The sequence below is a fragment of the Lipophrys pholis genome (assembly GCF_963383615.2).
Source record: "Lipophrys pholis genome assembly, chromosome: 13".
In the NCBI taxonomy this organism is placed as follows: Eukaryota; Metazoa; Chordata; class Actinopteri; order Blenniiformes; family Blenniidae; genus Lipophrys; species Lipophrys pholis.
In genome coordinates, this window is record NC_137632.1 from 10,947,285 (window position 1) to 11,090,565 (window position 143,281).

General features: G+C 40.4%; 6 protein-coding genes across 18 annotated transcripts; 4 read left to right on the plus strand and 2 right to left on the minus strand.

The window, feature by feature from the left end:
- Positions 1–5,376: 5,376 nt before the first annotated feature.
- Positions 5,377–27,568, plus strand: LOC308119233 (rho GTPase-activating protein 6). Its single transcript, XM_080479109.1, has 13 exons — positions 5,377–5,628; positions 18,170–18,329; positions 19,531–19,602; positions 20,463–20,725; positions 20,956–21,151; positions 21,296–21,351; positions 21,596–21,746; positions 21,834–21,982; positions 23,211–23,390; positions 24,162–24,259; positions 25,226–25,488; positions 26,225–26,299; positions 26,384–27,568. Exons 1-13 carry the CDS (start codon positions 5,482–5,484, stop codon positions 26,947–26,949), a joined length of 2,376 nt encoding a protein of 791 aa, XP_080335235.1. The 5' UTR covers positions 5,377–5,481; the 3' UTR covers positions 26,950–27,568.
- A 7,064-nt stretch (positions 27,569–34,632) lies between these two features.
- mid1 (midline 1) lies at positions 34,633–64,920 on the plus strand. 13 transcript variants are annotated; one of them, XM_080478812.1, is made up of 11 exons: positions 34,685–34,795; positions 49,593–50,314; positions 51,559–51,618; positions 56,663–56,758; positions 57,814–57,921; positions 60,734–60,882; positions 60,970–61,097; positions 62,092–62,235; positions 62,753–62,914; positions 63,002–63,209; positions 63,853–64,918. In XM_080478812.1, exons 2-11 carry the CDS (start codon positions 49,649–49,651, stop codon positions 64,196–64,198), a joined length of 2,067 nt encoding a protein of 688 aa, XP_080334938.1. In that variant the 5' UTR covers positions 34,685–34,795; positions 49,593–49,648; the 3' UTR covers positions 64,199–64,918. The 13 variants fall into 13 exon arrangements, with proteins under 13 accessions (XP_080334934.1, XP_080334938.1, XP_080334944.1 ...); XM_080478818.1 differs by having other exon boundaries at positions 34,751–34,795; positions 56,666–56,758; XM_080478815.1 differs by lacking the exon at positions 34,685–34,795 and adding an exon at positions 39,823–39,894.
- Positions 64,921–66,848: 1,928 nt separating this feature from the next.
- Positions 66,849–80,817, plus strand: cog3 (component of oligomeric golgi complex 3). The gene is made up of 23 exons (XM_080478536.1): positions 66,849–67,054; positions 67,299–67,445; positions 67,531–67,592; positions 69,020–69,185; positions 69,740–69,814; positions 70,039–70,131; positions 70,876–71,001; positions 71,094–71,174; positions 71,273–71,316; positions 71,413–71,539; positions 72,215–72,306; positions 72,999–73,138; positions 73,777–73,937; positions 74,948–75,056; positions 75,170–75,288; positions 75,422–75,511; positions 76,131–76,251; positions 76,535–76,623; positions 76,764–76,898; positions 77,584–77,659; positions 77,795–77,922; positions 78,546–78,644; positions 78,804–80,817. Exons 1-23 carry the CDS (start codon positions 66,869–66,871, stop codon positions 78,831–78,833), a joined length of 2,496 nt encoding a protein of 831 aa, XP_080334662.1. The 5' UTR covers positions 66,849–66,868; the 3' UTR covers positions 78,834–80,817.
- Positions 80,818–98,404: 17,587 nt separating this feature from the next.
- On the plus strand, positions 98,405–102,627 carry LOC308119211 (endothelin receptor type B-like). Its single transcript, XM_080479077.1, has 8 exons — positions 98,405–98,518; positions 98,632–99,113; positions 99,280–99,392; positions 99,572–99,776; positions 100,117–100,257; positions 100,372–100,505; positions 100,606–100,714; positions 101,419–102,627. The coding sequence occupies exons 2-8, from the start codon at positions 98,697–98,699 to the stop codon at positions 101,587–101,589; spliced, it is 1,290 nt and encodes a 429-aa protein (XP_080335203.1). The 5' UTR covers positions 98,405–98,518; positions 98,632–98,696; the 3' UTR covers positions 101,590–102,627.
- Positions 102,628–108,605: 5,978 nt separating this feature from the next.
- Positions 108,606–111,348, minus strand: LOC308118546 (leukocyte cell-derived chemotaxin 1-like; the record flags this gene model as incomplete). Its single annotated transcript, XM_080478003.1, has 6 exons — positions 111,226–111,348; positions 110,506–110,643; positions 110,275–110,388; positions 109,994–110,147; positions 109,351–109,538; positions 108,606–108,833 (listed from the first exon to the last, which is right to left on the minus strand). The coding sequence occupies exons 1-6, from the start codon at positions 111,277–111,279 to the stop codon at positions 108,606–108,608; spliced, it is 876 nt and encodes a 291-aa protein (XP_080334129.1). The 5' UTR covers positions 111,280–111,348.
- A 1,410-nt stretch (positions 111,349–112,758) lies between these two features.
- Positions 112,759–116,691, minus strand: LOC308118487 (protocadherin 8). Its single transcript, XM_080477927.1, has 3 exons — positions 114,082–116,691; positions 113,780–113,978; positions 112,759–113,454 (listed from the first exon to the last, which is right to left on the minus strand). The coding sequence occupies exons 1-3, from the start codon at positions 116,545–116,547 to the stop codon at positions 113,141–113,143; spliced, it is 2,979 nt and encodes a 992-aa protein (XP_080334053.1). The 5' UTR covers positions 116,548–116,691; the 3' UTR covers positions 112,759–113,140.
- Positions 116,692–143,281: the final 26,590 nt, after the last annotated feature.

The following is a 143,281-nucleotide window of genomic DNA, read 5'->3' on the forward strand; positions in this document are numbered from 1 at the left end:
TTCAATGAGATCCCAGGATATCACATTCCTCAAATCAGATAGCCACTCTTGTGTCAACACACTACAGAAGCTCCTCCCTGCTGCCCTGGGAGGATAGGATTCACAACATCCAGCAATTATCTGTAATGTGGGAGAAAAATCAATGTGCCCATGGAAAGCTGCTAAGGTCACCAAACCGACATTGTCACTTGAATCAAAAGCACTGTGTTGCTGCAGGCAGGGCTCCAAGGCTCTTGGCCAGAATCTGCAGTAATTATTAGAGCGACAATATGGAAGATAATTAGCTTTTGCAAGTGATCGTGGTTAAAAGGAAATTAGTTACAGATCTCACCCATTCAAGAACACAGATAAAACTATCTTTTTACAGAAAATTTAATATCTGACTGAAGTTAGATTTGTTAGTTTTGATGTAAAAAAAAAATTAAAAAATCATTTATCCATGCAATAATGTATTATTACATTGTGATTGATTGAGACATAAACATGACCACATTCCTGGTAAATAGTTTATACTCAAGTGAAAGCATAATTGACTTGTTACATAGTCCTTTCAGGTCAGTGCAGTCCAGTGGGAAACATAACTCAACAATGTAGTTATAAGGATAAATTCCCAAAAGGGGCATAAGAGAAGTGGCACTATATTAGAGGGCAGAGCCATACGTTCTACTCAGTTCAGCGCAATATGGATGTATCGTTGAATAAAAAGCACATTAAAATCAGTCAAGTGTTTGTATTCCTTTACAGGTATTGCCTGTTAATAGTTTTCAAAATTGCAATATTTCAGCAAAAACGATAAGTAAATTAACACCCACAAGTACGAGATAAATTCATTGGAGCAATTAAGGCAAAGCTGTCAATTTTCATGATCCTTTGGCTGTCTCGTTGTCAGGGACAACCAAAGGGCATGTGGCCCACAGAATGGACAGGACCTCGGTTTGTTATAGACCATCAACACTCCCTGGCTCCCTTTTGGTGAGAGGAAGTAAAACAGCTTCAGACTCACCTCTGCTGCTCATGCTTCTGGTCCAAACGGCATCCAACACAACTTTCATCTTGTCCTGTGCTGTCGGTCTCCATGTCTCCTTTCTCAGGTAGACGCTCCCAACTGCACCTAACGGAGGGTAAGCATAGACTGTACCCTCTCTGTGGGTGAGATCCCGGCAGTACTGAGAGTGGAGAGGGGGGGGGCTTCTTGAAACATTGATAGTCTGGTGTAAATTCTATTAACAGCAAAGGGGATATTGAGAAGAATGAAAAATCAATATTCTGTGATCAGTAATGTTTGAAGGATCAGACTGAGTGGAAAAGTGAGATGGCGTGGCCTCGCACTGATGCAAGGGATGCTTCTGTAAGTGGTTAATCAAGTGCTTGTCTGACATCTGGATTGCATTTTCCTCTCACCATTACCTCCACTTCCCCCCCCGCACTATAGAAAAGATGTGCTATCAAATGCAAGAGATGGTAATCTGAGTAATAAGAAAACCCACCAATCTGATCTAGTTGCACTCTACTGAAGGGGCTTGAAAATTGTGTTTTGTCTTTACTTCTCAGCTTTCAGAAGACAAATGCATTGTGATCTACTCTGTGCCGAGGGCATCAACACTGCGGGTGCATGAGCCACATGTTTAAACCTCAAAGTGTACAGTCTCCTGGAAATTATGGGGCGTCTGCGATGACTCACTGAGTTAAAAAATCTTTGCATCTCTGCTGCATTAAAGTGAATCCAACCGTGCTGTCGCGACCTTGAATAAATACACAAAACAGTGTCCTTTCTACATATCAGCCCTATTGAGTAAAATTTAAGAATAAGTTGACCTCGTTTTCCTTCAATTCATCAGGTTGTTTTTTTAGTGTCTGCTCATTGATGGCCGAGAAACAGAAGATCAGGGAGAAAGATTCTATATTTCCAAAGTGAACATGTCATTCTGACCCCCTTTATTTTTTTTTGTTGGCTCTCAAAGACAGACTCGTGCTTTATTTGTAAACTCAAAGGTTCATAACACTGTGACGCCATGAGCTGCCTGCGTTGCACTTGCGCTTCACAGTGCACCAGCACAGACAAGTGTCAGAAACAAGACACTGCAAGGGGCTCAGCTGTGCTGGAAATGGAACGTCCCTTCACTGTCAGTTTTTCTATAAACACCAGTTATATAATACTGTGCCGGCATGCTCTTTGTGCAGAATTTACCTCTGGCATGTTGTAATGTAGCTACAGATGCGTTTCACTCCCGCAGCTGGTGGAAAAAGACAATTGTGAAAATGAGATAACGTTTACTGCCCTCCTAAACTAATGCCCTCAGTATTTTTTTTCAAAAAACAGAAAAAAGTGAAACAAATATAGAATATCTGCTATTTAGAGATAACACTGGCGGTTTAATCAAGAAGTGGCTTAGTCAAAACATTTAATCAAAACATGATGTAAGCCTCTAATTTAATATTTTGTTAATATTTGATTTTATTTGTATATGATATCTTGCATATGCAAATAAAAATCTCTTTACCTCAAGGGACAAACTATATTTTTGTATTCTGAGGCATCACTGTTAACAGCTAATATTTTGCATACAGCAATGCCAACTTCCAATCATCCATCCATCCATCCATCCATCCATCCATCTATCCATCTTCCATACTACGTCGCGGATCACTGGAGCCGATTTCATCTTACCCTGGGTGAGGGCAGGATACACCTGGACAGGTTGCCAGTCCATCATAGGACAAACACAGAGACAGACGACCACAAACATTCACATTCACACCTCGGGGCAATGTAGTGTCACCAATTAACCTCACATGCATGTTTTTGGATTGTGAGAGGAAACCGGAGTACCCGAAGGAAATCTATGCTCATATATTTGCGTATTTTGTGTATTTAATAACAGTTTGATCACTGCTTGATTTACCTGAAGCAATGAAGTATTATAGTCATCATTTAACCATTGCAAACCCATATGAAATGCACATTAGGGTTTCAGGCAGCGTTAGCTGGGTCCAAGCTTGTTTTTATTTAGGCAATAAAAATAAGTTTCCTATTGATGATTTGTGGCGCATACTGTGCCATGACTGAATTGATTTTGAGGAGTCAAAGCGCTTATACCATATTGTGAACCAATGTCTGTGACAAACTGAATATTATCAGTCATCTGTTCCTATGTCCTGAAATACAACTTCTCATATTTATTGTACCTACCTACTACTACTACTACTACTACTACTACTATTGCTGCTGCTACATACAACCCCACTTTAGTTAAAAGGGACGAAATTGCTTCAATTATTATATAATCTTTATATTACCATCAAGGGTCTGAGGAGTCTCGAGGAGCATTCACTATCTAAACGCTTAGAAGTGAGCCTTGTTTTCTTTCATTTAATGTGCCTCCCAAAGCCTAATGGCTCTTGAGGACTGACCTAATAAATCACTTTGAGTTATTGCCTCCCACGCACATCTCCAGAAACCTGCCTGGTTCCACTGAGACAGCAGTATTAACAGTATGCCTACCAGCAAGTTTGATATTGTACTGCTCATTATATTTCAACTGTATTGTAAGTCAGGACTGTGCTGGTCGACTGATCAAGAGGAAGGTCATTTTTTTTAATTTAACAATATGAATTGGATTTGACATAAACTTGCTGTTTTACATTTCAGGCTTTCTGTAATATTCAGTCTTGAAATATTAGAAAAGCACACGGGCAGGATGTGTTTTAACCAGATGTCTCCTCTGACTTCGTCCACAAGGTTAGCTGATGGTGAATTGCATCCATCCCTCTGAGACATGACATAACGGAAAGTCCGATGAAAATCTGCTCTAAGTCTTACTCCGAACCTCGGCAGCACCAAATAAGTGGATCAAAAGCAAAGGCCGGCCTCTTATCGCCACTTCCCCTGTCTGTTTGGTGGACCTTGGTATCTGATGAATCCTTATCGTAGCCGTACAGTGCTGGTTCACATGTCATGTTATCGCACAGGTCCCTTCCCCAGGGCTCCCACAGGAAGAGTCTGCCCTGAGGGCACTGCATGCCATGTATCTCAACTGCCTTACAGTTGGGGGGGGGGGGGGGGGGGGGGGCACAATGTGATCAAGAGAGGGCAGTAAATTGTGGGAAAGGTCTGTACGACATTCTACTGACTATGACTCAGCCAAAGAAATAGTTGTCACTCTGGTCCCACAGCAAGTATATCGCCAGTTCAAATTCGGGCTTGTGAGCTTCTCTGTGTGGAGTTTGCATGTTCTCCATTGTATTTGTGTGTGTGTGTGTGTGTGTGTGTGTGTGTGTGTGTGTGTGTGTGTGTGTGTGTGTGTGTGTGTGTGTGTGTGTGTGTGTGTGTGTGTGTGTGTGTGTACATATATACAGGTGAGGTCCCTCACATGACTTGATGCAAGGGACGTTTATTCATAAGGTGCTTCAGGAATAGTTGGTAATTATCTTCATTTAAATTAAATGTTGGGAGAGCCTTAGAATTACGTTAGAGAACATTTTAATAAACACAAATTTAAAAGCACCACAATCAATAATTACACACTTAACAGCATTGCATTAAAATAAAGCAAAAGAAGCTAGATGAAATGCAATCGTTTTTATTATCAAAAATGTTTTCCTTTTTTTTTAATTTAGTGCCACCAGCTCAGGTGTATCAAACACATTTTAGTTCAGGGCCCACAAACAGTCCAATTTCTTCTTGAGTGGGTTAGACTGGTAAAATAGTGCCATATTACCGTTCAATCTAAGCTTTTTTGTTGTGGTGCAGAGTATACGTGATGTCTATACTTTTTGCAAAAACAAAACTATTATTATGGAAAATTACTATGATCTTAACATAAGGCCAATTTCAATGACACTTTCTGGGGCAAAATACAGTGAAATGTCGAAAAAAACCGTCTCCTCTCGCTGTTGCATTGTGTTTTTACAAACTCCTCCAGACAGAATGACTTTGAGGCTACTTTGACAGCAACGATGCCATTATCTTTCATGGCAGCATCACCGATATGTGATCTCGGGTCTCGGTGTTGTGCTGCTTTACCTTAAAGAATATCATGACAGATAAAATGCTATTTTAAAAAACTAAAGGAAATCAGTAGAGATAAAATCTTTTATAAGTTTTTTTTTTTCTTTCTTTTTTTTTTTTTAACAAAGCCGCATCATGAGTAACTTAAAACTGCTTACTGGGTCATAATCTTAGAAATTAAAGGCTTTTTAGTGTATTTGCTCGTTCTGGTGTTTTTTTTTTTTTCTTTTTCTCTTTTTCTTCTTTTTTTTCTGCAATCGTCATTAAAGTGGAGGGAGCAGGAAGTTGTGAGTCACACCGAGACTTGTGGAGGTGGAGGAGGTGACCTGGGAATAACGAGGCGCGTATTTCATAATCAGCATGGTGACGCGCCCGCACGGGACGCGCATCTGCCTCCTCTCACTCCTTCACTTTGGACCCGTGGCAGTGACATGCGACTGTCTTCTCTCTGAAGCCGACTGTCAGAAGGGAATATGTCCGCACATGGATTGTTAAGCAGCGTTTTCTCCTGCTCGCTGAGCCCCAAAAGTATTTCCAAGCGGAGGCTGAGGCAGACGCGGAGCCTGGACTCGACGCTGATGCGGCACTACGGCACCGAAGCTGAAGAGCCAACCTTTAAGGTCAGTGACCTTCCTGTTCGCAGCATGGAGACATCTGCAGGCTTCCTCTCGTCTTGTCACTCTGAGATCAGGGCAAGAATACCGTGATCGCTACGCTGCAAATGTCCAAAAGTCATGAAAGTCAAACTCACATTGTTTCAGACCTTTTATGCTTTTTTAAAAATGCTTGTTTGTGATCGTTTAAGTTCAGGTTAAAGCTCATCGCAAATGACCTTTGTTTCGCTTTTTCTACAATTTACCAATAATGCCAAAAAGTTTGCCTCCTGTACATTTTTTTGGGGGGGGGGGGGGGGGGGGGGTCTAAATGTGCTTCTCGACAGCGTTACAACATGACAAACCATGACTAAGGACAGAGATTTGCATCTTCCTTGTGGCCCTTTGATGCATTATACTGTTGCATCACACCAATAAACTCATCCTTGATGTAAGAGGAAGCTTCAGCTTTGACTAATTTGATGACGGAAGCATGAGTGGAAAACTTCGTCACTTTGTTGAGACTAAACTTTATGAACTCTCTTGAGTCTTACACACCCCATAGCCATTGTTGAGTGTACTTCATATTTAAATGGAAAGGATAGCAGGCATTGATTTAAAGGTTTCTTGTGCTCTAACAAGGTTTTAAAGTGACAATGAGATGAGATGATTGAGTAAAATGTGTTCAACTACCTGCATGGACATAACTGTGTACCTGAAGATCTCCGTGAAAGTAACTCAATATCTTTACACACTTGATGAGTCATGTGCATTAGGATTACCGTAAAAACATTTGTCATTACATTATATTATACTCGAAAATTAAATGGAAGTGTAAACATGCGATTACATACACGTGCAAGTATGACAGAATGGAAATAAATGTGAATGTAAAGAGTACAGCACACATCACATGGAAGATTTTAAATAATAAAGAAATGGATAAATAAATAACAGCAGGCGTCGGTATATGAATATGAAGCAACGGTAACACACCATGCAAAGCAACACCAGCAGTGCAGCGAGAGCAGATGTTTGACATTTCTGTTATGTGGAAGCCATCCTGAAACAAACCACTGAGTATCAGTCACTGGGGTTTGGACCAGCTTGAACTGTTGTGTTTAAACTGGTCTTCATGGTAACACTGTGTTTAGTGTAATGGAAATGTATTACAGACATGACATTATAATAGGTTTATAATGAATGCCAGGTATCTGGTCTCTCTTACAGTCATCAACACGGACATGGCTCCAGCAGCCTGCGCTGTTAGGAATGTATTCTGTGAATCAAAAAGAAGCTGATTTATACTTCAGCTGATTCTGAATGAGGGAGGATATTTAATGTAATCTATGACTTTGGAGGCATGACTTCATTATTTACTGGGACAGTTGAGTTTTCCAGCCATCGTTAAACTTTAAGCTGAACTGTCCAGTTTACATAACTTCCTCAGACATTACTTTTGCTGAAACTTTATGGGGTATTGATGGACAGTGCAGCTTTGATATTGTGTTCAAGCTATATTAAACAGATCTAAACTTTGTTTTGAAGCCACACACACACACACACACACACACACACACACACACACACACACACACACACACACACACACACACACACACACACACAGTCAGTTTACAGTAACAGTTTGCTTTACTGTCGGCTCTGCCAACCACTTTCTGAGTCACGTAAGTCACTTTTTCTCGATGTGCAAATCAAAGTAGTGTTTCAGTCAGGGACAATAGTTTCTAAGAGACTGTTGCAACAACATGAGTGCATTTGACATTTTCCCCTTTTCCACAAAACACTGCAGCACCTCCACCCAATAATGGCCCCAGCTCTGCAAGACTCTCTTTTTACGAGATGCACTACACATCTCGTAGCTGTAACTGTCTGAGCCTCCAGTAACAGCCATACTGTACTTAATTTATTGACTAACATACGATTTACACCGTTTCGTGTAAGACGAACAGTGTTCTGTGACTGGCTAAGGAGAACTTTGTATTCACTGCAAATGTGTGTCTGTAGGGATTCTTTTTGAATGATTCTGATGTCCATATTTAGGACAAGCAATTGGTGGTAAACTGCCCCTCTTGAAAGAGAAGTGTAGAAATATGGTAGTTTTGATAAGAGTTATGAATGAAAGTGTATTCTTTTGCAGGTTGAATGTGATTGTGCTTTGTTTGCAGTGCGCTCAGCAGACTGAGTGTAGATGGAAAGCAGAGACATCTGGTTTACATGAAGAAAGCTTCAACTCTTATTTCTCACAGTACAGCAGCATGACCTGATCCTTGGCTACAGTCCCTCAGGCACATATTTCTTCTCACAAGAGACTGTCCGTTTGCCTGACATGAGGCTAAGACTGCTGGCTCGCAACTCCACCACAATAGATCAATGAAAAACACCCAGCGGGTCAGTCGTAAACTTGAGTGAGAAACTATTGTTTAACATTAGTTTGCTTGAAAAATTCCCTTTCATTTACCTTTGAGCGGTTAAATTACCAACAAATACCATCTGCTTAGTGTAGATCACGTGGGCTCTGACACAAAAATATACTGACACACCGAGCCAAATGGTATTATTGTAAAAATGTGGTGAGACTTTTGGTATCGTAAATGATTATTGGTTAGAAGGTTGCTTTTTTGCCACACTTGTATATGTTTGACCTTGCCGGTGGTGGAATTATATAACTGGATGTTACAGTTTAACACATCAGTCCATTTGGTTTGGTTAAAACATACCAACTTTTGTGATTATTCATTTAAAACCTAATGTTTTCATTGGTAGCGTGGGTTTTAGGAAAGACCTTGTTCCAGATAAGGCAACAGAAAAGATATGTGAACAACCTTGGTTTAGTTTTTTTATCATCACATTTGTCTGTTGTGTATTACAATCAAACACTGACGCATATACTGTATAGGAAGGACATGTTCACGAGTGGATACTATTGGGGTGAAAATAAAAAGGGCACAATAAGACGGAACAGAACATTGAGCAATAAAAGCTTTTTTTAAACTGCATCATTTCAATTTGCAAGGGGCGGATACAAAAGCTTGCAAATGTGTTTACCATGGTGCTTGAGGCGACATCGACAATGTGTACATTGCTGCTATACCACCATTATTTAACTAATGACCTGCATCTGCCCATCATATTGGAGGGTAACACAGTTCTCCTGTCAGCAGTTCTTTGTATACTTTAATATAATAAAAAGAGGCATGTCTTCCCCCCTCCAGTCAATTACTGTTTAATATAAATGTGATGGATTCTTTCTTTGATCCACATAAAACCCTCGCATTGGTCACGTTTAAGAATATTTCGAGCTGATTTTGCTTTTCATTTTGCACTGTAATAGCAGTCGCCTCTGGTTATGACTTTGTGAGGATTTTGGAAAAGATCTCCTCATGCTTACATCCTTGCTGTTAAAACCAGGCTGATTAAAATCATTTATTTCTTCTGCATCCACCATGAACATGATCTATATGAAATCTTGCCTGAAAGATGAAGACTTTGAACAGACCTCCTGTAGCGTGGGATGTACTCTTTATTCATTATATATAATGCACCAACCTCAAGAGGAATGCTTGTGTATGATGCTCTAAAGATATATTAGCTCGTATATCTTCATTCAGTCAGGTTTCACTTAGGTATCTTGTGAATTGCAGGAACTTATAAAGCCTTTAGAGGGAGCCATTCATCATTGTGCTGTGGTAATGAAGCTGTGAAATGAGGACATTAATCACGGCAACAACGCTTCAGGTTTGATAGGAGGTGGTGTTCAAAGATGTTTGCATTCGTCCTTTAAAGAGGAACATACTTTGTTGATGTACACAGTTTTCCTGCTGTTCACAGCTGCACAGCATACACTATATTATCGTATTCACAGAAGCCTATTAGGTTGCTTTGTTCGCTACAGAAGCATTGCGACCGTTTTACATCAGTTAAATGTCTTTTTTTTTTAATCGCAATTTTTTTTCTGGTTATGTCGGGCCGCAGGAGGCTGAATTTCTATTATAAATGAAGGTTTCACATTTTTCACCTTTGCTGGGCCGCGGATCAGCATCTGACGTTGCCTTGTCCCCGCTTCCAACATTATTATTCTAACGTCGTTATTTGAAAATACCTATTTACATTGCAACCTCATTTCATATGCCAGTGAGCAAAACTGCAGGGTTAATTCACAAATGGGAGGTCTCCGAGACATTGAATTTCATAACGAGAAGTCACGATGTGCCACAAAACAATGGTCCCTGGGTGGTTTGCTGGAATAATTTGACACGGAGAAAAAGAAGTCTGTGCTGCTGGAGTGTTTAGGCAGAGTGTCATCTGCATTCCTCTGAGCACCGGAGAGGAGGAGGATGGCCTGGAGGAGAAAGAGCTGGCAGGAAAACTGAGAACAGTTCTCTGGGATCTCACTAAAGGAAATGAACACTGGTAAACGTGAGAGGAAATAGGCTATTTAAATTAAATTGTAGCTTATTTTAAGACAATGTTCAGTTGGAGGACTCATTAAATCGAGGAGTGCTTCTCCTTCTGTTATCTTGTGCTCAATAATAATGAAGCAGAAATGCTGAAAAAGTAACATCTGCGCTAAAAGTAGGACTCCAATTAAAGTTTGTAAAAGCTGATAATAACTCGACTTTTATTCAGCTCTGAGTCACAACTTTGTTTGAGGCGTCTGACCAAGCTTTAATTCTTGAGTTCTCAAGCGGTGTACTTTCGGTTCCACAGAAAAGGCTTGAAAACTACGTGGACCACTTTAACAAGCGCCACTGACACCCAGGCTCATGAATTAATCAGTGACCGCTGAAATATTTTACCAGAACAAGCGATCTCCATAAAATGGACATGGAGAACTTGATTACTGTTTTAACTGCCTTTGAGAAGCAGTAAGTCAGCGGGGCCTCCCCGTGTTGAAGCTGCACAAAATTGGAAAAAAGGATATTATTGGCCTAATCATAGTTGGCAAAATTGAGATGTAATTTTTTTTCCTGACAGCTAGTGCAGCTGTTGTTCTCTACAACAAGAGATATTACATTTTGCAGCATTTTCCCGAAAATTAGGCTTTGAACTGAGTTCTTTTTATTGATTGAAAAAGGTTCAATAAGGTGTTAGGATTCAAATTTTGAAGTAATTTGTTTTGCTGAATTATTCACCTGCGAGTACCTCCCTGCCACTAGAGGAACCAGGGTATCTGTGTTAAAGTATTTGTGACATTTCTTGCTATATAATATTGATATTATGAGCCAGGATACTATGACTACCATATTAGATACACTCTGCAAGAACAGCAGCTTGTTTTCTGGTGACAACATTAAGAAAAAGATTCTGGCTGGCACATTTCATGCTTTAAGCAAAACTCAAGTGTGGAGAAGGTTAGAAAAAGAGTTAAAGGAAATGACACGTTATCTTTTATGCATTAACCAAACCCACTCAAAATGTGTAACCAAATACTTGTTGGGCATTGCTCAAGAGGAAACCTCTGCCTAGATGATGTGCCCAGAACAAAAAACCCAAACCAGGGTTGAGAGAGAAAGAATTGACATCCTTTTTTCTCAGAACGGTGTGAGAGAACAATTTTCTGTAGTCCTCCGAAGGCAAGAGTAATAATTTACATGGGCTTGAAAAGAGCCAAATAGTGATGGTTTAACAACTGAGTCAGAGCATCTCTAAAACTGCAGCTCCTGCCAGATATTCTCAGGCAGTCATGTTCAGCATCTTTCAGAAGTGGTCCAAGAAAAGAAACAAAGGTTAACTGTTGATGGGTGCACAGGTGGCCGAGTCTTATTCATGCATGTGATCCCATAATGTATGTTTTGCCTATGTTGCTTCTAAAGCCTTTGGTTGTGCAGTAGTGTTTCAACTATTACTAGACACATTATATTGTCTCATTATGAAACCTTATTCCTAGAAAATCCCTGTGATACACTGGCAACCTGTCCAGACTATACTTGCCCTATGCCTAATGAACCAACCTTCTACATCTTCAACTTTCACAATTTACTTAGCAAGAAAATAATGGAAAAACTGCATATAAATCCAAATAAATCGATTTCACAATATTCCCAGAGTTTTACAATGATTAAGTAAACACAAAGACACCCCGGATTTAGGTCTTTGTTTATTTAAGACTATGTGGTAATGATCAACCCTTGTCAAGAACACTTTAGCTAAAACTGATTTCTAAACACAATTTATTTAACTGAAAACACACTTATCCTATTGTTATTTCCATGGTCAATACAGCATCAACTTCCTCTCAAGAGCAGGTGGAAACAGTACACAGACCTGGAGTCCAATCAATGAAGCAGATTGTAATTATAGGTTACGATGCTTTTAATGAACCATTCAAACACTGAAAATGTGCTACTCAAAAGAAACACGTACTGATGTGAGTCATGCCTCAGAAAAAGAACAAAATCTTCAAAACATTAACCATTAACACCTGTTGATTTGTATAAAGTTGGAAAGAGTCACAACAGTGCTTGGCTACTACTTGTTTTTGTGAGGCTTCAATATGCACTCAACTTAAGAAATATGGTTTCTGGGTTGTCGTGCTTTGGGAAAAAAACCCAACTTGTAGCTATATACAATGGTGTAAAATATCTCACTTCTAAGTTGATGTACTGTGCATTTAACATCACAACCTAGAATTGCTTGGCTGTATCTGTAACCGTGCCCGGACTGTTCAGCATTAAAAACTATGAATGGAATTTAATTTCCGTATTTATCCAGTTATCTTACTTACATGATAAAGTTAGAGTGGCTCTTTGCCAGACTAAGCTGAGGGAACAAAAGATTATAGGCCTAACTGTTAATCTGTGATCATATTAAGTACACCCTTGTGCTTGTCTTCAGTTGTGACTCATGATATGATCCTATCTAACGGCTTGATTAAAGCAGGTTCACCATTTGTACATACACAAGCGTTCGCCTTCAAATTGCCTGATTAGACCACTTCTTCTGACTGCGTAGGCATTAAACCAATAGCTCCTGTCATGCTGCATCTGTCAATGCAGAATATCTTGTTCGTAACCCTCACAGATTTGTCACTTGTACATTCTGACAGCTTTAGTTTAATCATTTTTAACTTATTGTGTATTAGTAGAAAAGCAACAGAAATGTCTTATTATATTCATGGATCATGAATCTAGATCTGAAGCAAGTACTGTAGTTGCATGTTTACACATGTGCTTTCTCTACTGTGTCAGTAATGCCTTAGGTTTGAGGTTCTTGCTGAAATTGGACTCTGGGCAACAGGGACACTGAACAACTTATATGCCGCAGCCATAAAAATGAAATATCAGAAGGTGTTTTATTGCCAGTGTCATCTTGTTTTTTTAGTTTTTCAAAAGACTGTCATTGATAATTATCAAGAAACATGAAGAAATATTTATCACTCGTGAGAGGTGGAAGACTGCCAAGACATGTCAACAAAATATGATGGATGGCTTTAATTGTACCAAGCCCAAATCTGCTGAAAAGACAATCCCATCATTTAAATATCTTGCCACCTGCCACTTATTGAGCCATGATTTTGCTGCTTTTGGAAAGGGAAGATATTATAATAAAAAAAATAATAATAATAATAATTATTATTATTATTATAATTAATTGTATTTATAACGCACTTTACATTCAAACAATCTCAAAGTACTACAGGGAAAATGTAAAAGGGAAGTGAAAAAACATAAAATTGCAGGGAATATTCGGTTCAAATGGGACACATAAAAGACAATTAAGAGAAAGCTTTTTATTTTTTAAAGTTAGGTTTTCACTTTTCTAGTCAGCTATGTTGTCCACACGGTTAACTATATTCCAGAATGTATTTTCCAAACAGACGAGGGCTTACAACAGATGATAAACTGTTGTAACTGAAAATGCTATGCTAACTACCTTCGTTTGTTTACTTGCGGCACTTCCGGTGTAATTTCCGCCTCTTCATTAGCGGTGCTCGTGGGAATTGTAGTGCACGAGAGGTGCGCGTTGGCTTTTTTTTTTAACTGTTCCAAAATGGTCTAAACTTTAATGGAACACACTAATCGCGCACATACAGCGCGTGCTCGCGGTTGTGTCGCTGTGCTCCTCCCTGCCCAGAGGATGCTTTCGGCGAGTTTAATACGTCAGTGTTTGTTTGTTTGTGTCTGGAGGTGTGCGCTCCTGTCTCCGCTGTGTTGAAGTTGAAGAGCTCTGACCCTTCCTGTCCACCCCTCCCAGTCCAATGTTATTCATACACGCTGCGGATCACTCTGCTTGTAAATCAGTTTCAGGACTTGTACCACTTTCCAGTGCAGGTAGCGACACGTCTGAAGTCCAGTTTTTTTTAATTTATTTTTTATTTTTTTGTTGTTGTAATCGTGGGGGTTGTGCTGTGGTGAGGACACCGCCTGAAATCAATGAAACTGTCCGCAGCGGCGCGCTCCTTTCAGGGCACTGGGACCCGGGTGGGGGTGATGGGGGAGCCCCTTCTCCATCGAGGCATCCGCTATCTTGTGAGTGACGCCTGTTTTTGATTTCGTCTCTGCAGTCACAGCCACAACTTGATTTCTCTATATTCATCCGACTCACAGAAGTGGATGACATGTTTACACGGGAACAACAGAAACTTTGTAACCAGGGACATTTTCCATCTGATGTGATTCATAAGAGACAGACTTTGAAAAGCATAAACAAAATAAATGACTGCGGATCAAACGGATTTTTTTGTGTTGTTTTCAGGAACGTATTTTTATTTGACTGATGTGGTCTTGTCACTTTGTGAGATCATTTATTGGTTAAAAAAAAAAATGTCTTATTGTTTGAAAAACACAACAGCAAAACAATGAGAATAAGATCTAATAGCAATGTTCCAGGGAGAATTTTATTTTTAAAGTTCATATTGTAACTCAAATGAACTTTACGGGGTACTGCTGATCAAAGTGCTTCACATGTGGTTCACAAAGTAGTGATAAGAAAACAAAACAACTGAGGACAAGAACATCTTAGACAACCTGTGATAACTATGACTGAAATAAAAGGTACAGTGACAGTGATCAAAGGTAGGCATCAAGACAAACTACACAACATAGTTTTCATTTGAAAAAAACATGAAATGTGTCCTTAAAAAGCTGGTAAACAATACTGACAATATGCTTAACAATAAGTGTGGGTCTTCATTGAAAGAGGAAGGTTTTACATTTCATTTTATCCATCCGAATGTCTTCATATTCTCAAACTGTCAAAGAAGACTGCAGTGTAGGTATGAGCAGATCCCTTCATTTTCATCCACATGAAAAGGACTGAAAAGAAGCTATTGGGGGGGAAACAAAACTGCCGGAGAACATTTTTATTTTTGAGAAGCTGACAGCACAAATAAAAAAACAAAACAAAACAGTAAATGAACATTTTTGGACTCTTGTGGAAAACTGTTCCATTGAATGGCTTCCTGTGCTCCAAAATAATATTCATCATCCCACTGGACATTTTTCAAGCATGGTTAATAAGAGTAATCTCACTTTAGATCTCGCTTTATTGTATGAACTACCTTTGTACATTTCCTCCCATTGTATTCTGGGAAGTGCCATTGTGTTACAGCAAGGCTTTGAATTAAAATTAGCCACTGTAAATGCACCTGTAGTCCACCACAGTGCATTCACTGGGGGGGGGTTAAGATGAATTATTACTTCATATATATATGAAGTCATAATTCATGTCATAAATAATTTCTTCAGCACTGCTTTGGTGCGAGTTTCACGTAAGAAGCAGAGGAATGACATTCAAAGGAACATATTAGGCAATCGTTAATTTAATGATTGTTGCCATTGGAACTGGATTTGTTGTCAGCCTAGAATATGACAAACGCCTGTAGTTTGCCGTGAAAATGTGGAATGTTCGTGTTAATGATATACTTAAAGCGTCTCGCCTGCAATCATGCACTCAGTCTGATATGAAACAGTCACTTCACCCACTGACGGCTCCTGAAACAGCTGCTTGTGTCTGATTGTCTCTCCCCCCTCACCATTGGAAAAATAATGAACGGTTGCTCCAAAAGCCTGCTGCATGTCAAAACTCCAATTTTCACAACCCATTTAAAATATGAATAAATACGGGAGAAGCGCTGCATTCAGTTGGCATGTGTAGACATGCAGCCCTCAGACCTGTTATTATCAAGTAGCTGAAGGGATATTTCATCAAGATTCTGCCAACAATACACGGCTGTGTGCTTTTAGTTGATGATGTCATTTCGGGGACAGAGACGAACTGAGGGAGCCCAGCTCGCCCTCACGTCAGATACAAAGAAAATTTCCACTCCCTTGCACTCAGACAGGAGGAATGTCTAAACAAACGAGTCGCTGCAGATGTCACAAGCTCTTTTCATTTCATGCGATGGTGAAACAAATCATTGCACAGAGAAACTGCTTGCCATTTGCTGAAGGCATACGTTTGTATGACCAGGGAGAGAGGGTGTGCCCTCGCATCCAGGCCACCATCAAGCCACAATGGTGGAGCTTTCTATCACTGAGAGAGGAGCGATGTGCAGGAAAAAAAAAAGAAAAAACATGGAATACATACCTAACATGCAACAAAGCAATAACAGTTGCAGATAATTAAGCGGTAACCAATTTATTACTCGATAATTTCAGGAAAGATGCCATCCTGTGAATCCCCAGTGTCCTCGAATGTTTAATATTTTCAATTACGTCTACTTAGTTTACTTAATTACTTTCTGATTATTCGCTTGTAATGGTAATATGTAGGGGGGAATGATACCACTGTAATTGTATTTCATAATTAAGTCTCTAAGGTCTTCTCTCTGGTTGATAGTTTTGTCTTCTTCACAAAATTGCACATCTTCTTTGATATTTTACAAGCAAAATTATTCAAGAGCTGAAACAATTAGACGATTTTTCTTTAAAAAAAAAGAAGAAAAAAATAGTTTTCTGGGGCCCACTGATTAGAGAGTTTATGTTTAAAAGCAGAAACAGTAGTTTCAAATCTAATATTTGGGGTTACTATCACTTTAAGACGGGGGTTTACTATTTTCTGTATGCTTGTACAAATTAAACTAAACATGACATTTGAACATTTCACATTTAGAAGTAATTCCATGGGTGTTTTATAGATCTAGTAAATAAAGCAGATTTTTTTTGTGTGTCAAAGAAGAGTTATTAACTTTGTGTGGTTTTATTTGATTATTTAAAACTGATGCGATGCAGGAGTTACAACTGCCATCATCATTTTTAAGCATTGGCTGTAAGTTACAAGCTGTTTTTAGTTTATTCATCCCTGTGTTGGTTTAGGTCAAAGAAAAAGTATGTCTGTATGACTCAAGGGGCTTTGCACACATTCAAAGTGAGGATTATTTCAAAAGTATTACTTTTGGGTTATTGTTTTATTCATCTGTTCTCAATATGATAGACTTGGTTTGGATTGCCCAGAGCGACGTCAAGTCCAATTAACATTATTTAGACAACCAAACATCAACATTGCCACAAAGTGAAGAAAGTGTCCTAAACAGAAAGAGTTAACCGATATGTGGGGTGACTTATTTGCCTTTAAACAAGCACTATTTCATATCCTACCTGTCAATACTTTTTGGAAGTACTTAGCAATGTAGGTTATTGTTCCGCGCTCTGACGGTTTGCCACAGTGCCTATGTGGATTTGGGTTCTCTCAAATGTGCCTGTCTCATGATATAATCCCAGTCTGATTCGATAATAGATCATGACTTTATTTGGGCCACACCGTCTGTTGCAGGAGCTCAACTTTTCTTATTATTTCTGAACATGCTTGTTCGTGACTGATGATCAGACGTGTACTTATTGAAAATGGATATTTGATCAAACTTTAGCACGTTATCTTCCATGTTGTCGTAGCGAGGTGGACTAGATAATAGTGCGGAACTGTAGCACAGTCCTGAATCTCATTTAATGCGAGTGAGCCACTTTAGTGTAAGCCTTATCCTGATAATGAGTGACTAAGCCTCTTTGGAACATGGCTCATATGATTGGCTTGACTGTACTGGATCAAAGCCCCGTAATCTCCAGCGTGGAGATGCTCTGAGGTTGAGGCTTTCAGATCAGATTATTTGCTCCATCATTACTTCTGTACTAAACCTTTAGAATGACTGTAGGAATGTTTAATAAGGTAGAAGTATTTTGGTAATAGTTTTAGATTTATTTTGATGATGGATCAAAAGTCAGCGGCGAGTACACTTAAGCTGTGCGCAGCATCAGCAGAGTACAAGCCAAAGTTAGATGCAGCACTTGTTCAGCCAGGGAGGCTCACTTAAGTCAACACTTTACTATTCTTCTGCAATTATGAAGGAATGTGTGACATTGCAGGGAATATTCTGACGGCAGTACAGTCTAGGTTGATACCCTTTCAGAAGCTGGTTCTACTGTATAAACAGTAATTTTCTCTCAGGGAAGCCATTCTTGTCATTTTTAGGAGGCAAGCGAAGCAAAAATATCTGTCAGCTCCTGCATACTGGAGACCGTGGCATGTGAGACAGCCCGTCAGTGTAAAATATGACACCAATTAATCATAGATGTAGCTGATGTTTTGTATGTGTGTGTGTTCTCCTCAGGGTGACTTCACCTGGAGCAGCTTGTCAGGGCGCAGCGTTGGCCTGAAGCCCATCCCCCTGCAAAGCCTCTCAGAGTTGGAAAGGGTTCGTCTCCAGGATGTGGCCCTCAGGCGATTGCTCAGGGGTCAGGACCTGGGCTGCCACATCACCATCCCTAAATGTATTAACGCACACAAATACACACACGTTGCATTGTACTCTGCTTGTAATCTACTTTCCTGACCCCCAACCTTCACCCTAACCGTACCCAAGTCTAACACGGGACTGTTACACTAAGAACCATTCCCTGTGTGTCAAATGGTTAAGTACAACACTCAGATCCAGATCCAAACAGAAGATGACTGACATGATTGTAAGAATTATGTAGGCATCATTGAAAGCGAGCTTATGTTGCCGCGGAAACAGCCTTCGCGTGAAAGCCATGTTGTGGGAGAAGTTCGTGAAAGCATGCACACCAAACAGTGTGAAAATTGTGCAGTCACCGAAGAAACACGCTTTTTGCCAACATGAGACACGATAGAAACACGGTGACTGATAGGATTTCAGATTGCACTTTGGGTAAATGTGAAGTTATTTAGAATGTATTTTATCATCATGTGTGATCATGCCATTGTTTTACTGCTCCGAGCCCAGCGATATCAAACTGTGTGCTGTATGGCCCTTGAACTAAACTGCAGTGTAGAAGAACTGGACTCTACACACACACAAATCCTTCCTTTTACCACAGAGTTGCAGTTTTTGTTCCAGGCGTAAGCTTGTCACAGCATTTCTGAGGAAGGATATGTAAAACAGCTGGAGGAAAAAGCTTGCTTCTCTTCGTTTTTTATGGTAAAAGGCTGTGGATTTTTTAAACTTCCCCTCCTTTCTTCAGTAAATGAAGTGTGTGTGTGTGTGTGTGCGTGCGTGCGTGCGTGCGTGCGTGCGTGCGTGTGTGTGTGTGTGTGTGTCAGCCTTTGCCTGAAATGACTTGAGTCATTGCTCCCAACTGACAAGGAAACATAAAAAGGGGGGTAAAAAAAAGAAAAGCTGTGTTAATTTTCTAAAGAGCTTTTGTTTTCCGGTTTAGTAAACATCCTTGGAGCCTGCTCGCATGCTGTGCTTTAAGAATGTCATTAATGGGGTATGCAAACAAAGGAAGAAAACGTTTGAAACCTATACGGTTGCTATTTCATGAAAAGCCACACTCCTGTGTGAGGGTTTGAATTAAGATTCACTTTCCACGTCTTTGTTTCGACACTCTCCGTTGCCCTTTTGAATTGTGCAACCAATTGAGAAATGAGCCTGACAATAAGAAAAAAGAGGCAAGCATGAACCGGAGCATATCAAGTAGGATTCGTCATTTGACTGTTGCTCTTTTTCAGATGGCCACAAGCTGAAGAAGTCACTGAGAAGGAAGCTGGACTCGTTATCAAAAGAGAGGAGTAAAGACAAAGGTGATATGGCCCGTATCAATTTAAACATTCTTAGTGCATTGCTGCAGCAGGATGAAGGAGCTGAAGTGTTTCCCAACACCAGACAAAATCAGTTTATTCATACTAGAGGTCTGTATGTGTTTGCTCAGACCTTCCTTGACAGTCCGGAGCCGAGTCGCCCTCTGACACCTGAAAAGATCGTCTTCTATCCTTTTTACTGAAGCTGTAAAGACCCAGTGAAGCAGAGACTCGATTGTTTATACCCATTGGAGCACTGGGTGATCAGAATCTTACAGCTCAGTGGGAGCTTCAACCACAACACTGCCCCGCCCGCTGCAACAGCCTGGCAGGAAAGTGATGTTTTCTGTCAGACAGGCAGCCGAGGGAAATAACTAAAACAATCTTAAGTGGCGGCTCATTCATTACAGTCTATCCTCCAGCATGCCCAGCCCCCTCTTTCCTCTTTTTCCCCCTTTTGTTTAGAAAGGCACTTGGGAAAGTATGCGCTCTCTCTCGCTGAATATCGAGTGAGCAGAACGCTGCTGTTGCTGTTCTTCACTTGTCATATTTATTTTGAGCAGGGTTTATTTAAAAGTTCAGGTTTGGTTATATGAATTCCTCACATCAGGGCCTTAGATGCTTTCCTCTGAAAATAATCCAAAGAGGAAACGAGGCGCTACAGTGTACACTAACATGACTGACACATCCAGGGAGTGAATCAGAGGCACTTTCTTGACTCGGAGCTAATGGTGTGAACTTTAAGGCTAACTGTCTCGTTTTTTCTCTCTCTCTCTCTCTCTCTCTCTCTCTCTCTCTCTCTCTCTCTCTCTCTCTCTCTCTCTCTCTCTCTCTCTCTCTCTCTCTCTCTCTCTCTCGCACAGAGACTGTGCCACAGGCGTTTGGCATACCACTGTCGCATGTCATATCCAATGACCGCACACACAAGCTGCGACACGATCACCTGCGGGAGGAGCACAGTGACCCCACTGAATTGATGCTATCCTTCCTCCACCTGACCTCTAGCCTCAAAAGGGTTAACAAAGAGCTCTCCAGCAGTAACTCGTCCCTGAGCTCCACTTCCGAGACCCCTAATGAATCTCTCCTGCCCAGCACACCAGACACAGCGCCACGGACCCGCAGGAGGGTAGGCCCTCTCCGTCAATAAAGCCCACACACTGGCGCGTAGCAACAGGGATTCTGTCTGATTACACTCGCGCACTCGTTTTCTCTGGAGATATGTAACCTTTTTTAGATGTTTTCTCTCTCGCTTGATGACGTCAGAAATGAATAAATGCAGCATATTTCTTCAGTCAAAGCACACGATATGTCGGTTTTTTCCAGTCACTCAGTGATTGTCACCCATCTGCCTGACAGGGCGGTGTGTCTGTGGATTGCATCACTGACCTTGATGATAACCAGTCCCGGCTCCTGGAGGCCCTCCAGCTGTCTCTGCCAGAAGACGCAAGTGGCAACAGGAAGAAGCACCGTGACAAAAAGCTCAGCCTTAACCCTATTTACAAACAAGTTCCCAGAGTAGTGGATCTCTGCTGCCAGCACCTAGAAAAATACGGTACAAAACATATATATATATATACAACATAATAAGAGTGTAGAGTATTCATGTGAACGCTTATGATTCATGCAGATTGTATGACTTCAAGGTTAAACGTTAGTCACAATCATGGCATTAAAGGAGCATCTCCGTCTTTCTCAGGGCTCCAGACAGTTGGAATTTTCCGTGTTGGGAGCTCCAAGAAGAGAGTACGACAAGTAAGGCTTAAGATTGTTTCACACTCAAGTTTATCTCAAGTATAAGCAACTGTCAAGCAGCTGAAGAAAGCTTGCCTCCCGCATCCCCTCCTGATTAATGTTGGCTTCTCCAGCTGTACAGAGGAGAACAGGAAGGACTTGCAGCAGGTGGAGAGGGGGGCAGAGCAGATCTTCCCTCGCCGACATTTTGTTCTTCTATTTTTTCTTTCTTTCACAATACTAATGACTGTAATGTTTTAAACAGCTTCGAGAGGAATTTGACCAGGGATGGGAGGTCCAGATGGATGAGGAGCACAGTGTCCATGATGTTGCTGCACTCCTTAAAGAATTTCTCAGAGACATGCCTGACCCGCTGCTGACAAGGGAACTCTACACGGCTTTCATCAACACATTATGTAAGGGGCACAATTCATACAACTATCCATGTTGTTCAATTTTGACTTTTGTTCTATTTTAAAATGAAACATTTCTCCTTTCTGCAGTGTTGGATTATTCAGAACAAGAGAGTGCCATCCAGCTGCTGATGTTTTTGCTTCCTCCTTGTAACAGCGACACACTGCAGCACCTCCTGTGCTTGCTGTCCACTGTGTCTGCACACGCTGAAGACAGCCTGAACAGTGACGGCCAGCAGGTAAAGAAAGTAGACGAGCCCCGCTTTTACCACAATTTAACGAAGTACACAAGCAACGTCTTCGTGATAGGTACTGACCCGGGTTAAAATAAGACCTTGTATCTTGGTACTAACTGCAAGCTTTGTGTATTGCTTTGGGATTTAAACTCATCCTTTTGGCACATAAAGTAGCAGAACATCATAAATAATCCTTGTTGGGAATTTAATGTGATTGTGATAAATCTAGACAACTATCAGAAAGCCTTAGGACAGATGTGTGTTACATCTGCAGTCTTCAATTTGAATGCAGTGCTGTGTGAATGTGCAGCATCATTATGTGTCATGATCCATCATGCTTATCTTTATTAAATTATTCATAACCTCGTATTAGCTTGTGCTCAATAGGCACAAACACACCATCATTCTTGCTATTTATGAACTGTAAAGCACAAAACTGGTTACAATATGTGTATTCATTGTGTAAACACAGTTTATCTCACAATCTCTGTATTTACATCTGCCCACTTTACACTTACATGATCGTACTATTTACTACTCCATAATTGTTTTTACTTGGTGGACTGTATTCCTCTTCGTCTCATTGTTAGTATGATTTGAGATAAGTAAGGTAATATCCTCTAAATCTAATGAGGGATCTTAATACATGCATTTTTATTTGCTGTTTGCCTCAGTGCTTTTACACATAGCAAATACCCAGAATCCTCTGCACAAGTAATACAGTTATCTCACTGTCAAAGTCTCCTGGTAATGTGATTAGTGTCTTTTTTTTTCCCCCTAATTAATCTTCCTTTTTGACCACTGACTTGATCACAATGGCAGTTTTTGTTCCCACGGATATAAGACAAGTTTCACTTTTGGCCCTGGTCCGAGCGCATGCTGTAACAAAGAACAAGAGGTCTGAGGTTCTTTGAACAAAAGAAGGCAGAGGCAGCCTTATTGATGGTGGCAGGCCGGTGATAGGTGCACATTCCCAACATTTCCCTGGTGCCAAGGAGGGTCTGTGCTTATCCTGTACAAGTTTAATAGGTCCGTACAGATTGAGCAGTTTCATGTGTATTATTTAAATCAAGGTTACGTTTTTCTTCCGTAAAGACAGAATAGTCAAATACGGTTGAATGTAGTAATTTGGGATATTTTCAGTAAAGCTGCTGAAAACCTTTGCATTTGATATCTGTCTTTGTTCAGAAGACCCGTTGGCTTATTGAATTGTATCCTTTGTTTGATTCAGATGACAGGAAACAAGATGACGTCATTAAATTTAGCCACCATCTTCGGACCCAACCTCTTACACAAGCAAAAAAACTCGGACAAAGAGTTTGTGGTTGAGAGTTTTGCACGTGCGGAGGAGAGTACAGCCATCATCAGTGTGGTCAAAAAGATGATCGATACCTATGACACACTATTTATGGTGAGTGAACCTTTCTGCAAGCCGAGAGGCATTTGAACGGTAAAAGAGATTATTATTCAAGCAGACTTTCAATGCGATTTTTTGATGTATTTTTGGACAAGAAGTGCAAACATTGACTATTTTTTGAAAAAAGGACTAAGCTTTCATGGTTACCTAAAGTCACATTGCACTCATTTGTTTGGGTTTTCACTGAAACCTTGTGAAATTAAGTTGAATGAATACTCCCTTCGGTGCTAATGAAAATCCTCACTGGAGAAGCCAACAAGTGTCACTTTAGCTTCTGTTTTGTTTATAGATAATGGGAGCAAGGGCAAACTCCTCATCTACATAATGACTTTCTTCTTTACACAGGAAAGTTAAAAGCAGATGCACTTAATTGAAGTAACCTAATATTATCTGTCTGGAAAATCAGAAGGCTAAAAGCCCCTCTTACTTTTGCTGTGCATTGATAATACCAATGTCTCAACTACTCATGAGGATCTTCTCATTACTTCATGCACGCATATATTACCATTACACAACTGTTGGTGTAAAAGCAATTTAGTGTGTGTGCTGAAGATATTAAACAAGAAACTGCTTTCATAATAACGCCGCTGTTTGTATACACGGCAGAGGCATTAACTAATTAATTCGGAGAGACGCGATTTTAATGTCAGTGTTGATGCATTATGAAGGCACCGTGAAATGAAGGTAACTTTATTAATGATTTAATTTCCCCACACCTGTCATTCTTCATTATGAGGATAATGTAAGCAAAGCTTTGTTTCCCAGGTTCCCGCCGACCTGCAGAACGAGGTGTTGATGAGTTTACTGGAAACTGATCCCGACGTTGTGGATTATTTGCTGCGGAGGAAAGCCTCTCAGTGCTCGTGAGTTTCAATCGTCTGTCTTGTTTTGTGTGCGTGGGTGAGTGTTCACTATTGTTGTGGGGACTTAAACATAGGAAACGGGCCACTGACAATTACAAAAAAATATTTTTCACTGGTAGGGGGGGACATTCTGAGAGGAAACTTAACATGGATCAGTCAAAACAAGTGAACGTTTGATAATTATGAATACTTATTAATTATAAAGAATGGACTGTCGGTCTAAATTTACCTGTATTCTTTTTTTTCTATTTCTATACATTTATTAATACACTGGGAACAATTACAAAATAATAAGGTTTAAGTGTGGTTTAATTGATATTCCTCCTGATCCATATGAACCCAAAATAGTACAGAATTTTTTAAATGAGCTCTTTAGACCACAAAGACGGGAGCCAAAGGCTTCATGTGGCCACTTAGCAATGTCTGGTTTCCATATTCAGATGCTTGGGATGATTGGGAAACCAGTCACAATGAGGAAAATCAATACATTCCCTGATTCATTCCCCGATCCAAGGACAGAGGTGGAAAATTGTGGTCAATGTGATGTCATAAATCCTTTTGCAATTGTCTTCTGGGCCTCATTAAAACAATTGTCTCCTCTGATGATAGTCCTTCAATCTTTTGATTTTTGTGATACAAAGTGAGTCATCGGTTCTGAACCTCTCTGGTTCTCAGGGCAAACGTGTGCAGCTGTTTTCATAATGCTTTAAATGCAATGCAGAGAGGAATGGTGGTAATTGGTCCACTTGCCATATCCTTATCATGTGTGCTAAAACAATCAAGGTCCCACTATTTGTAAAAATAAGTAATAATAATTAAAAAAAAAAAAATAGGAATTGCATGCTGCATTTTGTTGATCACCCAAAACAATAGAACATTTTAGGGCAGAGGGGGGGCCATATGAAATCAAACCTTGACCATGCCCGTTGAAGCTGAATGTGTAACAAGTCTTGTTTGTTTCTATAGAAATGCTGGGCTGATACGACGAGAGGAGGCCTTCTCTCTTCCTGAGAGATGCTCATCCAATGAATCCCTCAAAGCATCCAGTGGAGAAGTGTCTCCCTACGACAATAACTCCCCCGTCCTGTCAAACCGGCTGCTCTGTCAATACACAGAGGACAACAGTCCATTCTCAGACAGATACCCCAGATTTTCTGAGAATTACAAAGGCACGGGTCACTCAAAAGACGAGTCTGGCAGCACGTCCCCCACGCTGTCTACTGACAAAGGTAGACTCACCTCAAATTGTTGTTTACTTCCTCATTTAGATTTAACTCTACCATTTACATGTGTGTAACTGCAGTTGGTTTTAAGAATTAAATAGACCAAAAAGGGCAAATAGTTGAGATAGTTTTGTTCGAAAGTTTATACTTGATTTATAAACACGTGTGTTATAAACATCTTCCTGTGTATGTTTTTATTGTGTGTGTCTAAAAACATTTGCAAAAGTTTTGCAAATTTCTCTTCAGTGCAAAACCAGCTGTGACTTCTCACTTTCCTCGTATTGGGCTCATCTGAGCAGCTGATTGAACGTGGCCTCTGGTCGCATAAATACGTACATTCCCAAAAGTGTTGAAATAAGTTTTGAATAGGTGTCATTTGTGACCTCATACAATCTGTTTAAGTGCTCCATTATTCTTAAAGCTGTTTGATGATTTCATTTAGAAAATGTGATTTTAATAATAATAGAGAGTTCAGGAATAATCCCATTTACCTTATACTGTACATACAGGGTTTTCTTTTCTTTTCTTTTGCTTAAATCGCTTATACAGTCACTGATATCAATATTTTCAGGACAATGGAAACACATTTGAATATTTTTTTAATAGCAACTTTACTGAAGCCAAAGGGAAACAGAAAGATGTTTAAAAGGGGCGTGGCTTTGTTTCTGTCATATGTTTAATTGATATAATGCTGTAGTGAACCAACTGTAAGTAATCATGTTAATTCCTTTGTTTGTGTTAGAGGCCTCCTCTGACAGTTTCTGGGACACCTGGCATGAACTGTTCAAGAAGGATTTCACCGGCCATCAGATCACTGGTAAGAGAATCCATTTACACTTTGCTCCAGATGGTCCCGGGTTATGAAATGAATGCAAGATGTTAATGAATAGTTTCCGCCCAGGCTCCCTTGGAGACACGTCAGAGTGCGACTCTTATGGATCATCGGAGGGGCTGAGCAGTCACCAAGGTAACAACAAGCTGCCCGTCAGAACAACACAATCGTCATTGGGCGTTGTGGAGAGCAGGCCACACCTCCCGGTGACTCGCAGCAGCAGTGGTCCTCACGACCAGAGAGAACAGAGACAGCCAGAATCATCATTGCATCAGGTGATGAGCAGCCAATCAGCAGCCATGAGCTCAGACAACTTAGCACAAAGGACAGGATGCCCTGCATGTCCATCACTTAAGGTCAGGACTGAGAGTTTGTCTCCCCTTTGCTGCTCTGGACCACTAAAAGAGACTCATATTTCTCACTCCACACCCTCCCTCTTCACCAATACGCCTCGCCCCCAAAGCCCACAGCCGTCCCAGCAGAGCCCAGCCCTCCAGACTGCAGACAGGACACACGCCTCTGGGCCTGGAGAACAAAAGGGACCCGACACCACAAACTGGCAGAAGGAGAGGTGGCACGTGTGGCAGATGATGTCTAAAGAAAATCCAGAAGCCCTCACAGAAACCCTGGTGTGATGATGATGATGATGATGAATACACTTTACCCTCTACTGTCACTTCAGCAGCTCATCATTACTGTAGTAAACCACTTTTGTTTTTTTCACACACATAAAACCGAATACCAGCTGTAGACGCATTTATTGATATTATTTTACACGGTTTGAAGCATCTTCGTCCTCATAAGCTGTAGTTTATATGATGTAAAAAATTAATGAAAGTTTTTTTGGTCGTTTTTTTTACATAAACTTGCATTTAGACTTGAATGTCATAATTACACTTGAATCAATTTCAATACTGAATGTAAAAATATAAACTCATTATCAAGTGATATGGCTTTAGCTTAGTAATATTATTACTGGTGGGAATGTCTGTCACAGTTCATATTTTGATGAGGATTGTCGAGAAAATTCAAGTTGAGGATTTGTTTTATACATATGTTTCATTGGATTTTTCACATTTCACTATGGTTCATGCTTATCCACAAACTGAATTTTTAATATTAAGAAATAGTGTTGATGTGGATTATCTTGCGTATTTGTAAATTAGAACTTTGTAATTTAATGAAAAAAATATTAAATTAAATATACTTTTTGTTAGTGTCACCTAATAAAGACATTTTCATTGTTCCCGTTTTAATCAAAGTCATTTGTCTCATGCATTCAAAGTGGAAACCACTCAGTAATATTTTCTTTCATTATTCATTTTATTGTGAGTGTATCTTTTTACACAGCAGACTCATGCTGCCAGTACGAAAATGAGAACACGGAGTGAAATCAATTCCAATGAATGATGAGACGCTGCTGTCCCAGTTAAAGATATTGGAAAAGTGAAATGACCAAGTTAATTTGTGCAAACATGGAAAGACTGAGGGCCGTAGTAGGATTGTACTTCTGATATTTCATGAATGAAGTACAGTTTATATGTGTTACTTGTGCTGCATAAAGAGAATATGATTTTGCTGATGTCCCGTCCCCCCGCTCTTGATAAATGGCTTTCCTTTAATATAAATGTTTATATTATATGAACTAAATTATTGCCCTGAACCACACGATAATTTAAATAATGTAATAGCCATATAGAAAAGCATTGAGAGATGAGATAAAAGACAGTGGGGTGCATATTGAGCCCCTTTTAATGAAATACGCTCGCAGGTGCCAGATAATGTAATTTGACCTTTTATAGTGGGGGGTAATTTCTAGAAGCAGCATGAAGTTACCGCACTGAAACAGTTACCTAAACTTTCCACCAGGGGGCAGCATGACACCAGAAAAGACTTTTCCCTGGTTAATGATTTCTCTGCCTCTTCAAACCAGTGAGCATTGAGCACGGAGTGATTCATTATATATTGATAAGCTATTTGTTTGATGTCATTTTTAATAGACTTAGCGATGGTGTTCTTTTCTGTAAAAGAAAACTTCTGTTGTTTTATGCCCCCAGTTGTCCTCTACATTCATATTAAAATGAATGTCAACATGGTTCTTTAAGTTGATATCTGACTTCGGAGTAGTATTTATATTGTAGATGGTTTCTAATCACAAAATGTATATTTGGTGAGTGGTTAAAAGGTGTTAAAGATGCGGTAGGGAGGTTTACATATGTCCATATCATGCGTTTTTCACTTGAGTTCAGATTGTATTACTACCTCTATGGCCTGGTGATGGTTTCCTCTGCCCAGGTCTTTATAAATCTTGCCTCTTGTGATGGAATCACCTGAAACACGTGTTAAAGCCAGGTGCAAACGGACCTCGAATCAACTGCTGCTACTTTTTGTTGTTGTTGATCTGAAGGCAGAAAAAAATGTTGCCGTGACTCACTGTCCCACCTTGTGATACAAAGTGGTATTACAAGCCTTGTCTGCCAGTCGCTAACTGGTTAACTTGGCAGACTTCTCGACAACAGTCTCATAATAGTTTCCTTCTGTTGCTATGGAGTGCTTTTGAATAAATGCCTTCACAATAATGGAAAGCACAGTGTTTATTGGAATAGTGTGGCTAAGTGTTAGAAAAAGGTTATAAATCATCTAGAAAGACAGTGAACATTGTCAAGACAAGATGTTGGGCTAAACTCCCCAACTGTGTGAGTCAGGATGCATTGGCTGTGCCACAGTCTCATTCTGACTAGACCAAAGAAAAAGAACAGGATGTCTGGATGTGTTTTACAGAAAATCCAGCCTCATCACTGTTTCCCTGCTTTTTTTTTTTTTTTTTTAATCACCGCTGCAGATTAAGCCTTTCGTTGTTCTAAACAGTCACAGGTACTGGATGACAGAGGATACTGTTTTCTTGGTGACCCGCATCCAGAAAGCAAACCATTCAGATCAACCAAATGAAATTGTACTTGTTTTTTATGTCGTGCTGATGGATGTAATTTGGTCTTTTTTGGCACGGCGTTGCTGCTGTTCCCAGCAGGAAGGGAGTCCATCCTGTTGGACTGAGTCTCCTCTGCAGCATCAGGAGCAGCTGCAGGGAGGACGAAGGAAGGTCGCGTCCAAAACCAGACTCAGTGTTCAGAAACAAGAGAGGCCCTGGCCCTGTGGTTTCAAGGTCGAGATTGAGACACAAATCTCAGCAGAGGACATAAAAAAAAAAAGAAATCTCCACCGAGCTAATTAAGATATAAATCATGCAAAAGTGCTTCAAATTAAATACTTCAGTCTTCTTTCTGCCGTTGTAGGCTGCAGTACAGGACTTCCTGTTATGCTGGTGTAAGCAGGCTACCTCCAGTACCTTTCTGTTTGACGCGACTGAGTGCCTACTGATAGAGTTTATAGCACGTATAAGCAGGTCTAAACCCACTGCTAATGTTCACAAAATGTAGCTCAAAATCTGGGAGTGGTACCTTTAAGTCAAATATAATCCTTGCCCCCAATCAGCCGAGTGAATGTGCTGCATTTGCATTTTGCAAAGTTGAGACCCAAAGTTATTTAGTGCTGATTAATGACTCCACTTGGGCCTCATTGTCTATCTGACAATGCATTTCCACAGCCTTCATTAAGAGGGAACTCTCTCCGGTGACTCGACAACTGTAAACACCAACATCCATCATTTTCCTCAAGGAAAAACATGTAATATAACAGTAAGAAGTCTATTGATGGCTGCAAGCGTGACACAGCACGTAGATGTCAATAGCAGTGGCTTATGAGAGTCATGGTCCGAGCTGGGAAATTGAGTTTTTTTTCGAGAAAGAAAAAAAAAAAAAAAAACCTTAAAGATAAAAGGATTAGCTGTGATTGCATTAAGCCTCTCAGCTTAGTCCACTTCAGCACTTCATGAGCAAAATGTGATGTTTCAGATACCAAGTGTGTCAGTGATAAAAAAAACAAGTTCAAGCAATTTTCTGCAGTTTTGGATTCTGAGCAAGTCTCCCATCTCGTCTTTGGAGAGGGACGTTTGAAGAAACACTTTTTAGTCTGGGTTTTTGAATTTTTAATTTAATGTCAAGCCTTTCCAAATCAATTAATTTGTATCAGTGTGAGATTATCAGCCCAGAATACCGAGACACACTATCTCCCGTTGTGTTTTCCTGCAAACTCTGTAAAGGCAACACAAGACTTGTGTTCAGACAGCCTGCAAAATCTTATTTCATTCTCGCCATCTGGTCTGCCTCATGCTCCAATTGGGATAAATATGATTAATTCTTCTCGTTGTGAAACAGGGACCACATTGCAGTCAAGAAAAATTACACAGAATATGTTGAATCTGTTGCTGATGCTCAAAATGCTGCAGTGTTCTCCGAAGCTTTGGAAATAGATGACATGTGTGGACCTACATGTGGTTGTGCGATTGCAGATACCCCATAGCTTTCACCAGCTATGTTCAATTCTTTTCTCCTTGAGTACACATGATACTTCGAGCGGCTCAGTTGGGATGCACGCTGTGTTCAGGGGTGGGGGAATTGGACTGGGTCAGCCTCAGTATGTCAGTTATTTGGCTGTGCTGGGCCGCGGGTGATTAGTTGTTTAAATTACACGAACAGGATTCTTCAGGACAGTAACCAAGAGGCAGCTTTCAGCAGTCTGTTCTGTTCAGTCCTCAAACTTGCGCAATAAACAGAAAAATATGTGGCAGTAAAAAATGACTCCCATGCAACAGGAGAAATTAGAGCCACCAGATGTTTTCTGCTTAAGCTTGTTGTTGAGATCGTACGGGACAACAAACAGCACCCACTGATCGCCAAGTCCTCGTTTCCTATTTTTTGCTGACAGAGTACTTAGGCCTCTAAACATTTCATTTAGCGGTTACTTCACGTTTTGCTAATGAGATGTGAATTCTCACGACATATGTTCTGTGAAAATATGCATCCGAGAGCCATTTTGTGAAATGTATTTCCTACTACAGACATAGAAGAACTACACACTGGTGGCAAACACAATAAATATTCTAAACCTCTATGTGTTTTGTGGTCAAATATAAATGTCCTGGCTTGTTAAAAATCCACACAATTCCCCCAACAGACAACGCACTGCGGGAAATGCTACTGCTTTTATGTTAAAAGAGTACATGCTTCACACATGTTACCACAATCTTTCTGTAATGATATCTCTTCCAAGAGAACCTATGGTGGCCACAAAATGCCTACATAATGTTTAGACCGATCAGTCGCAATTCTTATACAGTGTATAACAGCTGAGAAACCCTCCAAGTGCCGTCACTAATCAGATCATCGGAGGATTACCTGATTAGTGACGGACAATTGACAAAGGAAACATGTTTAGTCCTCATGTGAGGATTATCTATCGATCAGTCTCGCAAGCCACAGCGACACTGCACAAAGCAGCAGCATTATAATAAGCATTTAAATTTATGCTGACAAGATGCAGCACAACTGCCTATCTCATAAATATAGCAAACGAAAACATTAAGACGATTTTCCAGGAATTTACATTAAGATATGTTTTTTTTCATTCTACAAAGTTTTGTATTATATAAATGATATCGGATATATATTACAAATTTGATTAATTCATCTGATATATTTAACATTTACCATGAGATGAAGCATTGTGAGAATCAATGCCTTTAAATAATTAACTCAAAATACTGGTTATATTACTATAACCAATTACATTGAAAGAAAAACAATCAGTTAATTAAAACAATTACCTTAAAATGCCTTCGTAGACGGCAATTTATTTGGCACAAATTAGTTTTAGACATGATAGATAATTTGACTTGTTTTAAAAGTTACTTATTTTTCATCCATGATTTTACAGTATAAACTTAAATCGACATTTATTTCAAGATTTCTTATCAAGGGAAATTTACTTGTCGCATGGACAGATTACTTCACTACTTTTAGGCAATTTTCCTTTCAAATATAATGTTTATACTTTTATCATTGGGCTACCTTTTTTGCAGTGCATGCGTTACGATCGAAGTCACATCGGTGACATCGCTTAAACTACAGCAAATCATTATTTCATGATTTTTGTTTGATGCTTTCAGACTCGACAACAGCCAACATGCTGACTTGATTTGATTAAACTGACTGAGGGAGGCAGATCCAAACCAAACTTTAATTTATGTCGGATCAATCTAAGGTAGGTGAAGCCTCAGAATGAGTCGACCAATAGTTTGATTCCGCACATCTGTTATCAACGCGAGAAAACTCTACACACCCACATGCATTTCACTTCTGTTTCTTGGAAATTCAGTGACATCATCAAACATAAAGGAAGCGTGAAGGTGTAATTATTTCACCTCAACAGGTGTGTAAAAAGTCCCGTCTAATCACCATGTTTTCGCCGTTTCCTCGCAGACGAAGATAGAAAAATGTCTTGCAACAAGAACACGGAAGACCTCCTTGTGTGGATGAAATTTCAAAGAAAAGCAGCAGAAACGACCTGAATCTGTCAGTTCCTCACTGATTGAGAGAAGCTGATTATTTTTTTCCTGGAGCTCATTCAGTCCTTGAGGTCAGATCAGATCAATTCAATGAACAGACAGGAAACTGAGTTCTTATAAAGCACAGCGTCGGGAAAGGTTAGGAAAAAAATAGACTTATCAATAATACATTTACAAGAAATCAGTGTTTCATGTTCACAAAGCTGCTCAGAGGGATGCTTAAGCTTAACGAAAGATTAGATTTGTTAAGTAGAGATCACTGTTGTAGTCATCATGTCTCAAAACGGGGAAGACCCAGCAGTCTCCTCGAGAGCAAGAATCAATTTACTTTTCCTTCTTCTTAGACACGTAGCAGAGGTTTTGATTTATACATTAACAGACTCCACAGGTGAAGTGCTTTGTCAGCGTGATTTACTGAGCATCAGGACCTGTTTGTGTACGATCAGATTTCTTTATTTTTTCCCCTTGGAAGACAGACAGAAAAGACACCGCCATCTTTAGAAGTACCTGTACTACATTTGGTGGAAAATAAGGTGAGGGGTGCCTGCGGAGTTTGCCTCAATTACTGAAGGGAAAGACGTTCCTTAACCTCATTATGCCGGCTTCTAACCTCACCTGCACCACTTCAGTGGCTCTGCTACGCTCACTCAGACACACAAAACTAACTGGAGACAGTCAAGTCACGGTCAGACACACCATTGAGAGACTACTCAGAGTTTGCCCTGAGGGTTCACCTTTCGCTAGTATCCACATCCCTGTTATATTATAGTTTTAATACACCCAAAATCAAGGTTAGAGGACATCTGGTTGTGTAGACAGATGCTTATGTTGTCTAACTTCCAGTGTGATTTATAGCATGTTTCCCTGAGAGCTGTGCGAGTGATGCAGAAACTAATTGTCCACCTCCACTGCGAGTCTCCGGTTTTTGTCATGATATGACTTTTGTATATTTAAACTCCTGCATGATTTCTAGCTTTACTTTTTTTTTTGCATCCAAAATAACCTCCATGGAGACTAAGTCTAAAGTTTCTGCTTTCTCCCCAAGTAGATTCGTCAGCTCTCAAAACTTTCCAGTTCTGATTTAATGTGTGGCCGAGCCTATTACTTGTCCAGATCCTGGCTACTCAAATCTTTATATTGTGCCACAGCAGAACTGACTGAAGAATAGAAAACGTTCCCTCGCAAGCTTACATACTCACCTTTATTTCTACTAAAGTTTGATTGTGTGTGTGTGTTTAATCTTTCAATGCAGTGATGTCTTTCTTGATGAGTTCAAATGCAAGCATTTCCAAAGATAAGATCAGGCCTGACCAAAGTAATTTCCCCTCACTCATGGGGATGTACGCCCAATTCTTCAAATATGATCTCATTACAGAATTGTGTTTTCAGTCTGACTCATCTATCTCACAGGATGAATTCTCATTAGGGTCGAGGAAAGCAATTCCCGCTTGCTTAATAACAAAGTTTTTATTTCTTCTATGCTGCTTCTTGCCTGTTGGCTGCTGTGAATCCTCGGCTTAAGACTTATTTTTTCTCTACACGGTGACATAATAAAGCTGCCCTGTGGTGGTGAAGAAAAGCCCTTTATCAGTGTTATCTGATGAAGCAGATATATAAGGCCGGAATGAACTCTTTCTATTCTTCAGTTTTGTTGCTATTGTTGCTGGATTGATAAATAAAGGAAGCTCCGCGCTTTTTGCCTGACTATCCCGATGGGGATAAGCTCATTGCATCAATGTCAGCTCATCAAAGAGTTAAGTGTTCTTCTCTGGAGCTTTCCATGCTCCTGTGTAAACCTGTAAAGCAGATGAGTCTGAGAGTGTGTGTCAGTGAGGTATGTGTGGGTACACACCCCAGTGAAGGGGGAGTGCACATGCAGACTGAACACCTTCAGCCTTCTGTCTCCTGTCTGTTTTACCTCAGGGGAGGTGCCAGCTGCCTAAGAGTGATAGTCTGCTTTAGCTTTAGTATTTATTCACCAGGGAGAGACACATACCACCGCAGCCATGGGGAAGCAGGTAAGATCTGATAAAGAAACATTTAGTGGGTTAATGGGGTTTAGATAGTGCCGACTTGGAAATGTTGCTCCTATTGCACACAGGCATTGCTAATTATCTCAGACTGAGCAAAGGAGCAACTGACAAGCATTTTGCTGAGTCAGAAAAAGGAACCAAAGGCCAAAATCCCTGTGCATTAGGTTTCACAGTTGAAAAACCTGAACCGATTTTAATGATTTCATATTACTTCTCATGGCATGTTATGTGTAATAAGCTTATTTACTCTGCTTGGGGAACAAACAGGCTGGTTTCTGCACCGTCAGGATAATACTAAATGAACACATGCATGAATGCACAGGAGTGCACAGACAGGTTTGCTTGAAAAGAGGCAGCAGCACTTTATCTAAAACGGGTGAAAAGATTGGAAAATGTTGGTGACTCTGTGCAAGAGAAGTTCATTTAAAGAGAAGTCAGATAAGCAGTCTTATTAACAAGCTCGCTGTTGTTTGAGCGTGCATCACATCTGCTGACAACCCAGTGTAGTTTGGACACAACAGCTTTTCTTTCTCACTGCGGGCAAGTTACTGAACCGGCAAAAAACCCAATATTTCCTGTGTGCTGGAAGGAATTTGCTGTCATACTGTTCGTGTCCAAGCTTTTCAGTTGCGCGCATTTTCATGAGATGGCTCATAGTTTTCGATCTGCAACTTTGCTCTTCTCCCAACTTCTATTTTGGTGGGAACAAAAGTGATGCCATGTTGTTCTAAGCGAGAACAGAATGTGTAATTGTGCCAAATAACTGCGGAGGGAACTCTGGCGAATTCATTTTGGTTTTCAATACTTTCTTTCACACAAGCATCTGGATCTGCTATTGTTCTGAGGCTCTCACTTTGCTCCAGCTTTAAGAGAATCAGCTAAAGTACTCTTTTTTTTTTTTTTTTTTTTTTTTTTTTAAATGAATCCTTTGTGCTTGAAGTGTTGAATAATATTCATTTAACCATCCTATTTAATGAAATAACCTGTCCAGGAAGAACATTTGAATGTATTAAAACTCCCTTACGTGCTCTGGTAATTTTGATCCACTTATTAAACCTGGCTCCTTCTCTCATTACGCAGCTCTGTTTCTACGAGTCTTCGCTTCAGATGAGAAACTAAACTGTGTCTGAGAGGTCAGCTGTGCCAGCTCCACCAGCAGCTGTGAGATTTCCGGGCCTGGTTGTTGTGACAGGCCAAGAGCTGATGCTTGTTCCCTCTCTTTCTCAGAGCCAGCGAATGTATATGATCAAGGGGTCCAGTGGGGAAATGGGGGCTTATGTACGTGTACATTTTTGTAGACTCCCCACATGATGTGACCGTCGAGTAATATTTCATCTATCAGTGGATGTTTCATTCGTTTTCGCAAACTCCCCAAAATGTGCTTCGCAAGCCAAGATTGTGGAATGTGTCCTGCACCGTCTTGAAGGAATGCTTTGTTGACACCCAGAGTGGAGTGTAAGTGGAGAAATTGTACAGGGTCACACCGAGCCAACGTACACAGCCAAAGCTGAAAATTGATCAGCCTGACAAGCTTTTAACCTTTAGACCATCTCTAAAGCTGCAATAACGGGGCTTCGCCTTAAACATCTGCCGCTATCTTTGATGGTGCAACAGTGACAACTTAACCTGAGCAGAGAGTTTCTGAAAACATCCCTGAGCCCAGATGCTGCTGACCCAGATCCCGGCAGCTGGGCTTCCGCCTTTGGCTCCGACGGTCTCCTTGGACGCATGAACACAGCACACCACAACAGATGTTCAGACCACCTCCAGCAAACCTCGGTGTAGGAGGGTTGAACGTGGTGCTGCAGTACCACCGTTTGTCTAACTGAAAAGAACAATAGGTCTTTAACCTTTTCTCCAGTGAGAAGTTAAACATTTATATCCACCTGCATTGGAGCAGCGCTGTGTTTAATTGCAGCTGTTGCTACGTGCAATGGAGACTGTATTTTGGGGGTTGGGTGTCGGGTGGGAGGGTTACCAGACAGGCGAATGGCTGCATGCTTCAGAAGCACCTTCTTTGATAAGATAAATTCAGTGTTGTCAGTGGGAGATTCGTGATAAAGATGTGACACCAGCTTTTTTACTTTTCAGTAGATCTCTCAGAAGCTGGAAGCAATTACAGACTTCTCCAAGCAGCAAAGAATGTAGCAGGCGTTCACCGCACCCTTTCAAGAGGATACTTTTTTCTTTACAGGAGAAAAAAAAAGAAGAAATAAAAAGCCAAGACTTTCAGGCTAAAGGCCTTGTGGTGTGGACTAAACATAACATATGACCCTTCTTTTCCAAAACTGCTGCACTGTTTTATTTCAGTGAGAAAACACTGGCAAGTACAATTTTTCAATGTGTTGGTTTAACCACAAAGTATAGCTCGTCTTCTTGTTAAATCACATATGAATGTGTCCTCAGCCTTCAACTTTGCTTTAATGTTTTATCATAAGTCTCATAATATGAACTCACGTTAAAGCAGCGTATCATGATGGAAACCACTTTATATGTGCCAAATCAGGTCAGGACAGTTAAATGACCAGAGTGTCTTCATGCACACTGTTGGCCAGGAATTTCTTCAACTATATGTACATTTTAATCAACTTTCAGAGTCATTATTATCAAAAACACAAAAATGTATTTGTCGGATGCGCCACACCAGAAAGCTAAACAAGGGCGACAATCGATTCTGCTGTTGGCAAAACCATGAACAACGTCCAATAAAGCAGCAGCAAAGTGAGTAAAGGAATCAATTCCAGGTCACTGCTCACAATGGCCTTCTATGTTCTGCCAGCTAATCATAAATCACATTAAATGTATGTAGGTACTAGTTGGTGCTTACAGCACATATTTCATACATTTTACAGTTTCTACTCTATACATGTGATTAGAATGAGAAAAGGACACATTTATCTTTGTACCCTTGCACAGAGCTCATACAACTTCAGTTGGTACTTGAAGATAAATTACAGTAAGCGTTAATTGGCTTGCGACTAACGTGTTCATTCATTTAGCTGATGTTTGGATTGATTGTGTGTTGCTTAGTTTATGGGCAGCATGCCTTGGGGATGAAAGCAATTAAAATCTTGAACCTTTGCCATGACGGGGGCAGCCTGTGCTTTCATCTTATTGTTTGCTGGCGGAATGAGGAGTGTTTTCTACTGTCCCAGTTAGGAAAATAATTATTGTTACTCAGATCAGTGTGTGCGCTCAAAAAGACAATCTTGATGCTGAAGTGTGCGCTAACTCAATTAGGCATGTACATTCAAACGATAATTATTGTCATTTCTGAGGGCTTAATTGCAAACATAACAGAGCAAAGATATTTTGCTTCTGTTTGTGCGAGCTCTATGATCTGATGAGTGCCATTTGGAGAGCAGCACAGCATTTATTGTGAGGATGTATACTGCTGTGTATTAAATGCAACCATGCAGCATAGCCCTGGAGACTGATCCCATCTGCTCAAGGCCTGGCTGGTTAGTTAGAAACTCATCAAAATGTGGTCCCCAAGGTTTGTGCAACCCACCCCCCCCCCCTTTTGTCTCTCCATTTGTTACCTCTTTGTCTTATTGCTGAGAGGGTGGGGTGCCAAGGGCAAGAGCACAACCCCAGAAGGGGGGTTGATGGGCCCGACCATTAATGGAGACAGTATCCATGAAATGACCCAGTGGAAGTGACGCTTCCTGGGCATGTTTCACGCTCGTATGAGCATACGGCTGGGGTTGTGGTAGGGTGGGGGGCTTTGGCAATGAGGAAGAGAGCATGGAGAGGGACTAGCCATGATGCTACTCTATGTTTTGTTTATTCTCTCGTCCATGTGTTTCTGAAATGAGGAGCTGACCTGTCAATGGGAATATTGCATATCGCCGCTGTGCTTCAGAGGATCACTCCGTACTGTGTGTAAGTCAGATTTGATGCTTATTTTGTGGCTGCTGAGCCTACCAGAAATATACTGATGTGCTTGAGTGAGCAGTTTGTTTGGTGTGAGGCAGTTTTTGACCATGTGCACTTAGTCGTCCTGCTGATCAAACAAACATGTGAGTCTAAAAGTGTTGACTTATACTTTCTTTTCTGCATAGCGACTATTTGCACACCTCGGATTACATGCATATTTTAGGACTTCTTTGTTCTGTTTGAATCAAGTTTGCTCTGTGGCTGAAAACCAAGGTGAAGCCTGTAACATGATGATGATGCAGTTTACAAATGTCTTCTCTCTTGTTCCCTCGGAGAAATCCTATTTCTTTCTCAAGCATCAAAGTTTATATAACATTCAATTTCACAGCCTGTTCCAGTCTAACTTCTTATCTTAGCTCATTCAGGAGGCTTTTCCTGGCCCTTCTCAGGTCTTTTTTTTTTTTTTTTTTTTTTTCCCAATTAATACAGCTTGATGTTCCAACCGTCAGTGAGAGAACTGCCTCAGGCAGCAAATGGCCTTATTTAGTAAGGATGAATATTCATTTGTTTTGAATAATTATTCCAACAGTGCTGTTATTTATTGATAAGGGAATATATGTACAGAATAATGAAGCATATTTTCTTGACATAATTTTGGTAGGATTACACAAAAAAATGTCAGCATCTTGATTGCTTCTTGTACATTTGTATTAACAGAAAATATAACAAATATTGTGTCCCTGATGTCTGGAGGCCTCAGCTTTGACACAGCAGAGAGATTATCACGTAGTTGTTGTCAAAAATGTGTATTTTGCAGAAGACTGCATTTGTTTTGACACAGATGCAAGCTACTAAGTAACAGGGATATACATAAATAAATTATTTTGATTGATTTCCCGGACTAAGAGCCACAGAAACTATACAAATCAGTTTTGGTTTCCAGTGGGCGAGGTGGGGACAGTTGTTAAAACCACAACCCAGACGGGTTTTCTCTTTTATGGAATGATTAAAACAGAAACAGACATTTTTCCACTTAATGTTTATTACTGTTCAGAAAGGGGAGTGACTTTTGACTGACCCTGGAGTTGTGAGGGAATTTCACCTTTAAAAGCACTGGCTTCAAATGTCAGTGTGACACTAAAATCCATGGCAGTGTCTTGAGTTTAACGGTACTTTATTGCATCGAAATGAAACCCAGCATGAGAGTGAGTAGCGAAGTAATTATTTCAATGACAGTTTGTGAATGTATATTGCACTGTATAGCCTCGGGCAGGGGCAATAATGCTTTCTTGTTGATGACTTGCTGTCGTAAATGAGTGGAAAAGTGGTGTACATCTATGGAGCAATGTGAGAATAATGTGGCTTTGCTGTCTGTGAATAAATTTGTGTTGTACTGTTTACAAATCCATTAGCGTGTTGGTAATTTGTACAGAATGAGCCAAGCATTGGAGTCGCACTGGAAGTGAGTCTTAATTTGCCCATTGTTTCTCATTGCTTGCCAAGCTGAGAATTTAGTTGTGGACACTTAGGAGGAGACTGACCTCCCTCAGGTATTGTTGCCTCACAAAAAGTGTCTTTACACATTCCTTTTCCTTACAAAATGCGGCAGACTTTAGATTGGCATGGGATGTTGGACACGACTGGATGGTGACAGACAGCAGTAGGCTTGACTGAGAAACAAACAAGCTGTGAGGAGAGAGCTGAAGGTTTGCCAGTGAAAAGATTAGAGTGGCATTTGGCTCAAGTGCTGGGATGCATCGTTGCTCATGCCACACTGTCATGGCAACTGAAGCTTTTTGCATCCCTCACAGTCCCCCCCGCTGAGAGTCCAGACTGTACCAAAGGGTCCTCTAAAGAACTTGTGATTACCAATGCTGACCCTCACATTCACCTGGTTACTCGTGTGCATCGTAAATTACCTGCTCCTTGTATTCAGCTGCATGAAATAGACCTTTACTGCCACATTTGATGACTCACTCATCTCAATGGCTCTATATTCTTGTAAATGGCATGTAAATGACTGAGCAGTGTAATAGTCTATTATAAATGTGCATGTAACCTCAGCTGAGCAATCTTTACAATTCCAACCATCCCAGAGCTCCCATTTGTCATGCAGGGCACCTCTGTTCCCCGGTGACCAATCAGCAGTGCTTCCTCGGAGGCTGAAAGCGCCCCCACCACCACCTCATCATCACATGTGATTGACAGCCACCCACAGGAAGGAGGGGGGTTATTTACCTCCTTATGTTCTCATGGGACTAAGTTAATGATCCCAGCCAACAAAATAATACAAAGAGGGAAAAGCCTGAGAAGTCGGTGCCTGGTTGAACCATTTGGAGCTGTTTCGGCTTCCTTTAGAAAGGATTAGAGAAGAAGAGGCTGTGTGAGGAGAATTTCAGAGATAGCAGTGAGACAGATGAAGCAGCAGAACTCAGACAGAAAGTAGGAGCTAAAGGGAGGCTTCAGAGGAAAGCCAGTGTTTTCAGAAAAATCTCTTCCTGGGCTTTCTTTCTGTATTCATCTGTCACCCTGACTGTGGACTGTCTGGTTGACTTTCTACCAGGCTGAGAGGTAAGGCATGATCTGTATTTCCAATAGATAGCACTTTAAAAACTCCCTTTAAATCTTCCCTTTGACTCTTCAGTTAAACTTTGAATGAGCTAAATTAATACCACTTTCTTGTCAGGACACTGTAGATGCAGTGATTTACTGTTGTGGATTGACAGGAAGCTGAGGATCACAACGTAAACAAACAAGAGAAATGTTGTTCTGGTTTGATATCTTGCAGTAACTTAGTTTGTTCCTTTTAATATTTAATTGCATGTGTTTAAATAGCATACATTGTGTTGGCGTCACATTTGCATTGCATTTTGGAATTCACTGTGCACCTTGACATACCTGAGAATAGCAGTTGTTTTACTTTCTTGTCATACTCTTTGGAGCCCTGCAGGCTAAACTGAATTACAAAGACTCCTGGCAGGAGCTTTGGGTTTTAATCCATATCACTCTGTGCCTTATGTGCTGTGTTATGTCCCATAACATAAACAACTGCAGAGAAACTTTCTAAACAAAAAGTCCAGTTTGGTTTTGACAGCAAGGTCGTCCCAGGTAAAGGTATGTAGTTGAATTCATTACAACTCAGAGTTTCACAGTGAACTCCACCCCAGAGTTAAGAATCTGATCAAACTGTATATCAGCATCACCATGTGCATGCCACTTGTGTCAGCCAGCACATGTTTGTGTTGAGAGCATTTTCCTCACAACCAAAGACCGGTGAACAGATGCCAACAATGTGAGACAACTTTCAACACTATCTAAGTCAGCTGTCGCAGCCAGGCTGCATTCCTGTACGTTTCCATTTCAGTGAACGTGCCCACAAGAAAAAAGGGTGTGATTCTTTATGGGATACAGTTGCATTCGGAGTTTAAAAATTAACCTATGTTTTCATCTCAATGACGCTTCCTTGTTGAACATCTTTGGTAATAAACATGTTTATTGTCAAAAGTGCATAGCATGAAACATGGCTGATCCTGTTTGAATGTACTGTGCCTTTAACTGCGACAGAATTAGATCTTTTCCACAGACAAATTGTCACTCTTCTCTCATGTGGAGAGTATAACGATAATTGATTACTGTGTTTCCACCATGCACTACTTCATTTGTATTGAATATTGCCTTAAGCGTGAAACAGATTGAGCATGGCAATAAAGTCTAACATGGATTCAGCAGTGCAGATTTTGCCTTCAAGTTACTTTCAAATGTCATCGCTCCACTTACTGTAAAAGTCTGCACCCAATGTCGAATCAATTCACAGAAAGTTGTCTTGTAGAGTGTGTACTTTTGTGTATTTAAGGGTGACAATAAGGCTTTGTTGAGAGTTATGGCAGCAGGCCATGCTCTGATAGCCCAGAGTGATAGACCAAACCAGCTGAAGTCCTGCCCCTTTCATACCATTGGCTAATGCAACAATTTGCAGCCCACTGCATCTAGATGGGATAGGTAGAGTTCTCAGTGAGGGAAGAAAAAAGGGTAGAAAGTTTAGATTCTCCTGCTATTTTTCAGTGGGCTTAGAGGGAAGGGTTAGAGGGTCACGGATCCACAGAGTGCAGGAGGACTGAGCCACTTTGCTTAAAGTTCAGAGCACTGCAGTGGAACAGCTTTGCAGCACCTAAATATCAACAGTGACTGATTTTAGAGGTGGCACTTTTCTTCTCCTGCTTGTTTATGGCTGTAACCATGTGGCAGGTAAGTCAGAGGTCGTACTTAACTTCACCCTGTACTCTTTTTGTGGCTGTGCCTCTGTGTTTGTGTGGGGTTTTTTGGAACAAAACAATGAGTCACTGTGTGTTTCCAAGCCTGCAGGCTGGGATCTGTTTTAATGCTAAGGTTGTTTGGCCTGGTAGTGCTCACAGATTCCTTCATGTTTCATACTCTGGATCATATTTGAGGAATAAGATGACTAAGTGAGAAGGCCACGGGGGATTTTGTGATTAAAAAGCATGGGGGTGGGGGGTGGGGGGGGGGGGGGGGGGGGGGGTGTTACAAAATAGATTTCAAGCATTAAAGCAGCTATTTAGTGTGTATTTTGTCACATTTAATACACATGTAAGCACTTGCTCTGCCTGAAAGATTATATTCTAATGTGATAGATTAAGAGTGTATTTGACTCTATCTTTGCTAAATATAGAATTAAAATTGGTCAATCGTGTCGGTTTATCAGTACCAAGGTTTCTTGGTCATCAAAGGACTTTTTCTTTATATGTTTCCTTTGACCCTTACGGCCCTGTGAAAGATTAAAAAAGTGCCCTTTCATTCATAATCTGGCAGCCTCCTGACCCACAACATACCTTTTGCTCCAGAGATAAGATAAAAGATAGCTACTGACATTTCCCTCCTCTGTAACATCCATATGTGCTCTGGCAGAACATCTGGACACAGTTTGGGACAGGCATGCATACATAAAAGCAAACTGGAGCTAATGAAGAGTAAAACTAGGGCACTGCAGTTGAGTCTGCGGTCTTTCCTATTAATTAGTTACTTATCTTGTTCGTGTTTGCAGAAATGTTAGACATCTTCCCACCAGAGCTCCGCCTGTGATCTCTCGTATGACAAACAGATATCAAGCCGTTGCCTTGGCAACAGGTGTGGAGGTCTTTACATTGTATAAGAGCTTTTGACACTGATTTTAATTAAAGGGTAATTACTATTTGAAAATGATCATTAACCACTTACAGTCAGCCATATTTAATTCCCTACATTGTTGGCTCATATTAAACTTTTTTTTTATTTTAGTTGAAAACTTCTGTAGTTGGCTTTATGTTGGCAATGCAGGGTGTATATTCCATGTCACTGTTGCACACAGGAAGAACTTTAGTGGCAGGGGATTCACAAATGGATCACTATGCAGGCTTAAGGAGAAGGTTAGACAAATGGATAGACATAAATTCATAAAAGGAGATTAGGTCCACTAAACCTAAATGCAGTAGGACACCAAACATAGAATGAAAAGCAAAATTATGATTTCCTCTGATGGTATATTTGTAACAAAATTATCTATTTTTTTTTAAAGGAGGGAAAGGCCGACACCTCATGTTCCCTCGAGGTTTCCTCACCTGGTTACAGCTGCATTTCAATAGTTGACCACATGATGTCGCTCTTTGAGTGTTTTCCGCAACATCAACGCACTGTCGTTATTTGACCCCTGCAAACTTTTCATTCTTGCAGGTCTATAAAAATAGCAGTATGGAGCATCATTTTGGTTTTGAACAATATATAATATGCTTTAGTTTAAAGCTCAATGAAAAAGATTTTCAAAACATTTTTTTCTTCTTCCAGTTTTGGTCTTTGACTAAATGGGCCCAGCCACATATTTGGAAAGTGACATTATGTGAAGTTCCTGTGGTTGTGGGACGGATACAGTGTTTTCCCGTTGATGCCACCTGCCAAGCCGCAGGCAGGAAATGAGATTTTGGTGCAACTTGTGCTGCTGACCAGGATGACCTGTATAGCACAGACAGAGAAATGGAAAAAGAACCTGCTGAACTGACCTCTACAACTTTCTTTCCTTCACTAACCATATTAAAAAAAAGTAATTGCAAATATTATGCACTCTCTAGGCTTTCGATCAGATTGAGGCCTAAAACATATTTTAACATACCTCTGCACTCTACAAGCAGGCTCAAGCCAACGTGATAAAAGTGATGATACTGTTCTTCTTTTCAAATGTAATCATGTTTGAAGGATGTGTCTTAAATTTGGGAGCTGAAATGTTTAGATTTCTAATTAACTTGTCCTCTATAATCATTTAAGTGAGACTATCAGTGGCTGTTGGTCAAGGCCAGGCTCCATTAAGCTAATCTGGGTAATGTGTGCAGCTGCAGATCAGGTAGATTTGTCCGTCTAATCAGCTGGCTGCTGCTGCTGCAGCTGTAAATCACATTAGGAGTGAGTGGGCCGCTGCTGAGCTGGCTGCTTTAGGGAGCAGCAACAGGCCACACATTGGTCACAGTTACGCTGTGAAGACAGGATTACAGATAAATATGTTAGGTGTCTGCCCCAGGAAAGAAGACAAAGAGCAATCACACTCTTTCAGTTGCTGAATGCATGGTTCAGAGCTATCATTAAGGGTGATAAAAGACCATATCCAAAAGGATTAGAAAGTGCTTGAGCAGGAAATTGTCTCTCATATCGGAGACATTGTAATTGTTTCATCTGTAAATGACCCATTACATCCTGATCAAATAAAACTCCAAATGTTTAGTCAGTTCATCATTCGTCCAAGAAGCATACAGTTGAGGGCATCTGTCTCACAAATGTCTATCCACTCTTACTCAGCACTTAAGTGTCCCGATTCACACTTCAGCTGTGATATGATACAAATTGCCAACTGCAATTAAATGCAAGTCTGAGCTGTGCTTTTAAAGGAAAGCACTTACACAGATTCAGCTTCAAGCCACTGAACAAATGTGTCTGTTTGAGTACTAGAGATAAAAGGATGGTTTTGTGATAAGAGAGTAGGTTTGATATGGGATTATGATTATAATATGTGCTGAGATAGGCTGCTGTGTTATTTCCTTATCTTAAAGTTTGCATGACCATTGTGAGATTATCAGATGTTTGCCTTGGGGGGGATTTGATATGTGCTGGGGTGGAGCAAAAAGGGAATGGGTGAGAGGGAGGGTGTAATCTGATTGGCCACTGCATGTGTGTCCCTCAATTGTCATTGGTTTTAAGTGATGTCAAACATGATGTGGAGTTGCCACCCTTACTTGAATTATAAAAAGGAAACTTCAGCATGACAGCACCTTCAATGAGGAGTGTAATACATATTATACATTATTGATTTCACTTCATATTTCTCTGTGGTATGGTGGGCACTCCTCTCACCTCATAGTGATACTATCCCTGGTCTTACTCTAATTTGGGCTTTGGAACCTTTATGTGGATAGTTTGAATGTCTTGTCCCTGCACATATATAAATGTGCTCCATCCACAAGATTAACTGGTGGATTTATATCTATAAATGTTTTTTACTGTAAAAATGAGAAAAAGAAAAAAAAATGTACACAATGTCTAATATCTCAGTAGTCACACAGAAGAAACAGATGTCCAAAAATACAATGTAAACAAGAGTACGTGTCCATATTTGTTCAATTAAGAAAGAGAGAAGGAAGCACGCTTTATTGGTACCGTTTGGGGAAAATACTTCTCCACTTTCAACCCACCTCATAGTTATTACACTTAACCGCACAGAGTGGGCTGCCACGCAAGGGTAATGCTCAGGGTCCCACAGTGTTAACCTGTCAGCATTAGGATGTGAACCTGCAAACCTCCCTTTATGTCACGCTACTCTCAGTTAGCAACAATATACCAGCATGCTGTTTATTATTATTATTACTATTATTATTATTGTTTGGGATGTGATTTGGCTGAATGCAATGAGATTTTATTGATGAGATCTTACAAGGCCCTTGGTTAAAAGATTTTGTATTAAATGGATAGCAGTTTGGCTGCATCCATCATTTTTGTCTCACATACATTCAGCAAATAAAAAAGGAGTTGATAGCTTCTGTTTAGATGTGCGCACCTGACAAAAGAGAAAGAACCTTAAAGTTACTTTAAACTTAATCATAGATGCTTTTCTGACAAAGCGCTCAGTCAAAGCGACGATTTCTCTTCCTGATCAAGTGGATTCCTCAGAGATTGATGACAGTGGCATGGGATCCCAGGGAAATGCCAGCAGTCACATTCCCACGTGCATCTCCCAAGCAACGTAGCCTGTACCCACAGCTTTGTATTAACTAGCAAGTCTTTAATATTTACAGTGTGTAACTATCTTGGAGAGGATAGTCACGCTGGGGAATCCTTTGAATGACAGAAGAATTCAAACGGAGCGCAGCAGGGGTGTGTCTGGAAACAGAGGCACATGGTAAGCAGATGGCATCTCGGTGATTCCCACATGAGGGCCAGCTGGGACAAATGTGGATGGAGCAGATGATGCTGCACAGTGTCTGTCTTTATTTGTAGTCTTGTAATATTGCTTGTGTCTTTCAATTTTTTGCTGAGGCACTCTGCTGTTTTTTTGCAGCCTTAAAGTAAGACAGTATTATGTTGGAGGAACTCTTCCACACAACACACCATAAACCTCTGAGAGAATTGTTGATGCAACCAACAAATTCTCTGTCACTTTGTTTGCTCGATGCTGGGGGAATTGTAGACCTCTGTCCCACGTTACAGATGAGCTGCCTCTCAGGCTCCTTCTCATCTTTATTTGTGTCTTCAGCCTTTCTTTCTGAATCCCTTCAGGGATTTTCTGAGGAAAGTTCCAATCTACAGCATTGTGCTGCTTGAAGCAAAGGGACAGTCACACAAGGAAACCTGAAACTGATCCTAACCCCTTTGAATCTCTGAATGGGCAGGGCTGAGAGGACACTGACCTGCCTGTGAGGATGCAGGCTCAGGCTCTATGTGATCCTGCGCCTCTGCTTATTTGCTGATTTTGACCCTCTCTCTCGTACACTGGCTCTCTCCCTCTCCCTCTTGCTGCCGTCTGCTCTCTCTCTTCTAGTGTTGGCCAGAGCTTCCAGCTGTAGGTGGAGCTGGCTTTCCTGGAATTGTCGGGCAACTTTTCCTGTTGTGCTTGCTACCGCTTGCTCAATCTCATGCTTAATGACAGCTCTGCAGCAGGATTACTGAGGCTGTGAAGAAACCGTGCCACCCGGACGTAGACCTCTACAGCATGCTGGAGTTTGTGACGGGTGCAGTTGTTGTTGTAAACATGTTTTCATGACTCGGGTCAGAAGTTTTCCTTCAGCAAAAATGTCTCGGCAGTGCAAAGTGGGGCGAAATCCATCGGTGGGTAAAGTAAACTGTGTATGAATGGAGAGTTTCAGGAGTGCGTAGTGTACTTGGGGCTGTGACACACTTTGCAGGAGTTCTTTTCCAGTGTCATTTTACAAGCGCTTTGTAACTCCAGGATATGTTGTAACACTCGATGACTTCAGAGGATGAATATCTTTGCTTCGCTCTTATTTTTTTTTTTTTAAATTCGGGAGAGCTTGGTTAAATCTGCACCCTAACCTGTTTGACAAGACCTACAAAGGGCAGCACATCATTGCTAATAGCTTTGCTTAAACCAGCCTGCTATCCTATTGTGTTTCAAAAGGGAAATCGTAGAACAGAAAGGAATGCAGGAAAGTGTTTATTATCGTGTGCAACTGTTATATAACTCTGATTTATGTATAATTTAGTCAAGAAGTTGACACAGTTAACATATTCACTGGGAACATGATTGGGACTTTAATGTGCTTTTATTATATTAAATATGTAATGCCAATCATTAAAAATTTACTTTGCAGAGGAGTAAAGAGTTTAAATGGCGAAGAGATTGATTCTTAGTTTCCAGACACCTGCATTTGTCACTTGCTCTATGAAGAACAGAATAGCAAACAAACAAAGGCCCACAGATGCATCATAGTCACATAAGACAGGCACAACAATTGCTTCTTGTCCCGTACAGGGCAGCGGGATAACTGGTTGTCTGTGCTGATTTGAATAGAACAGAAAGAACAAACCCAGGTCTGTCGCTCAGATGTAATTGCTGTATCCTCCCAACTTCAAAAGGCTACTTGTGTCCGACTGTCCAGATAATGAGCTTTAGCCTTTTTCACACATAATGAGTGGAGGTAGAGAGTTCACATGGAGCGATGCTGTGAGCACAGTATGTCCACTCGCAGCTGGGGTGTCTGACTGGCCGGGAACAAAGGCTTAGTGTCTGTGATGGTGTGGAACCCCAGCCATCAGCAAGCAGGCCAATAGACTTCTGCTTGGCTGAGCTGTCAGTCCTTGCTGGCCTGGTGGCCCACGGTCTCCCGTGTAGAGGAGAAAACATGCAGACAGGCTAGATTTTGCCTGTGCCAAATTAATATGGGCCGCTGCTGCATTCTTTAAGTTCGGTGAGAGCGACCAAAAAACGCAAGTCTGATGCATGTTTATGTATTATATGCTAACATGTTGTTGCTCCAGGAGTCTCCCGCTTGCTTGTTGTAGTTTTCTAATTTACTTCATCTCCATAATCAGATATCTGCATCATATTTATTGCAAAATACATGTATTCATGTTGAACTTTGAATGGAAATCAAAGAAAGCTCAAGACAGAGATGAATAACTTTAGATGTTTTTTTGTTTTGTTTGTTTTTTAATGAAGCATTCAATAAACAAGACAGAAAATTCATAATGTCGATTGTATTCTAGTTTTCTATCTGGGCACTGGACCTGCAAGTGATTATCAAACATTCTCAGTTAAATGGTGTTTGGAACAGAACAAAGGAAATAAAAAACACACTTTCGCTCCCATCCAAGAAAGTGTACGATCACCCACATATGTTTGTGCTTCTTTTCACAGATAGCTAATCGGCTTCCCTGGATTTCGCCTACTTTTCTTCTTTGTTTTGCCTGAAGATGGAAACACTGGAGTCGGAGCTGACCTGTCCAATCTGTCTGGAGCTTTTTGAGGACCCGCTGCTCTTGCCCTGTGCTCACAGCCTTTGTTTCAACTGTGCCCACCGAATCCTGGTTTCCCATTGCACCCCCAGCGAGCCCATTCAGTCGATCAGCGCCTTTCAGTGCCCAACCTGTCGCTATGTCATCACCCTCAACCAGAGGGGCCTAGAGGGACTGAAGCGCAACGTAACCCTGCAGAACATCATTGACCGCTATCAGAAGGCATCTCTGAGTGGACCTAACTCTCCTAACGAGACTCGGCGTGAGCGAGCCGTCCCCGACAGCAAAGCCATGACGTCTCCCGGCAGCCGGATTCAGTGCCAGTTCTGCGAGCAGGACCCTCCGCAGGACGCGGTGAAGACCTGTGTCACCTGTGAGGTGTCCTACTGCGAGGAGTGTCTCAAGGCCACCCATCCCAATAAGAAGCCTTTCACGGGCCACCGTCTAATCGAGCCCTTACTGGACTCCCATCTGAGAGGCCTCATGTGTCTGGAGCATGAGGGTGAGAAGGTTAACATGTACTGTGTGACAGATGAACAGTTGATCTGTGCGTTGTGTAAGCTAGTCGGCCGACACCGAGACCACCAAGTCGCCGCTCTCAGTGACCGATACGACAAACTCAAGGTAAGATAGAATTTGTAGCTTTGCGGGAATGTTTTGGAGATTTATGTTGGCATGATACAATGTGAACACTGAAATCAAAGAAGAGTCCTATGAATGTGAAAAGTCCTTTTCAGTTCATCTCGGTGTGAGAGTTTCAAGAGCTGATAATGAATTTTGCTTTTGTTGTGGTTGGTTGTAGCAGTTTGAACGCATGTGCTGATGCTTTACATATATATATATATATATATATATATATATATACTTTTACTTATTTAGTTTTTTTCAAACGATGAGGTGATGTGAAAAATTCTATCTGGCTTTACTTTATTATGCATTTTATCTGAACCAACTGCTCTGTAAGGAACTACTACTTGTTATTTTATGACAAGAGGGATGTCATTTGCAATTTGGAAGTTAGTGTTAGCTTTAAGCAAATCTGCAGTGGCACTTTAGAAACTGTATAAACTTCCCAAGATCACCAGAGTGAAATGAACTCTACAAAATGACTTCCTTACTCAATTAATTTTTACAGTTATGTCTTAGTGTTTGAGTGGGAAGCTGTTTCTCACTTGGCCAATCTTAAATGTGAAGGCACCGGGGCCAGACGTTGCCTTCACAGTCTCAGGTTAAGTGGAACTGCTTGCTTTCAGCAGATGGGTCGACATCAATAAGACATGAGAAGATGCTCTTAGCCGGAGCCTAAAAAGGTGGTTCAACTTTCCTTTCATTGTAAACTCCAGCTTCTTTTAGAGGAGATTTTAACTTGCAGTGTCATATTTAATAGTCTGCCATGAAGCATTTGTGCTCTCGAGCTTTAATGTAAAACCTTTAACACAAAAGTAGTAGGATCACTGAACACCGGGGAGTGAAGTTTTGTCTCTTAGATCATCAAGTATCTCCTGTTTGAATTTGAAGTCTGAAAGTCAACAAGATGAAGCCTTTCGATTCAAAGTTTGTCCAAGTTTATCCCACCATTTGTCCAGAGACTGCATGAAAAAAAGAAAGCGTCCTCCTTTTATTCTTTCCACAAACACTCAGAGTCCTCATGCATGAGTCACAAAAGGTTGTTTTTTTTAATATCAGAAGTAACACTCAACATCCCTTTGTGCCCATTCCTTTCTTTCACAATACTCGGTCACAGTGGAACTAGGATGCAAACAATCTTTTTTTTTTTTTTAACAATCTATTTTTTTTCTTCTTAAATCATAGTTTAGGGGACCAGTTTTAACCTCTCTCCTTTGTTTGATCATGCTGTCGTTGTGCAGAAATCTCCTGACCGCTTTCTCTGTGTGGGGCGTGATCATTCTCACCAGGAGGCAGACCAGGTGATCAGCATCATTTCTTTGATTACACATTCAGGGCAGATTTGCAACATGGATCTGCCTGAAAACGAATGGCACTTTTCAAAGGAAACAAACAGTGAACAACAAACTAGCTGAGACTCGTCATTGACAAGGAGCAATATGAACGTGCCATGTTGCCTCGGTGGCTTGTGTTGAGCCTGTTGTGTTTTCATTGGTTTGTGTATGTCTGCTCACGCACCATTGGCTGCCGTTCAATAACATGCAGCAGATGGCTATACATTAGGGTTATGATATTATAGGGAATGATACAGAAATAATTACTCATGTTCAGGTCTCTGGGTGGTGTAAATTCATACCGGCTTTCTAATAGATAGAATTGTTTGTATATTCTGTTGACCTCATATTACATGCACTCACTTGCATTGTTTTAGGCTTCAAGTGAAAGAGGAAGCGGCACTTCCAATCTTAGAGAGATTTTTATCTCGTGCATTGCAGGACAGGACTCAGGTGGGATGCAGCTGAGCTTGGTGATGTTTTTGTTTTTTTTCCAGACACATTTACAGCCACAGTGCCACACACTTTTCAGACATTCCCACACAAATGGATACTGTTATATTAACGTTTGTGTCTGTCTGTCTGTCTGTGTGTGTGTGTATGTGGGAGAGACTCTGTGTTACCTCTTCAGTGTGATTTAGGCATAATGTGACATGAGCCCAGCTTATAATCATCTCTATAAATATCCATGCATCATGTATTTTTGATGCATTCCCATTTAAGGTCATAGGAGAGCCTGGAGATTTAAGGGGGGAAAAAAACCCATTTTGCCAGTCAGTCAGGGCTTTAATGTAAACACACTAAACGGTCATACACACATGTGTCTCCAAGTTTGACCTAATTTCAAACTAAGTTGAACTGTGAGGAAAGACATACATCCAACCACATGAAGAACGTGTAATCTGGAGAGTCGGGAAATTAAATTATGACCCAGGTAATTTTTATAGTGAAATGACACTGCTGATTAGAGTTGATGTATTAAACATTAATGATAGTTTGCAGTGGTGGGACTAGTTGCATTAATTATTTTGTAATAAGCCTATTAAAAATGGAGCTAATAACTTGTAGATTAATTCCAACACTAAATGGCACCCCTACTACAAATACCATTCAACTTCACATACATCATCCTTTAATGGGACTTTCCATACTAATTTTCCTGGTCACAGAATTAATAATGCAACTGAGCTAAAGTACTTCATGTTTGAAGGACAGTGATGTCCCTCTGGCCTGCAGCATTGTCCTGTAATATCAGTACGTCAGAATGTTGTAAACATTGAAAAGATATGATTGTATATTGCCTTTATCAGATGTGTGTTATTGGATACCACAAAGATATGTCGAGCAGTACACAACATGAAACATACTCAGCAATTTAAAAAATATAGCTGTACTGAATGTATCTTAAAGAAAAGCCTGTTATTCTCTACAACTATAATTTAATAGTTATATTATAGAGCAGACCTACATAATTAAGTATTTTAAATAATTGATATAATACGCATGATAAATTAAATATTAGCCTATTTAAAAGAGATATATCCTCAATCAAAACATGCAATATATTTTTTATCTGGGACTAAGTGTCCCTCATGCTGTCTTATGTGTTTTTGATAAACCTAGAACATTATCAGTCAGAAATGCAGCCGACATGCTTTGCCTCCATTATTCTCAACACCAAACTGTTCACTGATAACACCTGTAATTGAACTTTAGGCTCTCCAATAGTAAAAGAGAAAAAACTACTGCAACTGTCAATGCAGATTAATCATTCAGTTAATGTTCAGCTTCTCATTTTTTTACATCACAGAAAATTATTGCAGCCAGCACCATTGACTTGGGTTATTTCTTTACACTGGATGCCCTTTATGTTGGGAATTGAAGCAGGGTTTCCCACAGTTAGGGTCAAGACTGACCCTGGGGCACCTCCAAAACAATACATACATTTATATTGATCCTGACCCCTGTGTCCTGCTGTGAGTTGGTTCCAACATAAAGTGAACCACTTAAGTTAGGAGGAGTTTACAATCTGTCCTCCGTCTCATCACGACAGATTCTTTTTTTCAAGATGACAATTTCAATTGTTGTAAAAAATCTAAATCAAAATCAATGCTCCATGCTCCTCTCTCTGCTATTTACTGCATTAAAAAAAGAGAATATATGTGAATTCTGGTAATTGGTGTTTACAAACCTACATTCCATCAGATGAGAATATTATAAAAATATCTGGAATTCCATTAAAAAGACAAATGCAATTAATGTGTACAAACTCAAGGTTAGCACTTTATTGTCTCCTCTTGTTTTTTGTTTTTAGGCTGCATATTTATTTTTTTCATTGAAGGCTGCTTGTTATTTGGCTGCTTTTTTTATATCATCAGATTTTTGCCTATAAACTTGAATATGCCTCTTTTTATACTATACTCATTATTTGCTTTGATTGGCTTCAGTGACCTGGAAGAGGATAAATCCGTAAATAAGATGGATGGAATAAAAGTGCCCCCACAACAAAGTAAAATAGTCAGATGTATAACAGGCCCAGTGCAGCTCTCAGGAGGAAGCAGCAGCTCGTGGATACAAATTCTCATGTTGACACAGGATTAAACTCAAAGACCTGACACTGACCTATGGGAACTCGGAGGAAGGAAGAGAGACCAGCCAATGCAAAGGTGTGGGACCAGAAGTTTTCACGTACAAAAGGAAGCAGCTATTCTTTCCTCTCATCGGGTTTAACTGATTTTAGGAAACGCCATTAGAGAGAGCTGTATAAACATGTGAAGAACATGAATATTGTAGCAAGCGCCACATTTTAGAGACGTGAAGAAAACCATTACAGCCAAATGTTAGCTGGGTTGGCCTCAAACTTCCACTTCCATCTCCCCTCCATGTCTTTATAGCGTATACATTCAGCTATATCCAACATCTTTTTGATAAATATCTTAGGTTTCATATGCCCGTCTGGAAAGTTAGAGCTCGCCCCTCGCATACGCCGGCAACACCTCATCTGAAATGGCTTTCATCACATTCTTTTCCATATGAATAAATCATATTTATGAGAGTGCTGAAACAAAGCCTTTTCTATTTCCGTCGGCGATGACGCATTCGTCTTATAAAATCACAACGTGAAACAGTGAACATGAAAGAGGTCTCCACACTATTTGGCTGCTTTGAGATTCAGACCTCTGTCGGGCTCCTCTTACCTCTTTGTGGTTTGTCTTATATATAAATGACCGATCTGTCATATAATAGAAAATGCATTCATTTTAGATGATATTGTACATGTCGTTTTTGGCATTGTTGTGTTTTTAAAGGGAGCAAGTTTCCAAACCTCATACTTTGAAAATACACAAACTGAACCTCATATTCATCACAGAGATCAGCTCTTTATTTATTCATCAAATGGTGGTAATAGTTTGACTTTAAAAATACAAAAGCCTTTTTTTTTTTTAATCTTTCAATAGTAAACTATAGCAAACATACTTCTGTTTGTGTGACTATGTTGACAACTCGTAGCTAGAGCATTTTAAATGTAATTTTATGTGGCCGTAATTTAATTATATGTGACGTATAATGACAATAAAGCTTTCCAATCCAATTAAAACAGGGATTTGGGGGAGTTTCTTTTCCCAGCATGCCCTAGTTCCTCTAAACTAAGATTATTATGAAAAGGGGATAGTAGCCTCGTTTCTAAAACTGATAATTAATTCTTTAAAAGGTGTATTTCTCAACATGAATGTAATATAAGCTACAATAATAAAGTGAGAGCAGCACTATATCAGGACCCATCCTCACCTTTCACTTTCAGTTGTAAGGAAGTCGATATAATCCAAATTTTGCCATTGAGTGCGAGATTCCACAAGCTGCACATGATGTTGGAGTCAGTCGGGTGACTTTCACTCTGAATACCTGAAAGTTGGCAACCCTGCATCAGTTTTACTTTGACCTACATTAATTGAATGTGTTTTGTCTGGTCTGAACCAAGATTTTTGAAGAAGCAGTCAGATTCGAAACTGAAATCCTTTGAATCAAGGTTTTATGGTTTGGTTGAAAACAATTGCATCCCTCGTGGGAAAAATATAAATTCTCACATGGTATTTTCATCCTGCCGCTCAGTGAGAATATCCCTGGTTCCTGTCCATTTGGGGGAGTTTGCATGTTTTCCCAGTACTCCAGTTTTCTCCCACAGTCAAAAAACATGTTTGATGTTGATTGGTGTCTCTAGATTTCTAAACTGTGTGTGATTGTTTGTCTCTCTGTGTTTGTCCTGTGATGGATCCCTATAAAAGATGGATAATCAAAAACTTTCAGTAACAAACTAAAAAAGCTTCTTTTTTTTCTCTCTCTCTGTTTGTGCAATCGAGTTGAAAGCGTGCTCTGGAGGCAATAACATTGCAAAACACCATTGATTTTGTGAAAATTGGTCTTTGGTTGGTTGTTAGCATTTGAAAACATCTGTCAATCAGTTATAAAGTTGCTCTGTTTTCCACTTACGATTCCTTTCAGTACAACTTCAATCTTGTTTAACTTCAAATCAAATAGCGCACTTTGATATACATACACATTAATATTTTATTCATGGGAAAGAAATTCAGTGAAGCCGTTTCTTGCCATCACACACCATCGCCATGCTACTTAATTACAGAAAGAGATTTAGTTTGAAACATAAGCCTTTGATCTGAGTCCGTGATTAATACAGCCAGGGTTTAGTTGTCCAAATCACCAGCAGATGCTCCGCTAAGCTTCACGGCCTCAGCAGGCAGTATGATGGGATCTTTGGCGCACGGGGGGGGGGGGGACTGTGAGGGCTTCACATTGATCATAACCCAAATGTGGGCAGCCACTTTCAGTGGCAGCCGTGTATGTCTTCGCTTTCTCACATTCCGTTTGGTCCTGATATGGTCTTTATGTTCCTATTCACCTGACTTTCCCCTAAGATTTATTCTGCTGTTTACAGTCTGATGGAGAGGGGGGGGGCATATCTAATGAAATATTCCCTTTCAATTCTGTTTTGCAGCAGGCCTTGGATTCCAACCTCAGCAATCTCATCAAGAGGACCAGTGAGTTGGAAAGTCTGATGGGCAAACTTATCCAGACCTGCCAACATGTGGAGGTGAGGTTGTTTATCTGTTACCTTTCAGGCTCCGTGGCATTTCATGGGCAACAACTCATTAAATTATTAACTTCATGATGAATTGCTGTATCTGTAAGCCGCATGTTCTCACGTCAGCAAGACAGAGTGCCTATTTGTTTTCAGATCAATAATATCTGCAACATGTTCATAGAAATCAAGCGGCTTCAGAGTATGTGGAAACTTAAATAATCCACATAATTTCTAAACGTACTCATTATGAAGTGTCTTATTGACTAAATCTATCAAATAAATGTTACCCTGTTGTTTTGTACAAATTGTTTTATTCTACCACAAAGTTGAAAATGGCTCCACAGCTGCGAGACTAAAATGGGAAATTTAAGATTTCATAAGAGACACTTGGAGGGATTTTCACATACAATAAACTCTGCTCATCACTTCATCACCGAGGCAGATGGAGGTTTGTAAAACTCCATCTAATTAAAACTATGAATTAATGAGTAAATAACAGCCTTACAACAATGACTCAGTAAACATTGGTTTTATTGAATCTGCTCTGAAAACTCTCATCTGTAACTCCACCAAATTTGATGCAGCTGAAACAAAGCATAACAAACGCTCATTAATTTTAGTGACGAGGCGGCCTCATCAGTGGATGCTACACTTGACAACCTGTGAAAAATGAGTTCAATTACACTTTCAGCAACCGAACAAGCCTGGATTCAGTGTCGGATCTTTGCGAGGAATGGGTTAATTTAGATTTATAAAAAGCCAGCCAGGAGATGTTGCTCTGTCACTTCGTCACCGGGGCCTTTAATCTTGTTTTCAGAAGAGAAACTGGAAACAAGGTCAGTTGATTGTGCTCTCTCCTGTCAAACATGAGAAGACAGCATCGTCCTATAATCGTGTTTCCTTGTCACATAACATTTGCAAAACAAAAACATTGTGTTGTAATGCATGCTGTAATGAAACTTGCACGTACCTACAATTATTGCGGCACTACATGTGACACAGGGCAAATTGATAGCAAAACGCCACGATTCACCGTCTCTTATCTGTGCTCCCGCTCTGTCCAGGTAAATGCATCGCGGCAAGAAAACAAGCTGGTGGAAGAGTGTGACCTACTGATTAATATCATACAGCAGCGGAGACAAATCATAGCCACCAAGATAAAGGAGGGAAAGGTATTTATTTTTTTTTATCACCCCTTGTATCTTCATGTTTGTTTGTTTATCGCCTTGTCTTCGTTGATAACCTTGCCTTCTGGCAAATACCCGAGCACTGTGTTTTTATTAGAGTGCAGCAGCAAAATATGGCAAGAACTTATGGATCTGTTTCAAATGCTGAACTGATTATGTCAAGTTCCATTTATCTTAATACTGATATAAACTTGAATTTGTTTGCATTCAAACATAACACAGGTGTTTCAGTACTGCAGTATCTGTTCTTCTGTGTAATTGCAAGCAATAATGTAATAATGGACAATGATGTAATCATTTTCGGCCATTTTGGATGTAACTAAGTCAATAGTCTAGTTAGTGAATTGTCAATAGTATAATCAAATAATGAGTTTTCTTTTTAACAAACCCCAGAGATACTATGTAGTATGGCTATGATGACTATACTATCCACTATACATATTTTTTTAATTTAAAAAAGGTTTTATTTCAAAGAAATATGGGTCTGTTTATGTATACATTATTGGCTGCAATTATACGTTTTCATTTTTGTTAAAGCCTCTTCAATACTATGATTAATTTAATAAATTTACTGGAAAGATGTTAAAATAATGGCTAAATAACCTATTACACTATTGGCATGTTATCACAATATTGGCCTTATTGCACTCAACTGGACCAATATTATGACGTTATTAGTCATGATTACATTATTGGTTGTTCCATGTGTTCTAGTCCGATTGGTGTTCATGTGTTTCCTGTGTGTGACAATGCTGCCATATGGGAAATGCGAGATGTGAGATACCAGATGCTCCAGATTGTTGTATGTTGGGTGAAATTATCATACACCCATCACAACCAAAATAACAAGCCTACGGTTACAAGCCCAATAAAATGCTTCATGGTCCGAGCCTGCAACAGACTGCAGCCATCTGGCAAATCTGGGCTTTCTCACTCTTTTTTTTTTGTTTTGTTTTGTTTTGTTTTTTCATATTTTTGATGGTGATGCTGTTTGTGTTCGTGAGCCCTCCTCCCTGGGTCTCGTCCCTCACCGCTGTCCTCTTTACCAGCTCTCATTTCTTCTTGCTTTCGCTTCTCGATCGACTTCCTGACCTGAACAGATCGTTCCTGACTGAGCGCCATGGGGGGGTGGGCGCAGCCGACCGTTCTGCTAATCACACCCGTTGTTCTGAGACAATCCTCACTCGTATTCCACCCTCGATAAAGCACGGTCAGCTGGAAACGTGTCACATAAGAACAGACGCCCTCGGGGTTTACAACAAAACACTGTGGCAGTCTGATTACAGCCACACATTCACATAAAGGTCACATTATCTTACACAGTGGCTTTTGGAATTATTGATCATAGAGAGGTGCAAATCGTTATATAAAATGTGATAACTGGCATCGGTATAAAAGAGTAAAGTGGACACAGAACATGGCTATCGGGTCATCAGGGTACACAAGTGTTGGATTTGGTGAGTTGGTGCTTTTTCAGAACTGGATTCAGTTGGATTTTACTCCATTTGGAAGCAGTTGTTTTTGCTTCATTGCTTTAGTTTTATTTTTAGAGAATGTGATTTATTGATGATGGTCCTTCGGTTGCTCCTGGCCTACAGTGCTGTGGCCGGAATGTTTGATACCAATCTAACGTCAAAAGCTCTTCTTAGATTAATTCTCAGTTGAAGTCTAACCATGATTTTCCAGTCACAAGCTCAATGACTGCTCGGCTATCAGAAATAAATTCATTAAGAAAATCCAATAGATAATTTTATTTCCATTTTTATCTCAGCTTTTTAAAACACTCAGTTGCTTCACAGCTAAATTTGCCAAGCTTTAAGGAAAGTAATTTACCATACCGACTTCTTCAAAATAGCTCTGATTTTCATTACATATATTGTATGTCACATAACTTGGGGATATTTTTTGTTTTCAATGTCCGTTTGCTCTCAGTGAGGCTGCATAGTGATGATGTTTTTACAGCAACTGAGAATCTTGGGGGAAAAATCCTGCAATATGAGGTGAAATATGTCTGTAATTTCACTTGTGGCCACAAACAAGTCATCCAACCCAAATTACTTTGTGAAACCCATCAGAGGGTAATAAAACACAGACATGATTCGTCTCTGTTTGGATTGGTTTAGGCACAAAAACAATGTGGTTCAATGTAAGAAAAGAACTGGGCTTGGGCTTCTATACCTTTTGTCATCAGGAGTGCAATAAACACGTGGTGAAGGCAAAGCAATGGTCAAAGTGAAAAGAGCCGTTAACCTTTGGGCTGAAACATAAAACAAACAGCGGTCCTTCAGGATGGGCTTTGCATACTTGTGGGCTACTTGAACTGGCTGACTCATCACAGCTTGTTGCTGTGTTTTGTCTCTGCATTTTTCGTCCACTGTGAAAAGCTGTCTGGCATGTTGTTAATATTTCCAACGTGATTGTGCCTCTTAAATTGTTTCCCATCCTGGCCCTTGGAGAGGTGATGGCATGCTGCGCAGTGTTTAGTGTCGGCGTAAGATGGAGTCCCTCTTCCTCTGATGGGACTCTCTGGAGGAGATTCTTTCCTTCCTCACCTCTTGCCTCATGTCAGTTTGCAGGGCAACGAAAGCACAGATAGGAGGTTGAACAATGTGGTGACTATAATGGTGTCATAAGGATCATGTGGAATCAGCTTTTTCTCCCTTGCAGGAGTTAATAATTGGCATTGAGAAACCTAGAACACCTGGCAGGTTGGCGCCTCGTAGGTGCCTCATGTGTATTTATTGGTTTATTTATCTACATGTCCTGTTTTTTTTTTTTTGTTTTTTTTTTTAACCAGACTGTGAGGCTGAGGAAGTTAGCCCAGCAGATAGCCAGCTGCAAGCAGTGCATCGAGAGGTCCTCCTCCCTCATCACTCAGGCTGACCAGACCCTCAAAGAGACGGATCACACTCGCTTCCTTCAGACGGCTAAAAGTATCTGCGAGAGGTAAAGAGACGGGGAAAATGCAATCCTGACAAGAAACAACCCATTCGAGTGAAAAAGCACTTTAGTATTTGCCATTGTCTTTTACAGAGTGTCTATGGCAACGGCATCCTCCCAAATCCTGCTGCCGGAAATAAACCTAAATGACACCTTTGATACTTTTGCTTTGGACTTCGCAAGGGAGAAGAAGATGTTAGAAAGCTTGGATTACCTCACAGGTTGGTCAAGTTTAGCCTGTTGAACACAGTATGTTATCGTTTGGCTTGAATCCTCTCAGTAGTGGAGTGTATATAACAACAATGTCCACATTTTAAGTCTGGGTTGGACTCATGAGCCTTTCTGTGTGGAGATTGCATGTTCTCCTTGTGTGTGCATTGGGTTTTGACTGTTCTGCTTTTGCTGGGTTCTCTTCACGTACAAACAATTGTATCTGTAGCTAATTAGTGAAATCTGTCACTAAGTAAACCTGTCCTGGGCTTACCCTGCCTTTAGCCAGTGAAGGTGGATCTCACAAAATGTTTATATAATGAACGGGTTTAAAATATTTTATGTTTTCATCCTCAGTTTTACATTATTTTAATATATCTGTTATATTATTATAAATTCCCTTTTTGAAAACCAGGAAACTTTTACTCATATGTGTAAATACTGGGGAAAAAAATTGGTTGTATCAGTACTGAATTATAGGGTACAATGTATTATGTACACTCTGTAATTCTTAAAATTCTTAAAAAATTTATTTTTGCATAATTTTTTTTTCATTTTAAAAATTAACGTTCTTTTATGTGAACAACATATATTTTGTTTTTAGAGCATTGATGTTGTCAAGTCAGGATAGGAGCCATATGTTTTAAATATGGGTTTGTCAGCGAGTGGCAGAAAACTGAAAACCTCAGGTATTTGGGATGGGGTTTTTTTTCTCTGCTGAATGGAAGAGGTTTGATTGTTTACACTTGGCTCCTGTTGTGCGGTGTGTATTTAACTCTGCATGGGGGATCTCACGATAATAGCTGGAGAAACTCCAGCCTAGATTATTCACACTCGTCAGAATGAAAAAAATAAAATAAACAAAAAACAAATGGATGATGCTATTCATCCACCACAGGTCTTGACAACATATTTCTTTGGGCCCTTTATTTGACGTGTTTGTGTATTCACTCAGCGTCTATTACTGTCTTTGGATAACATTTGCCTTTTGTTTTCCCTTCGCAGCACCAACTCCACCAGCGATCCGCGAGGAGCTGTGCACAGCTTCGTATGACACAATCACAGTCCACTGGACAACGGACGACGAATTCTCTGTTGTTTCGTATGAACTTCAGTACGCCATATTTACCAACCAATCCAATGTTGTCAGTAAGTACATGTGCAGTTTTCCTATGGGAGTGCAGCATGATGTTTGTGGTGGGGAAACATAACAGTGACGGAGGGATTTGAAAGGAACGAGGGGCTGTGTTACAATTTCCAAACATAATATTGGGCTGTAGCTACGAGAGAGAGAGACGCTCTCTCCTGGCTTGTGCAGATAATGAGATGTTACCAAAATACACTACAATTTCTGCACTGCCCTGGAAGAGATGAGAAAATAACAGAGCAGATTTGCATCCACATTTGCAATGTAAGCTTGATGCTATCTCCGGGTTGAAATAAGCAGCATACTGTGTGAATTGATTACATTAATGCGCTCACATGCTTAATCAAGCAATTTGTTCTTATCTGCCTCAGTGCTCGCACACACTAGCAAGAGTGTTAATGCGACCACGTTTAATGAGTCAAAAATAGCAATGTTGTTGCACTGCGCTGTTTAAATCCTCATTTCATCCGACTTTAAATTGTTGGATTCTGGGTCAGTGACTTTTTGTCTGTAATGCAGGTTTGTGTAACTCTGCTGATAGCTGGATGATAGTGCCAAACATCAAGCAGAATCACTACACGGTGCACGGACTCCAGTGTGGCACCAAATACATCTTCATAGTGAAGGCCATAAATCAGGCAGGCAAGCGCAGCAGCGAACCGGGGAGACTGAAGACCAATAGTATGTCAACAGTTCAACACAATTACCCAAATCATCGGTTATCTTTTACGGATTATATGTTTAACATTTTCCCTCCTCTATTTTAAGGTCAGCCATTCAAACTGGACCCAAAGTCTGCACACAGGAAGCTGAGGGTGTCCCACGACAACCTGACGGTGGAGAGGGACGAGACCTCATCCAAAAAGAGCCACAGCCAGGATCGCTTCTCCAGTCACAGCAGCTATGGCGTCACGGGAAACGTCTACATCGACAGTGGCCGCCATTACTGGGAAGCTCTGATTGGAGGAAGCACATGGTAAAACATTTCCCTGATTTCTTTCACATACGATTGGGGTGTCAGAATGTCGGTATATAATTTCATTCAACACCGGAAGATCTCAAAAGCAATTTTGTAACTACAGTCAGGAGTGAAATGAATTAGCAATAATACTCACATTACTGCATGTATTGTGGTTAAGTAGTGTTTTTGTGTACTTCATGCATCATTATTTCTTATACAAGTACACAATTTACTTCATGTAAGCTACGTTTTTGATCTGCTATTTTGTAACCAATAAGTTTTGTCTTTAATTTCCGGTATTATATTTTATTTATGTTTACAAAACAAATTCTTGGAGTGTAATTAATACATACCTTTAAGAAATGCAATGAATGCGTGTTATTGTTAATGCGGTCAAAGGCAGCTAACTACTATGGACTATATCTAAGACTTTCAATATTTCTTGAGATGAGTGCTTTGTACCTGTTCTTGAGTATTTAATAACAACAGTACTTTTTCTTGTAATGAAGTACTATTTGAAACATTGTAACAGTAGCTGCACCGTACTACAAATTGTCTGTACTCTTTCAACAGTGGCACACAACAAGGCAAATGGAATTTACCTCCATATATTATTCTTTCTGAGCTCCTAATATGTGACTGTTCATCTGTGGCGCAGGTTTGCGGTGGGCATCGCTTACAAGTCGGCGCCAAAGCACGAGTGGGTTGGTAAAAACTCTGCGTCCTGGGTTCTGGCGCGCTGCAACAACTCGTGGGCGGTGCGTCACAACAGTAAGGAGATACCCATCGAGCCCTCTCCCCACCTGCGGCGTCTCGGGGTTTTGTTGGACTACGACTCTGGATTGCTGTCTTTCTACGACGCCGTCGGCTCTCAGCACTTGCACACGTTCGACATCGACTTTGTTCAGCCCGTTTGCCCCGTGTTTAGCGTGTGGAATAGATGTTTAACAATTCTCAGTGGACTGCCCATCCCTGATCACTTAGAGGGTACGGAGTACAACTGATGTGACCGTACAGAGACTGAACCGCCCGTCTTGCAAACTGTGACGTGGACACATCTCTAGTAATGATAATTTAAAAAATCAAAAAAAATCACTGCCATTAAAGCTTTGACACTGAGGCTTTGTGGAAATTAATTGGAGTTATTGAAGAAATTATTTCAAGGCACTTGTAAATGTATTGTTATTTTTTTTTTTGCTTTGCACATTCATGTTCATTGTTCTGCTGGGTGGTTTTAGAGACTTGCTTTTCATTTGAAATGTAGTTATATTTTAAATTGTTTGATTTCTGAGGTCGTGTGATACACGCTTATCTTTGTGGTGCTTTAAAGGATGATCATCAGTCTTTAAGTGAGTCTTTTGCTCAAATGTTTGAGGGTTGATTTACAGACTTTATTGGTGTTTTACTTTTTTTATTAAACATTATAGCACTTTGTTAGAACAGCGTCCTTAGTCAATGCATTTTTAAGCCACTTTTATTATAATACATATGTTTACCCATCACTGATTTCAAGGGAAATGCACTTAAATAGATCCAGTAATAATAGTAAAAAATTGTTTTACCTAGCATTTCTAAGATATTTATTATGTGTAAATGCCTTTGTACAGTTAGATCCATCAGATTAGTCATCTCCTTTGTTGTAGCCATTTCAGAACAGTTCCTCCATAAAGCTTTTACTTTTGAAGTTCTTGAACAACATGCAATAAATCATATAATTGCCTGTGTGGATTGTCTTCTTTGTTATAGTGTAAGCTACAAATGTATCTCAATAGGAAAATGATTAAATACACGCATATTGTTTGTACGCACTCGCTTTGGGGTTTCCACTGAAGCATGACTAAGTGTCCACAATAGAGTGAAAAGAAAACGGCAACACCAGCATAGAGGAAAGTGTCAGTGTTTCTTTATGGGTCTCTGACCTGCGCTGAACCAAAATACAACTTTTGACAAGATTTGCTCTGACATCTCTTTTTGTACTGAAGTAACGCGGCTTGAATTCTGCAGCGTCTCCCTTCAACTAAGTAGACAAGAGCAAAATAAAGAGGAGGGGTTGGGGGGGATCTGAACTCTCTGTGACCTCTCTATGAGACTCCCTGCAGATAAAGCTGTAATACACCACCTCCTCCTTGTAACACTATTAAGACAGGATTTTGAGGCGTGTTCGTTTTTCCACGTAAAGAAAAAGTGGATCTCATTTAATGTGAGTTTGTTCATCCTAATGATTTGGAAAATATCTGTTATAATTTATTTAAAATTGTCCCATTAGATGATATGATCTGCCATTAACGTTTTCGTTTCCATATGGTATCCCAGGTCTTGTATTATTGAACTGTGTAAAATTGATGTGCCACAACACACATCTCTTTTTTTTTTGTGCATTGATTACAAACTTCAGCATGTTGTAAAACTAACTTTTCATTTTGAGGTGATCCTACTGATTTTAATCACTGACATAAATGGATGCTCATACTTCACTTGTACACATTTCACTTTAAAATATGAGAAAGTAAACAGAAGGCAAAAATAATCACATCAAATCAAAGTGTTTGTACATCCACTCACTTTTTCTTCCACCTGATTGAACAAACGGACACAATGAAGTTGAAAGACTTGAAAATAACACTTCTGTACGAGTACCACGCTACATTCACTGCAAAAATGTCTGACTGCCGGTTGAAGAAAATCAATTTGGCAGATTGAATGAAAGGACTAAGCTTAAAATTTCCCTCAGGGCTCCACCTGCTGGAATTCTTTTTTTTTTTTTTAGAGGAATAAATGAGCAAGGAATTACCTGTTTTAATTGCTTGTTTGCTTATTTGTTGTACAAATTTTCACACAACAGAGACGAGAGTCGAACAGAACAGACGTGGGTGCCAGGAAATCATTAAGAAAAAGAGTAAATTGGTCAACCCAAATTGTGCTGAAAATATAAAGTAATTTTAAACTTTTGAATTTTCACCGAAAATAGAAGCACTTACATAGGCTAAACAGCACAATTTCATTATGATATCCCACCACAAAAAAGGCTGTAGGTCTATGTACAGTAACAATTATTGCAACTTAATGACTTTTTTACACAACTAAAAGCAGTTTGACTCAAGTTCTTATGTATGCCTTTTGTTTTTCAATACAGCATACTTACTGCCCGTACTGAAAGTCAGTGTATATGATACAAATTGCCACAATACCAGTCTTCATAAATCAAGTACCATAAAAAAACTAAAAAACAAAGGTACCCCCCATGAAAAAGGAAAATACATGAAGATAACTTCATCACTTTAAAAAGTAAACGGTATATTTGTCAGCACCATTGATTTTCCTCTGAACATTTTGTTATTGCCTTTAATGTAATGACTTAAAAAAATTTATAAATGCAATAATGTCGACATTAAGGAAACTATGAATGCAATTAAACACAAAAGTCTTAAAATAAGATAGACTTATCTTTGTTTGACTTTAATACCAACACAACTATTTTATATCATGTTGACTCTCGTTAACATGAAGTAAATTAGCAGTTTTTGGTCATAATATTTCCAAGATCTGCGTCAGACGCGTCTGTAAAGGTAAACAAAGATCGGTTCCGCCCACACAGCTAAACCACGCCCATACAAGTTAAGCCCCGCCCACGCTCCCGGAACAGGAAGTACCTGTGTGCGTTGCTGCTGACGTTGATGCTGTCCACAGCGGCCATGGCGTCCACAGAGCAGTCCCTTTTGGATCTCACTGACAAGGAAACCAGGGAGAAGCTGTCCTTATGGGACCGCCGCACGGATGCCTCGGCTCCCCTCACGGAGAAGCAGATGGACTCCGTCCTGGAGATTCGTGCTGCGGCTGAAACTCTGTCTGTTCCCTCGGAGGTGAGCTCAGAATCCCGGGGCAGCTAGCAGGCTAACAGAGCTGCAAACTTACTTTATACACGCAACTGGGAATAAGAAGACAAGGAAGCTGTCTTTTTCGCACTCCTTTATTAAGATAATCGTGAGGAATATTGCCAAGGAATGCCAACGAGTTGACTATTTCGTAGGGTTTGTTGTTATACTCCGACGCGTGTAGCCATGTAGCTAAGTTAGCTTCAAGGGGAGTCCTGTTTTGTTTTTGCAGCTTCCCATCGAGGACCTGTGCAGCCTGTCCTCTCGGTCCCTGCAGTCCACCTTCACAGCCACTGTCCCTGCTTCCACTGAAGACGTCCTGCTCAAAGGTTTCCAGATGCTGGATATGGAAAATGACAGGATCGAGACTGCACAGCAGGTCTCCATCTCTTCTGTTACAGTATTTATTAGAGGCAGATGAGGTTCTTGGAAGTGATGTGATGCGATGCCTTTCTCTGTTGCAGTTTTTTGCCTGGTTTGCCAAGTTACAGTCAAACATGGACCAAGAAGAGAGTGCAAAGTTCAGGTACTTCAATCGTTTAATGCTTATGTCTTCACTCTTGTGTCATGCTGTTTGATTGATGAGAAGGATGTTTGAAGTTGGAGGACATGCAAGATCAGACCAGGAGCAAACTGCTTTGACATGAAACATGCACTGGACTTGCCTCAGATTGAAATATTTATTTATCACGTACTTACACCTCTTGAGGTTCTGTTATCACTCCCTCAAATAAGCTTCAGATTAAAGCTCACTTTAGGGTAAGTTTGGGTTAAACTTAACCATTTTTACTTCTTTGTCCTGCAAAAAGGCCTCAGATGAATCATGCAAAGATGGTTCTTTAAAAAGCCCTACTTTAATAGTGAAAGCTGAGTGTAATTTGCTCAAAAGTTAAAATTTGTGTATAATGTGCTCAGTGACAGATTCAAACAAAAAATTGATACACTTGAACTTGTCAAATCTGCACTGGTTCACCCCAGACACACTAAATATAAAATCTTTCCACCGACCATGTTGAAAACATCAGATACTGTTTATATTTTGTGATAGTCATTGTCCATATTCAAGTGTTTTAAGGACTGTCGTTTTTTAACCAGACCTGGTTTAAAATAGCTAACTTTGTCTCTTTCTGCAATTTGTTTGCTCAAATAAAGTTTCCAGAAATCAGACAATGAATAGCAGACAGTTTTAGGATTTCACTTAGAAAACCTGACAATCTGAAGATGTGCAAAAACTGTAGATTTGTTAGAAGCCTCAGATAAAATGTTTCCCTAAATTGTTGGTCATATGAGAATTGCTTGATGTTGAATGAAGTTAAATGACAGTTTGGTCTGTGTATTTGACAGAATTCTCACTCATAAACGTGCAGACAAATCCCATTGAACAATTTTATAGTGACGACAAAGTGTGTGAACCTGTTGAAACTTTTTTTTTTCAACTAGATTTAAACTGTAATAAAGTATCGCAACTATTTTGGAGGGCTTAACCCAAAACTGCATTATGGCTGCATTATTTGTGAGCAGTGGTGTTCTAGTGGCTCGAGAAGGAGTTGTAATAGGAAGTTTGCAGGTTCGATTCTCATTGAGCAGTACCCCTGACCCCCCACTAGCAACCTAAGGTTGGAGGAATAGAATGGGTAAATGCTGAAAAATGATTTTTTTTTCCCTAGAGATTAACAAAGTATGATTAGTTTATAAAAACAATATATTTCATGTGCCCATTGACCAACACTTTTACAAACCTATTTTTGCTTAGAGGAATAAGCAAATGACTATTAAAAGACTTATTTGGGTCTGGAGCACAAGGAGTACAACAGAATAACAGTTGGCACATCTTAAAAAATTCTACTCTTTCTCCCATTCTCTATCCACTTCCTCAAATAAGGATGTCGCTGCATACGTTTTGCTTTTTATTCACACTTTTATTCAGCAATTTGTGCCATGATTCCCTTTCAGGAGAACAAGAGACGATCTCAACTGCTACCAGGAACAATGTGACGCTATTTTAAAGGATGTCAGTGCAGCTCTTGAGCAGTTGGACTCCCTCCAAAAGCAGTACCTGTTTGTCTCCAATAAAACCGGCGCCCTGCATGAAGCCTGTGAACAGCTCCTAAAAGAACAGGTATGGTAGCATGCGGCCCTGACACCTGATACCTGCTTCGTTCAGTATTTAGACTGAGTGCAAATACCACAACTGTTGCTACTCCTGTAAAGACCAGGAGGTCTTAATTGATTTTACGTTTTGATTTCCTACTTCTTGCATGTATTGATCAATGACTGCTGTCATTATTTAGTTATAGACCCTTTGTATAATGACAATCAAAGCATTATTAAGTGATTTTCTTAAATTTCTTGATTTGTTTAATATTGTGAGTGGATTTTATTATTTCAGTCTGGGAAATTGATATTATGTTTATGTACTGAAATTAGTGAAAATACAAGTGGGTTAACGTCAAATCAGTCACTGCGAGGAGTAGAAATACCTTGTGCCCTTCACATTTTTGTTGTTCTCTGTGGTGCAGTAAAATATCTTATTATTGCAGCTTTTAAGTGACACTCGCGCTTGAGTTTTGTGTAGATTTCACTGTTTGGAGAACCTGAAAAACAAGGTGAGACTGAACTGTCATATCAAATAGTTTTTAACGGTGCATGTTTTTTTTTTTTGTCTCTTCACAGTCGGAGCTGGTTGACCTGGCAGAGAGCATACAGCAGAAACTGTCATATTTTAATGAGTTGGAAAACATAAACACGGTAGGACTTGTTTCCTGTTGTCAACATAATCAGACAATTGACCACTGAATGTATGAACTGTGACGTGCATGTCACTTAAATATTGAATAGATATTACCCAAAATTATTTTTTTTTTAATAAGAAGCTCACAAAAAAATTACAGTACAAAAGTATTAAAGTACAAATCTTCAGCTTTGAAGTTCAGAATTCTTTAATGACTTGAAATGACTCTTTGTTTTTGCAGAAACTGAACTCGCCGACGTTGTCTGTGAACAGTGAGGGCTTCATTCCAATGCTGTCAAAGTTAGACGACTGCATAGAATACGTTTCTTCACACGTGAGTAGGATTACACATACATGCTTTAGTCTTTGTCACTGTATATGGCGAACAGGTTGAATATCTCTATTGCTAATATGCATTTGTTCCAGTGCTGCTACATTTTTTTTTTTTGCAGCATGAAAATTCAAACAAAGATGACAATAACCACACATTTGTGTTTCTCTTGCAATATAAGCTCTGCACTGGGGTACTGAATGGATTTATATTACAAGGAGCATAAAATAAAAGCGTATAAGTGAGGCATTAAGCCGCCATGTTCTGCCAGAACAGCTCCAGTGCGAGATGGCATTGATTCTCCAAAAACTTCACTGACGTGTTATATACTCGTATTTTAACGTTGGGATTCCCGTCACGCAGCGTTCCAAAGTGGCCCGTAGCTGCTTGGTTGTTTTGTGATCTGGTGACTACAAAGGGCACAGTATTTGATTAATGAAATTTTTCATACTTGTTCAGAGAGCTCTCCATTTCTGTGTATGGAGCCAAAATGCAGCCAGACCTTGTTCATTTGGGGGGGGGAGTGTCATGTTGATCACTTAGATCAGTGGTTCAAACATTGTTTCCAACTTTGTAATGACTTGCTCTGATGTTTTACTTCGACGCAACATGTCCCAGAATTAAACACTGAAATGTAACGCCGTAACCATTCACTTTAAGTATCACTAAGTGTTAGTGATACTTAGTTTAGTTTTGTCATCCTTCTTTATTTGATTCCCATTAATATTGTCTTTTTTTCTACTGCAGCCTAACTTCAAGGACTATCCGGTCTATTTAGCCAAATTCAAACAATGTCTTTCCAAAGCTATGCACTTCATGAAGATCCACATCGTAAACACTTTGCAGAATCTCACAAGCCAGTTAACAAAAAGGGTACGTACAGGTCACGCACTGCTCTTACAAAGTCAACAGGTGGATGTGTGTTGCCTGTTGTTAGGATTGATATTTGCGTTTGTCTCTGCCAGGATCCCCTGGGTTTGGCAAATGCAGACAACGCCTTCACACTGTATTATGTTAAGTTCAGAGCAGCTGCACCTAAAGTTAGAGTGAGTATACCTATTTCATTACACAGCCAACGTTTATGCTACATAATTTCCCTTAATTTCCTATAATGAAAATATTTTCTCCCAATCTGTTCCCTCAGTCACTCATTGAACAGATTGAACAGCGAACAGAAAAGATCCCTGAGTGAGTATTAACATTCCTATTCAATTAAATAAAGTACTTTTTTTTTTTGTTGTTGTCTTAAATAGGCTAATCAAGCTTTCAAATTGACTTGAGCAGGTACCAGCAGCTCCTAGATGAAATCCATCAGTGCTATCTCGACCAGAGGGAGCAGCTTCTCAATCCCTGCATCAGATCCACCATTACCGACCTGACCAACCAAAACAGCAAAGACCACTGTGCTCTGGTAAGGCTTGGCTAGTTCAAAGTGGGGAGTGCCCTTTAAAATATAGCAAGGTGACATTTGAGCTGGCAGAGAATGGACAGTGTGGGCCCTCTGGGGTATTTTCTGCACTGTTTGTTAGAGACACAAAGCTGTGCACATGATAAATGAGCATAACCTGGGATTGTGTACAGCAGGCGTCTGGAGATTTCTCCCCGCTTTGTTCACCAGTGAATTGCTTTGCTGGGTGTTGTTTGTGTACCCTTCGTCATAGCTCATCTATAAAGCTGTAAATTACGCTTCTCTTTCTTTTTTTGCATTTGAAGCTTTTACTGACCTAAAGGTTGGCAGTAATTGATTGTGAAATATTTTTATTCTAATGTGATACTCCAGACAAACCTGGTCCAGTTCTGGCTCCTGCTCAGACTATGTATTTTGATGCTGTTGTGGCATTTTAAACACTTCGCTAATTGGCTTGATGGGGAGGCTATAATTAAAGGTCAGACTTTCAAGCAATAAAACATCATAACAGCCGCACCACCTGTCCACAGCTTTCCTGTAATGAACCTTGAAAGGTTATGCGTCGTGTTAATGATTGCTGTAATAGTTAATTGGGAGAATGTGTTTACTGGGGTTGTGGTGGAGCCGAAGTGTTTGCTGGCTCGGCAGCGTGCGCTCCTTGACTGTGTTTTTGTACAGGTTCGCAGCGGCTGTGCATTTATGGTGCACGTGTGCCAGGACGAACACCAGCTGTACAATGAGTTCTTCACCAGACCGACACAGAAACTAGAGTGAGTAGAAACACGCCTACCGACACAGGCGCCATCGTTCTGCAACACGTTTATATGTTTGTTAAAGGTGTGCCAATTTTTCATAAGATAGTAGCAGTCGTAGAGGATTTAGTTTCAGCGCTTGAAATACAAATTTATACCGTATGTTTATTGTCTTTTTAAATCCACTCCTGTTTTTTCAGTTTTAAAGTGTTTGCCCGTGGGATGAGTGAGTGAGCACTGTGGGGGTGCCAGAGGGATCAGGGGGAGGCCTTTTCCTACCATATTTTTCCTTTTTAACAATTCACAATAAATCATGGTAAAAAGAATAAAGTGGACGGGGAAACTTGTGTTTTTCATTCTATTATTATTATTTAGAATTTATCATCAAAGGATTATTTTTCATCAACACGCATTTTCAAAACTAATCTATTGCACGCGTGATGAAGACAATTTGAAAATAAGATATAATGCATAACAGTAGCAGACCGTATAAAAAAGACTTTCCAGATAGCTCAAATTAAAAGCTTTTACTTATAAGTTGTGCTTTTTTGTCACCAACAGTTGACAGCAGTAATTTCCTGCCACACTTTAACAACCTCTCACTTAAAAAAAAAAAAAAGAAAACCCTGACGCTTGATTAGAAAAGAGTGTATTTGAAGACTTTTGTCTTCAACAGAGCAACTGAAATGTTTGTGTTGAATCTCTGACAGCGAGCTCTTGGAGAAGCTGTGTATATCGCTGTACGATGTCCTCCGGCCTCTGATAATCCACATCATCCACCTGGAAACCTTGTCTGAGCTCTGCAGCATCCTGAAGAACGAGATGCTGGAAGACCACGTCCACAACAACGGTGGGTTGTGTCGTCCGCAGAACCGCTCATTTTGTCAAGCTGGCACCGAGATTTGTGTTACCAGGCAGCTGGATACAAAAATGCCTTTCAGTTTGGGCTCACTCTTTGTTTTTGTGTCATTACTGCTTTGCAAAATTCTATTTCGGTTGAAGTTAATTAAACCCTGTCTCTTAAATGGATTTAATTATTTACAACACCTGAAAAAGAAGAATGTGTCTACAGAGACAAAAAAAAACCTAATGAAATTAACCGCACCTGTTTCTGATTTTGTCAGCCGGAGAATATTTCATCGTTCATTATCATGAAACTTTTATGTCTCGTGTTCTTACAGAAACTGAAAATATGGATCGGTTCAGTCAAACATTAGGTCTTCCAAGTTGGAGGGGAAAAAATGTACAAGCATACAATTATTAGATTGGCTTTGGTGTGAGGAGTGGGGCGCTTTCATGGCACTTGGTTATTTTTCCCATCATGACCCAACCACATGCAGCCTCCCTATACATCATGAGCATAGTGCACAGCTCAGCTCGTGAAGCATATATATGTAGATTGTGTTCACAGCAAACTAGAAAGGGAGCTTTGTAGTTTTTCTGGGTATTGGCTGAACAGTAACGTGACCTCTGTGTGTTTCTCCGCAGCTGCTCAGTTGGGGGCCTTTGATGCGGTGGTGAAGCAAATGCTGGAGGATGTTCAGGAGAGGCTGGTCTATAGGACTCACATTTACATCCAGACTGATATCACAGGCTACAACCCAGCTCCGGGGGATCTGGCCTATCCTGAAAAATTGGAAATGATGGAGGTAATGCGTTTGTGCTGGAAGGCATGAACCCTATCGCCTATGCACACATCAGATTCAAACAAAGCTTTAAATAATTCATAGTTGGAGCTTTTCACTGGTGTGGTGATTAGAGCGTTTGCCTCACAGCGAGATCATCTCTGGTTGGAGTCACACTTTCTCTATACAGTTTGCATGTTTCCCATGTGCTTGATTGGGTGAGTGGTTAAATGGTCGCCCCAAATTGAATGTGATTGTTGAATAAAGCAGAATAGAAGACGGACGACTAATTTATATTCACGTATGTTCTTTATGTGTGTTTTATAGTCTTTGGCTTTAACCAGAACATCACTGACTCCCAGAAGCTCCTTGAAAAGGACTGATGTTTTAAGCCTCCGAAGGTCTTTGGTCTCCATGCTGTTAAATGTGTCTTTGAGTCCAGACCGATATTTCAAAGCTCCTAAATGTGTTGCATATTCTCTATTTTTGTGAAAATCACTCGATAGTGCGGAGTCTGACATTTCTTCAGATATTTATAAGTCTTTTTGTCTGTCTCTTTCTCCTCAAGTTTAATTTCATTTTATGTTAAGCGTTCAAAGACCTGTAGACTTCTTCTGTAGTCAAGGAGAAAAAAACCCCACATCTAACACTGTCTATCTACAGCTGCTTAAAAAGTTTGAATGTTTTAAGTTGAATTATGCAAATGAAAGACTTGAAGGCTTCTGGTCTTGCGAATATCCACAGATGTGGTTAACTATGCCTGTGAGTCTCGGTTTATATTAAACAGCTTTCGAACGTGTTGCACTTTCAGATGCGATGTGGATTCCGTGCCATGTTCTTGATGTACTTCAGATGTTTATCTTACGTTCTGTCTGTATACACGTTTGTTTTACGAGTGGTATTTCACGATGTTTCGTACCTCTAAGAAGCCCCTAGGCCTCCTGTTGGAACAAAAATGGTAAAAACATGACTGTACAGAATCTTAACGTTTTCTACCAACCACCTTTTGCCTCTTGCTTGTCTGTCATCAATAGAAAATTGCTCAGAGCTTGAAGGAAGAGCAGATGAAGCAGATGTCACAGGAGTCCATGTTTTCTGATGTACAGCTTGAGGATCCCGATGGCAGAAGAAACAGTAATGCTGGTCTGTTTCCAGATCGTGACACTCGCTTTCACTTTGCCTTTCTTCCACATTTGGTGTTGCTGTCATCGGGCTGATGTCTTCTCCCTCTTTGTACAATGAATCAATGAATACAGGCAGTGTTGAACCATCCCGAATACAGACATCTGTCTCTCCTGCTGATCTGCACGGCATGTGGTACCCTACTGTCAGACGAACCCTGGTTTGTCTATCCAAGCTCTACAGATGTATAGACGTGAGTCTTCAGTTTTTCTAACTTGCTAATTTATTGAACCAAAGATGGCTCAGTGGATATAGCTGTTTTTGTTTTTTAATTCATGTTGTTGTTGTTTTTTTTTTTTTAATGCCAAATCTTGGTCTCTTTGTAGAGAGCGGTCTTCCAGGGTTTATCTCAAGAAGCCTTATCTGCCTGCATCCAGTCCCTGCTGAAAGCTTCTGACATCATCCTTAAAAACAAGGTTGGCACACATGGTTAAGAATAATGTGCATTTAATTTTTTCCACTAAACTTTTATTTTCATTGAAATGGCCAGAAAAGTTCTTTTTTCTTTTTTTTTTTTCTGCATAAATAAGATCAGTTTCTCTCCAGAATAAAGGTCGTGAAGGCTACAAAATCCTTAACGAAAGCAGCCGCTGTCATTGAAAGTTTGTTTTAATGTGCGCTTCATTGTGCTTTACTGGGTGTGCAGCAGACCTTCCTTTATTTATGGGCGGCTCTCACCTTCAAATATGCTGTCAATATCGGCGCTAACTGGCCCGTTTCAGCCGAACACGTCAAATTAAAGCCGCTGCATCAATCTCCAAAGACAGTTTCTGCTCAGTGTCTTTTTCCAGCGTTTTAGTTGCTTGCTAAACAATAAATGTTTTCTGCTCCTCTGTTTGCCACTGTAATATGTTCATTTCTGGCTGTGATTAATCAGTGCTTATTAATTAGAGCTATTCCCTTATCTCCTCTGAGCCTGTGTTTCTTTTCTTTTCTTTTTTTTTTTTTTTAATTCTGGCATTGGTTTGGATAGTCAGCCCTTTTGTGCTGGCAGCCCGCAGTGTGGATTTAACAGTGTGCTTTCACTTTCCGTAGACACAAATAGATGGGCAACTTTTCCTGATCAAGCACCTGCTGATTATGCGTGAACAGATTGCCCCATTTCACACCGATTTTGCCATCAAGGAAATTTCACTGGACCTGACAAAAACGCGAGGTAAGATAATTAAAGGTGGAGGGAACATTGGCGTTCGGCTCCATAAAGCCAGTCATTACATTTTCATGCTCATTAAGCAACTTGTGCCTATCACATGCACCGGTGGCAACAATTAATGTGGAAATTGTAATCCAACACCATCATGTACATTAACCGGTGGCTCGCGAGGGCAGATCTGCTCCGACTATCACACTCGTCCCAGTCAAGGACATATTGTCAGAGTATCACTAGAGGGCACTCTAATTCTACACCAGCTGAGATTTAATCTCTGCTTTGTGTTCAGATGCCGCCTTCAAAATCCTCAACCCCAAGGCTGTCCCCAAATTCTTCCGATTTAACAGTCACAACGCCATACTTGAATTCCTGTTAGAGGTACTGTTTTTCTTCTTCTTTTCCACCTTTTCTACTAAACATACTATATGCTTTATGTGCTTTGATAGGACCCTGCCTCGGGGAAACGCCACTTGATAGTGCTAAAGCTTTTTTTTTTTTTTTTACTCTGTGCTCTCCAGGGAACACCAGAGATAAAGGAGCACTACATTGACTCAAAGAAGGATGTGGACCGGCACTTGAAGTTCAGCTGTGAGCAGTTTATCCAGCAGCAAACTCAGATCTTTGTGGGGAACCTTGAGGAGTTTCTCACCAAGGTAACTGTTGGAGCGAAGGCAGACTTAGCCTGAGGCTGCGACGGCTCATCGTGACCTTCAATTTTTTTTGCAGCTTTTACCTTAAAAAAAAGAGAGAAAAAAAGAAATTTTTGACAAAAAAATCATTTTCTTATTCACTGATCACCGACGGTCTCGGTACTTAGCTGACAAGTGAAGATAAAACAGCTATTTAGCACCAAGGGTATCTAATTCACTTACTAGGGGAGTATGTGCATGTGGCTGTTTAGAGTTATTGTATGCTTACAATATAGTGATTCTGCTGTAACTATTGACTTTTGGGCTTTTTTTGTCTACTCGTCGCACTCAGTTTTGTTTTCTTTTGTGTTTTGTGTGTGTGTGTGTGTGTGTGTGTGTGTGTGTGTGTGTGTGTGTGTGTGTGTGTGTGTGTGTGTGTGTGTGTGTGTGTGTGTGTGTGTGTGTGTGTGTGTGTGTGTGTGTGTGTGTGTGTGTGTGTGTGTGTGTGTGTGTGTGTGTGTGTGTGTGTGTGTGTGTGTGTGTGTGTGTGTGTGTGTGTGTGTGTATATAAAAACAACTCAAATTCAAGACAGTATTAAATTGGCTGAACCGACAGCCGGGCATCTTGTGCTTGTTTGTGTGTCTCACCGTAACTAACACAAATTAGGTCTCCTCAAACTAATGTTTTCTTCTGGCTATCTGCACTCAGGTTGCAGCTCTCAAAACTATGGCTATTCAAGGCGGTCCCACATACAGTCTGCCTCAGCAACCTTGGGCACAGCCGGGTAAGGCTCTAATTCAGGAAACACCATGAGCGTCGTACTGAAATTCATCGTGACCCGTAAATGAATGAAAGACGGCGCGTCAATGTGTTTATCAAGTCTTTCCTTTTGTCTATTTTTTTGTTTTCCTTTTCCCAGCAAAGATCAACGATATAGTGATGGCTACCTACCGGGTGATGAAGAGCAAGCTGCCCAGCACCATACAGAGCATGTCCTTGTATTTAGCCAATAGAGACACAGAGTTCATCCTTTTCAAGCCTGTCCGGGTGGGTGGCAGCAAAACCAGAGTATAGCATGTACTGCATGAGTCATTTTCTTTTCAAGTCATTGTTAAAGCTCAAAGAATTCAAGATTCCTTTTCATACAAGATCCACAGAGCGTGAATAACATGATGTTGCACTCCAAGGTCTAATTTGTTTCAAATAATATAACTTGGAAGATACTCACACATTGCTAACAAGCTGAACTGATAACATGCTGATGGCTCCTGGTATGGGGTGAAGTTACAGGTCTGTTGCAGGTGTACTCCGCAGTGTTAACAAACCTCTTGCACTGTTGGATCACATTCATACCTAGATGTTTTATTAGAAAGCCTGTCTCCTAATTTAAAAGGGATATAAATGATATTTCTGTGTGACTCCTGACTCTTGTTTAAATTTGGCTGGGAGATTGTGCCTTTAGCTATAAATTGCCTGTGCGATTGAACTCTAATAGAGAAATCTTTGTGCAGCCTGTGTAGTGTTCATCAAGGTGCCAGGTGAGGCTGAATGAGAGAGGAACAAAATTCAGCGGTTGACATGGAAACAAGATAGTGAGGGGACATAGGCCAGATGGAAATGCAGTATTAATTTCCTTCCAGCACTCAGTAATAGCATGGCTTTTTCCACAGAATAACATCCAGCAGGTATTCCAAAGACTGCACGCTTTGCTTCAGGAGGAATACAGTGGAGAAGACCTTCAAATCATTGCCTGTCCATCTATGGAACAGGTATATTACTCTCTGGATGGATGAGCAGAGCCTCAAGGCACCTGGCATATTTTGAATAATACTGCAGCAGCATCCAAAATTCCAGTTCAAGTATCATTAAACATCAGATATCGGCTAAGCCACGGTGAGCGCTCATAATTTTTCACGGCTCTCTTTCAGGTCAACCTGCTGCTGTCTGTGAATAAGTAATGCTTGGTGTAGCGGTGCAATGTTGGCGAATACCTCCTGGATAGCAGCATGCTGCTGCACCTCCAGCTCTGACCAGGAGAGCTGAGTGGGAGAGATGACCAGAATACCGCACACCAGCTGCACACCGGACCAGGAGAGCTGAGCTGATTGCAAAAAAAGAAAAAGCTCTGCACAAGGCCAAAGATTTTTCTACAAGAGGCTCCAGCAGTATGAAGAGGTTCAGGTATTCATTCGGAAGTCGACAACAAACTGGGAGGTGGAGAGTTACTTTTTTGGGTACTGAGTTGATCATTTCGTTGGCAAAAAAATTGAAGTGGGTGTTTTTGGAAAGCTTGTTCAATGTAGGAGAAATCCATTTTAACTGCAGTGGATTTGTGATGACAGTTTCATCTCGCGACACCAAGAATAAAGATGACTTGCACACTGTGTGGCGTCGGGGCGGAGGATTGCTCAGACTGGGGGGGCACAAATGGCGCTCTTCAGCTCTGTAGCCAATGGCCAGTAAGAGGACTTCCACTCACATTCCCCCTTGATTATTTTGGAAGGATAATAAGAGAAAAATGCTGCAAAAACGTTCAATATTTTAAAATGTAGCAGTGTGTAACCTGGTCAGTCGAGCCTAATGATGCTGCAGGTGTGTCCAGTCCAGCAGGTTTTCTATGGAGCTATTATAGAAGCAAAATGATATGTGCGTGCTGGCGGAGAAGTTTGTGTGTGTATAACGATAAGCGTTTCTGTGATGCAAATGGTGAATGCGACTTAAATTTGTCTGTACACAGATTTTTAATCAAAATGTGTGTCTGCCTAAATCAATTTGTGGGTCTACAATATATGTGCTGTGTACTTATAAGTCCTTCTAAAGCTACACTTCCTTCCTTCAGTTGAGGCGTTCACTGAGCTCTGCAGCTAGAAGTTTGCTCCTCGGAGTGGAGTGTGGAGTTTGCATGTTGTTCCTGTGTATGTGCGAGTTTTCCTCGGGTACTACGGGCCATAAATGTGGATTTGAGTTTAATTGGGACTGAAAATGACGTGAATGTGAGTGTTTCTCTTTCGTTGTTTTGTGATGGATTCAACCTGTTCGTGGTGTGCACGTTCTACTGTGATTGGTTCAACATCCTGTAAAGATACATATGTGAACCTGGATGGACGGATTGATGTTGCTCCTTTTTATTTCCACAACAAATAATTCCCGGTTTTATTTGCTCTGTGTCGTCTGGCAGGCTCACTCTTGTTGGTACGTCCTCTCCTTGGTTATACAGCCTTTCATAACACTAAGTAACATTATGGAGTCAGTGATTTCCAATAAAGGAGTCAAAACTGAGGACAAATAATATATATATTTTTTTAAGTCCGTTATTTACTTATGGGGAAATCGCTGTCTTGGCAGAGGAGCTGATCAATCGAAGTGAAAACGGAGCTGACTGAGGCCAAAGTGAAGTGAATGTGGTGATGGAGGTCTTATAGACACACAGCCGTCAACCATATTACACACACAACTTCCACTTCCCACGCATGAATCTAAAAACACCCATGTAAAGGGAAATTGTGTAAATTAAGTACGCGGTGAAACAAACAAATAACAGACATATACAGATCAAGATGTAGATGCACAGCTCTTCATGCACAAATCAACTTGCTGCCTTAATAGCGCCACAGTTTTCACCTTGAATCAAAATCCACAAAATTCATCTAATCCATGTCCTTGTTAGCGGTTTTTTTTATTATGCAAATATGTACAAAAAGACAATGAAATCTTATGTTTTATACCTTTTTTTTTCTTTTTCTTTTATAACAATGTTGATTAAAATGGTTTATTCTAGCAATATAATGGACTGGTGACATTGGGCAGATTTGCTGTGTTCATGATTCTTGGGTGTATTTTCTCGCGGTCGCTCACAGTAACAGAAGTAACGGGACTTGTAACATTCGGTGTGCTCTTTGTAAAATTATGTGTACAGTTATGCTATTTATGGATATTCTGATTAAAAAAAAAAAAAAAAAGAAGCTTATTATTGCGTCTTGGCTTGGTTTCTGAAATGCTCTGTCTTCCTATTTAAATTCAGGAAACACGATAGTTCAAGTCACTTCACGCAAAGAAGAAATTGCCATTCAAGGACATCATTGACTTTAGGGGGTCTTCTTGGCAGACAGTTTCTGTTTCACTGGCAGCTGCCGCCTTTCCATCTGTGAGATGAGTCTTTGCTGGGGCTTGACCTTCTGTGGACTGACAGTCTTTTGATAGGTGATGAGGGACTGGATGTTCTGGAGCAGGACATTGATCTCGGCACTCTTCTGCTGCAGATATCTCTGAAGCATGTCAGGCCCTGGCATTGCGAGACCTTTGCCTTGCCTGTGACAGCATGTAAAGTAAATTAAAATCAATGATTTGATCTCAGGCGCTTATCTCTGCTGTTTTAATGATTTTAAATGTATGTTTAAAAAAAAAAAGAAGAAGAAGTAGCAAGCCCTGTTGAGTTACTTTCAGTTTTGCCAATACTTGATGCCCCCCCCCTCTCCCCCTCCAATCATTATCAGTTAAACGTCACATGCTATCAGGATTGGGTGCAGATGCTGCTTTTGGAGCAACCGTATCCCTGCCCAGTCAGCTCCAGGATGTCTTCAAATCTTCTGCTTCAGCGCAGTAGGAGGCTCTCTGAAGTCCAATTTCTACATATAAAGAGACGCAGCTTGTGAAAAATAAACCCCTCTGGGAGGTTTTATTGTCTGATCTTGATAGTTTGTCATTTTGCTCCTTTGAGTATCTTCTCAGTAATTGAAAATTGAACCTGAAATTCCTTCTCAATAAACGGCTTTTTTGCTCAATTATGTCCACAATGATAAGTGAAATGTCACTAATGATTAAACACTCGTGCCAAGTGCAGCTATTTTTGCGGTATCGGCTCACCTGTTTATGAAAACTGCCTGAATACAAGGCTGCTGTATTTTGTCTTCAAGGACCACAGCGGAAGACTTTCTACTGCTTATTAATGCAGCAGCTGTAGGAGGATCTACACATACCGCTGCATTTTAAACACAAATGCTGTCGACAGCCATTAGGTTGGATTGCTATAGTACACTCACTTTAAAGGATGCTTCATTGTTGTGTTTCACAGGCAGTGTCATCACGCAGTAGGACTTTTTCAAAGTGCATAAATAACAAAAACATGATTTGAACATTTAACAATAGCAAGGTTCAGTGAGGAAGATCTGTCCTTTTGTACTCCTGTCTTTATTTTTTCTAGGTGTGGAGAATGATTTCAGGGGAAGAATGGTATCATTTACATTGTAAAGATCAGAGGAGATAAGTGGATATGAAATATCTGGTCAGTTTATCTATTATGTTCACAATAACACACACTCCCAAGGGAATACCCCCCCCCCCCCCCCCCCCCCCCCCCGCCTCCCCTTCTAAATGGGAACCTGTTTCCAGTGTGTGATTTCTATTTCAGGGAGTGAAGCTTCCCACTCGGAGCAGCATCGGGGAGTCGATTGTGTGGGGTAGCACTTCCTCGTTTGTGTCTTGTAATGAAGTTAAAGGTGTCACGACATGGATTAACAGAAAGGGAAGCAAAGGCAAATTTAATCTGCATGAGGCATCGCTCTGTGGTCGATGGTGTGTGTAAACCTGCTTTAGGGGCCTGACGATCTGAAGCCCGTTTTTTCTTCTTTCTTTTTTTTTTTGTTATTCCAAGCTGTTCAACCTGCAGTGTGTTACGGAAACTGTAGCATCGCAGATTCAACAGCATTGAAATGTAATTTGAAAACAGCATCTAATGGGTGGAAGCCAGGAATAGATGCGAGCAATCCTGACCTTTGATCTGTCTGCATCGACGGGTCCCCATCAGTCACAGCTTCTTTAGAGATAACCGCTGCGCCCTTCGGCAAACTCTCTGATATCATCCGTTCCTTCTTACAGCAGAAAAAATAAAACCCCACAAAGAAGAAAGAGCCGAGCATAAATGTGGAAATGCTGAAAATATTTAAAATTCTGATTCAAGGCAAACAGGCAGTCGCTATGTATTTATACTCATTATTGCTCATCTGAAATGCAAGCAAGCCACATCCTGATCATAAGAGAATCCCAGACTGTAAAGTATATCATTTGAATCACTCTTCTTCTTTTTTTTTTTTTTAGAGAAAAAGAATTTCAGTTTCACAAAGAGTGTACTAATTCAGAGAGGAAGTTTCAGCTTTATTCAACAGTTGTATTGTTGTTGTTTTTTGTTGGGTTTTTTTTCTTTTTTTTTTAGAAAGGAATCAAAGTCCAATTTGCTGAAAAATGATGTGTCAAATTCTTATGTGAGGTCTCATAGAAATGTTGGAATATTCAGGCCACTCAAAGTAGTTTGAAGAGATTGAAAGTTGAACGACTACCAAGGACACTCAGGCATGTTTGCTGCTTAAATATTTAGCGAGACTGAGAAGTTGGACTTTGTAAGGTATAAAACTCCGTTTCTCTGTTCAGCCTTGAGTGCTTCTAAAAGAACCCGAAACCTGTGCATATTGTACAGACGTATGCAAACTTGAATAAAATGACCGTCGAGAGCTTAAAACTGTTCTCAAATGCTCCGCGGCTGCACTTCGGCTGAGTGGTCCTTTCAGGTAAATTGCTACAAAGGAGACCATGGTAATGCTAACACAGTAATACCATTTTACACCTACTTAGGTTAATGTGTAATTCATATCTCAGAATCACCGAAACACATTTGATCTTGCGGTGAAATATGACACCTGACCACAATGGCTCCCAACGTTTATTAGCAACGAGATGAACACACGGCATTGTGGGAGCCCCGCTTTATGTCTCACAGGGATCTGCACAGTCAGTCAGTGTAATGTTCTGATGTTTTCGTCAGACCAGCGCGGCTGACTCACAAACACAACCATCTCCAAAGCCAGATGTGTCGACCCCTGTTCCTGGAGGGCCCCGGCCCCGCATGTGTCCAAACGCTCCCAGCTCCAACACGCCCGACTGTAATGAGTAACTCTCTATCGGGCTTACTGCAGGGTTTGTTGATGACACATTTATGAGACTCAGGTGTGTTGGGAGCACAGAGACAGAGAACGTGCAGGACTGTGGCTCTTTGGGACCAGGATTTAGCACATCAGTCTGAAATCCGTGAAAAAATAAATCAAATGTAGGCCACTTATTTTATGTCTGAAGTCCATGGTATTCAGCTTAGGGTAGTGGCGGCTGGAGGTGATCGCAGCTGACTATGGCGCACCCCTGAGAGGTCTCCAGTGCATCACAGGGTAAACACAGAGGGTATGCTCAGTTTAAGGACACCAATTCACCTCATATGCAAGTTTTTGGACTTTCGAAGGCTTTAAAAATCATTTTTCAAATTAGTTTAACTCATAATTATTTGTAATTTAACTCCAAGCTGCACACAGTGACACTGGGAATGAGAGAAATCATGGGTTTTTTTTTCTTTCTTTCCTTTTTTTTTCCTCTGTCCAGTCTGTTTCTGTTTACGATGTCTGTGGCTCCATATTAACTGTAGGTCTGGCAGCACACTCACTCCCTCACCTCTTCTGGGTCAGCACTGTTGGCTATCTGATCACTGGTCACTGGGGCTTTTTTTTTTTTTTTTTTCAGCTGCTGGCAGAGCTCACAGCAAATGTTCGACACAGTCTGCAGCAGCTCCTCTGATCCACTCGAGGTTGAGATCTGAAAACGCTCTGCGAGTCTTCGCTTTTAGCATTTTTTTTTTTTCTTAATTATTTTCTCTCTCCTAAAGCAATGCGCTGTCGAAAATGTGTAGCATCCAAATATTCCAGCTAACGAGCGGTTCCAAAAATAAGTCAATTTCTGACATGTTTTTCAAACCGGTGACGGATAAAGATACAAGATAAATGTAAATTATATGTGTGGTCCATAAATTAATTCTAATTTATACTACAGGAGGGAAAGGTGCATTTTAAAAGTGACATTTCTTCTATACCTTGTCCACATTAGTTAAAGACTTCAGTTTCTCCTTGGCAGGTTGCGGGAGTTTAGGGAGTTTCCTTGCCGAGAGAATCCAACACTTCATTATCTTGGGATATTTGTAACTCAGACTTCATGTTTTTCAGAAACACTCCGAGGAGGGAAAAAACAAAGACAGTTCATAATTTATTAAATTCTTTGAGGTCTTCAACTTGTGCTTCATGAATAAATCAAAACCGTGAAACTCCATGTCTCTGGATACCATGTCATATCATCTTTCACAAGATAAAACTTACACTGTGACAAGGATAGACAAGGCTATGGAAACCCAAATCCACATTTCTTTGGCAGTTGGAAAATTATCTATACAACACACACAATAAAAGCTTCGTATATGCTAATTGTGTCTTTTTTTCCCCCCATTTGTCTGAGGGCTTTCTACAAAGTGCATTTCAAATGTTAGTTTAATAGCACAGAAATAGTGGAGTTCAGAGAAAGCTCTCCTTCTTTTGGTGTCCTAGTGAAGCTTTTATTTTGTCAAGGACATTTCTCTGCTGTCATTCAGAGAGTCGTTTTTTTCTTTTACGAGCCATAGCGCCTCATTGTGAGTTTGTTTTAATGCCCTCCCTGTGGTATCAGGCCGAGCTCAAAGTGCTCGTCTGTCATGTGTTTTCGACATGAAGTCTTTTTGGTTTTCTCTATTAATTGCATTTAGTCTGTGAATGGTCACTCACAACAATGATAATTGTAAATTTCTATTTAGCAGTTTTCCCAGTAACAGAGGGCTTTCCACAACTAAAAAAAAAAAGAAAGACGAGAGAAAAGCTGCAAATTACTCAAAACTTCAAAGACAAATAGAAGCATCAATATTTAATTTGAAACCTCAAAGTGGAATTCAACCAACATGTAATGAAAAAGCATAAAACATAATTATCCCAGACGTTTACAGTCATTCACCAAACACTTATTCTGATGACAACTTGAATCAAAAGCATAGATCGCTGGGTACAAACCATCCTGAATCACCTCGTTTAATTAATATCTCCAAAACCAGGAGGGATTCAGGCAGTTCCGCTCAACTACCCTGCAGAAAGAATTACCAGCATTGACCTATCAGACATGCACAGATGCAGAAACTCCATGGAAATGTTGGGTGTAAGGGGCAACACCAGTTCTGCAAATTATTTAATCTACTCCCCAAAAAAAATTAAAGGCGTTTGTTTTTTGATATATGATTTCTTCACTGTAACAATTCTTCTTGACAATGCAATCCAATCAAAACCATGTTAAATTCCTTTTGAAACAGCGCCACATTTGTAAGGAATATGTATTTGTGGGATGAGCAGCAGAGCTGAGTCGGTTGTGGCAATAAAAAAAAAAAGACAAATCCTCGCCACCCTTGCCAAACAGCTTTTCTTTGCATTGCTATTGTCTGTTGCTTTGAGCTTCTGGTACATCCACATGCTGACAATCAAGTGCCTCATTTGTTCAATGAATACCTTGGTACATTGCCAATACTTTGCCCATTCCACCAAAAAAAACAACAGAAAAAAAACACAAACAAACGAGCAAAGAAAAGCTGCTTGGCAGAGAAGATTCAGTAAATATTTTTTATTTTTTTCTTATGGACACTATCTGCATGTTCAGCTCTGCTACTCATTCGACAAATACATATTCCTTACAAATGTGGCACCGTTCAAAAGGTAAAAAACAAACAAACACCATTACAAAAGAGAATTAATCTTCTGAAGAGGAATCTTTATTTAATTTAATTTGTGTGCATGGTTTATTACTACATAATGCTCTTGTTTCCAAAAGAGGCTGTCGAGATACCTCTGGTCTGCCGGTGATTTCCTTTTATTGTTATTATTATGACCACTAAATGTGAAATTAATAATCTCTTTGCCACTGGTTAGTGGGTGGAATACGTTCAGCAGCAAGTGAGCATTTTGACCTCAACGGTCATGGTGACGTGGTTGTTGTTTGCCGTTGTGATGAACTGGTGTTTCTAATCTTCTGCCCCTCTTATGCAATCTAGGTTAAAGGACGGCAGGATACAAAGACAAGTTAAATAGAAAACCCATGGCAGAGCTGATTGAGCTTAAATTAAACAAATGTGCACAATGGAGAGGATGCCACATTTATTTACCGTTTTAGCATAATTTATACCCGTGTTGACTCATTTATATTTATATCTGCTCCTTTATTTGTTTTGGTTTTTGTGTATGTTTGTGTTGGAATTAATTTACGAAATCAGATTTATGTTCCCCATGATCATTCTAACAAAACCTCTAAAACAATGCAGGCAAGAGTTGTTTTTGTATTGTCTTTGTTTCCCTGCATAAGTGTCCGTTCTCGATGATGTTGTGCTGAAAGTCTGTGTATTTGTGGCTTTTTTTTTCTTCTTCTGAACATATCTTTATTTATAAATGCAGGATTTAATCCAGCTCGCCTGACTTGCCCGGTGAACGAGATGTTTGCATCATCTCTGTGCTATCCTTGACTTACAAACAGAAATAGAGGTGAGCAGAGAAACCACAAATGCACAAAAGACTCTCAGAATGGTTAAATGAAAGCGACATGTTTTGCTCCTTGTGAACCATGGCTGCCGTGCCCGTGTCCTTCTTTTAGATCTACTTCCTTTCCTTTATTTGATCTCTTCTTCTCGGGTTCTCACCATGCCCATTACCGCACAGCACTGCATAGACAAAGTGCTGTGCAAAAGCCTTAACTCTTTAGATGTTTAGATTGTTATCCATCAAGCAGCACCATCAGGGTGGTGTTTGATTGTGCAAACCAGAGACATCAAGAGGCTTTCTTCAGTGACAAGAAGAAGAAGGAGTCCTGCAGCAGGTGGTGAAACCTTCCGACCGAGTGCTTTTGGCTTACGTTGAAGAGAGCGACGACACGGAGACAGCCTAAAAACCAAACAGCTTGAAATAACTCACCGATTTCACATATGAAAGAAAACATGCATGCAAGTGTAGAAAATGTCTATTTCGCGAGTAATGTTTCATTTATGTATAGTTTACATTTTATTACTTTTACTAAACGATGGAAAACCCAAGCAAACACAGGAAGAACATGCAAACTGCAGACAGAAAGACCCACAAACCTGATCATGGTAAGAGTACTAACCATGTCACCATCATCATCATCATCATCATCATCATCATCATCATCATCATCATCATCATCATCATCATCATCATCATCATCATCATCATGCATAATGCACAGTGTGCTTAGTCATTTTTTACATTTTGTAATTTTAATTCAGTTCCTGCTGAATATAACCTTGTTTCTATTCTATTCTATTCTATTCTATTCTATTCTATTCTAATAATTGGATTTCACATACACAACATGTTGTAGTTGCATGCCATCTGTTGTGATACTCTGGACACTGCAAAACCTAATGAAGCCTACCCAGCTATAATTTAATGGAAATGTAAATTAGATTGGGTGAAAGTAAGGCAAAAAGAAGCAGAATGAATCTTGCTCATGTGGGTCAAGTGTTTTAGTAATCAGCAGTAACTGTACCAACTCTAAGAGTACAACAGCGACATACTGTTTTAGCTAATGTACGAGCTCAATAATTTAAAGACTTGGGAATAACAACTAATTAACAGTCTTGCAGTCGGCCATATATAGTAACAAGAAAGTGGAAATAAATTATTCCACGAGTCTAAAGACTTGTAATAGGTCACCATCAGTGTTACCAACAGCTGTGAGCAAACTGGAGTTACATTCAAATGTGTTTTAAATAGATTTCAAATACATCATCGCGCATGAAAGAGTCTTTTGATAGAGCAGGTATACACAGAGAGACAGAACCCTGTGTGGTGTGCTTTACAATGTCTTGGTTTTATAAATAAAGGATGTTCTTACAGGGTTTATCAAAGGAATACTAGAGGTTCATTTTTGATACGATGTTCACTACATGACCTTTACCACTCTCCAGACTGAAACTGAAGACAAATCCAGAAAGTTGTAATCCCAAAAGCTCATTGGGGGAAAACATTTTGTTGAAGAATCTGACTGGTAGATTTAATTATTTCGGAAAAAAATACCCATGTTTGGCAACAGGAACAGAGTTGCAGAATATTACGCATCAATAATTCATGACGACTCCACATCTACAGTTGTTCTATAGCTTTTGATATGACTTGTTCTCACAAAGCATATTAAAAAAATGCCACTGTGGGTTTTACTTATGCCAAACAACGCTTCAGTTCTGGTGCCAGCTTTGTATTGTGGACCAGAATGTCCAGCTGACTGCTATGTTACAATATTCAGCAGTCACACATTTAATGGCTGCTGTTATTATCATTTTATGTTTGTAGATTGCTTGTACAGATGGCAACTAGTTTCGAATTAGGTAAAATTAGAAAAAGGCAGGGTGTTATTTGGAGATGACAGATGGGTTGTATTTATAACTTGGTGTCTGTGTGACGGCTGAGTTTTTTTCTTTACCCTTTTTTTTTTTATTAAGTAGAAGGCACATTTGTGCAAGTTGTGTTTTTCTATTTAAATGAGCAACTTGGATTCTGTCGTTTCTTTAAACGCTGCCTGTTCTTGTCAAGCTCTTGAAGGCAATCTGTTTAACTATATTTCAGATGCTCAATCTGTAAAGAAAAAATAATAGCCTTTGCAAATCTAGGGAACCTTTTGTTACTTTGTATTTTGTCCTCTGTTTGCTGTGTCTTCCTCACACGGAAAATCTCCACATATATTTTCTGATTTGTCCACGTGAGCTTATGGGGTGCGGGCAACTACACCCAAATCTTGCTCTCGCTCTTCAGCTTGTCCTGACCTGACCCCGGGGGTCTCCACCCAGTTGGACGTGCCTGGTGAACCTCTAATGAGAGGTGACAGTGGGCATCCGAATCAGGCTGTGAGCTACCTAAGTGCGTAGCTGCTCTCAATCTGGAGGTGTGGTTTCTCGACTTTGAGTCTCTCGATCCGTCATCATGTCGACTGAAGCCGGTCACCCTGCAGAGAAAACTCAGCCTCATTCTACAGGTCATGAGTTCATGACAGTATGTGAGGGTGGGGATGTAGACTGATGAACAGAGAGCTCAGCTTTTTTTTTTTTTTTTTTTTCCCCCATGACAACGTTCTGCTACAGCGACTGCTTGTCTCAATCTTTGGCCTTGCTCATGATCCTTCCTCCCGTCACTCGTGAATAAGACCCCAAGGTGCTTGAACTCCTCCACATGGGCAGGATGCTCCTCTCTGCCGGATGCGTTTCAGTGCATGCTTTAGTCATGCCAAGAAGAAAATGCCATCCATAAATAGCATAGATTCCACACAATTTTGGTGTTTTGTTGCTTTATAGTTGGACTGAAAGACAGCCTGTCACTACCCAGACATAGTACTTAAATACTGACAATTTCCTGTATGTGTTTGACCTCCATGTAAGAGCTTGGTCTACACTGACTGCTTTTTTTTCTTTCAGCTTCCTGCATGGCATCTGTGAGATGTAAGTTTTGTTTTCTCATTCATAGAAAAGTTTTCTTTTAAAATTCTTTTGCCAAGTTTCATTATGAGCTGTTATGTAATGTTAACTGAAACTGTATTAAACAATTGACCCAATCATCTACAAATCTTTATCTATAAAGCTCTAAGTGTAGATTTAACTCTGAATGACTCGAGGCAGCTGACACATAAGACAATTAATGCAGTGAACTCTTGCACTGTCGTTCTGTTTTCTCTCCTAATTTACACAGGCCTTTATCTTTTCGGGTGACTTCTCTTTTTCCATTTTGTTTGTTAAACTGCTGCATCGGGGTGATGTTGCCATAATGTGGCTTAATGTTGTGCAGATTTGCAGATGCAGGTCTGCATCTGGTCGAGCAGACAGTAAATCTCCCTGCTCTTTGTTCGGTTTGTTCGGCTTTATCTCTCCAGGATGTCTTGCCCTTGCTTTTCTTGGCTTGCAGGACAAATCAATAAAGGACCCCCCCCTTTTTTTTTTTTTTTTTCTTCTTAAACGGGTAATAAGCCACTGATTATCAATAAAAGCAGCAACAATTTGTCGCATTCGGCTTACATTATGGGTTCTATGATTCTCACGTATAAGAGAGACATTAAGTCACAGCAGGCACAATCTGTGCTGCATTTAGATTTATTATCTCCATTGTTCGCACAGTCAAGAGACAGTGTTATCCTGATGTGCAAAACAGACATATGTGCATTTGTGTGAGTGCATGTGCACAATAATGTGTGGCTGAGGGATCAAGGTGACAGGCTTGAAAAAAAAAAAAAAAAAGGTGCATGGATGGGGATCAAAATAGAACCAATTCCAGCACCTTGTCAAATCTCCTTTCTCACTGAAGCAGAGATCCCAACCAGGGATCAGATTCAACCTTTAAATAAACCCAAGAGGTTAGTGTGATTCTGCTAGTCAAAAAGTATTGTAAGAAAACTCAGATGTCTTAAACACTTCACACTGAGGATAAAGGCGGTGTCGTTTGTCAGGGTTCTGAGGCGTTATTGCATTTATAATTGATATAAGGGAATAGTTTTTACATTTGGGGGAGGCCACTTATTCACTTTCAAGTTTCAGATTAGATGAGAAGATTGACGTGGCGCTCCTGTGCGAGAGGAGTGTTAATCTTCTCATCTTATTCTCCACCACGAAAGTGAATGAGCGTATTTCTCAAAATGTCATACCCTTAGTTTAAGACCTTATTTCAGTGGGGCCTTTATTTAAATTATAACTTTAATGGCATAACAATTACCATCTCATTCCACTGGGATGAGAGCATTTGGTGCAGCCTGTTTTCGTCAAAGTGCCTTTGATGCTGAGTGCTACGTCCTTGTCCTCCAAGATTATGTAAGTGTAAGTCAGAAGCTTCTGCGGAGGATATTATAATGGCTGCTTTCCCAGAAGGATAACTTTGTCTATTAGGATCATTAACTCCGTGCAAACGCTTTTTTTTATTTTTTTTTATCAACGAGATCAAATGTAGCCTCTCATTTGTACTTTGACCTAGTCTTTGATTGCCCACTTTGTGCACAGCTTAAAAGGATACAAAACATTACCAGCTCCATTTGGATGTGAGGTCAGAAAACATTCCCCACATTTGCAGATTATCTTAACGGCTTCCTTTAGACACTATACAAAATGGTTATGTTTCTTGAAAATACAATCGACTCAGCTCTTTTTTCTGGCTTTTTTTTTTTTTAGGAGGGGGCGGGCGGGCGGGGGTGGGGGTGGGGTGGTATAATGCCTTCAGAAGTGAGTAAGAAGAGCTCTTATTCAGGCACTGACGGAGGATAAAATCCCCATGATTTAGGCAAGGCCACAACAACAACAATGCCATTACAAAAGCATAAGTATACCTTGAGCTCACCATCTGTCTCTTTTTGTTGTGGAAAAATTGCGGGCAGCATTTTTGTTAATTATCTGAGGGGTGTGAGACTCATCATTGATTTAGAAAATCTTCTTTAACAGCTTGTTGGTGTTATGCCGGATTTCAGTACGCCTTGAGCAAATAATGAAGAGTCTGCATTTATTCATATTTTTTCAGTCAGAAGTATAAGAAAGACTGGATGCTTAATATGTGTCATTATTTGTTGAGCCAAAGCTCAAGTTTGAATACTTGGGTTTTTATACAAGTGCTTTTTTTTTTTTTTTTAGGTGTTCTTTGGAGTCGTGTCTAAACCAACATTAGACAATGACCAAGTTAGTATCTGCGTGAGTGGGAAGAAAACAAAGCACAAAAAACAGATGCTACTCCAACTTCCTCTAACAATTATCACAAAGAATTGGAAGCTGCTTTTTTTTTCCAACAAATGTTTAAAATGCCTGCTGCTTATCTATCAAATACAGACATGGTTCCCGACCTTTCTACCACCCACCACCTATTAATAACACCGGGCCACCTCTCCAATGTCCAATTTGTCACAACGTCACAGTAAAGGAAACGAACACACATGTTCACCCGCACCAGAACACAAACACATTTGCTCCCCACGTGCCCTCAAACGTCAATCCACTGTGTATTCTTACACTTTTCTATCTGATCCAGCAATTTGAGCCGCAGTAAATCTCCGGGTGAGACCACACGGGCTAGGCTTCCACTTTCCACATGCATCACCGAGCTTTGGCCACCCATGAACCTCACTGGTTCACCACTTCTCCTTCCTCGGACCACTTTTGATAGATCTTGACCTCTGCAGACAGGGAGCACCCCGCAAGAGCTGCAGGATTGAAGATGCTCCATAACAATTTCACATTTCTTTAAAATCACTTAAATACTTACAGACTTCTCAACTATCAGGACAAAATGTCCCCTCGCTGGTTAGTATAGCCCACCCACTAAAAGGTACCGTGATGAAAAAGATAATAGGAATAATACACTTCACAGGTTTGTGGTCGTAATGCTGTGGTCGATCTGTGGAGTTCATGAAACCAGACAAATTAACAGGCTGTGCATGAGGCTCACCTCCTTCCAGCAGTGTCTGTCTCGTTCTCACTCATATTGTGAGTGCATGAGCCTTCACATCAGTCTTTCTATCTGGCTGCCTCGGAGCCTCATTTGTGCTCTGCTCCTAAATAAGACTCGTCATTCTTCAAGCTTCGTCGTGACAAAGGGGCTGAAAAAATTTGTATTACAAAGACCTTTTTTTACTTGCCTCGCTGCTTTGCAGCGAAAGCCTGTTCACCACAGATTGAAGTGATTCTAATGCTCATGAAAAAGTGAGAACAATTATTATTATGAATAATAAATTACAACAACGCAAACTTCACTGACCCTCTCAAAGTGTTTTTCACTTCCCAGTATGGCCTCTGTGTGTGAAAAGCTAACAAAGCTCCAGGCAAATAACCCCAATGAGCAGCTTGAACATCCTTTTTAGATTCAACCTTTGATACCTGCAGCAAGAAAAAAATACTGAGCAACGCTCACCTCTCAACCTCTGATATTATCACCTCCACCCACTGGAAATGAAAAAAAAAAAAAAAAAAAAAAAGCAATCACAGTGATTTCCAGGCATTGAGCAATGTTCACGCTACTTTTACAACATGTGAAGTTTGTCTTGACTCCAGTCTGAGTCCGTGCTGGAGCAGTGGACACAAACAAGGTTTTTCTTCCTCCTTTAAACAGTTTTAATTTTTCCTACCTGGCATAAGCACGTGAAACTGAACCCAGTAAATATCAACGAATGCAAATTAAATGTTACAGAAGCTTCACACTTTGCAATGTGTTTTTAGATATTAGATAAGATCAGAAATAACACTGTGCAGAAACATCCAAACAAATATGACTGGCACTGATTCCTAAAATATTGTTGTTAAACATTCATTGTGCCTTTCTGAACATCTTTTAACCAAACCAGGGAGTCTCTCAAACACTCCCATCCGCCGCCCACCAGTCTGCTCCACCACAGGTGCCTGAGCTGCAGGGGGTCCGCGCTCATAATGCCTTCATCTGGGTTATAAAAACATGAGGGTGTTTTACATAGCAGCACATCTTTGACACTAATTTACTGCAAATTGATAAACAAGATTATTCTTTTTCTTAAACCCTTGACAGGGCATTAAAATATTGGAATTTTATGTTTGTATAATGATTTTGATTGTTGTCAATCTATTATTCCATCTTCTATATTTCTTTATCAAATTCAGGGCAGCTCACATAGGACCGGTTGCCCGTTCAATTATTGTCAAACGCATATTTTTGAACTGCAGGGAGAAACTGAGTACCCGGAGAAATCCGAGATGCAGGGAGAACATGCAACGCAAACCCCGAAGTGAACTTATGTCACCAAGAGTGCTTACAACTACAAAGCTGTTAAAATAATTTTCAGTAATTCGAGGTGTCCCACACGAGCAACACCAACATCAATATTTACTGATCACGCATTGTCTATGGCCTGGAAAAAATAGAAAAAGGTTGCAAATCACAGGGAGATGCTCGGTAAAAGGTTGAGTGATCGCTGCTTATTAAGATGGCAATGCAATTACTACAAATTTAATATTATAGGGGACACTAGATCATGACTTATCACACATCTGCATAGCATCAGTAGTCTAATGTTGCAGTCAATTGTTGAATAGTTTTAACAGGTTATATATTATATATAGCACAGTTTGTTTATTATACATATATTGTGATTGCATATTATCCAGATCAGCTAAATCTGTCAAAGAAGTGATGAAAAACACCCGACAATATTTAACTGACGTACTGTGTGAAGGTAACCATGTAACTCAAGTATGTGAAAACTGCAGTCTATGTAGGTAAATACACTTTCTTATTTCACTTTTGAATTGTGGGCTGAATGAAGAAGTGACTTCACCGCGACTGCACAGGTTACAGCGTCCATGCTCACCTCCGCCAGTAACAACTGGGGATCTTCAATTTCCTTTTGAACAGCACCGGAGAGAAATAATTAGAAATTTGACAGCTGTCTAAGTCATGTGAGGCACGAGAGGGCAGGAACAGGTGACCCATTCGCACCCAAACTGATGACACAGCTTACCTTGACAGCTGAAAGAGAGGTTCTGCTCCTCCCACACCCAATCTGTCTCTTCTCCAAAGTGATAAATCTCCTATCCGACATGCAGACCTCCATGAACTCTGGTGAGACCAGAGACACGGAAGATAAAGAATTTCTGCAATACTTTACTCCAACACTTTTAGTCATCTGTAGTAAATGTTTTTTTTTCTCCCCACTTGTCTGTCTTTGTTGCGGATGTAAAACAATGAAGTCATATGGATTTCTGTCGACTGTATATAATGTCAGTGCAACTATGCATACTCTAATCTTAATAGATTAAGAAATGTGGAGCCGTTATTTAAATTCAATACATTTTATATAAAAAAAAACCACAGGATGCAAACAGATTGACCGGAGAGGATTAAGCGTAACCGTCTTCCTACTCATTTTCCAAGTTAAGTTTTCATTTCCATTGCATTCATTGTGCTCGTTATTTAGTTTTTACTTATTATGTTCAAAATCAAATGAAAAAAAATAAATAAAACAGACTAATTGTTAAGCTCTTAACACACAAAACCGTTAAGGCGTCATCTAAAACGTAACCTTGTCTGACTGCTTTTACTCAAATCTTCTACTTCGCTAAACAAAATTAAAATACTTCCTACTTGACTGACGCTCATTTATGATAGAGCGTTTTACAGTTCCCCCGTTGATGAATGTACCGACACATACTGAAACCAATCTGCTAAAAACTGCTCTGAAGTCATCCTGATATTCTGCGCGTGATGAAGATTGAACAACCGCACAGTAAAGCCAACATGATGCAGTTTGGATACGTGCGTGAACGTGTGTCAAAAGTAGAAGTAAGTAAAACATTTTCCAATAATCTCTGTGAAGCAGCTGCTCACTGGACAGCGAAGCTCTGATTTCATCCTATTAGTCCACTATTTCTGTTCTCCAGATTAGACATGTCACTTTTGTTTGGCTTCATCCAGTTTAGGATTTTTCTGTTTAGAGTGACCCGTTTGTTCATTAGCTTGTCTTGGCATCCTGGTCACAACTCCAGGAGGAAAAACAACTATCTGTAGCTTTAATTTATGCCAGCTGAGTGACTGAGTTATCAGAAAGTTAAAGAACACATTAAAAAAAAGAATTGTTCAAATAAATTAAATAAACTGTTCTGTCTTAATACTTTTTACCATTAGTGTATAGCAAAGGCCAGCATAATACTGTATATTGTATTATTTTTTTGGGGGGGGTTGTTTGTTTGTAATGTTATAAAGCTAAAGAAACTATTTACTTGGTGCAGAGAAAAGTTTTATGTTATTTGATGCAGTCAATTCAATTGACTGTAAAACACATTTTTCATTGTATTCCTCTTCTCGAATACTCTACCGCTCCTTATTTTACCACTGCCCCTTGCTGATACGTGTATTTTTAACCTAACAAGATGGTACCTCAGTGTTGTGGTGAGTCTCAAGAGGTCATAGTCGCTGTCATGGTCTGGCGAGTCAGAGGTCATCTAATTCACAATCAATAATATCAAAGAAAACACAGCAGAACTACACTTTTATTTTAAAGGCTCCAGCTTTAGTTTATTGCTGAGAGTGGATTGATCCACCAGTGTCTGGCTTCACTGTTTTTGCAAATCAAAGACAATAAACATTTCACCTCTAAATATTTCATCCGGGTGCTGAAATAACGTAGACAAACCCCAAAAAATCAGAAAGGTATCACCCATTACAGACCACAGACTCTCTATTAAATGAACTTTTAAAAATTCAATAGTCTTTAGATGTGTTTAGACATGAGGCCTGCACTGGACGCTGGAATCTCTTCACAGAGACTAAATCTATGAGAGCCAGTGAGTGCAAACTCTATTGCACTGAATAATTCATGGCTGCAAATGATATTGTGGTCAAATGCAAATGTTCCATAGCAATGATGTTTCCGCTGAACAACGCACTCATTCTAGTCAGCAGAGACCATGCTTATTGAAGTTTGTATGTAAAAAAGCTTTTTGAGCACTTTTGACCGATACACATGAACCATCACTGGACATTGTGGGCCGGACATCACAGATGGAAATAGGATCAAGATTCAAGCATAAAAAAAAAATAATAAACTAAATACTTTCAAACAAAGTAACACCTTGATGGGAATATAATTCAGAAGGTTGAAAATAAAATAAATAAGGAATAGTCATTTGTGTTTGAAAATGCTTCATACCAAGATTTCTCTTGCCTGCAGGGAATGCAGCATTTTGATTCTATTCAGCGGTTGACCCACAAGTAAACAGAAAAGTCTTTTCACTGTCAGGTACACAGACAATCTAGCTGTGAATAGTTGTTATAGTTTTTCATTTCCAGCTCACTCTTCCTAATCTGTAGCTCTTGTGGAAACATGCCAGCGCATAGGTTTCAAGGTCATTCTTCAGGAATGAGGCACAGATCTGTTCAAAGGAGAGCTGGCGTAGTTGTCGGGTGTGTTATTAACAATGGGATCTTTCTCGTCATCTCACGTCTCCAGGCTCCTCCAGGCTCCTCGGGCTGTCATAAAGCTGTCGAGGGAAGAAGTCACCTTCTCCAAGACTCTGGAGATGCAGCGGCGGTGCCTCTGTGGGAGGATGGAGACTGACTCGTGTGTTTAAGACGTGAGAAGTCAGCTGAAAGAGAAGTCTCCAGAGGAAACTCAGTGAATGCCGTACAGTTCCATTTGTATCAGTTTCATTATTGTTCAAGTACAGCTGGAAGTGCATTAAGCTCCTGTGCATTCAAAATTTCATGCGGTAGCAGGAGGTGGCTTTTCCGTTACACACTACCTTTAAAATAATTAATGAAGACCCGAAGCGTGACAGAGTGATCAAAGCTTTCGAGCGTTAAGCACATTGAAATCTCTTCACTGCAAGAGGCATTTTGCTACATTTAGATTTTATTGGAAACCTTCGTGTCAAAGCAGATAATAGCCAAATGTTGTCGAAAGAAAGGGGAAAGAAGTGTAATGCTATACTCCGACTGAAGCCTATAAAATGATCTCACTGCATGAAAGCAGATAACACACTTCAACACTGTCTTTCCATTCAAGGGTGAGGCATCAAGGGAAGTAATTACAGTCACTACTGACAGATGGATGAGTAATGCTGACAACAATACTATAGTCTATAAAACTCTGATTTCCCCCAGTTGGTTTCAGACATTTACAGCAAGCACAACAACATCCAGCATAGAAAGTAGCTTTTCGTATTGAATTCACAGCTTTCTTTTGAAAAGGTTTTCACAGACTCACTTTGGACAAACAACCTAAGGTAAGCTGCTGAATGTGATGTATCACTGTCTGTGTTCACACTTGTAAATTACCTGAATCCCTAACATTAACTAAATGTTTTTCTTCTTATTGCAACTTTCCTTTTCTGTCCAGAGCTGGCAAATAAAATAAAAAAACGACAACACACATTTCATTGATTTTGGAAGAAATCCTTGAAAATGAGGACCGTGGCTCTTGTTCTGTGTTTGGGAAACATGATTGTCACAGGATTGGCAGATGATCAGCTTTCAGAATCGTCCTCAGTATCTGAACTCTTTGAAACAACCTCCCTGGGTTTCATAATGCCAGGAAACCAAAAATCCAACGGCTCCGTTCATCCACCGAAGGCAGCCGGACCAAAAACACCACATCCACCCATGTGCTTGGAGTCGGCAGGAATCAGAGACACCGTCAAATATATTAATGTTATGGTCTCTTTAATTGTGTTCATCGTTGGAATAGTGGGGAATTCAGCCTTACTCAAAATCATATATGTGAACAAAACCATGAGAAGCGGTCCAAACTTTCTCATTGCAAGCCTCGCTTTGGGAGATCTCATCCACGTTGTCATAGACATTCCTATCAACACGTACAGGGTGAGTCGTTTTGCCACATTATGTGCATTCAAAGTGAGGAAAAGTTGCGTCATCATCTCATCTTGTTTTCCAGTCACGGAATTTAGAAACCTCCGTCTTATCTGTGATTTATTGTGTCTTTGTCCTTTTGTTGTTGTTGTTGTTGTTGTTGTTGTTGTTTTTGCAGCTCATAGCAGAAGACTGGCCCTTCGGTTTAGTATTATGCAAGCTTGTCCCGTTCATCCAGAAAACCTCTGTTGGAATCACCGTGTTGAGCTTATGTGCTTTGAGTGTTGACAGGTAAGGAGATAAGCAGCCCCATCCCATCCCCTCCAAGAAAATAGTGTTTAGTGGCGACTATCTGTCTTTCATTAAGCAGGTAGATTTGTTCGGCGTTAGCCCTTGAAATGTTCTTCAGCTGAAAAAATACAAAAAGTGTATTATTTCCACACACAAATGTTCTCTCCCTGATTTTGCAGATACCGTGCCGTAGTATCCTGGAATCAAATCAAAGGCATCTGGGTTTCTATGCGGACGGCAATTGAAATAACCCTCATATGGGTTATTTCTATCCTGCTGGCTGTCCCTGAAGTTGTTGGCTTTGATATGATAACAATGGACTATAAAGAAAAGCATCTGAGAATCTGTCTGCTTCATCCCATGCAAACTACGCAGTTTATGCAGGTAATGCGATTGTGTCAGTCCTGCGCAACAGGATAAAATGAAGAGATCCACACATGTTGGAGCTGATTATCCTTTTCATTTCCAACATACACTAGTATTTAGAACTGTCGAAAGGGATTGATGTAAACAATACCTCTGTTATTCCTCTCCGCATAACTTCAGCCAAACAGATGCCTGCTATTTTTTTTTTTTTCTTTTCTCCCTCTGCAGATGTCTTTGTAAACCTGTGTACATGTCTGTCAAATATTGTTTCATGGGTGCTGTATCATAGCGTCCTCTGAATATCATGTCATTCTGCAGCTCTGACAGAGTGTGGGTTTCTGTCATATTTGATCAACAGTTTTACAAAGCAGTAAAAGACTGGTGGCTTTTTGGCTTCTACTTCTGCATGCCGCTGGCTTGGACCGCAGTCTTTTACACGCTGATGGCCAGGAAGATGCTGAGAAATACAGAGAGCACTTTAATTGACCACATCAAGCAGGTGGGGAGAAAACTCTTTGACTTCCAAGTGCATTTCGCAACATTTTATAATCCCACACATAATTAAGCTTTTTTTTAAGCGGATTGATTATGAGCCCTTTTTCTTTTTTTATAGAGACGAGAAGTCGCAAAAACTGTCTTCTGCCTGGTGATTGTGTTTGCGCTCTGCTGGTTGCCGCTTTACCTCAGCAGACTCTTGAAATTAACCATATATGATGAGAAAGATCCTAATAGGTGCAAGCTACTGAGGTAAGAGGAAGTATCGGGAACTTTAGCTTTATTTTTATTGTTCATTACAAAACCAGTTAAGTTTGTCAAATGTATTTAATTTTTCTCCTTTCTATTTCAGCGTCTTTCTTGTCCTTGACTATTTTGGAATTAATATGGCTTCCCTGAACTCGTGCATAAACCCTATCGCATTGTACGTCATCAGCAAAAGGTTCAAGAGATGCTTCAAGGTGAGACTCTCACTCTCTTTGTGCGTAGTGCTGCTCAGCGTTAGCAATTCAAGATATATGGTGGAAACGCTGTGCCGCATGAGCTGTGGTGTGTCATTAGGACATATGGAGTCATGTCTGTAACATGGCCAGACTGCAGCAAGTGATAACCTGAGGGTGCAATAAGTGAAAATGGTCTGGAAAAACATCATCAGGCAGAAAAAAAACAAAAAAGCAGACACTTGGCAGTCCACCAGATAGCTGGTCACTGAATCAAAGTGACGCGTTATGAGGGAAAGAAAACATAGCTTCAAGGCAATTTTCATGGGGAGAAATTTAAAAGCTTTTATTGCATTACAAGTGCAGACAGACATATCAGAAACCTGCCTTCATTTGTTTTGGCAGGTTTTTAAACTCCATAGGGCGTAATACTTCTATCTTTTCCTGTAATAATGTTTTTTTAATACAACATTTATGTCTAGATTCTCATTCTTACTATTTTTCTGTCAACACAAGCCTGTTTTAAACAAATCACATGTGTACTCAAAGAAAGAAAACAACTGCTTTCGATCAGTTTTGTGGATTATTCAATAATTGTATTGCATTCCCCCATGAACACTACACACATAAACCTACTTTTTAACATGCCTTTTTCATCACTTGAAGTTAATGGTGAAAAAAACATCATGTTGTTCTCTGACCAATCTATGTGTGTGGTCCATCAGGCATGTCTGTGCAGTCGGTGTCTACGTCCTCAAGCTGTTACTCACGATGAGGTGCAGTCTGTTTTGAAGTCCAGGATGCAGGATCAAGCATCAGAGCAAAGCGACAACATCAAAGCTCACAAGCAGACGTCCACACCTCCACCTGAGCAGGGGAACACCTTGCTGTGTTAACAAAGCTTGAGTGCAACCGAGAACACTGTGAGACTGTCGATACTGCTTCATTAAATATGCATGGCTATCAATACAGCTACCAAAGGAGCTTGGCAACCTTGACATGCCCTCCTGATCATATAAAATACCTTCTGAGTAACATGCACTGTCTTTTGTAGTGCCGTTGTCAGCTGAACATCTGCTTTGGCATGAGCAACCTGGAGTCAGACTGTTCCGTCTATTTGCCCGCAAGGCTTGACTCACTCCCAACCATTACATCAGATTTAACCTAGTACCTATCCTGTATCGTGCATCACAGTTCTCAAATCACTGTTTTGGGCACAATGTTAACCTGGCACACATCAACAGAAATCTTGTCACAGCTTACCGCCTGCATGTATATTAGTTTAACTCACTTTTCAGCACGCTGGAGAGACACTCAAGCAAATGTGGACTCAGAATTATCATGGTAGGAGTTTTTTTTTGTTTTTTTCCCCTCAAATGGTATACTATGTATAATTAGCACATAAATGTTTTTTTTCATCTCTGTTAAGTTTCACACACGTACACATCTGAGAAGTTTATAGGATTCATCTCCATCCTGAACACTTGAGAAACACACCAAATTGGCGCCACAAGTAGATTCTGTCTCCGCTGCTGAATGACTGATTGATGGTGGCCTATTTTTAATGCATTGTTAAATGTGTAATGCATGGAGACACTTTATAAAAGACCTGAGAGTGGGGAAGAAGGAAAACGAAGATGACAGAATGAGGTCATGAGGAGAGAAGGATGGGAGGGGCGCGTGTGTGTGTGTGTGTGTGTGTGTGTGTGTGTGTGTGTGTGTGTGTGTGTGTGGAGGTGGTGGTGGTGGTGGTGGTGCTAGTGGCGGGGGGGTCGGAGGGGGGGGGGGGGGGCACCTGATAGGTCTTCCTGTCACAGGACAAGGCAAGCACAAATAAAGTGCCATTCTTCCTGTATCAGTCTGCAAAACTGTTTTGATGCTGTGTGCCGCAGTGCCTATTAAAAGTTTATCCTGTGTGCGTAAACTCAACACACAAAAAAAAAAAAAAAGATTTGTTGGAATAAAAGCCTGTGAATTCTTGTGATGCTTATGACACCTTTGCAGATGTGTGGTGCAACGAGGACATGGCTCACAAAGTATTTCACACTGATCAAGCAAATCTTTCATCCTAAAGCACCTGCTATGATCCTTCAACAAATATATATATATATATATATATACGTGTGTGTGTGTGTTTGTGTGTGTGTGTGTGTGTGTGTGTGTGTGTGTGTGTGTATAGATTTTCTTCTTTGATTTTTCCTCTTTTTTTTCCACTTTTAAAGGTGAGAAGTCAAATAGAGAATATTTAAAGAGAAATACAATCACTTCATATGAAAACCATAAAAAGAGAATGCCAGCCTTGTTTTGCTTCAGTTTTTTCCCCCTTCATCATTTTACACCCTACAGGTTTTCAAGTGTTTGTTACTCTAATAGTGCATGGCACATCAAACAGAGAGCGCAAAGGAAATTCTGTTTCCACATCACATCAAGCCAGCAGGTTTCCATCATTATGTACCTAATCAAATAACAGGTTTCCAAATAAAACGCAAATCAAAGTCAAAATGAAAAAAAATCCTGTTGAGGCTCAGAACTGGAGAAATCTTCATATTTAAAAAACACTGCCCTCCAAATAGGTTTTTTCTCGGGTATTGCAAGTCTTGTAACCCTGATATGACATCTTATTCATAAGTTGCACCGTGGAGACAGATTTGAGCCACACGTCTCAAAATGTGTTTGTTTGTGATTAGAGATGTCAAAAAATATGTTTCAGTGGAACAGACGAACTAACATGCGTGCTTTTCAGCCCACACAGTCATATTGCCGGCTGTGCTCACACAGTCATGCACCTCTTTCTGTTCTGACATAAGAGAAACTGTCTCAGAGGCTTTGACTGTTGGATTCAGCTGCTTTGGACAAGATGCAAGGGTTCAATATGCTCATTTACGCTAATGCCAATTTGTACTGTTTTTCATCTTCACATATTTTTTTTTTTTTGAATCCGTCTCTTTGGCTTCTCTTGCTTGCTCTAATTTAAAGCTTTAGGGCTGAATTTTGAACTTCAAAATCGTCTTTTTATATTTACAATTTGCATATCATTAATCTGTATTTGAACAGTTCAGTGACTTATGGAGAAAGCACGGCTTGCCGCAGCGCATTTCACGTCAAGATGTGTCAAATACTAATTTGTCTCCAGTGCTGTCAAATGCTCAACTCTCCCTTGTCAGTGTGAAAAATACCAGCAGATAATCAACAAATGGTGCTGTGCTATCATGTCCCCAGCAGTAAAAGCGCAGAACAGCCAGATGACACTGACACAATCAGGCTCTGGTATTCAGAGAGGGTTGATGTCAGTGTCAACATCAGCAAGAGAGCAGGAGTCTCAGACCTTCCTTAGTAATCTCTCTACACACACAAGGCTCAAATACGGCTCCCCACGGTGCTGCCCAGACTCCCCAGACTGTGGATTTAATTAAACAGTGTGAAATTAATTAATCAGTGAGGTGGCAGGTAAAAGGACTTCTCACTGGAACTGCTCACACAACCAAGACAGGCATTTCATGTGCTCTGACAGTTATTAATTTGCTGTATGTTTTATTATAGTGTTTCTATATAGAGATGCAGAATTTCTGGGAGATTAAAGAGCTTGGCATGGGAAAAAAGTCATGCAAATTATCAAAATAACAGCTCCCGAAAATCAAAGTGTAAACCTGTGTTTGATCTGTTCTATCAATTAATTAAAAATTTCAGTTCTGTATAATAATGTGGTGCAAATTAGATGGAAATGAGATAAAATATTCATTTAGTTATCTGGGGAATCTGCCTGGAGGGCTTTTTAGTCTTCAGTCTGGCTCAAAATGCTGTCCATATGGCAATTATGTACAGTAGTGTTGCAGGAGGATTGGTCTGATGCCTACTGGCAGAGTGGAGCCTGCCTGTGACAAACTGCTGCTAGGATCTGATGTGAGTTGAGGGAGATAATGAGGCTGTTGTAAGCCTTAAGTATAGAGCCTGCCCCCGGGGTGGCATATCTAAGCGCTCAGGCTCCCTCATTGTTGCACGTGCTGCTGAGGATTAAAAACACATTTACTTTTTTCTTCATAAACTTTGTCAGTACTTCCTGCAACTCTTTAGACAACTTCTGCTTTCATGTGGCAAGCCTCTTGACATTGCTTTGTGGAGGAGCTGCTTTTTTTTCCCCTTTTTTCTTTCTTTTTTCCTTTTTTTTTTTTTTTTTTTTACAGTTGGTAGATTTGAAGTCTTGATTTGATTTCGCTTTGAGCTATCTATAGCTCTTTTTAAGCAACCCACCAGAGGATGTGTACATTCTGGGGTACATCCTACAGTGACTGAAGTTTAGACAAATGCCATATTTTGATGGAGAATCTTTTTAATGCCGATCCCACTGGCATGGCCCTTCAAATTAAATTTCAGTGACTGGGGTGAAACATGATGACATGGGTGAGGTGGTGTGTTTTATGGGGTTGATTATACAGCATCCTCTCACAGCAGCCATGACCCCCCCCCCCCCCCCCCCCCCCCCCCCCCGTTTTGTGTGAATCCCTTGACATCCACTGCAGGTTGGATGCCTACACCACACACACTGTCACACGTACAGTGTGTCCAAAGGAAAGCAATGGTTCAAATTCCGGCACTGTGTCCAATTTAGACCTACACCACACTACAGGTTTTCTATTTGAGTTTAACAAGGACACCATGCAACACAGTGCAATACAAGGTGAAAAAAAAAAATCCCTGCAGTGTGTGCACAGTAATTGAGTGACCCAGGAGAATCGCTGTAATGATGCGGGCAGGTCTATACACATTATTTGGAGTTTTAACTTAGTGAAATGAGCAAGGCAGCCTCCCTTATACAATACAAGCAGGCATTTAATTAATAGCCAATTGAGGATTGCATCCAAAAGCGGAAGAGGGAGAGAGGGAGAGAGAGGGAGAGAGGGAGAGAGAGAGAGAGAGAGAGAGAGAGAGAGAGAGAGAGAGAGAGAGAGAGAGAGAGAGAGAGAGAGAGAGAGAGAGAGAGAGAGAAGACTGAGCAATTTAGGCAAGTGTATACTCCAGCCAAAGGCAGGGAAACTTCAGAGACCTGCAAATGGCAGGCAGAGTCAGACTACTGGGCAGAACTGCAAGTGGTCATTCAACCATGGGATTAAAAAGCATTTAAGCCGTGTACCAGAGGCCCCCTTCATCCAACCATGTATTTCTGACCATTCAGGGTAAAAGAAAAAACAAATGTTAGGAGTCTTGGTTGTTAATGCTGGTACAAAACTGTGGGTAACAGGTTTTTCACAACGCCAGCATCTATAAATGTATTGCTGTGCTTTCTTGCAGAAAAAACATAATGAGATAGTCTAAAAGGGTTTCTGTGTTCTGGTTAAGGTGCAAAATGGACTGTCACTACTGTTTATTTCATTCATGTCTGGATGTAATGGAAAACATGCAATCAAATGTAGGACATGTTGACTGGAGTGGTTCGCTTTGCACTTCTGTTCACACTTCTAATTCCTCCTGGGCAACAACAGGCAAATTTATGACAGGCTATTGACATGCAGTATTTATAGGGACTTGCTGTGAGTGCACGCGCTTGATTAGGACAAATCCATGCAGGAAAATGAATGACTGGCTAAGGTTTTCAAACGCATTGTGCTCATTTTGGTGCCAAGAGGAGGGTTGGTGAAAAAGCCTTTGATTCAGTGATCACCACAGCACCACAGCACCCCGCCTGCCTGTGCTTGTTTTGATGGCCAATGATGAAAGCACAGGTGGATGCGAGAAAGCTTCCCTCCCTCGGCAGCCACAGTCTCCTCGTCTGTGGTTTCCTATTAGCACAGGAGTGGAGGTTTGCAGTCTGGCTGCTGGGCACAGTGGGTCAGTGCTCACAAAGCTCTGTTTGTTCCCTGGCCTGCAGGGTTCCCAGGGTAAGCTTGGCTCCAGAGGGGAAACAAACAAAAAGGCACCACTGTCTCGCACACTGAAGCTGATCTCCAGCACATTCGTCTTTTCTACTCAAAGGGGTACATTTCTCTTCTGAGGAGAGGAATGGCAAAAGGAAACAAGTTCTTTAGAAACAGGGCCTCGGGACAACAAAACTGCTGTTGTTGTGAGCTATGTATTTTTCCCAGTTTAAATGCCATTTTGAGTTGTTGCTTGTGGAGATGTGTTATTTATTTATTTATTTTTGTTTTGCTTTGTGGTTTGTTTGTTTTTTTGTCTCCTTTAAAATTGTAGGTTTGTCTTGTGTCGCCATATCGCCACATTGTGAGAGAACAAGAAGAATGTACAAAACATATCATATCCAATGGTTTGTTGTCAGTACTGATTGGAAAGACCATACAGTAGCTGTATGTATCAAGGTGAACCATAATAGATTCAACTAGTAGAGAAACAGGTTCCTCAGCTAATTAATCATTCCAATATATCTTTAACACACATGCATGTGGTCTGCCTGTGATTTTGAGGGATGGAAAAAATTGTGAAAGAAAGCCTTACAGCTGCTGTCAGGTCAGACATTCACTGTTGTGCTGCAATCTGCAGTCCAAGTATAACTCCATTATTGAGGGGACTTTAAAATGGGAGCTGTGTGACACACAGCAGGATGATTTAGTTTAATGACCATGGCAGTGACAGCACTGTGATGGAAATTGGACTCCCCCTGCAAATTTACATCACTTGAGGGTACTTGGGGCTCTTTTAGCGGCTGCACTCCAGAGCACGAGCCATCAGGAGGTCCTGGATATGTCATGCTTGTCACCTTCCTTTAAGTGTATCTGCAGACGTGGGAGAGGGATTAATATTATATAGCCTACGGAAGCACAGAGGCCGTCTTATCAGCACTGCAGATGTGATAAGCACCTCTATCCCCATGAAAACCAGGAGAGAAAAAAAAATAAAAAAATCTCAGAGCAAAAAGACAAGCATCTCTTTGTGTTGTTTCCCTGCACTGCTTGGAGTTTCAATGCAGCTTTAGAGGCAGATATGGTGCAATTCCACATCTGTTGTAATTTGATGTGCCTGGATCGCCCTCTGTGAAATTGTCTTGATCACAACATGGCTCCTTTCAATTATTTAGAAAGTTGGCATATGGCTTGAGAGATAGTAATCTGATTTCCTTTGATTTTGAGGTATTCAGAATAGCCAGCGCCACATGTCCCAATAATGGCTTTATATTAAATAAAATCTATCTTTGTGATCATGCATTTTGGATGCTTAACATTCGCACGCATCTCTTTCCAGAAAAAATTATATAAGAATATAGATATTGATTTTCTTATTTTCTTTTTTTTTTAACAAAAATGTCACTTTTATGGAAATATTTTTCCATCATTGCCATGACACTCATCTCACATTAGTTCACATCAATGCAGATGTCAGTGCACACAAATTGTCTTGCCCTCAAACTGATTCTGAGCTGTGAATGAAAGTTATGGCAACCATTGCTGTCACTTCAGTTATATCAGAAAAACACCCGGTGGAGCCATGGAAACAAAATGTGACACAAAAACATCCAACATCAAAGCCAGCATTTACTGTAATTAGAATATATTGCATCCCATTCAGTCAAAGAAGGTACATGATCTTCTGAGCCGTTGGATTCAGTCCCATACATTCCATTAAATACAGTACAGTGCATTAAGCCAAGCTACGAAAATGAATACGCTCATTTGCAAATCTGTTGCTGCAAACAAGAAAATGACATTTATGTATTCAGTTATCCATGTGTGTAGAAAATGGAGTGGGGCTGTAAAGATGAAAGATGTGGAACATTTAGTGTGAGCATTATAAATGATCATACACCACAAGCTGTTTGTCTCACTTTCAGGTGCATATTTAATACGTAGTATATAGTATTTACTCTCTTGGAAAACAAACATCTGCGTGCAGACCTGAATTTGTGCTGAATGTTCAGAGACCTCTGGGAGGAAAGCTGCAGAAAAGAGACTTTCACAATTGTGTTTTTTCACACAAGACCCAAAATACGTGCCACCCACCAGCGACAAGGCATAATGACTCGACAAGCTACCTGGCACCCTCTGTAGTTGTAAGGCCAAGGCCAGTAGCCTCGCAGGGGCTCGCACACTCGCTGACAGTGAGTGTAGCTGCGCTGGCACTCGGAGCAGCAGATTCCCCGTTGGTCTAACATGGTGTCAAAGGTCATGGCACCTTCCTCTCTGGCCTCTCCGCTGCGCTGCAGTTAAATGAAGAAATGTTAATTTTTGAAGGGCAATCTGTTTTTGGAAAAAAAAAATACCAAAATTAATACTCATTTGCAATTCAAATGTTTTTTAAAAATGTATCATCCCTCTAAAGCATGCGGCTTCAGCTTTCAGAGGCAGCATGCATTTTGATAACCAGTGGGAGTTTTCACTTCAGTTCATAAGTTCATTGAGTTGAAATGGCAAATATTACCCCTGTGACCTATAATTAAACCTGACTGTGTGACACCTCGGCAGCAGAAGCAGCAGCGGTATATACCTATAATCCAAAGTCACACACTTGCTTGTGTGAGGATACATTTTTAACAAGGAAGATGGTTCTTAAATCATCTGAGATGTGTTTACAAACAGAGGAACTTCAATTCGCAATGCCACTTTGAGGCTGGCTTCGGGCTCAGAATATGCCTCTTGATAGTTCATCTGAATTTCACTCACTCTGGAGAGGTGTAGAACAAAAACACTCTCGAATGACAATATTGCTTTACTCACATGATAGGGGTTTTCAGGATTGTACGCTGACCCCGCAGACGACTGTGCCCCCTCCTCTTCCTCCGCAGCTCTGGAGGTGTCATGCACCGTGTGATTCATCGGGTCCCTCTCCTCAGCAGCTGCCTCAAACTCCTCCATGTTAAACTGCCTTGTGGCTCGCTGTGTGTCTCTCTTTTTCCTCTCCCCATCTGTTATAGCAGCCACAAGAGGCAAGAGTATTGGGTCAACATCCACAAGATGCCATACATGTCCTTAGAGCTCAATCCTACATAGCTGGAGCTGCCTCTCATGTACTGAATAATTCAATTAGCAGCAGCGATATCAAGCAGTCTTGCATATTTCAGGATCATTCTTTTTTAATACAAGACTTTGTGAGTCTTTTTTGGTGTTCAGTTCTAAATGTAGTGTACGTTCAAGATGTTCAAGTGTTTCACCAACTTCCAAGACAAGGCTGTACATTTTACAAGTGTGTCAGTCAGCACATAAGCAGGGCAATCGCAGCTGAGATTTTAATAAACCATAAAGAATGCACAACAGTTAACATTAAATAGATGAAGCTCTTTGATAGAAAGTCACTTGTTCTGAAGTCTGTGCAATGGAATGAGACACCACATGATGGGAAGTTATAGGTGGTGAGGACAACCTTTAGAGTACATGGGCTGGAGCCAGTGAATGGGAAGTTCCCCGCAGAGGTCCAGAATTTTGTTGCTCAGAAACCTGGTGTCCTTCAGCGGCTGCTCTTCAGCGACCCATATGAGGAGCTCATCATCGAACCTCACAGGCATTAATTCATCAGTCTGTCAAAAAAAACAAAAAACAGCAATGTCCTTGAATTACTCAGAAGGAAAAGGAAATTAATGCAGTAATCTCTGTTTTGTTTTTGTTCCAATTTGCAATTCTGTGTGTCAAGTAGTGTGCACGTACCAGGTCAAACAACGCCGTCTCCTTGCTGTGAGCTCCCACGTGAGGAAGGTTGGCTTTGATTGGGGATTTTATATAGCACTTGTCTGATCCAAAGAAGAGGATTCCCGTTATTCCCTGCACCGAATCACAGAGATGCCATGTTTACACTCACGGCTTTGCTACTTTGCTGAGCACACAGAAGGTCTCAGCTGAGCTACCTCAGGAAGATAGAACAAGGACAAACTCACTCACAGTTTGAAAGTCATGAATCTCCACAGCTTCCTCAGCTCCACTCCCCACTTTAAATCTCTCCAGGTTGTCGGAATCAATTTCCATGGAGCCCTCTCTTACCTCCCCATTGATGTTCATACTGTAACGAACATTATAAACCTGCCGGCATTCAAAGTGGGATGTTAAAATGACTTGATTAGTCAAGTTATGTAAATTACAAAGTAGCAAACAGAACAAGAAAGACGGAAAACAAGCTTCATGATGTTTGTGTTATTTCCCTACTCGGTAATTTTTCGCTGAAGAAAATCCTCTGTAGTTTTACCACACTGAGATTTTGAGTAAAACACCACAGGGGATGCTGTTGCAGACCTTGATGGGGATGTTTGCCCTGCAGGTGATCTCATTAGAACGTGAATAAACAGTACAGTGTTTCTTAAAAGACGAAGCTGCACTCCAAGATAAATGTAGTAGTTTTTGTAGGATTTAGGCAGAATCAAATATGCAATTTTAATTTGAATTCGGATGGTTGTTGATAAGACATCTCAGCCATCATTATAAATATCTCATGACTAAATGAAATGCCAAACAGCTATACAAGTTCAAGTTTTCAACAGAGGATTGTATAATTTACTTTGGGTTTGTTTCTCGCCAAACCCCCTACTCCCTCCCTGCTTTCACTTTGAGATATTTGCTACTGTCAAGCCGCTGTAATAACCACAGAAGTCCTTTGTCGGCACTTACGTTTTTATCGCTGACTTTCCACAGGTACAGAGCAGCCATGGATGCACACAACATTAACACTGCACCAACAATAAGTACCACAGCTCCAAATCTCAGGAGATGACGAAATGTGGCAGAGGTGGCTGTGCTGGAAGCACTTTGTCCCTTAAAGTTTGGGAGAAAACAAAATAACAGATGAGGCGCCTTCAACTGTGACCGGGACCAAACTAACATCCAAGTAAAGAGCAGCATTCCTGAAATGCTCGAGATTTCAAAGCTATATTTACGTGTCATGGATGTCAGTTCCATTTATAATCAAAAACCTTAATAGGGCTGTCTTACCGGAGGCCTGCAGTGTTCAAAGCAGCAAGATCCGTGAGTTGTAGCATGCGATTTATCCATATTCTCTCCTATGATATTGCCTGCACTTTCTTCTCTGGTCGCGTCTCTTGAGAGAGTCTGATTATCCACCAGGAGACTTTCTGACACTGAAGTGGGAATGACGTACAGCCAATATAAATTACTTTGGCTAAATTCATCATCTGAATGTTACCTGCATCTCGACGTTGCCCAGAGTGAGTTGGCCACCTTGTGATTCCAAAATAAATGAAGCCCTATAAAGCAGCTCTGACCTCATGGGAGACTGGCGGGTGTCCAGTATTACAAACACTGAGGGTATGAGGAGAAAACCATCTGATCTTTCAGACAATGGTCAGATGAAGGTAAATATATGAGCAATTACATTTTCTAAGCCGTTAGAGACTTTTCGTCTATTGAATGATACACATAATGGTGTGGTACTAAGAAAGATTTTGTTTGGGTGCACATCCTCTTACAAGCAGAAAAAAACAGATAGGCAGCCTTGTATCCAGGAGTCGTCATTGTTCTTCAAGTTTCTTTGGTTTTCGTATTCTCACAATACACTACAAGACAGCACAGATGTGAAGTACATATAATCAGAAACACATAAAGGCACACAGACAAAACCTTTGCTTAATTAGAAATTTTTCTGTTTTGACAATGGGTGAAAAGCAGTTATGTGGCCAAGGTTTCTCAGTCTTTATCCTAACCTAAAAAGAATGAACAGCAAAAAAAAACCTAAAAAAAAAAAGATTATCATGTGCAGTGCCACTGTTGCTTAGAAACAGATTAAATCACATTTTTGTAAGATTGGTAAGTTGGCAGGCAACCAGAAAAGGTGAGGGGGATTAGCTGACCTTTGAAAAATATGTAATTGTAAAAGCATTTGATCAGCAATGCCATATTTGCATGCAAATTGAGGCGGCACAGTAACAACATTGTGTGCAATGAAAAAAGACTTATGTTATGCTATCAATTTAGCTGTGATGCTTGGAGGACCTCATTTTATTTACAGCAGCTTATAAGCCTTTAAGGCAAATGAAATGCATTCAGTTGGCTAATTGAGGTTATTTTGTATGCTTTATGAATGCTTCCTCAGGACAATGGGCTGCACTCTCTCTATAAGATTACAGTTGCGTCATCTAAGCTCAGATTGCGATATTTTGAATCTGTCATTGAACAGCAAAACATTTTTGGCATTTAACAGTTTATTTGTGCAACAATGTGATAAAATCTATCACACACATGGCAATCTTTTATATTGATTGTTTCCCACAGTAGTAAGGCCCTTTTCAGCCTAAATGTTCATTGGTCATGCCCCTTAAATACGTCCACATGCTCTTAAAAATTCATAATAAAATTCTTTTTTACATTGAGTTGATATGAAAAATATATTATTAATGTAGAAAATCTTGCATATTACAGATAATACAATGAACAGTCTTATATGAGCCAAAGGGACACATGACATACTACAAAACACTGCAACAATCCAACACAGAGTCAATATAGATAAAAGTACTGTACAGTATAAAGACAAAAACCCTTCTCATGATTTTTTTTCTTGTAAAATGTCTTAAGAGTTCGTGTATTCGGGGATGGATATTTCATCTGTCTCCTGTATTCTGGCCGGTGTCGGTGGACCAACAAGAATATAATCAAACTCCTGGTGTTGAACTTTTTCGTAAACACTCTGCAGACCGTTGGTTTTGGGTAAGTGAGCAGGGTAGTAGTTTTCTCTCCTGGTGTCCCGGGGAAGTGATGCTGTCTTGGAGAACGTTGACAGATGCGGTCCACTTGCCAAGCTTGTGTTGGGTCTGGTAGCTGAAGGGCTCCAGCATCGGTCTGAGTGTCCCAGCACTTTGCACTCACTTGTACATGCCCAGAGACCTGTGGAAAACAGCACTGCTGTGAGGATGTATTAAGAATACAGTTACTGGTTCACCGGGTTGGGGATGTTGGGTGATATAGGGTCCTGCTGAGCTCAAGGCAATATCAGTCAGTATGTACCTACTGTATTCTAAGTTATATTGTTGTTGTTTAAGGTATATGGTTTAGATATAGTACTAGAAGTAAATATAAATGAAACGGCACGAGGCACAATAAATGTGTGATATATCACTGCATGGATAATATCCTTTACATGTTCTCATTTGAATAATTTAATTGTCTCTCCAAATTAATAAATTACCACTACAATTTTTGTGACACTCACTGTTTGTTGGAGGAGACTCTTTCTTGTGCACATCTCCACTTATATCTGAATCACTGTCATTGAAGTCACTGTCCCCTTTTCCACTGTCCTTGCCACTGATGTGGGGATCTCTTGCTGAGATTGTGGTGAATGAATTGCCCTTCCATATTGTTATCGGCCTCACAGTTTCTTTCCCATATCCTGGTAGTGTCGAATAACCCTGAAAAGATACGAAGCACATGCATGCAATTCATGAGTCAAAATGCAAACAAGAAGAAAGTTAATGTGTGATAAACTTCACATAATTCAGGAATTGTGCATACCTTTAATTTATTCTCCATCACTCTGCTGTTCGACTCAAAGATGCCTGCTGTCTGCCTGCCATCCTCACAGCCTGTCTCTGCTGTGGTGCTGCCAGCCAATGGAGGCTTCTCTGGGAATGGATGGGTTTCAAACGCTTTGCCTTTGTGGTTGGCAATCAGTGAATCGATGTGACCACTTTCCACTTTCTCCACATTTGGTGTGTCTTCTTTTTCATCAAACTCCCCCTCCCCAGTGTCTTTTTTCCGCCGGCTGCAAATAGTTGTGATGAGAATGATAGCCAGCAGGAGGAGAGAGCAGCTCCCTGCGAGGACAATGATTATGGCTATGGACATGTCCCATTCAAAAGGCTCCTCGGTGCCATCTTCAGACATGGAAGGCAAACTAGGTAGAGTTCCTTCTATAAAATTGAAGTGTATAATGGCTGTGGAGGAAAGTGGTGGGGATCCATTGTCACTGACAGAGACTGTGACTTTGACATTGTCTGTGATATCGTATGTCAGCTGCCTGCTCACGTGTACCTTCCCAGTGTCTTTGTTGATAGAGAAACCCATGTGCCCCCCCTCGGTGATTTTAAAGGACAGCTGTGCATTTATGCCTTCATCAGCATCTGTGGCCTTTATCTGGGTTACCACATAACCTGCAGGGGCATCTTTGGGCAGGAAAACCTCAGCAGATCCTTTGTAAAGTGGCGGCTCTATGATGGTGGGCTGGTTGTCATTCTGATCAACTATTTTTAATCTGATGACAGCTGTGCTCTGCAGCTGTGGTGACCCCCCGTCGCTCGCTTGAACATGCACGTCGAGATGCTTCATTACTTCAAAATTGAAACTTCTCAGTGCATATATAGAGCCAGACACTGAATTCAAGGACACAAAAGTGTTGACCGGGGAGCCCATGATAACACTGTCCACAAGCCTGTAAGTGATTTTACCATTGTTGCCCAGATCTGCGTCGCTCGCCTCCACTGTGGTGATATATGCGCCCGGGGCGTTGTTTTCCACCACTGAAACTTCATACACAGCTCTTGCAAAGTGAGGGGCGTTGTCATTCTCGTCGCTCAGCCTTATTGTGTACTGGGTGATTTTTCTCAGCGGGGGTGACCCAAAATCCTCAGCCATGACCGTCAAGTTGTACTCACTGATCCTCTCCCTGTCCAGTGCGGCCGCTGTGACTATCATGTAGCTGTCCTCGTAAGCCTGCCGGAGTTTGAAGTGATCGTGGCCGTACAATGTGCAGTGGACTTGGCTGTTCACACCAGAGTCTCTGTCCAAGGTGCTGATCAGCGCCACCAGACTGTCCTTGTCTGCCGACTCGCTGATGTATGCAGTGCCTGTTGTGATTGAGGTCATCGGGGTGATACTGATTTCTGGGGCATTGTCATTAACGTCGGTGACGTGAATTATGATTTTACACACGGAGGGGGTCGGGTTGGCTCCCAGATCGGTCGCCTGCACGTCGAGCTCATAGGTGCTTTTGTCCTCGAAATCCACGGGGCTCCGGAGCGTCAGACGGCCTGATTTATTATCCACTTGGAAAAGTTCTCGGATCTCGTACGAAACCTGTTTTCCGAACCCGTAGACCACCTCTCCGTTCAAGCCCTCATCAGCATCAACTGCGTTCAAGTCCAGTATGACTGTGCCCACCGGTGCGTCCTCGGGCAAACTGACAGAAAAACTATTCTGGTCAAAAACAGGACTGTTGTCATTAAAGTCCGTCACTCTGATAGTTATCTTTGTTGACCCCGACCTGTGTGGGTTTCCTCCGTCTCTGGCCACTAGTTCCACTGTGTATGATGACTGAGTCTCCCTGTCTAGCTCTTTCATTAGTACCAATTCCGCATATTTAACCCCATCGGCTCTCAGGAGCACATCAATGGTGAAATGACTGTTTACCGATATTTGATAGCTTTGGATGTAGTTTGACCCGACATCAGCGTCGGCAGCTGGATCCAAAGGAATACGGGATCCAACAGCTGCATTCTCTGAGATCTCCACTATAGATTCCTTGTTTGGAAACTCCGGAGAGTTGTCATTGACGTCCTTTATTTCCACCTCAACGTGAATCAATTTGTAGCGATCTTTGGAGAAATTAACCACGTCAAAAGTAATCAGACACTGTAAAGTGTGTCTGCAGATTCTCTCTCTGTCAATTCGTTCTCCTACTGTGAGTTCCCCGTCGTGTTCTCTTACCCTGATGAATGAATCGTTGAATTGTTTCATCATCCTGAAATTGATCTTGGAGGAATGAGACAGACTCAAGGACATGTCCTTGGCCAGGTTTCCGATGACCGTACCTGGTGCGTCCTCCTCACTGGTCTGGTATCTGATAGTATTTCCTTCTGACAAAGCCCATGACGCGAATAAAAACTGATGGACTGAGAGTATAAAAATCCACCGGTGCCAATAAGTTATAAAATTGCCTTGCATCATCTTCGTGGTGATTTCCCCCTCGGTAATCAGCCTCATTGTGCGTTGAGCAGTTGAGGGCAGTTCACATCTGGAGCCAGCTCTCCATGCAGCTCGGCGCTTTATGAACTGAACTGTGCTGAAAGTGAAAGTTACACTCGCTCCGCGCGCGCAGCCAGTCAGACACGCTTGTTGCCTCGCCTTCAACACAGCTCCAAATCCTGCAGTGGCGGGGTTTATACGGCTCCTCATGCTAATGAGAACAAGTGTGACCAATCCCTTGCTTTAGAATTAAAAATACCCCCTTATGAAAAAAAGAAGAAGAAGAAGAAGAAGCTCCGAGCCTGTTTTCTGCACATTGAAGGAAGTTGCAAAACAGAAAAAGGGGGGACAGAAAAGATACGCCGCTGCTTGAAGATAGTTCCCGCTCTGTTTATCACCGTATTACAGCCATTACTGAGTGATGGTTTTATTTAGCAGAGCCCTTTTTTCCCCCCCTTTTCTTTTGATGTTTAGTGTATTGTCTGCAGAGCGTGCCTGCCTGTGCACGAGGAGGTGTGCGTTTGCGCGCACGTGTACACCAGTGCGTGCGTGCGCTGCACGGGACCGCCTCATTGTTTCAGCGAGCTGAGACACGGTTTTCTGGAGGGCTCACTTAACTTGCGAACAGCTTAATTATCCGGAGACAAATCCGTACAAAACACGTCTCCCGTCTGCAGGAGGAAACGACACTGATCCCCCCCGCGTCTTGACAGCACGAATTGTTTCTGTTTGTGATTTCTACGCTTTGAAAGATGAAAACGGTGTTCACACAGCGACCTGTCCGGCGCGTGCACCGCTTTCCCTTCATGCCATCGCGACTCCCTGAATAAACTCAATATAGTTGATCAGACCAGTCACCCAAAAAAGGTCTTTCATTTCACTTGTTCATTTACAGGGGGCGGATCTAAACGATTTTCCTCTGGGGTGAGGTGTGGGGGTTTGCAGTGGGTACCAACTTGGGGGGCATAATAACTGAAAAAGAATTATAAAAAAACTGCTACTGAATTCTGCTAGTTAGTCTAAATAAACGTTGGAATTGTTCAGTAGAAAGTCTGTCTTGTGTTGGTATCCTGACACCCCCCCCCCCCCCCCCCCCCCCACACACACACACACAGAGCTTACAATAAAGACACAAAAAAAAGCTAAAACAGAGTAGTGAGGACTGCAAAAATGGCTAAAACAAACCCAAAACTCAAATGCTAAATTCATTGAAAAAAAAAAGTGTACAACAGGTCTTTACTTTTCTTAAATTTACTTCTGAGACTCCAGACATACAAATAAGATACCATTTTTGCCTATGTAGCAAAACTATATGTTCACCTTTAGGAGCTGAGCTGTCCTTGTTTTAAAGGTTGAATATATTTTCAGGCTCAAGACAAACTTCATTAAAGAGGAAAGTGGCAACCGATGGCTCTTTTGGTAATGAAGGTTGGAAAACCTGAAAGGGTTCCATCATGTTGTCATTGATAGACCAATGTCAGATGGGTCTGGGGGGTTCCCAGACCCCCCCCCCCCCCCTTTCCAGCATGGGGCCCTTGGCAATTGCCTACCTTGCCTACCCAGTTGTAATGCTTCTTCTCATTTCTTCCCATTATCATGGCCGGTATACCATAGATGTTCACTACTGTTGAGATTGGTTGGCAATAAAAGCAAAACTTCTTTTGTGCTAGTTAGAGTATTATTAATTCAAAATGTTGCAAGCCTTCATATGTGTGTATCTATCATACACACATTTTACCTTTTCGCCAATACACTAACGATGAATTCAGTAATAAAAATGTATGTGTTAATAATTAATAGCTTTGCCCTCTACTTACTTATTTTTATCATGATCTTTTCTCACAAATCAGTGTGAAAAAAAACCTGCGAGGGAAAAGCCTTCCCCCGATCTTCGGATTTATCCTGCTTCTGCACCCCTCTGGTGTCCAGCAAGAGGGGTCTGCTATACACTTTTAGAACCACTCTTTCTTTCTACATCAAACTTCTGCTGGCTATAGATTTATTGCTCTTTACAATCTACATAATATTAGGTTTGATATGTCTCCTTGGTTATATTATGACCTTTTGCATTTGGTTCTTCATTGCAGTGAGCTATTCAACTCAATCCGAAGCAGCTTATGAGGCGCAAAAACAAGCAAAACCAAATTTTTCCAATCATCACATTTTTAAAACTTCTTTTAGAGTACAATAATACAAAAATTCTGTCCTGTAATCTCAAGTTTGAGGGGGGTTTTGTTCCTTTTTATAACACAGCTGGATGGAAACGTTGCACATGTTTAACCAAAACTAAAACCATTTGAATGGTGCACAAGGAGGCCAGACAGTTTGCCAAGAGAAGCGGTGCCACTGGTGCCCTCCTTTGAAGCTGAACACAAAATAAGAGAGTAATTTACATCCTCCTTGTCATTTACTCTGTAGGAATCAAATGTCTCCTTGCTGCTTGTTTATCACCAAGACCCATATCAACTTCATATTATATTGCGCTAATTAAAATGTTCAACTAGAAATGTAACAGTACTGTCTACAAAAAACCAGTGACCTCAGTCAGTGAGTATGTTAACTAAATCAAATGCCTGTCACTGACTGGGGACTTGAAAGTAGGTATTATATTCTATGTATCATACTTAGAATAAAATACCTACATTCAAGGCTCCTGACAAATACTAAAGAATAATGAAAGCACTCTACAGCATTTTCTGTAAACAAATTTACATACGAAGTAAGACCTTTTCTGTTGGAAAATATTCTTACTGGACACATAAATTGTATAATCGTGACTTGTGTTATGAAAAGAAGCGAACCAGATTACGCTATGTGAATTGTTCTGATGCATGAATGCATTACACCCCTATTTGAAATACTATTCAGACATTAACTGAGTAACTCCTACCCCTGACTCAATGTGATACTATATTGGATGAGCTGTTTTTAATGCATATAATATAAAAAAAGGAGTTATATATGTGTATGCCCAATAAAACAAGAACCTTTATCCACAACACATACTTTTACATGATATTGGTTTGTTTGCTGTTCATATTTCTGGTTGCAGCTGTTAATCTGATCAGTGGAAAATTCTAATACTACAGTACATTTTGTAGAATAAGATGCTCCAACAATATGGCAACCATTTGGAGATGGATCGTTATGTCCTCTGTACGACTCTGCACAAGGTCTATTAAGAGCGTATTTTTCAATGCGGAAAAACTTGACTCTCTTGCACAGATCATTCATCCTGACCCTTTCCTGCACCCTTGGGGGCTGAATATGGAAAGTCAACAGCAAGACAGAGCTTATCGCTCAGCATCAGTGTCTGACCTCACCGATAACTGTGTGGCTGAATAGGAGCGAACCTCTCTATCCACTGTCTTGTGAAAAGTCTTCCCAGAAGAGAGGAGGGAGATAAAATCAGCATTTTAATGCTCCCGGTTTTCTTCAAGACCCACCTACTGATGAAACGTTCATTTGCTTTATGCAGAAGCTGAATACAATACAACAATGCTACAATCTAAAGCATCAGAATAATAGATTTGAATCTAAATCTCAACAGAACAGTAAAATACATTCACCCATCTTCGATACGACTTAGTCCAATTCAGGTTCATAAGAGCTCATCCCAGCCGACTGTGAGTAAATGGAGAAGGCGTGTGTGGAGTTTGCATGTTCTCCCCGTGTGTGTACCTCCGGGCACTCCGACAGTTTCAAAAACACACACGTGAGGTTAATTGGTGATCCGAGATTGTGTGGTTGTCTGTCTCTTTGTGTTTGCACTGTAATGGTCTGGTGACCTCCTCACACTGTACCCTGCCCTAGGCCATAGTAAGCTGGGATTGGCTCCAATGACCCTGAACAGAATATAAATGGTATAGTAAAAGGATATTAAATGGGAGGAAACTGGAGTACCTCGGGAAAAAAGCATGGTGAGAACATGTAAATGCCATATAGAAAGAACATAAAAAAACCCACTTGGACTCAAACCAGTGGAGTGCTAACCACTACACCACTGCGGATATCACTCTCAATTACATGCACTTTCACTAATAATACATTATGGCTGCAATGAAGGACAGTTGTATCTCAGATTGGGGTCATAGTTCATCTAATTTCCAGCATGTCTTAAATTTAGATGTTGATATGACTCTGTAAAATATGTAAGTGAAAACAGAAATAAATGTCAGTTGTTTAATCAAAGGGTCTGTTTTCCATCAAATGTGTGCTTGTCTATTGCTTCGCGGGTGTTCTGCCACATAAACTTGGACTCCATTCGATTGCAGTTTTACAGGATCGTTATGTTGTGTTTTCACTGCTATAGTGTAAATATATACATTCTAAAGTATCACTGAGAAACACAGCAAGTATGCAGTTGTATCAGCGGGCATCTGGACTGAAGTCTGCTCACTATCTATCTCTGACTATTTACTTTTAACTTCCGTGTTCATTACGATTCATTAGTCAGCCACAGAGTCCACAGCTCGCTGCAGTCGAAGCACTTACAATAATCTGAAACAATAACACTAACAATAGCAATAATGATGTGAGACACTGTGAAGAGCCCACAGAGACTAGTTGCGGCTGCATTAAACAACAAAGGTAGGAGAGCAGTTTTATAGTGCAAGCTATCCAGCGCCGTGAGAGCCGCTGTGACAGAATGTGGTTGTTGCTGAAAGAAGACGCTCTCCTATTAAGAAAAAAAAAATGTTTTGATGACACTTTGGTGTAGGATAATATATTATAATTTCTGTGTATACAGACAGTAATTGATTTTTCTAATCCTTTAATCAGATTCACACCAAGGCTGCCAGCGATCTTTGAAGCACAAGTCGTTTGTCAAATTCATCTGCTCAAATAGAATCATACATACGGTCTTCAGTGACTTCAAATGTGCTATTTGAATGTAGTTAATGCATTTTCCATGAGATATGCTGCAATTGGTTCATATGGTGTGCGAGAGTGCCTCATTTCAAGAGGAGCTACATGCAATAAAAAGCAGCATTTGAAACTAAAAATGTAAATTTCCAGTATATGGTACAGTCAGTCATAGGTAATAATAAATGTTGATTTATTTTTGTCATTGGGTTAGTTTTCCATTATTGTTCACTGTCCTTATCCAGACTTGGGTCTATAGAAAAGAGTATTTTTTTTTTCCTGACGGTAACAACTTTATCTGAAGCTCCACATGATCAGTGTTTTTCGATTAACAAGGTATTAAGTGGATATGTGTAAGAATGTGTTTTTCTCAGTTTATTATCACCTCCTTTCACTGGTGTCATCTCTGGACAACAAGTGGCAGACGGGACGAGTCAGAGCGTGACTGGTGAACAGTGTCAAGCAAAAAGCATTCAATAAAAGAAGCCAAATTATACCTTCAGGGGCTACGAGTAAAACGAAATTGGAATTTTTTTTTAATGATTTTAGTGATAAAGATCATGAGAACACTCAGATAAAGATTATTCGTGTAGGATAAATATTAATCCGGTGATACATAAGTAATAATTTATTTCATGACAGAAATAGCATGTATGTGATAGGTCCCCCAAAAATATTTGATTAAAATAATCTTAGTGCTGTGCTCATTGCAATGTTTGGATCACTGTAATAGTCACTTCAGTTTTATTCTCTTGATTGATTCTGCCATATTTGCATTCATAATTCACTGATATTAAGAAGATTTTAATTCTCTTTCCAACAAGCGCAGTGTTTTCTGTCACTTCTGTCACGTTCTGTCAGGCAAGCTCAAAGCAGAATATATGAACCTGATAATAGAGAAATGAATACACTCACTAAACGTTATCATGACTATATCCAGTGACTAATGATCAAAACCTTGCTCTGTAGAACATCTGTCCTCTGGACTTGGTGAGCCTTTAGGTTTCAGATTCAAACATGTGTTTTGAGGTGAAGTTGTGTGCCAATGACTCAAACAAATAATACTTGCTTATGCATCAGTGCTGCACAGTTCTATCAAATGCCTTATTTTGGAGTTTGATACCTGGATAATACTTCGTCTTTCTGTTCAGCAGATATGCAGTTTTGTCAGAGAGTTTTCTTATCTTGTCTTTACTTCCGCAGTTCCCCATAACGGGTGTTTTTTTCATGACATTTTGGACAGAGGAAATTGCTGGCTGGAAGAACTTTGAAAGCTTTTTAGTGCTTTCTCCCGCATTGTAGCTACTGTAGGTAACAACTTTTATGATTCCAGATCCTCACATCCTCGGTATATGGGGTCAGGAGCAGACTGAGGAGCCGAGGTATTACTATTATCGACACGTGCACACACATGCACGTACACTTGCAAGTTAAAAATTAGCCACAGACGACATACGAAGCAAATGTACACTGCGGAATTTAAAACTTATTAAACTCTCCCTCATTATCTTTCATACCATGCTGAATTTCAGGGTCTGAAATTAGTATAAAAGCCCTGAAGTGTTTCATATACTAGGTTTTGACCTAGTCTTTTACATGCATGAAATAGAACATTCCAGAGTATTAGCCTAACATTGGAAGACAGAGAAATTTCTTAATGCTGCTGAAGGGGTTGAATTTGCATTGTGTCCCCTAAAAGATCAGCTAAATATGTAATTTTGTCCTCAACTGTTAATTCTTATAAATTCAGTCCTGATAGAGTCATTACAGCAAATGCATTGCAGATAGGATGGCAAGTCTTATCATTTTTAAAGAGCAACAATACATTTGTTATAGTGAGAGTGACACAGTTGCCTGGATGGGAGGAAAAAAAAAAGATGAAAACAAAAAACAAAAAACACCACAATGTGCTTTTAATGCAGCAAAGGAAAGATCGAGGAAACAATTGTGAGTTGCTCATTGAACAGACTGATAAGCAGTTGTTAGAGCTACGTGTTAAGCTGGCTTATTTTCATTTTAATGAGACCGGAGGTGATTGTAGAATCAGTGTGGGCGAGTTTCGTTGGATTACATTAAACCAGGTCATATGGTTGTTGTGATAGATGGATTATTACACTACAATACGGCATCAGTTTGAACTGGGACACAGAGCAGTTTATGTGAATTCGTGGCAACTAAATGGTTGTTTGTGACTGACAAAAAGGTTATTTTAGCAGATGGTCGTTCTGAACGCGGTGTGTGTTTTTCAGTTTGTTGTAGCATCATTAACATATTACATTTAATTGTATTGCCTTGTGATTGGAAAACATACTAAACAGTCTTTTGATTTTTTATTTTTTTTTTCTGCACTAATGGATATTCTGCTCATTATGATCTGTCAAAGGTTCAAGCTGTGTGGATATCTGAGTTTCTCCTCTCCAGCTCCATGATAATAACCCAGACAGCAGAATGTAATTCTATATTTTAATACATGAGCTCAAGGTCACAGCTACAGTGGAACTTTACAAAGCAATCAAATGCTCTGAATTCAAGCTACATTTTTGTATTAATATTTGATTCTCACATCTTTCGGCAGATGGCAATTTATAACTGTTTTCATTCACGGTAACAGCAATCAAATGTCAGAATCATCAATCCCAACACATGTCTGCATGATGCTGATTGGAAAAAACGTGATAGCAATTTCGTGATTAATATATAATTATGTGGAGTGTAGCTATTTCCCTCAAAGTTACCAGCAAATTATTTCCAGCCTCAAACAGATTCTCCTACAGAGTGAAGGAAGCAAGTGGCAAACGAAAATTTATGAGGAAAAAAAAAAAAAAAACTGTTGCAGGGAAAGATATTTCAAATTTACTGTTGGCCCACAGACACAATTCCATATTTAATGGGATTGTAAATGCATTCAGTTTCAAGGGATGCCTTTGCATTTTAAGTTCTCTAATCACTCTGGTCCATAATGTGCCTGAAGAAATGCCATGATAGTCTGCATTTGTGGAAGGCACTTAGCTTCGCATTCTTTTACAAAGATTAGAAATCACAGGCAAATTACAGTGTGGTGGAGCTCGGCTCAGCTGAATATTGCTCTAGTGGGAGATTGCTTTCTTCAATATTCTGTGTCTTTGAGATGCCAGGCTCCCCTATCTCTTGGTATATAAATAGGTCTCTTTCCAAGTTTTTCCTGTTGAAAGACTAGTTTGACATTTTGGATAATACGCTAATATTTCTTGCCAAGAAACCGATCAAACGATACCACTCTTCAAAATCTACATTGGTTGGTCAGTGTAATAAAGAACAAGAACAACATGCCAGAGTCTGACCGGCAAAATCCACCTAAGAAGGACCTTAAAAAAGAAATTCTTGACACTATATGTGGATTTCATACTGTGTACACAAATATTTTGAAGGTGCCTGAAATATGTTTCCTCAACATGAGACAAAGTACAAGAAGTGCCACTGCAACTTCCACCCTAGACTTACCTCATCTCAAACACCAGATGCACTTCCTGCTGATACTGGGATTCAACCCCATTTCCCCTACTCTCAAGGTCTTAACCCACCAGAGTTGATTTGCTTGTAACAATCTTTATATTGTCCTTCTTGCTTTAGTTATTTGATTTTTTTTAATTTAATTTCAATATGGGCAGATTTCACAATCCATTTATTAACTACTCATGTTTATAGCGCATTTAAATGCAATGGAAGCTGACCAGGCTGATGAGACACATAAATAACTGTTTTAATTATGTTGCAGACATAATTTTCACAAATCAATATAAAGCCTAATGTTAAAAAAACAAAAAACAATTTCATTTTCACTTGTCAGCTAACAGCTACAGTCACTCGCTGTAAATGGATGGATGGATGGATGGATGGATGGATGGATGGATGGATGGATGGATGGATGGATGGATGGATGGATGGATGGATGGATGGATGGATGGATGGATGGATGGATGGATGGACGGATGGACAGACGGACATGAGAGTTGAGTTCAATGTCCTCAACAATCTTGATTTCCCTCAAAAAGTAAACATAAACAATGAAGCCTAAAAATGTGAATAGCGTTTTGTAGGATAATATAGCACCCAGCCACGCTTTCTTTTAAAATGTCTTTTTTTTTCTTTAGTTTGAGTTAGACTGGGAATGATTTTATTCTCCCTCTGAGAGATAACATGATAATGAGGTCACACGGTCTTCCTATTTCACTGTCTCCTTTGTTTTTCTGGTGGTAATCACATATGTTGACCTGGTCAGTATAATTGCCCCATTGTATTACCAGAAGTGACACACTTCACAGGGGTTTAACCTTCACTTGAAAGTGGTGTTAAAGCGCTCTATGAAGCGAGGTTATTTGAGTCAACACTAATTTTCGACACAAGTCTTTGAAGTCGGTTAGTTTTCCACACAGAGGGATGGATCAGGACATTAAAATATGTGGTTCATGAGGAGAGAAAAAAAAAAAAAAAAAAGAGTTTTGCACACCACATATGAGCAGCACTATGGATCGTATTAGCTTATTATGGGCTGTTCAAATGCTTTCTTCAAAAACATGCTTTTAAATGCAGGCTGTGAAATCTCAAATGGCCGTCGATCCCACAGGCAACATCACATCTTTTTGTTCTGTAGATGCTCTCTGCTGATTAATTCAAACATCAAAATAAAACTCTGGTGTTTTCATATGCAAGAATAAAGGCTCCAACGTCACATGGGGGTTTCAAAGCCCGCTGGAAGTCTTAAACTCAGAAAGAAGCCAGTGTTATGTTTTATTGATTCTTCTCCTGGAGTTTGGAGACAATAAGGCGGGTGAATATTTCATTTCTCGCTTTATGTTTGGACTGAGAGCTGTATCCCAGTGTTCAAGGTGTCTCTCCAGACATGTCCCATAGCAGATATAAACAAAGTTATTAGATGAGCAAGACATGATTCAGAGGGAAATTCAATACTGGGAGCTTTGGAGGAGCCCACTGACAGTACGTTCTGGCAATTCAGACTGTCATGCTTCATTGTTCTTTCGGGAAGATGGGTGTTGTTTGACTTTGAATGTTACCAGAGAGCTTATGGACTCACTGGTGGCGTGTCTTGTTTTGCAGTATTGTGCATTTAAATGAGAATTTATGTTTTGGAATGAGGTGGTGCACTATGGGTTTTGCATATTGCAGATGGATCAACTTAAATATGTAGAGTAAAGTGCAAACCATTGTAGAAATGTAGGTCATCGTTGCCAGCCAGTGAGATTTGCTCTCTTTGTGTGTATGTTTTAAGAGGCAGAGGCGTTACGCATGTGTGTGCACATACGGCAAGGGGGGTCATATCCGTAATGCAACAAGACCATCATGTTTCATACAATGCAGATGGAGCGAGGAGCTTCCAACATTTAGTGTTTTCTTGCCACAAGCATTAATATGGCTGTATTTCCTCATGCGGTTTCGCTGGAAGCAACACGGTGTTTGGGGCATGTGCTTCACAGTGCTGGATGAGGTATAATTATGTAAATTGCATTCAAAGGAATCAGCAATAGCTCATGTGGAATGGATGTGTCAACAAGGTGTCCACATTCACTGTGAGAATTTGCTAATTAAACTTGACACCGTTTCTCGCTCAACACATGGGCACTGTGAGACACGGTCGGATAAAAAAAAATAAAAAAATAAAAAATGTGGTGCATATTGTATTGCTGACAGAAAAATAATCTTCCTTTGAAAAAAAAAAAATAAATGCTTTCATTTTGCTACTTGGAGTGTAAAAAATTTGCCCCCGAGTTCACTACAGGACCATTAAACTTTGTACATGTTGTTGACATGTGTGTAATGAAAGTGCCTAAACTTCAAACGGCTCGTCCTTGCAGCATCGCGTCTGATGCCCTTCTACACAAAAATGGATGATTTATTACACTGGTTATTTGTCTGCCCTGCTAAATGTTTGAATTTATTTGACAGCAAGCGTGTATAAACTGCTTTGCCTGAATGTCTGAAAGGCACTGTACCTGAAAAGCAAAGATTAATCCAGTCCATCAGGAAACAGAACCCCCCCCTCCTCTGTGTGCTCCCTCCTCCCGCCCTCACCAGCCTTATCTGTTGTGAAGTTATCAGCATCGAGCACAAGACTGAACGGAATAGCCGGGGTACTGTCTCCTCAGCTTCGGCTGTAGTCAAGGCACGTGACGTGTGAGAAGCACTGAGACAATTAATGAAGGAGAGACAAAGTGTTTAGAGAGCTCGTGAATGACATTTAAGTGCTGGCAAGGAGTGAAAAAAAAAGCAGTTTTGAAGTTTTTTTTTTTTTTTTCTTCATCTAGTGTCTCCTCCTTATGCATTTGCCAAAGATGAATTGGCTTTTCAGATTTAAGAAAGTGCATGGCTGAAATACAAAGAGAGGCTCATCTATCAGCCCCTGAATAGTGAGAGAAAATCCTGGGGCTGTGTGGAAGGAGGGGGCCTGGGGTGCGGTGTGTTGTTGGTCTCTGATTAGACCCTGGGCCAGTTCCACTCAGGGGCTTGCAGCACAAACATCAATCCTCTCCTCTTCTCCTTCGAATCCTTTGAACCATTTGAGACAATTTCTTTACTGTAAACCCCCTTTTAAAGATTTTCTTTATCAAACATGCCAGCATATGTGTCAATATACATTTATTTCTGCCCGGTTGTTTATTAGGGTGAATTTTGACTTGTTGTAGGCAAACTCGAGGAATCCATAAAGCAGCAAAAAAAACAAAAAACAATATCAAGAAAAAACAAAAACATACCGCATGCCCATCATGCAGATGCAAATTGTTTGGGGTCCGGTGAGTCAAAGAGTGGCTATGGTTGTAGAAAGAGAAAGAAAAAATGGCATTCGAAATGACTACACACACTGTGGCAGTAAGTCAGTCTAAACACAGAATAGAGAGAATACTGATACATTTTAAAAAGGCTGCTATCCTCTTCACACACTCACAAAAAGAGCATAACCAATTACACACAGAGCGGCATTAGAAAAAGCTTTTATAATGTTTCCAGGGCGTCAAGATCTTAATTTTTGATGCTGCTTTATGCGCATCCAGAGTATAAATTGGCCTTCCCAGTTTGCTGAAGTGATAAGAGGTAAACACCAAAAACCAATAACTGTCAGCCTAACATTAAATCAAACTGACATGTCTCTTAAAAGGTACGGCCATGAAAAATTAACTGGGGGATTTTTGAGAGGACTTAAAAAGTGGATTTTCTTCTTCTTCTTCTTCTTCTTCTTCTTCTTTTTTCATCTATCACAGCTCCTGTGATCTACATTTTTTTTCACACTTTGACTGGCTTTAGTCTGCAAACAATTTGACTGACAATGCTTAATTCAGTATTCCAGCAACAAAGTGAATTAGAAAATATTAAAGTCAATTTTCTTCTGTTTGCCATGTGACAGTTAATTACCTCGCGTCTTATTCCCACGCTTCACTAAAGCAAGTCAAAAGAGGTTAAACTGACGTGAATATATCGACTCAGGTTGGAACGGTCACCTTGACTTTGCGTTGTACAGCATCTGAACACCGTGTTTGTGCAAAGACTGCTTCTCTGACCCGTAAGAGGAGACTTTAAAGATTTTTAAAGGCTCAGTCAGTCTCGGCTGTGTCCAGAGTTCAGGAAAACTGAGAGTGAATCAAATAAAACCCCAGCAGACGAGTGACATTAAATCCTTAATAGTTATTGGTAAGATATTAAGGGATTACAGCTCCGTGGGATCCTGAGACCAAATGCAAAACTCTCTGTCAAAAATCCTCCCTCAGATTATTATGTTACATGCTGATGTGTCTAACCGTCCTTCTGTGTATACCGTAAATCTCATCAAAATGTGCATGTATGGCAGTTCGGGAAATGCAGACTAAAATTAGAGGAGAGAGAACTTCATTGCCCTGACACATGTAGGTCTTGAGTCACTTGGCTTTGCATGGTTCCCGCAGAGCAATCACACAAAGATTGAGCAAAGGTACGGCAAATTTAAACATGTCAGCCAATTTCAAATGTGTGAAGCAACAGAGTGCTTCAGTAGTGCTAGCGGCTCATGGCCTTGGGCCTTGGGCTGTCTGAATCTGAAATTCACAGTTCAGAGCACACCCGGAGATGGAGCCATAGAATCCTTGATGCCCTGCACAATGAGGCCATTTCATAGTAGATCACGGCAGTCTCTTGCTGGTGTTGAAGGAAGAGCAAAAGCATTTTGACAGGCCAATGAAGAATTTATTTGAAATGTCTCGTGGTGTTGAGAAGATTTGCGTGCGCTTCAAAAAAAAAAGAAAAAAAAAAAAGCTAAGAGCGAAAACATTGCATAGCGCCAGATATGAGTTTGTACGACCAATCTTCCATCCTGGTTCAAACACTTTATCAAAATGTACACTGGCTACAACTGGAAATGATCGGCCCTTTATCCACATAATCTTGGGGTATTTCTTTGTGTGTCTGAACTGTCAGTTTGATTCGCCGCATCGCGGCTGACAGTGTGTCCAAGTTGCCTAAGCAAACTCCACATATTCCATGGTATCTCGCTGTGCACAGCAGTTTGTATGGAAACATGCAACCAAGAGGGAGACGGTGAACATGAGGGGGCATCAGAGAGAGTGATTTGGGCTGACAAGAAAGTTCTCTGCTTGATTTTTTGTGGTGACAGGCTGTGACAGCGCTCAGAGTGTACAGGTAGGGGGGAAAAACTAGAGAAATTTGCTTCGAGTCGTTGTACAAAGTGTACTTTTTTTTTTTTTTTTTTTTTTTTTTTTTTTTGCCAAATATAAACTGAGCAGAATATGTGGAGCTTTAAAGGGCTTGTTCCATGATAAAAATACCAAACCTGCTCTCCTACTCTCCCAGAAAGGATCTGTGTAGACTTTATTGGCAACTATCTGAGTGGTTGCAAACAAATTGACGCCGCTCCCCTTATCTCTTACTTTGAAGCATGCAAGAGAAGCTGAGGTCTCCATGAAACCCCACAAATTCTTTTTAGTGTTGGATTTTTGTCCAAGGCTACAGTGAAGACTTGGCAGTGCAGCTTGACAGGCTTAATGGATGAGGACTCGCATGCCACGATTTTGTGAGGGGCTTATTCTAAGCTTAAGAAAACAACGATTCTTGCTTTCAGGTGATTATGCACAAATGAAAATATTACTGGAAATATTCAATTCAATTTCCACAGAAAGTTCAATTATTTTCAAAAGCCTTAAATGTTTTTGCCACCAAATCCAAATCAAAGACAAAAGCCAATGAAAATGTTTGATTTCTCTCTCGAGATGAGAAGTGTTCTACATATAAACTAACATTTGAACGAGCTGACAAATGCACATCATGGTATAGAATACCAAATTCATGCATTCTGATTGAACCTTTTATCAGGCAAGTCACCACACTTGGTAACTTCCACGCTTGTTTTTGTCTAAATTAATAATTGTAATTAAAAGACAAAGGCAGTTCGGCTAAACATTGATAAAAGTCCTGCCGCTGTTTCCTCTTTTCTTTTGGTAGAACATGACTTCCCCCATGTCAGGGCATTTCATTTGATGGATGGGTGAATTGTGTGCCATTTTGCTCAGTTTAACGCGATGAACTGCAACATAAGGGTGTTTATTAACAGGTTACAGTTCTAACATAACGTAGTTTGAGTAATGCATTGGACAGGTTATAAGATTTTCAGTGCACAGTTTATTTCACTCTCGCATATATGCTTGGACTCACAGTGGTCAGTCACATCTCAGACATCCACACCAGGAGGCAGGGCTTGATGACAAACACCAGACAAGGATCAAACTAGAAACATGCTATGACAGAATCCAAGAGTGGTTTGATGAATCGGGTGTTAAGTCTAGTTTTAACAGTGTGGTTGCTCCTTAGGGAGTCTACTCTGTTTCCTCAGGGAAGAAGCCAGTTCGGTTTTGAAAGTCCTAGATCAGTGAAAAAAATAAATAAAAAATCCAGATATTTTAAAGAGTCCAAAAAGAAGAGTCTTTGTCCCTTTTGAAAAATCAGGAAGTGTTTTTTAAGAATACAGAGTAAGTCAAACAAGATTCAAAGTCTTGAATTTGGAAACCAAGTGTCATTTGAGAAACTTCAAAACTCTTTGAAGAGCCAGGTTTGTTATGAAGATCTTTGATCAGGTTTGCAAAAAAGATAAATAGATGCAGTTTAAGACGGAGAGACTGAAGAGTCACTAGAAATAGCTACAATGCAAAGTTGCCATATTTCTTATTGTTTCACTGTTGTTAATAATTTTTTTTATTTTGTTTAACCCCCCCCAAAAAAAAAAAAAAAAGATTTACATCACCACCACACTCAATATTCAACTTTCAGAGGTGACATCAACATACCGACTGTATTTTCTAACGTTTTGATCCTTTCTTGAAGTTCATACATATGTACATACAAATGCAGTAGACAGAATTTCATTTGTGGCGCTCACAGCATGTTAGTGGGTCAGTAATGCAAGATGTAAAAGGCAGGGTTAGGTGAAAAAGACCTCTTTTCATGCAATTCAAGCTATTTGTGAAGGACACTCACCACATGAAGGGGGAAAGCTTTGCATCATGTTACATAAATATGAATAGCAAAGTTTGAATGCCAGGAAACCGCACGACTTTACCTTGTGCTCCACATTGACGAAAGTTTTTGTTGATAAAAAACGTCTGTTGCTCCTCCGAAACAATGAGAATTAATGTGTTTTGGAGATTAAAATGGTCAGTTAAAAGGTATCGGACGATGAAAGGCTTTAGTTTTTGGTTGAAGGTATTTCACAAGTGTACAAGCACCGGTTGGTTCATTCTTTTGTTCCTTGAGGACACACAGACCTGTAGCTGTGGGTGAATATCTGTGAAACAGACAGTATGTACGAGCCAGAGGGCATGCGAAATAATTTACTTTTATGCTGTACTCCTGTCTAACTGTCAGTCTCTTTTATTTCCAGTCAAGCGCGGATCATTATCTGCTAGATTGTTTTTTGGCACCGTGGGTTTTAATATTTCAGGGCCAGCTCTTCTGTTGGGTTTCCTGGTGGCACACTGCGGGTGCGCTCGAGACAGTTTCCCCTTTATGTGCTGCACATGGCATTTACTGAGAAGTGTGCGGCTGTAAATTTGGGTCACATTGAATGAGGGGTTTGATTTGTAGCGGTTCACTGCCTGCCAGTGTCAGTCTCCTGCTTTTGAACACATTTCCTGAAAAACCTGTGGATTTATTATTTCAGCTAATCAATACGATTGCTTGTAAAACACTTCAGGTAGTAATTAGATGATTGCTCTTATTGATTAATTTATGTATTAAATCAGGAAGTATTAGAACAAAGCTACATAAATGCTCCCAGTTATGAACCTTTAGTTGGCTTAACTGGAGCAGAGTGTAAGATTTTGTTATATCAGTGTTGTGCATTGGGATCTGTCCCCAGTTTGGTCTTGTACAGTCTCACACGCACGCACGCACGCACGCACGCACGCACGCACGCACGCACGCACGCACGCACGCACGCACGCACGCACGCACACACACACACACACACACACACACACACACACACACAAAGGTTAATTAGGCACAGGTGGGCTTCGCTGACCTGCTGGATTGCTCGTGGCGGTCTGTGCCCTGTTGGCAATACAGTCTTAACCTGAGACATCGGCTCCCCACAAAGATTGAGCCAGCCACTGAAATCACTTTTGGCTAAAATGAAACTTTCTCTGAAAAAAATAACCTGACCTGTTCACCACTGCTCTCGAGACCTAATAATTCTCTAAAATGTGTGTTACATTTTAGTCTTTTCTTGCATGGCCACTGTTAACTCGCCTCTGTATCTCAAGCGGTGAAACCGGAATAAATGAATATGATGAATTGGACTACAGATGCAATACTTTTCAAGTCTGGGAAACTGAAGCAATATTTAAATGCATTATGGATGGAAGTCGATAGCCTTTTCCCCATGTCTCTGCAACCGATTGTCATATCATGGACATTCAAACTGAAGGGCGACATTGCTCTGTTCACAACAAGGAGGGTTTGGTGAGTCTCAGTGAGTATTATAGAGAAAGCTCCTGACTGTAGAAAGTGGTTTAAATATTAAAGTGGAATCCTGCCTGTACTCAAAACATAAAACAGATCTCCCTCTGTTCACTGTCTCTATGTGATGTTGAATATATTCATGTGGGCTGGCTGACTGTGCTGATAGCAGGTGGATGGAAATCAAAAGTTTATGAGCAGTAGTGTGGAACAGTTCAGATTTCCCTTTAATAAGGTGAACTGAATTAGCTCATGTGCTGATTAAAGTCTTCTCCCTTGAACTAATATCTTCAGGGCTCAGTCTATGGTCAAGGACAAAGCATTCAGCGATAGCCTATTCTTTGGCTTGAATTAAATATTTATTGTGTTTTGCAAGGAGGGTCATTTCAATTTTGCTCCTGCAGGCTCCTCTAGTTGTTCTATTGCATAACCCACAATGGAAAAGCTAACAATAGTTCATTTCCTGCTCCTGAAGCAGCAAAGTGTACTCCGCAGTTTGCTAATGTACTCCACTGCTACCTGAGTTTCAGCATGAAAGTTGTAGACGGACTGACCCCCACTCTCTATTTGGCTCCATAGTGTGGCAACAACTATAACTCATGCCCTGAAGGAACACAGGAGGCATGCAATACACATCCACCCGCTGTATGGCAGACAAATTGATTGTGTGGGGGAAAACAATGTGGAGCAGCTATTGCTCCTATGCAGCAGCATTTTGCATTTCAAATGTAAACATGACCACCATTTAAATCAGATTTCAGGCACAACATGAATATACCTGCATTTCCAGATTTGTTAAACAGTGTGTTTCTGGCTCAAGATTCAACATACTAATTAGCCCCTAGGAGATTCATCGAACAGTTTGTGATTTTTCCTGATTTTTAATCAGTCTAATTTCTCTCTCCAACACACAGGCACGTTCAACAGCGTACACACAAAGCCCCTGTTTGCATAATGTGCTCACTGTCTGTTCCTCTGAGACTAAGCAATGTTTGTGCGTGCCTGCATCTATGTGTTTACTGTGGTATCTGTGTGTGCGCGTGCGTGTCTTTGTTTGTGTGTGTGTGTGTGTGTGTGTGTGGACAGTGTGTGGGTGCAGGCATGAGATTGTTCAAGTTCATTTGTATGTGTTTCGGGAAAGAGGGCTCAACCCCCCACCCCCACCCCCCCGGCTCCCTATCAGCCCCTTCTCCTTTTAGTCTGCTGCCCTGGCTGTGGCTCGACCATGATTGCTCTGACAATTCAACAGAGAGTGGAAGAAAAAAACACCTTCTGCCAGACTGTTTTTCCTGTTCTGTTATGGAAATGAGATTTTCCATCTCGCTTCATCTTCAGTACTTAAATACCTCTTTGCTGAGAATAGGACTGTCTACCCTGTTAACACATTTCCTCCCATATAAGTCTTCTGTTGTTCTGCAAAGCTTAGTTGAATTTTGAAGCTTGTGCAAAAAAAAAGAAGGAAAAATAAATAAATATATATATAAATGAAAAGTAGAAGAGAAAAATCGATTTTCTACAAATTGTGTGAAATGTGAACTGCCCTATAGGTATATACTGATTGCTCTGTATATCACAGTTAGCGTGCATTGTCTTGATGGCAGACAGTTGAATTGTTTGCTTATTCCCAAAAGTCCTCTCTTGTTGTCTTCTCCATTCAGCGTTTCACTCAGACAAGCTACATTGTGAGTTGGATTGTGATTCATGGTAAATATTTAACTCCCAAAAGCACATTATGTCATTTTAGCCCTCGTAATGTCCTTTCATCATGGTGCACTTCTTCAAATTGCATTATAAAGCATTTTATCAGATAAATGAAACAGACAAAAAGACACGAGTGAACGAAAAAAATTGACAAAATCCCATTATCAAAGTGGTAAAAGCCATAAACATCAGAAAGTCTGATGTATCAGTTCATTCTTTGTGTCATTATCCGGGGCGATCGTTAATGGTTCATACTCTGAAATGTGTAGCATACACACCATCAGTGACACTGTCAAAAAACTGCAGGTTCATCAGACAAGCAGCACTATTCAGCAGATCCTTCTAATCTGGGAGACTTTCAGCTGTGTGTGTGTGTGTGTGTGTGTGTGTGTGTGTGTGTGTGTGTGTGTGTGTGTGTGTGTGTGTGTGTGTGTGTGTGTGTGTGTGTGTGTGTGTGTGTGTGTGTGTGTGTGTGTGTGTGTGTGTGTGTGTGTGTGTGTGAATGCATATAGACTGTGTTATCAAGTAGCTGCTCTCTTATCTGATACTTTCTTGAGTCGTGCTCGCAACAGGATGAGAAAATGGAACTGTGTATTTTCAGAACCCTTGAATTTCTCCTTGTCCAGCGTGACTGCCGAATCTCGGCTAATTGTGTGTGAGAGGGGTTAAAAACATGCCTGGGTCCTACGCCTGCCCTCCTCCATCAACAGAGTAAAAAGCTATTTAATGAGCTACCACAAGAGCATGAAAAGAAAAATATGCACGCACTAACACTAAGAATGCCATCATTTGCAAAAACAAAAGACTGCCTAAAAAGTATATTTAGCAATGTGTCCTGCTTTAATGAGGAAAGACTGATAAGATACTTGCCAATTTGCTAAAGCAGATGTCATTGAATCACAATGTGAAATTAATTTAACACTCAAAAAAATCAATTAAGCTAATCTGCCCTTTACAGCAAACAAAGCAGGCATGGGCAACATAGCTGTGAAGCTGGAAGAGAATTTCTTAATCTCAGATAATTAATAACTAGGCCTCCATAAAACACTCATTTAGTGTTGCTCTGGAGGATGTGAAATCACTTCAAATGTATACCAACACTGTTCTTTATCAGGTCTTGTTCCATAAAAGCTCAGAGCCCAGATTCATTTTTACGAGAGCTTACAGTTTTCTATTCATAGAGCCCTTTAGAAATAGCGAGCATTCATAATGGAGCTGGGATCTGATTAACCTCCTCGCTTGCCAGCACAATGGCAGGCTACCCTGAGACTCAGCCCTGTAATGGAGTCCGCTATCACCAAGCATACTCCAAACATTTCTCGCACCGCAGGACTCGGCGACCAGATTGGAATCCCTTAACTCCCCTCTGCACTCGGCACACAGTGGGGAAACAAAACATCCTCTAAGCTGATGCCCCTCAACATTAATCTATCTCTCTGCTCCACTTATGCACTTGCACACATACACACCGTAGGCATCCTCTTTAGTGCCTTTGTTACAGTTTTGCATTCCTAATTGTAAGCTCCTTGAGCAAAGGCTGGGGAAATAAGAGAGCATTGTCTCCAAGCAGAATCTTTGCACTGCAACTGGTTGGGGGACATCTTGCTCTGTGGCTTTGTACCTGTAAAACATTGTGATATACCTGCAGTGTGGCAATGGTGTTATTCTGCCACTTTTGAAATTGAGGGATTAAATTGAACTCAACCAACATTGTGAGATCAATTTAGCAGCTTTACCAGAGGAATAGGAGATCATTTAGGTAAAATTGAATTTTTTTATTATTATGATTATTATTATTATTATTATTCTTATTTATTTACTTCTTATGAACCGGCAAAGGTGGAATACATGCTGTCGTATTTCATTGTATTTGATTATATCAGGTCATCTTTGGTGAATTGCCATGACTTTGACAACAGCCTCTAATATGATTTGAACCGTTCCAGGGCTGCTACTGTTTCAACTCCTACCTCAATATTGCCATCTCCTGGCCTAACAGGATTAAGCAAGGCACTCATTCAGGGCTGTTTGTTGTTGAGTAAACGGATAGCTTGTGCCAAATATGTCAGGGGGAGTGATTACACCCCTCAGTGGCCAGTTGGCCCAACAGTCTGCCCCCAGTGGCCAGCCCTGTGGGGGCTGTCAGGACCAGGCAGACTGGGGCTTGGTAAGAAGCCAGTGCTACGTTTAACAGCCAGCTCCTGCCCAGCCCAAGTGTCATCTGCACCTGCCAATAGGAAACGGTTCTCACCCATCAGATAATGGCTGAGAGGAAATTGCTTCAAGGAGCTGACATTCTGGGATGGCAATATGGAGATGTGCAATATACTCAAGGTGGAGGAAAGGGACCTGGTCCTTGAAAAGGCACAAATTAGCGCTCACACACCATACACATGCACATACACACAGCCATACAAAGAGGCACATATAAATACACTCATGTACCACCACAGAAGCAGGAAGGCTTCGCTTAATCTTCTCTGCTTTGAATAATATAACCATCCAGGAGAGAATCGAATTTATTCACAGCAAGGACTACTGAGCAAATTCTTATTTACCTCACCTGATATAGCAACAGCCAACAGGACATGGGAATATGGATGCCAAAAGTGTACATCCACGCTGCAGACACACTGAAACAAGCACATTTTCAGCCTCGCAGTATCTGCACTGACCAGTTTAGCGGTGATGTGGAAAATGAAAATCAGAGTGAAAGTTTGATAGGGATGTGTCACATCAAATATGCGGCTGCAATCATCACACGCACAAAATATCACGGGAGGTTAATGTGGAGGCCCGCTGATCTTTTGGGGCCCTCATCCATGTAGCTTACGGCAATGAAATTCAATATGAGGCATGAAATGTGGAGTCATCATCATAATTGGATTGAAACTCATAGTGGAGCCTTTAACAACAGCATGTATAAAGCGCAGAGTAAGGCCACCCTTCACACCAAGTGGAGGTGAGCTGATTTCCATGACAATCCAATTGTTTGCTTCACTCTTTTGAGTTTTCTGTTCTAATTTAGTCTTCAGGTTCTCTGTGAGGACTTCATGTTCCCTCCAACAGGTGCATCACACTGCTGATTTAGCTGGTGAGAGTCGAGGGAAAGGCGCACTCTGTCTGACAGGGGTTCTGCGCAGAGAAAATGGACAAAATATCAAATGTTTTCAGGTTTTGTTTATGCTTGCAAGTCATCCCTGGAATAGGCACAAGGTTTCAACCTGTAGATGGCACTCTTATCCCTGGTTTTAATCCAAACCTTTAGGGTGACTCCCTATTTTGGAATGACTGGCCTCAATTCCAAAACCTGTTTTGCTTTGTTTGTCATTATGATGCTTTGGATGACATTTTCTTTAGTGAGATGGGATATTTTAGTTTTTCCACTCTGTGCTTAACTTGTAATGACAAATCTTTTGTGTGTGTGTGTACGTGCTGCAGAAGCTTACCTGTTTGTACATGGCCAGAGCTTTTTCCACAAATGCTTATGCATAATGAAGTGCAGCTAGCAACTGTTGTCCCAATCGTTTTCAGGCAGCAAGCATTAGTTACACAGTAGGGAATGGCTGGAGTTGAGTGGGGGGTAGAGGGACCTCAGCCAAACATGATTTGTCTCTGAATACTAATGCCTCTTTTGATCTGCCTGGGCTTTTAGGAGATTTAAACAACAAAATCTGTCTTTCCAAATTTCTTAATAGACTCAGTCTTTTGTGGCCAACATGAAGAAAATCCTGGAAACATGTTTACACGGCATCTATATTAATGTTCCAGATTTGTTTGAAACATGTAGAGTCTGCTGAGATCTAATTAGGGGTAAATTCTTTATTATTCATGCTTTGCCCTATTGAGTTAATTAATTTCTCATAAGAAAGTAACACATTTGCCTGGTTTTCCTATGTTATGCATTCATTTCCATAATTGATCTTTGTTTTACAAATATATCTTTTAAGGTTGCCCCACACATGTTTTAAATTCAGCAGCTGTACAAAGGAGATTCCATCCCTCCAGAAAAGATCGGAATATATAAGTTGCTACGCTGCGGCAAAGCAAAAAGAAGGAAACCTGAAGAAATAAAAAACAAATTACCTTAGCCCCAATAACATCAAAGCTACAAGTACCTATGTGATTTATATGGCCCTAAAAGCTACTTAGGAGCATATTGTGACAGAATGTTAAGTGTGATTAGGGACTGTATGTTAAACATTTGGCCAGTTGTAATCAGTTGGAAAGCCATGAGGATGAGCTGTGGTTGGGGGGTTATCTGCGCCTGTAACGCCGCGGGAGGTGCCAAGAGCAACAGAGACCACTACACCAGTCTGAGCATTTGGCACCTCCACAGCTGCTGCTTCGCATGCTTCCACCCTCCTGCCTCACCAAGGGCCAGTACCAAGCACAGGATAATCTTGTTTTATCTGCCTTTCAGACAGCCCAAATGGCTGAGATTAAACCTTCCACATGACCCTCACGGCCAGGGTACTGACATGTATACCCCCAGTTTATTAGAGCAGCTAAGGTTAAAGTGAGATGAGGAAACTGATAAGGGGGCAGGCCTGGAAATGGCTGGCTGAGTCTCCAGCTTGAGCAAGTCGCCTGTGCCTATCTAATTTTAAAAATGCTGTGTCATGAATACAGATCAATGGGTAATCCATTTAGGTTTTTAGAAGCAGCGCAAATGTTTAAACAACTAGGTGCCAGAATATTTACAGGTGGTTGAACGTACCAGCAGCTTGGTAGAAAGAACATCAATCTACATTCACTGAGCTGTTCTTATTTAGATCTGAGCCAGTAGCTATCATCTCAGCTGAGAATTCAATGTGGTAAATTCACCCAAAAAATCTTAAAAAAAAAAAACAAAAAAACAAAGAAAATACATGTTTGGGGGTTTTTAGGGTTTTGTTTTGGGTTTTTTTAATAAATGGAAATGGTCCAAGCTAAAGTACTGGCAGTGCCTGTGCCAACAAGCAACACCTGGTGGTTACCAAATTTCCATGACACGAACTTAATTTAATTCATTGGTGTGAAATACAACACAGAGTCTCTGATGTTGTCACGAAATTAAGCCAAATCAACAAAGGAAGCCAAGCTGATTAGTGTTTTTTTATTCTGAGCCATGTTCTAGTGTTCACAGAAGCTACTCTGTATTTCATGCTAAGTGTCTATTTTGTAGTTTGTCAATGCACACACCTGTGAGATGCCAGCTCTACGTTGCTTATATTTTTGCAGGCATGTTTTTTTTTTTTTGATAGATTTGTGACAGAATAAATTCAGTCAAGCCAAACTCGTAAATAAAATTTGAATATTTCCACTTCACAGGTGATCACTACTGTCGTTTGTGGCAACGTTAAAAACATATCCACAGAATACTCTCATGAAGAAGGACCAAATTAGATTGTAAAATAAATAACAGACATATCAAATGGAATTATTTTCTGTATTTTCACACCATGTCTAAATATATTACTAAGAACTGGGAGCCAGGAAACTATAAAAAAAAAAAAAAAAACTTGGCTGCATTTTCTAACAGTGGGTGACATGGTGGCTGTTGTCCAAAAGGTGGGCCTTTGAAACATTTGGTCCCTGTGGCATATGCCAGGATTACTGCTTCCAGTGTCACCAAATGCTTTCCCCGTCTCCTTACCTGGTGGAGTGTGAGGTAGAGGAGACACAATCCTCAAATGGTCTGCAAATGATGTCACAGGGCTGATTGACTTCAGACTGACTTCTGACCATCATCGTGATCACTGTCCTGCAGACTGCCAGGACAGGATTAACAATATTCTTACCATTAATTAAAATCACCTCAGTGTGAGAAGAACAGATGGCCAAACCCATTAATCGGCTTTAATGCTCTTACTGTCACCACACACATCTTAATCAAGCCGTGAGCTGCATTAATCACCTGACTTAAGTGACAAACAAGTATCACTCCTGTGCTGACCAGGTTTTGTTTGTGGCCTGACCCCTTGTGACCTTGCAGTGACGCATCGGTTTGAAAACCACTGAGGACACGAGCAGGTGCAGTTGTACATGCAGGTAGTTAGCTCAGTCACAGTTTGGAATACACAAATAAACTCCCGGAAAAAAAGAAAGAAAGAAGTGATCATCTCTACCTGTGCAGCTGCCTGTGTAATGGTTATATCTGAGCCAGACTAAAATATTTTATCACCAGCTGCTCAGTCGTTACCTTGAATCGGTTGCTGTGCAGAGTGGTAACTGCATGAGACATTTGATCAGATTAAAGAATAATCCTCTTAGTTGCAAACAACTAATTTGGCCAATAATTCTGTATTACCTTCTGACTCCTCATAGCCACAAAATCCTGGATTTTAACACCCCGCCGGCATGGGACTATTGTGCTCAAGGCTTTGTGTGTCTGTTAATGGCAGGAAAGTATCTTATGTTTGATCCTCCACTGCATGGCGCCCCGTTCATATGTTCTCTGTGATCGTGTTTGTAACAACGGATGAAAACAGAATAAGAAAACTAGTAAGCATAACAACAACGTGGAGTAGATTGTAAGATTCAAAACAGTGATTTATGTTTTCCCTTTACTCTAAATCAGGATACTTCTTACTGAGGAACTCAAGGTATTATGTAATGGTGCTGTACTTACAAGATTAACGATTCGGGTTAGATTTCACACTGGCCTGACTTGTCGTATATCACAAAATACCACTTGATATAATGATGAGTGGCATAGTACAAGCTTCAGCATATAGGGAAACCACTTGTTGACTTGGTGCCTTCTGTATTGGAGGACAAACTGAAAGTATCTTCAGCACAGTTCAAAATGCAAATACTGTAGCTGTCAGTAACATACTGTACGTTATAAGCTGGACGACACTGCTTCAAAGTCTTTGAAAATTTTGTTATTGTTTTTGTTTTTATGCCCAGAACAACAGTAACCAATTATTTCAAAGAGAAAAATCAATTTTCGCATTTTCTATATACGCTAAATTAGGCTTGTATTAAATAAGGCTGCACGGACATTGTTATCACCTCTCGCTGACAGCTATCTCCTGTCCCTGTGGGTGTGTGCTTTTTCTCACCTTCCCCCCTCAAATGGGGGGAGTAGCACAGACAGATTGAATCCAAACTTTTGTGAGGCGTCAAGAGCCCTTTGAAGGGCCATAGACGTCTTTTAATCAGCAGAAGCTAATCACACCAAATAGTTGACAAAGGTCTGGTTGACTCATGCTCCTTTGTTATCACTGTGTGTGTGTGTGTGTGTGTGTGTGTGTGTGTGTGTGTGTGTGTGTGTGTGTGTGTGTGTGTGTGTGTGTGTGTGTGGTGTGTGTGTGTGTGTGTGCGCACGCGCATGTGGATCAATGCAGTCTTCTCTGACTTCTTTATTATTCTGATCTCCAGGGCTGCTGTTATAGAACTATTGTGAAACAGCTGAATTAAGTACAATTGAGTGTTTATTACAATACACATGTTCTTGATTATACTTGGAGGTTGTTGTTTTTCTCAGGGATATTCGGTGTGTAATTAACATTGTGGGTGTCAAAGGCACAACGCTAATCAAATGACACTTGTCTGGTAATGTGAGTTTTCTTAGCACATTACATTGAAATTCCTCCTCCACGCTTTGAACAGATGATCCAGCGTCTGCAGCTGCTCAGCACAGGAAATAAATTCATTTTTTTACTCATGCAGATTATTTACAGGCAATGTTTACATGAATAAATATGATTGGGATCCTGAAGTGAAGTAAAATAAATATATATATATATACTTAGGGAGTAAGCCAAAATGTCAAAGTATCAGCACAGTTTGATACGTCTGTATATATGAATAACAATGGATATCATTAGACAACATTACTCTATGATCAAATCATTTGTCAGATATGTTCACCAGTGGTGTACATTTTCCATCATGACTACATTAGGCATATACTTGTATTTGTTTAATGGTGATATTATTAATGTCGCACATGGATGTATTGAGCTGTTATTTTCTGTTACACTCAGCAGATTCTGAGTATGCTTACATGAGGATTTTGATAATAGCAGGTTGATGCATTAATAGAGCAAAAAAAATATTGACATTTTTATTATTATTTTAAATACTAAGAGCATACTTTACAAATAGTTTATATGCCTGTTTTTTTATATCTCTGCTATGAGTAGCTATATTTACATTACAGCACTGCTGCCACGATATTCTTGGCTTTGACTGCACCATTTATGCT

Excerpts from the sequence above, each read along its gene's own strand:
- LOC308119233 (XM_080479109.1), top strand. The coding sequence starts at position 5,482 with ATGTCCGCACATGGATTGTTAAGCAGCGTTTTCTCCTGCTCGCTGAGC. Across the intron at positions 21,352-21,595 it reads CCAAGAAGAGAGTACGACAA|CTTCGAGAGGAATTTGACCA; the intron begins GTAAGGCTTAAG and ends TGTTTTAAACAG. Across the intron at positions 26,300-26,383 it reads CACCGGCCATCAGATCACTG|GCTCCCTTGGAGACACGTCA; the intron begins GTAAGAGAATCC and ends GTTTCCGCCCAG.
- mid1 (XM_080478812.1), top strand. The coding sequence starts at position 49,649 with ATGGAAACACTGGAGTCGGAGCTGACCTGTCCAATCTGTCTGGAGCTT. Across the intron at positions 50,315-51,558 it reads ACCGATACGACAAACTCAAG|AAATCTCCTGACCGCTTTCT; the intron begins GTAAGATAGAAT and ends GTCGTTGTGCAG. Across the intron at positions 62,236-62,752 it reads CAACCAATCCAATGTTGTCA|GTTTGTGTAACTCTGCTGAT; the intron begins GTAAGTACATGT and ends TCTGTAATGCAG.
- cog3 (XM_080478536.1), top strand. The coding sequence starts at position 66,869 with ATGCTGTCCACAGCGGCCATGGCGTCCACAGAGCAGTCCCTTTTGGAT. Across the intron at positions 71,175-71,272 it reads CAGCTGCACCTAAAGTTAGA|TCACTCATTGAACAGATTGA; the intron begins GTGAGTATACCT and ends CTGTTCCCTCAG. Across the intron at positions 71,317-71,412 it reads CGAACAGAAAAGATCCCTGA|GTACCAGCAGCTCCTAGATG; the intron begins GTGAGTATTAAC and ends TGACTTGAGCAG.
- LOC308119211 (XM_080479077.1), top strand. The coding sequence starts at position 98,697 with ATGAGGACCGTGGCTCTTGTTCTGTGTTTGGGAAACATGATTGTCACA. Across the intron at positions 99,114-99,279 it reads TTCCTATCAACACGTACAGG|CTCATAGCAGAAGACTGGCC; the intron begins GTGAGTCGTTTT and ends TTGTTTTTGCAG. Across the intron at positions 99,777-100,116 it reads AAACTACGCAGTTTATGCAG|TTTTACAAAGCAGTAAAAGA; the intron begins GTAATGCGATTG and ends TTTGATCAACAG.
- LOC308118487 (XM_080477927.1), bottom strand. The coding sequence starts at position 116,547 with ATGAGGCTGATTACCGAGGGGGAAATCACCACGAAGATGATGCAAGGC. Across the intron at positions 113,979-114,081 it reads TGATGGAGAATAAATTAAAG|GGTTATTCGACACTACCAGG; the intron begins GTATGCACAATT and ends GTATCTTTTCAG. Across the intron at positions 113,455-113,779 it reads AGAGTCTCCTCCAACAAACA|GTCTCTGGGCATGTACAAGT; the intron begins GTGAGTGTCACA and ends TGTTTTCCACAG.